Consider the following 144,179-nt stretch of genomic DNA (forward strand, 5'->3'; position numbering starts at 1 on the left):
ACTGCTCTTCTGTTAAGTTACCTAGGGCGGAGGCAGTTTCATTCACTACTGCTTCAAGTGTTCTAGTTAATCTGCGTATTAGTTTACTATTTTGAACAGGTCCTAAAAAGAAAAAGAATCCTTTATTAAAATCGGTGTACTGTTCCCATGCCGTTTCTGTGTAGTCGACAAGTGGGATATCTCTTCTGGGTCTATTCTTTACTAGATTTGTATTTCTATGGTAATCAGGAGGAGCTAGGAAAACAGGTGGCAGAAGGAATGCAATGTAACAGGTACCATCCCAATCTGGAGGTAGGCGTATGTATGCGGTATGACCACAAACAAAATAGGAATGACGAATAGCTTTAAAGGACGATTTACCATGATCACTGAATTCGACCACAGTAGTGCATTTACTATGACCTAAGTGTACTGAACCTTTCTTCCTGATGCATAATTCACCAGTGACTGGTAATACTGACATAATGGGTAGAACTGGTGCAGCTTCGGCTTCAACAGTGAGAATCATAAGGCTAATTGTGTAATTACCTAATCCATATACTTCATTTTCTAGATCAGTTCCTATTCTAGTGGGGAGTCCCTCCTTATCAGGGTAACAGACGTCGAGCAGGACCAAGTTCAAGTTTCCCCAAACCCAGCCCCCATCGAAAACAGCAATATCAGGATCTAAGGAATTAATTATTTTAAACCATGCACCACAGGAACCATTGTGAGTGAACGGGTACGGAAAGAGGGGCAGAGCTCCCTTGTAATTCTGGTAGGGAGGGAGTCGGCCACATATCCAGCAGTCTGTAGCATTGTTAGTTTGATGGGAATGGTGTAACATACTAATGAACGTGTTGTTGCGCAGCGCAAGTCTGTAGGAGAGTTCATGTGGAGGTAACTCGCTAAAAGTGTGTTCAGCAGAGGCATTGTAAGCAGATTGTTCACGCTTGAAAATAGGGTAGTAGATAGGGAGAAGCACACTTACAACTATTATCAGAAGACTTAGAAAAAACATTATTAACAATGTCACTATACAGTGACTACGCAGTGATTTACAGTATGTACGTTTCTTGAATTCTCTCTCTATCTCGATCTAGGGGATACATGTCAGAAACTATTTAACCGATTCACCTAGGGGAGGACTTAAACAATTAAACTGTCTGACTTGCTAGATCGGAGCTTGAGTCTGTATTCCTCTTGGGGAGTTTTTTCTCGTTCGGAAGTCTTAAAGTCACTGGGCTCGATACAGTCTTTGGAAGAGGTGGATGAGCCTGGGTCGGATTTCAGTTCATTACACGGCTTCACATGGCTCATGTGGACCCACCCCTTCCTTCCCTCAATCTTCACCGCTGTCCTGGTGGTGAGTAGAACGGTCTTCGGCGATTTCCAGCGGGGCTCCAACGGACTTTTCCGGTCGAAGTTTCTTATCAGTATTAGATCACCTGGACGGACATCATGTGGCTTTACATCGGTGTTGTCAGGGAAGGCTGCGGCAACCTGTGAACGACATGATTGGAGTGCAGACATCAAGGAGGCAAGGTAATCTGTCAACATATTACAATCAACATCAGTAATCTTCTTCGGAATGGGCGTCCCCCACATATTCGGTGGTCTCCCAAAGACCACTTCGTACGGGGATAGTCCTGATCTCGAATGGGCAACCATCCTCATATAGAACAGTGCCACTGGCAGGGCGACTATCCAGTCGACCCCTTTCTCTTTACATATTTTAGCAAGTCGTGTCTTTAATGTCTGATTATGCCTTTCTACAAGGCCTGCGGCTTCGGGATGTCGGACACAATGGAATTTCCACTGGTATCCTAGCAATAAAGAAACTTCTTTCATTAGTTCGGATGAGAATGGCTGACCGTTATCTGAGTACATGACACGAGGCAAGCCGTACCGTGGGAAGAATTCACGAACCAACTGCCTGGCAGTGGTCGGAGCAGTGTAATCTGGGACTGGGTATGCTTCGGTCCAACGGGACAGAGCACAAACAACCACGAGAACATATTTAAATCCTCGACAACGGTCCATCTGGATATAATCCATCTGGAGGACTTCAAAAGGGTGATCGGGAGGATGAAATCCACCTTGCTCTACAGGGACGCTTTTACCTGGATTGAACTGACAACAGATCATGCAAGTACGCACTTTCTGTTTTGCTGCTGCTCGTAAGTGTTTATTGTTCCAAAGATTTTGTAAACTGTCTAGCATCGCTTTTTCTCCTAGATGTGCTTGACTATGTGCTGTGTTAATCATGACTTGAACCATAGAGTCAGGGAGAAACCATGTAGATTTTCCCTTCGTCACCCAACCTTGATCTGTCTGGATCCCTCCTATTTCAATCCATTTCTTTATTTCTTCTGGGGTAGCATGTGTCTGAATATCGATAACATCTAGTGTGGGATCTCTGACTGTCATACAATGTGCCGGTCCTGTTGTCTTTGTCATGTCAGTTGTCTGAGTGTGAGTCAGTGCTGTATGTTTTGCTGTCTGGTCTGCCAGGTCGTTACCCTGGGAAACAGAATCTGTGACTTTAGTATGTGCTTTACACTTCATGACGGATATTCCTGAAGGCAGATGTATTGCTTCTAACAGTGCTTGAATGAGGGGACCATGTTGGATCTTGGCACCGTGAGAGGTCAGAAAACCTCGTTCTTGCCATAACATGCCGAAGTCGTGTACAACTCCGAACGCATAACGGGAATCAGTATATATGTTGACATTTCTGTTCTTGGCTAGAATACAGGCTCGGGTCAGAGCAATAAGCTCTGCCGCTTGAGCGGACAGTGTGTCGATACGATGTGTTTCTTTAACTTCGGTTTCAGTGGTCACTGCATACGCGGCCACTAATTCTCCTGTACTTGTTCGCATACATGAACCATCCACATAAAGTGTCAGGTCTGGATTTGTCAATGGAACATCTGTTAAGTCTCGTCTGGGCTTTGTTACTGCATTAATGAACTCTATGCAATCATGCGGGGCTGGATCGGTCATAATTGTAGGTAACAGTGTTGCGGGGTTCAGAATGCTGCAGCGTCTGATCTCTATGTGTGGCTGGAATAGCGTTAATTCGTAACCTGTCAGTCGTGCTATAGTCAAGTGTTGAGTCTGAGTTCTGTTTAAAAGAACCTCTACAGAATGTGGAACTTGTACTGTTAACTGATGGCCTAAAACAATTGAATCGCTCTGTCTTATTGCTAACGCTGTTGCTGCTACTGACTTTAAGCACGCAGGGAGTGCCTGGGCTACTGAGTCCAATGTACTAGAAAAATAAGCGCAAGGCTTATGCGAACCTGCTTGATCTTGAGTGAGGACAGACAATGCTGTACCATCACGTTCTGTAACAAAAAGTGTAAACGGTTTGCTGTAACATGGTGTCGCTAAAACTGGTGCTTGGCATAATGCTTTTTTTAATTCCTCAAAGGCTTGTGTATGTTCCTGAGTCCAAGGGAGGGCAGTCGAAGTTGCTGCCTCCTGCGTCGTTAATTGAATGAGTGGTTTAGCTAGAAATGCATATTGAGGAATCCATTGTCTGCAGTACGAGGTGAGGCCTATGAAGGCCCGCACTTCCTTTTGTGTCTGGGGTTGTGGCATATTTACAATTAACTGAATGCGATCGGGAGTGAGCTGTCTCCCCACTTTGGACAGCAAGTGACCCAAGTACACAACTTGCTGAACACAGAATTGTAGCTTCGAAGGAGACACCTTGTGTCCCTTGTCTGCCAGAAAATGTAGAACTGTCAGTGATGCTTGTTCACATTCGGGCTCACTTCGTGCGGTGATCAGCAGATCATCGACGTATTGCAGTAAAGCGGTGTTAACTGGCATTTGAATACAATCTAGTTGTCTTTTCAGTGCTTGACTATAGATGCTGGGGCTTTCTGTGAATCCTTGAGGTGCGCGGGAAAATTTGAAGCTTCGTCCATTTAAACTGAATCCGAAGAGATATTGGCTCTCTGGATCAATAGGTACACTGAAGAAAGCGTTCTTGAGATCAATTACAGTAAAGAACGTTGCTTCTGAATCAATAGCAGTCAATAGGGAGGAGATATCGGGGACCACAGGGTACTGTGGTACAATACATTTGTTCAGTTCTCGAAGATCAATCACCAGCCGATATACTGGCGGTGCATTGGGGTCGGTACGTTTAAGAATTGGAATGATAGGTGAATTACAGATATTGGAGTCAGTCTCTACGACCACTCCTTGTGCTATAAGCTCTTCAATGATTTCCAGTAAAGCCACTACAGCATCGGGTGGTAACTTGTATTGTCTGATTCGTGGTAGTACAACTCCTGTCTTGAGTGTAACACGGTATGGTGTGATATGCATACAACCTACATCAGTTGGGCCTTTTGCCCACAGGTGATCTGGTACATTTTTCAATCTGACATCGAATTCTCGCAACACATAATGACCCTTGAAATCCCGTAGAAAGAGTCTAACTCCCTCCGGGGAACAGCAGATTATAGCTCCTAGAGCCTTCAATGTTTTAATTCCTAACAGATTTTCTGGGCATGAGTTCGTAAGTAACAAGTCTGTAACTCGTGATAATGGACCCACAGCCAAGGGTACTGGTTCTGATACTTCATTTACAATGGGCTGTCCTGAAAAACCAAGGGAAACATTCTGTGAGCCTGAGAGGGGTGCCCCTGGGACTTCATTATGGCTGATTGTGGTGCGGCTTGCCCCTGTGTCAATTAAAAACTTTCTGTCTTTTCCCAATACTTGACTGTGTATATAAGGACCTTCTTGATCTACAGGAATTTCAATAAGAGGCAAGCCAAATTCCCTCTCTAGGCTGTTTCATGTGTATCGTTGATACTCAGGGTAAGCAGATTGGGCATACTGGTACATCTGTTGGGAAACTTGTTGAGTCGTGGCCACGGGCTGCGGTACCGCTACTGTCTGGGCTGTATGCGATGAAGCAGGCTGTGTGTTCTGCATGTGTTGTGCATTCTGTGAAGTCTGTTGCTGAACCTGATCTTGTCTAGGTGGATGCGGTCTCTCTTTAGTTTTACCTGTTGCTATGTTATGTTTCAGAACTGGACATTCATGTACGTAGTGACCTGGCTGCTTGCAATAATTGCACGTCCCTTTAACGGGACCTGCGACGTGACCTGTCTGGTTCGTACCCTTTCTGTTTCCGTCGGTATGGACCGACTGGGCTACCAACATTTTCATTTTTGTGTCTTTCATACGTTTCTGTTCTTGATCCTGTTCTTCTCTAATTCTATTCTGATGGTATTGTAACATTTGTAACATCTGGGATGGCGTATTTGCTTGCCATGTACTCTCAACCTTGTATACACGATTCTTGACTGCTAACAGGGAATTCTCAACTAACTTTGATACAAAAAGATGCGGGTACGATTCGCTACTTGGTTTAAGACCACTATTAATAATAAAACATTTCTCGAATCTTGAATAAAAGTCACTAGTATCTTCGTCGGGTTTCTGTTTACATGCTGAGATTGCATCCCAGTCTTCTTTTCTAGTTGCCAATAATCTTGGCAGAACCTGTACTATTAAACCTGGTAATGCTTTAGTTTTGTCCCCAAGGCCTACCCCTGGGACACGTTTATTCTCTTCGTCTTCTATTTCTGCCCATACAATCTTTTTCTCTCCCACCTCCCATTCCTTTTCCTTTAGTTTCTCGTAGATGCCCGTGGGCAGCAGTACCTTTAACATTTTCATGATATCATCATATGTGTAATCCCCCATCAGTAACATGTCTTTAAGCTCTCTGTGAAAACCTGCAGGATCCTTATCATGGCTCGGGACTAGTTTCTTCATTTCTAACAGTTCTAACTTAGTCAGTGGCGTGTGTACATATACACGTTTCAAGAGGTGATCCGCACCCATAACTGGGTGTACTTCTCGTAAGGGGTTCTGACTTTCAATGCCACTCAGGCATTGCATGTGATACATTTTCCTTTCTGGGGGCGGAGCAGGAACATATTCAGAGCTTACGAAAGTGTTGTATCTATGTCGTTGTTCTAGGATTATTTGTATTAGCTTGGTACTGAGACCTCTCCATCTATCCATGAGTAGTGCTTCTAATGTTTCATGTAAGGGACCTGGATCAGAATGTTGGTTTCTGTATTGCGTAAGGAGGTGCTGAATCATGTATACACCTGCTAGTTTCTGTTCGTCTGGGGAGAGGTTCAGAAATGTCTGCGCTAATGTATCATCATTATACATATCCGGATTTTCAGCCCATAATATGGCTGACCGGGCTAGTTCTTGTTCATCCATCGAATTGAGTATGTGGTACCCCACTCGGTCTCTGAGTCTTTTATCGGTTTCCTGGAACTGGTGTTCAGAAGAATTCGGATTTGTTAAGGCGGAGAGAAAAACTCTCTTGCTTTCCGGACGGATACCTTTCCTAAGGTAAGTTCCCTTACCTACATACGCTATAGTATCTGTAGTCTTTTCTGGTTCTTCAAGCTCTTCTTCCTCCTCGGAGGAAGCCTTTTCTTTCTCTTTTTGGTGTATTTCTATCACTGTTTTTCTAATTTTCTTGTACATACTGGCTATGCAAGTCCCCTTGTCATGTTTTCCGTCAGCTATATTTTGACCCCATCTGTTTAGTGCATCCAATTCACTCTGATCTGTTCCAGGCCTGTCTCGTTCTCTTATTAGGCAATTTATAAAAAAACGTAGTATCTGTGCTTGAACATCAACTTTCTGTCGCTCCATGGCTTCCTGAATACTGTCAGGGTCTTTCCCTGTCTGAACAAACTCATATATCCTATCTAGGCGCTCCTTCATTCCTGCATAGCACAGCAGGAAATCAGTAGCAGATCTTAACCGTAGTGATGCCAACATCATTATATCGTCTTTACCGGGTACTGGATCATATCTGCAAACTGAAAGGTTTTCTTTGAGTGCGTCAAGGCGAGGTGACTTGAACGTAAAAGGACTCCGAAAGTCCCTGAGCTGTAACCTGCGGGTCAATGGCGGGGTGTGTAGACCCCCGGCCGCACCCCCTGAGGCGGAAGCTTGGGCATTATCTCTCGGCGGAGTCTGTATCTGAACTTGAACTTGTCTTTTAGTAGGATCAGGTAGAAGTGGTTTCGGTAAATCGACTTTAGGTGCGGGAAGTGGTGGAGGTAGTGGAACAGGTGGTTTCTGTTGTGGTACTGGCGGAATAGGATTTTGGGGCGGGTTACCACCCCCGTCCCTGTCGTTAGGCAGGGTGCGGACAGGCAGATTGGTGTAAGCAGGTGCTACATCCTCTAGATAGGAATTCAGGAATATGTCTTTAGTAGTCTTATGCATTACTTTAGTCGGAACTAATGGTGGCGGCAGATTCTTTGGTATTTCTGAAATGGCTTCAGGCGATCCCTCGGCCGCGAGGTACATACCGTTCACGAGGTTATTTCGTGCGCGGTCTACTTGTTCTGTTTTTACTCGGATCCCCTCGGTAACTAACTCGTTTTCTTGGGCCTTGTCTGATTCTTTAAGTCTGTCCTCTCTACGTAGTGCTTTTTCAGCACGCCTATGCGATTCCTTACGCCAAAACTCTATGGCGTCTTTCTGAAATTGTCTGGCTTTCTTTTTCCATAGTACTTCCTCCACCTTCATGATGCACTCAGCATCCCATGTTCCGTTAACAGGCCATCTGTGTCTTTCGTCTAGATGTTTAGTATAGTCGGCCCATAACTCTAGAAATAATATGGCATCTATGCCATGCTTGTGGTACATGAAGTTTCCTGGAGTGTCCCTAGGGGGGATAGGAATTTCTTCATCTAGTATCCCTTTCCTAGTTCCTATCTGCTTTAATTTGTCGAAAAACGGCATCTTGTTTACTTAATACTGAATACTCAATCCTTACTACTTAATACTGGATACAGCTAGCTATACAAGAACACAATAAGGCACATTAAAAAAACGGTCTCATTCATACCACGACATTTATCACACGAAAAGACATTTTTAAAACATATATGACTACCCCCTATACTGGATGTACTGCTAAACAGTACAGATACACTGTCTAAAAACAGTGCAGAACTTCAGAATACTAGATATACTGCTAAACAGTACAGATACACTGTCTAAAAACAGTGCAGACCGGACTTGTGTACCCAAACCCGTCTAGATACGTCCCAGCAATGGTACTCACCGGGAAGCACGGAAACAGAAGGCCTCGGAAAACTCGACTGGACTGGACTCGACTCGGCTCGACTTCGGAAAACTGGTGGGCCTCTTGACACCTCGGACCTTGCTTCTTTCGGCTAGGCTCTGGTCGGGATCCTCCGCACTCCTCACCGCCTCGTCTGGGTACTGATCGCAGTCTTCGTCACCTCCGTGGGTCAGAGGGAGATGCAGGAAATCCTGCCGGTACGCGTAGTTTCCTTCTAACTGATGGCAGGGGACAGAGCTTGCAACGCACCAACCGGCGCGTGAGGTGGGGGAGGGGTCCCTATTCGGGCGCCAAAATGATGTAAATATATAATTTACTCTCTTAATTTCTATGCAGGTAAGTACTTAATCAATAATAACTCAAGTCGGAAAGAAAGAACCAGAGTCCGTGGTGTTAGAGTCCTTAGGGGTTTTATTCCTCAAAAGGAATGGTCATGACCATAATATCATGTTCTTCCCACCGCAGGGGTGGAAGAAGGGATAGAGCGCTACATTTTATTGACAGTACATAGCTTATATACTTAATTCATGTCATAAGAAAACAGTACAGTAGGCGTAACAGCTGAGAGAAGACAAGATAATAGTATACACGTGTTACTAGTACGTAATCAGAAGGCGTGGACTAGGCGTGAACTGGAGGTGTGTGTTGAGAACGTCACAGGTAGGTGTCACAAAGGGGGTGGCACTAACAGAAATGTTGCAATGTCAGCAGAAATCGGAAGCTTGGATGCGCGCGCAGCTACATGACGTGTGATTGACGTGAAACTGGAAGGGTGCAGGGGACTTGACATTTACACTGACGGAGAGAGACAGAAGTCTGGTATGTCAGATCAACTTGTACTTTTATCATATCTGATATCTGATGTTTAGGAACCATATTATCTGGACGGAAAGGTCTCTGGGGCAGAAGCTATTCTATACTGACTGTGAGTGCGTGTTTAAGCGCCTAAGTGTCTGCATGAGAAGCGTGGGGCATGGGGCCTTCCATGGGAGCATGGTAACGGAGGCTATGAATTACTTGCACGGAGACAGGTCGGCCCTTTGGCCCCGTAACTGAGGGGGATGTTTACTGAAGCTAGTAGGCAGGAATGCATTTTCGAGGAGCGGAACAGATAACTCGAAGGTTATAGTCAGTCTTGGCAGGCAGCAGGCTGAGCTGAGCGCGGTGGGCCGCGCTGAAAGTAAGTCAGAGTTCACGGGTACAGAGGCAGCCTGGGCTGAGGCTGTCAGAGTCAGAAGCCAGAAAAGAGGCTCGATGGCAGAAATTCAGGGCCTCCCTTGCCAGAGCTGAAAAAACATGTAAGGTACACTACAAAAAGACGTTGGCATAGCATACTTAGGAACGGACTATTTAATCCATTCAGGGTGGATCTGAAAGAGGACAAGTTAACGTTGGACGCAAATGTATTTGCGTCTTCATAGCTGGCACAGGAGGGAAGTTACATGCACTTTAAGCTGGTACATGGAGACGGTGGGGTACGCGCTAGGGAACACAACCTGACCATAAAATTTATATTTCCTCAGCTACAATGATCAAGTAATTCATAGCCTCTGTTACCATGGAAGGCCCATGCCCCTCACATCTCATGCAGACACTTAGGCGCTTATACACGCACTCACAGTCAGTATAGAATAGCTTCTGCCCCAGAGACCTTTTCCTTTTAGATAATATGGTTCCCAAACATCAGATATCAGATATGATAGAGGTACGAGTTGATCTGACATGCCAGACTTCTGTCTCTTTCCGTCAGTGTAAATGTCAAGTCCCCTGCACCCTCCGGTTTCACGTCAATCATACGTCATGCAGCTGCGCGCGCATCCAGGCCCCAGATTTCTGCTGACATTACAAGATTCTGCTTTGTTGCCACCCACTTGTGACACCTACCTGTGACGTTTCTAGCACACACCTCTATGTTCACGCCCAGTTCACGCCTTCTAATTACGTATTACTAACACGTGGATGCTGTTATCTTGTTTCTCTCAGCTGTTACGCCTACTGTATTGGTTTCTATAATGTGACTTAAGTATATAAGCTATGTATTGTCAATAAAATATTGCTCTATCCCTTCCTACACACCAGTGGTGGTAGGAACATGATATCCGGTCTGACCATTCCTTTTTAAGGAATAAAACCCCTAAGAACTCTAACACCACGGACTCTGCCTCTTTCTTTCCGATTGAGTTATTATTGATTAAGTACTTACCTGCATAGAAATTAGGACGGTAAATCAAATATTTACCACAGCCTCTGTAGCATGAAGATCTGGTCAGACATAGCAGACAGTTTTTCCTGGAGCTTCACACTGGTGTTCACCGCTTTCTATTGTTGCTGTAGCACCAGGTGCAGATCTCACATTGCAGGTCCTCGCTGGCGGTTGCTGTAGCAAGAAGAGTCGGGTACACCACAGCTTCACAATGGCAGGAGTCACGGGCGGCAGAGTCTCAGTACAAACAACCCATTCACAGTCGCAAAGACCCCAACACTTTAGGATTTCACCTTTTCTTGAAGAAGAGTGCACTCTAATGCCATACACGATTTTTGGCACCTGGGGAGTCACCTCTTGGGGATCGGAAACTCGCTCTGGTAGAGTCTAGCAGGGCTCAGGCAGGTCTAGTTGCAGGTCCAGTGCAGCAGGTCAGCAGGGCAGATGCAGGAAGGCCTCTGGAGATTGTTGTTTCCCTGTAGCGCAGTACAGGGTTCAGTCAACTGACTCTTGCAGTCACTTAAGTAGCCTGGGATGAAGTAAGCATGTCCAGCCTTCCTTTTCAGAGATCGGGGCAGGCCTCAAACAGCAGGACAATCCTCTAGGGGACATGGCAGGCCTCAGGTAGTAGGGCAGTTCCTTAAGGTATGAATCTGTCCTTCCTCTTTAATGTCTGTAGATCCAGGAGTGTACTAAAGAATAACTCTTTAAGTCCAATATTTATACCTGGTGCTAGTTTTTGGAAGTCAGTGGATTACCTATACTACCCCCACTTCTGGAAAGTTATTTTCCTGTCAATGTTCCAAGAAGTTTGGAGTGACATAAGACTTATTTTTTGTGTGCAGGATGCAAAGTCCTTTGAAATGTAAGTAGGGCTTGGTACAGCTCTGCCACCAACCATATTGGCATGATGGCCAATCCTATTCAATTATGTGTCAGTGTCTGGAAGAAATATACAAAAACCCAACAGCAGAGCCATTGATAGTCATGTGACCCAGAAAACCCTCTGGCATAAGGCACAAATAGTTTTGACAAGAAAGTATCAACTTTCTAAAAGTGACATTTTCCGAATTGAGACTTAAATTCAACTTTACCTTTAAAGTGGATTTAAAATTACAGTTCATTTGAATCAGTAGCGGCCCGTGGAAAGAGTATCGTGGGGCGATGAGCGGGGGATGGGCAAGGTGGGGGTAGTAAACTCCAGCTCATGGCCGACCAGAGTAATGTAACAAATAAATAAATAAAATTAATTTCATTGTGCGCTAAAACACATTTTGCGTTTCAGTGCCCGCGATGAAATTAGTTTTATTTCTTTCTTTCTTTACATTACTCCAGTCTGCAGTGAGCCGGACTTTCCTACCCCCACCCTGCCCATCCCCCACCCTGCCCCACGGCACTCCCTCCACGGCACACCACTCTCTTCTCCCAATCATAAGTTATAACTTATTAAATGTAATAAGGTAGCCCCGTGTTAGTCAATGGCAGAGATTGGCCTTACAGTAGTGAAACTACTCTTTAGGAGTTTTTCCCTACCAGAAAATGTAAACTTACACCCATATATCATACTTTTTAAGTCAAGGCAACCTGCCCTCTGAGCCTTTAGGACCTACTGTAATGGCAACATATGTATTAAAACGGAACATTTAAGCCTAGCAAAAGGTGTTTTTTGCCAATTAAAAAAAATGGCAGTTCAAAACTGCACTACAAGCTGTTGTTGTAAGCCTGACACATATTTTAAAAGGCTGCTTAGGTGCGTGGTACAAACAGTGCTACAAGCCCACCAGTAGCATTCAATTTACCAGCCCTGTGTGCAGGTAACACCACTTTACTAGTGAAATATAACTAAATTAAATGTGCTGATTGGGTTTAGTCCAATCTTATCCTGTTTTAGGGGGTGAGCACCAGTACTTTAGCACTAGCCAGCATGAGTAAAGTGCACAGAGTCCTAAAGCCAGCAGGAATTATTTCAGCAAACGAGAAGGTTGAAGGGAAAAGGTTTGGGGACATACCATGGCGAGAGTGACAGTTCTTACAGTGATGGTGTTATAGAACCTGTAGAATCTACAGAGTAAGTTTCTTCTTTGGTACTACCAAGATGTGCCAATGTTAAGGTGGGAATGTGTGAGGACCTTACAGAGGAGGATAAAAATATTCCTGAGAACCAATTTCTGCTTTGAAGAATTAGTGAAATGCTTTCACTAACCAAAGGGGTACATTGGTCTTCCACCATAGACCTGAAGGTGGCTTACCGTCACATTCCTATGCGTCCAGAATGTAAAAATTTGACTATGTTCATAACGCTCATCTAGTGTTTCCAAATTCTTCATATTCATGTCTTCAACTGTCTCCCTGTCAAATCCAAGCCATTCTAAATAGAAGCATTATGCTGCACATTCCATATTCTAGCATATGCCCCACATTCTATATCCAGTAAGGTATGACACCAATTTTGTAGTGTACCTTTTAGCCAAACATCAGCCACAGCTATGTTTAAAACATTGATGAGTGTTCTTTTTACGGAAATTAAAGAAGTCGATTTTTTCCAAGATAACAATTTGATAATGAGAAAAAACAAAACTGAACATGATGATAAGTTCAAACAAATCTTGAAAATATTGAAACGTAATGTATTCACAGTGAAACATAACAAGTGCTAGTTTGCAATAGGTGTGTGCATAACTTTCATAATTCCCTGTAGTGTAATTATGCAAAATTACCACAAAATTACACGGAAATGTGCAGATTTGCACGAGGAGCTTAATCCAGCATTCAGATCTATTTTCTTAGCGCAAAGTACACACTTGTGTCCAAAATGGAACCAAGAATGCATTTTGCTCTAAGAAAATAGTGTTAAATGCAACAGAACATGAACAGAAGAACCCAGCAGCCTCTCATGCTCTCTTAGCTTGTAGTTCAGGTGCTTCTGCAGCAGTATTTTTGCCCCAAATTACTCTTAGTTACGCAAGCGGAGTAATCATGCACTTTTGGTAATTTTGCGTCACTAGAGAAATGCATATTCACCAAATTTACTCAGATTGCTCAGGAATAATTAAAATATCACCCAGGCCTAGTTTGCATGAAGCATGTTATATATTTGGGTCACAAGATCAGTAAGCACAGAATTAAACCACAGAAGGAATTGGATACAGCCATAAATGTTATCCCTCTCCTACAGGCAAGGATAACATATATGCATTTCTCGGTCTCGGGGAGCTCTATTCAAAATTTGAATTCAATTTTGCAGAGAAGATTTATAGCATCATATTATTGCTAAAGAATAAGATTAAGTTTGAATGCCGGGGCGTGGCCACGGAGGCGACTAAGCTGGCCGCCTTTGCTTGAAGCGCCGCAGTCCGGGCGGCTTACTCACGACATCCTGAGGGCCTGAGGCGTCGTTAACACCGCTCCCCTCATCCATCCTGCAGCTGCGGCGATTTGCTGCCGATCGATACTAGACTTGGGCTCGGGGACGCCCGGGAGGAGACACTACGGCGGAGGAGCGGGTCGCCACCCCACCAGCGACCGCTCTCCCTGTGCCTGGATCGCGGGTAAGTCCTGTGTTGGGGCGCTACGCCTACGGTCCGGGGTCTGCTTTGGGTGCCGGGTGCCTGTGCTCGTCTTTCCCGGTTGCCGGCCTGGGGGTTTGCCCGTGCTGGCTCTGGGGTTCTGGGCCACGCGCAGCCTTGGGGCCTAGTGCGCGGGCCTGGACCGGGGGCTGGAGTAGCGGCTGCCCTGGATGGGTATCGGGGGGCGGGCCAGGCGCCGGTGCCTAGAGGGGGACTCCTGGGAGGGGGTGGGTGGCCTTCGGTTCTGGCTGCCATGAGACTGTGCGGCCACGACTTACTCCTCCTGTGGGGTCCTCCTATGCCCGTCAGTGGCACGGAGCGGTGGGGAACCTGAACTTTCGGCGGTCTCCCCGCCCTTGGCCGCAATCTTATCTGGTGGTCCCACAAAAGGCGCGGTGAGCGCTCTAACGGCCGCCGACCACGCGTGGACCTTGCTGACCACACGATTATTGGAGAGCCGTGCCCAGCCACATGGTCACTTGCGGTGCACTGGCTGACCGATCCGCTGGTTGTTGCCGGCCTTGTTACCTGCCAGAACCTGCCCTCAACCGCCCATTCTACCCTGCCTGCACGGCCTACGTATTGCAGATGCTCTGACCACCGTGAGCCTTGAATGCCGGTTGCCACGTTGCGTTCTACTTTACACAACCACGCTAGGCCTCTACACTTGCCTCCCGCCTCCCTAATTGGCTGCGACATGGGACAGACTGACCTTCGGCTGTCATGGGGAAAAGAGATCCTAACCAGCGTAAACTCAGTTTCGATAAAACCCCCCAGCTCAACAGTGATGCCACCATGGGCGCCACGTCGGAAGCGGTGCCACCCACCCAACTGGACAACGCCACTACACTGGTCGCGACCATGATGTCCGAAATGAGAGCTGGGTTCAAGGCACTGGATAATAGATTCGACACGCTGGAACAAAAACTCGCGGACATGGGCTCCAAAGTACAGGCCCATGATCGCCGATTGGACGTGGCTGAAGCCCGCATTTCGGATATGGAAGACTCGGGCACTAAAACACTGAAACGTCTTGAGAGAGTTGAGAAGATCTTGAAGGAGGTGGCCTTTAAAAATGAAGACTTAGAGGCGCGCGGACGACGCAATAACATTTGCATTTTGGGTGTGGCGGAATCGACCCAAACCGGCCAGATGGACGTCTTTTTTGGAAAAGCTTCTCACTGACCTGTTCAGAAGGGACAAATTTACCCAAGGATTTGTGGTGGAAAGGGCGCACCGATCACTGGGTCCGCGACTGCAACCAGGCCTTCCACCACGCCCAATCATCGCCAGGATCATGAACTTCAGGGACCGTGATGCAGCCCTGCGGGCCGCCCGAGAGAAAGGTGAAATTCGATGGTAAGGCGACTCACTGTCATTCTACCCTGACTTCACCGCCATGGTCCAGGAGGCAAGAAGGAAATACACCAGGGTAAAGGCCACACTGAGAAATCTGGGCCTGAAATACGGTATGCTTTACCCTGCACGCCTAAGGGTGGAGGTGGCCGGCAGGGCCCGCATCTTTGACTCCCCATTGGAAGTGCAGGAGTTTTGTCACACCTATAAGGCCAAAGGTTCCCAGAGCTCGAATAATTCCAGGGCGCCGTCACCAGTGCAGGGAGACACTCAACAAAGCGTGGATCTGTTCACTGACGCTGGTCAGGGCTGACACTTGCTCTCTTAGTTTTACTCACGCACTCACATTGTGCTCCACTAGCGTTGCTGCCAGTGACTCACTGGATTGACTACTCCACAATAGTGACTTGATAGCCCGGATGTCGAGGCGTCGCTATCCCCCCCTGGCGATCGATGTGTTAACGGGGGAGCTTCTTGGTTTTTTTTTGAGTTACGGAGATTTCTACTGCACTTGTGCTTTCACTGTTCATGATGTTATGTCTTTCCTCCGCACGGGGTGGGATGGTCCTCTTTGGGTTTTGCAGGAGGCTGAGTGAAGGGTGGGAATGGGTTTTTGTTGGGTTTTGTTTTGTTTACAGGTGTCCAAAAGTAGTCTATACAGTCACTTTTTCGATACTTACCGGTTCATGCTACAGGTCATTTAACCCTACTTCACCCCCATGGCCACATTAGGATTACAGCCAGGCCCCTCGGAACTGTCGCTAATGACCTGGAATGTAAGGGGTCTGAACAACGACAGAAAATGCAAGCAGGTATTATAGCCAGGCACAAAATCGATTTTGTCTTCCTCCAGGAGACCCATCTGTTCAATGACTCTGCTACTAGGGTGGCCAGGAGTTGGCGCACTCATCGCTTCTTCGCTAACTATAACAGATACTCCTGGGGGGTGGCGATTTGCGTCCACAAATGGCTCCCATTTCAACCACACCACACTGTCCTCGATAAAGATGGCAGATATGTCATAGTTACAGGAACCCTGATGGGACATAGGGTCACACTCGTTGGGATAAATGGCCCTAATACTGACACTCCCGCTTTCTTCAATGACATACTGGTACACTTATTACACTCGGACCCAGGCCTACTGCTGATGGGCGGAGATATCAATCTACTCTTCGACCCACCGAGGGACAGCACAGCGACTACCCCAGACGCGCGACCCCGCTCACGCCCAGTCCTTCGTGACATCTGCACGCACTTCTCCCTAGTGGACATTGAGGCGTTACTACACACTACTACACCGGCCTATTCCCACTATTCGGGATTTCACGACACCTGGACCAGAATCGACTATTGGCTGCTATCCCTGGAGGTGGTTGGGTGGGTGACGGACCTCCTTACACTCCCGTGCACGCTATCCGATCATTCTCCCATAGTGCTTTGATTAAGGATCCCTCGGGAGGGGGGTTATGAACGGAGGTGGCGCTTTCCTGGGAAGGCTTTACTGGATCCAGTTTTCACAGAAGAACTTAGGGAGGCCATAGTTGACTATTTTGACTTAAACACAGGCTCGGTAGACACCTGGGCTGTTCTCTCGGAGGGGTTTAAGGCAACCATCAGGGGTGTATGCATTACTAAACACACTGGAATGCTTCGTGACGCGCGGGCTGCCCTCTCGCGCATAGAGCGCGACATTGTGGCGCTGGACACGGAACAACTTCTTCAACACATGGAGGAAAGGGAGCGCAGGCGCTTACAATTGATGGTGGAATTTAGGGAGGAGGCAGAACGAGAGCTCCGTTTCTTGACCAGATCGTATAAGGCCAGACAATATGGGGAGGGTGATAGATCTGGCAAATTACTAGCACACCTACTCAGGCCCCCCCACTCCTCTTCCTACATTACTGAGCTTAGGGGGCCGACGGGAGACATGGTACACACCACACCTGAGATCTGTGATGCCTTTCTATCCTACTACACCAAACTCTACACCTCCACCCTGACTGACGATGCTGTTCAGAGATGGGATTATCTGAATGAGATTGGCATGGTGTACTTAGATAAATGGATGATTGATTTTTTGGCAGATCCCATAACAGCGGATAGTGTAGAGGAGGCCATAGACTCTATGAAAAGCTCATCGGCCCCGGGGTTGGATGGGTTTTCAGCAGATTTCTACAAGGCTTACAAGGACTTGCTGGTTCCCCAGTTGGTGGAAATGTACGCGGAGACGCTCGAAACTGGTTGCCTACCCCCTACTCTGAGAGAGGCAGTCATTGTGCTGTTACCTAAGCCGGGCAAAGACGCTACACTCTGCGAATCCCACCGCCCACTGTCCCTATTGAATCTTGATTACAAGATCCTAGCGAAAGTTCTCGCCATGCGCCTCTCGCTCTTGATGAAAACCATAGTCTCGCCTGCCCATTCGGGCTTTATCCCTCACCGCTCCACGTCCCTCAACCTCCGCACCCTGTTTTCTGTCCTGCACCGGGTGGACCCCGACACACCAGCGGCTGCGATACTATTGGATGCCGAAAAGGCGTTTGACTCCTTGGAGTGGCCTTTTCTGATGTCTGTGATGCGCCGCATGGGCATCCCGGAATGATTGGTCAACACAATTGATTTGTTGTATGCTCTGCCTGTCGCCCGGCTCTGCCTCAATGGTACCCTCACTGCCCAATTCCGACTAGCGCGCGGTACGAGGCAGGGCTGCCCCCTATCCTCCCTATTATACATCCTGGCAATGGACCCATTGGTACGTCATTTCCAGGAGAGGCACTTGCATCGCGGCCTCCAATTTCGCACGGGCCCACTTCTTGTTTCGCTGTTTGCGGACGATACCATCCTCTATGCCAGACAACCACAAACCAACCTAGAGCCATTACTCCTAGAAATTACCCGATTTGGCAAATACTCTGGCCTTCGTATTTACTGGCACAAATCGGTCATATTCCCGCTAACGCCCAGTACTGTTGAATGGCCCAACTCTTTCCCCCTCACATGGTGCCGAGACTCCGTGAAATATTTAGGCATACATATACATTTGGAGACGGATTCCATTCTCAGATTGAATTACGACATCACTGACGGCCCTGGAGGGGCAGATTGAAAGATGGAACAGACTCCCACTGTCCACGGCTGGCCGCGTCGCTATCATCAAAATGATAGTATTACCCAGGTTTCTATACCTGTTCAACAATATACCCATACCCCTCACCAAGGTTTTCTTCACGCAGCTCTGCTCTTTGCTCCTGTCACTGGTGTGGGGCAACAAGACCCCGCGGGTGGCATGGCACGTGCTATCGCTCCCATATGAACGGGGTGGACTGGGCGTCCCTGACTTTTACCTTTACTTTCTTGTGGCGCAGTGCTCGTACGCGTAGACATGGTCTCACCCTGACGCCAGGATTCCATATCTGAAGCCAGAGGCCGATTTGGTGTTGCCGAGTTCATTATCTACCACACTCCTGTCGGGCTTCCCGAGAGATCCGACTGATATCCAAACGGTGTCGTCTACGTGCTGGGCGTGGGGGAGAATGTGCCGCCTGATCAACCTCACGGAACTATATTCCCAGGACCTTCCACTGCCGAACGCCACTTGGCTCTCGATAACTGGGGAAATGGTGGTGCGTCAAACGTTGACCAAGTTTCACATAACCTCGATCTGGGATTTATTCCCGGAAGGGCACGCTTTCACACTGACGGAGGATCAAAGATTTACTAAGAGGACATTCATGGACTCTTTTGTCCTTACCAGACTACACTCCTTACTACGCGCTTCCTTCTCATCGTTTCCCCTCCCCCCCGAGGAGATGACACCCCTCACTTTTATCATTCAACACCCATCAAGCGCGCACCAGTTCTCCAAATTGTACCAAATGTGCTGCGACCTCCTTCCCTCTCGAGATCAGGTTGTACGTGCTGCCTGGGAGGCCGACTTGGGATACTCCATCTCGGACGACCAATGGCTATGGTGCTGCAGAGCGACCAAAAACATATCTATCTATAGCAAACACAAACTTTTACATTTCAAGTTTCTGCGTAGGCTGTACTTTACACCAGCGCGACTCCACAGAATAGACTCATCACGTTCTCACAAATTGTCCCAAATGCGGTGGCCAATTCGCAGATTTCGCTCACCTTTCATGGACTTGTCCTAAATTGCATGACTATTGGTCCCAAGTACACACAACGCTTGGTACCATACTCAACTTAACCCTGGCCTTGATACCGGAAATCGCTCTGCTGGGATATGTGGCGGAGTTTCAGAGGGCAGTGCGCAGACTAGCGGCGCCGGGCTTTCTACTGGCCAAATGAGAAGTTGCGCTGAGATGGTGCGACCGGCGTCCCCCTCTTCACAGCTCCTGGCTCCGGAGCATGGCACATTGCAACCTCAACAGCACTGAATACTCGGAAATGGTCCCCTCCGCATCAAGGCCGGTCGACATCTGGGGCCCATACCGTACATATATAGCGAGCACCATCGAGAGTACTCAAAATGCACCGGCTCCCGAGTTGGCCCCGGAGGGTATTGGTTGCGGGGTGGGGATAGGCCCTGTTGCTGGACATTTGTTGGATGCACACTTGTTGGGAACCCCCCTGCCCCCCTTTGGGCAGGTGCCTCGTTGACTGGAAAATTGCTCTGAATACATACACGATTGGTAACGCTGAGTGGGTATGCTGCCCTGAGTGATCACAGTAGATATAATCCCCTGACGTGGGTTTTTATTCCTATATTGGCCGTACAATTGGAGTATGATTGGTGAATGATGCAATGAATGACTGTGACTAAAATGACACCTTAAGAACCGTCATTTCATATTGCATTTGTCTACTTCTTTTTATTTGGTATTTCTTTTTGGAAAAATGTAACCAACTTACAAGTATGTTTATTCATGTCAAAGGGTTCTTCTGTAATGACACGTCACATCTGTATTGTACACGGTACACACTGCGATATGTACATTAATGCCGAACACCACCGGGCCTCCGGGCTGTCGGTAACAAGACTGTGTCATCCCATCGCACAACTGATCGTTGTCAATGCTACCATGCTGCCGGTCCCCAGGTTGTAGGTGCAAAAGCAGTGTACCATATGCAACATGCAATAAACAGTTGAACACCAAAAAAAAATAATAATAAAGTTTGAATGCCCATCAGAATGTCAAAGGACTTTTGATATGTTGAAGGAAGAAATAGTTAATGCAATTTTCTAACAGGGTTTTCACTCATGGTTTTCACTCAGAATGCATAAAGTTTGTTTTAACAGAATCCTGTAAGGGGTTGGACACAGTGTTAACTGAAAGTGAACAAATTGTTTGCAAGTGTGCAGTAGCCTTTGCCCTTTTGCTCATTGACACAGACAAAAGAGAGGTACGTAGTGATTGAAAGTGAAACCTTGGCATGTACACGGGGGATTTGGCATTTCAGACAATTTGTATAAATTCAGTGCTTAATTTGAGCCAATGGTTCCCGGTGCTGGGCACAGTCACTTAATTGTCAACACCACATGTATGACAGTCAGCCACATGGTGGCGCTGCTCATGTAATTTAGAGATGAGAAGAACAAAGGTTGTTTATGAATACAATACACATTAAAAATTACTAATACATACCTCCCCAACCATTTCTTTAGGGACATAGAATAATCTGAACTGTCATACTTGCAGGTGAGAGAGTTGTTTTGGTACCGTCATTGGCAGCGATGACAAGGGCAATGTGTGGTGCAAGCTGCAGAGGCCTTCAGGTCAGGGCCCTGGCACTTATTATTTTACAAATTAAGAACTGTATGGGTATTCCCATTATGGTGGTGATGGAGCAAGGATTCGCATATGAAGCGACTTGCTCAAACTCATGAACCTCTAATAACAAATAACGAAGTAACCAACCAGTTTGTTTTACTAATTTTGCACATCTTACACTTACATGGGGAATCCGAGAGAAGCTTGCTGATGTGTTTTCTAATCCTAATACGCTTGCATCTAATATGGCTGCTGCTACGCAGGAATTTCTACTGCGCATGCATCTGTCATACCCACGTGACATGATGTACTCGCAGCTTTGGAGGGAACCTTGTCGCATCTGCGCACTAGTGCTAAAATGGATGTTCTGTGTTCTCACATGCGAGAGGCTTGCATTGCTGCTTTTGCAAAGCTGTTCATTTTGCTTAATCCTAATGCTATAGTTTATATTAAAGTAAAGGGTATAGTTTAGAGATTCATGGTATACAGTGTAATCATTTATTTCTGTGTTCTAAATTGTTTCCTTTTAATTTTCATGTATCGTATTCTTTGGGCCTGGGAGGTGCCCACTACTCCATTTTGGAAGTCCTTTCTGCACATGTCACCCTGCAGAGGGAAGATGAGCTCTGCGGCATTGAAACCCAGCAAAATGGGACCAACAGCCAAGATGCGCCTGGGAAGACGACCTGTAACCCAGCTAGAAGGAGCTGAACTGTACTGAAAATTATTACATTGTATTCAATGTTATATTCACCATTGTTAACCAAAAGGCATATGTCATGAGAACCTGAAATTTAATGGGCGTAGACGAAATTTAAATAAGGAGCCTGAGAAAGTCCAAAATTTAGGTGGTGTGATGACCTGTCCTCCTTTGTCCAATCGAAATTGGGGATCCTCACACTTGCATTATTGGGAGGTGGTACACTGACCTGAAAAACAGTATAACTAGCGTAGGTTTATCTAGAGAAATTGCCCGACTTGTCTGAATAGCTGACCTGTCACTGACCCAACGCACTCAATGGGTGACTAAGAGCAGAGAGCTGCAGAGCACTCTGTCGGGAGGTTCGAGAACCCAATCAGGGTTTTGGGAAGTGAAAGTGCTGGCGAAGCACTTTGTTGGTGAAAGTTGTAACCCAATCTGGGTTTTGGCAGATTCCTTGCAGAGCGGGAGTAGCGCAAGCCTTGCAACCGAACTGCGGGTGCTGGTCTAAACGTTTGGTGATCCGGTCCTGATCCAAATTCTGGGGTTATCCTGTCATGATTGTCCATGAGCTGCACATGCTCCCCTACTGGAACTGAAGTCTTCGGGGTCTTTTTCTTTACCCTCCCTGAAATTTGCAAAGCTTTGATTGCATATGTTCCTTTTTTTTTCCCGTCCCTTGGTAAATGAGATTTTCATGTACTATTGTCTAATAGTGTGTTCCACTTTTTAACCCACCTTTAGTAAAATGCTAAATGTTTCTATATTAGTATATGTTCTTTATCTCACCCTCCCTATAAGGTGATAAGCTGAATCTATAGTGTGTTCCAAATTTTACCTTCCCTATAGTTATTGTGCTAAATCTGATTCTCGAATTGCATAATTGTGTCCTCTTTTCAAACTGCCAATGAATTATGAAAGTCTTTGGGTTTAGTATGTTCCCTTTCTTTACCCTCCTTTAATCAAGTTGCGAAAGTCTATTTTCTAAAATTAGCATGTTTCCTGTTTCCACCTTCCCTTTATTTCAAATTTTCTAAATGGTTGGCATAATCTATCTTATTCATAGCTATACGCTGATTCTGATCATGGTTATTGATAGTTTGATTGCATTTAACCTGTGGCTTATGACTTTTGATGATGATGATTAGATAAAGAGTTTGAACCTACCCTGAGTCTGTGGTTATTATAGACATGCAAATGTCATGGTATTTTTGAGTGCCTTTTCTTTAATTTTAACTCCCTGATTCATCGTGTTTAGGTATCTAGTGACAAGGATTGGTAAGTTACTGGTATAGGAATTAGTATAAACACAAACTGATACGAGAGCGTGGGTTACCTATCTGAGGTATATGAAATTGATGACATTTTGAAGTATGGGCCCAGGCAAGTATTGGTAAGACCCTAGTCAGGTGACCTGCACGCTCTATCAGTTTATTTCTTGGTAGCAGTAGTATGGTTAGGGATTAGTTAAAGTTAGGTAGTCAACTAGTTAGTAGGATAAAATTCATATTTCATTGAACAATCAAATGTGGTATTATTGAAATGTTTATTTGATGCTGCTATATTGAATGTACTAACCAAAATTGTTCCTAACTGTTATATGTCTTGTCTGGAATCCCCGGGGGCAGAATAGCGGGTGGTAGATAGAAGCCACATCGCGTTGAGGTCACTTACCTGTTGGAAGTTGGTGCATGGTTGGGCAGAACCGGATCACTATTTAGGGTTTTCTCTATGAATGTATGAATAAGTGATAGCAAAGAGTTTGCTGGCAAAACTTCTATTGTGATATAACCTAGTAAGGGTCACACGGAAGGAGTAGCAGGTTCGTCTAAGCTTGATTGATAGCAAAGGGGCTCGCTGGTGAAACTTTGGCCTCAGTATATATCCCGGAGTGGATGAGTCTGGAGGAGTAGCAGGTACTCTAATGCTTGTGCGAAGGGTAGGCGGAAGGGTGCTACTCGTAGTGTATGAAAAGTAAACGGAAGGGATTTACTTGCAGTGGAAAAAAATGTCTTTCCTATCTAGTTACTCGGGTACAGTGGCAAATGTGTTTCCGTTGTTAAATAATAAAAATGTGCACTTTAGAATTCAAAAGAACTGAGTTTTCGAAATACCTTGCGAAGGAGGGAGTCAGTTGCGGAGCTGCGCTGACGTCACTCAGAGCCGCGCTGGTATTGGTCAACACAGCGGGCGTGTAGCTGAAATAGCATTGTAAAGGAGGGGTGAGCGCAGGAGGTTGGTAACTCATCTCACGGAAAGGCAGCACACCCATTGGTTGAAATTTTTTTGAAACCACAGTGGTGGTTGGTTGTCAAGAAATAAAAGACGCGCTAGCATTGGAAGCATTTAGTAAAGAAAAAATAAGCATTTTTCGTGCATTTTGAATTTACGAGATATATGTGGTATCCAAGTCATCCAGAAACTCGACCTGATCCCAGATACTTAGGGTTTGCTAAGGATCAGATGTTAGGAGGCAGACCTTACAATATGTACGGAAGGAAGAGAAAATTGTAATTTGTAGACAAGGTTAAGAATTACTTTAAGAAATACAAGCCTATTAAAACTAGAGAAGGAGTCATTATTCCACCGCCGAATACTCCTGCATCCTTCATGATGTTTGATAGGGGGTACCATTCCTGTGTATGGTTAGAAAATTGGGTGGAATACACAAAAGATGGTGGGCTTCTGCCATTTCCTTTAGAAGGCACCTTTAATGGAAGAATTTTGTTTAATTTAAGGACTCGAATGAACGACTTACACCCCAGACCTAGATTAACGCCATATGAGGCATTAGAATAATGGGAGATTGAGGCTTTTGAGCGAGACAGACCTAGGATTGGTGAAGGACTGAGTAAATTTTACCCAAAACTTCCACGAGATTCTAAAGAGAAACAAATGAAATAATGGAGACAGAATATGTTAGTGGAAGGGCTTTACCCAGTAAAAACAGTAGAGGAGCCTGTGGGAGGGAAAAGGACTGAGAAAACTAAACATTTGATGAACAGTGGTGATTCAGATGAGGATTACCTGGAGGATTTATTGATGAAAAATCCCCCAACCTATAACGAAGAACGAGAATAGTAAATCCGAACAACCCATTCTTCAGACCACATTATAATGAGGGGTCAAGTACATCAAACCCGACTGCCTCGTCTTTAAAGCCACTTTTAATTCCGCAAGTGATACATGAGACCTCTATCGAAAGGGTATTACAAGAAAGAGAAAGAGAAGCTTTAAATAAACAAAGAAGTGAGTTAATTCAGAAGATTTCCCAATTAAATACAAGTCCTGAGGTTTTGACAATTCCAGTAACTATTGGCCCAGTTGTTCCTTTGTACGGAGATAAACAAGCTAGTCCAAAAGCTCCAGTTATAACTGCAACTGTAGTACAGCCAAGAAAATAACCACTGATAATAGATGATCAGTCAAGCGAATGCGAATCAGTGATATCATTAATGGGCTTACCAATAAGGCAACCTGAAGGTGGTTCAATGAGGAAAACTACACCTATAATCCTCAAGGGAAGTACAGATAGAGACTCCCTCAGGTACGGGAAGTGCAACTGTAGTGTCCCCTGAAGAGATAGACAGATGGACACGAGAAATAGAGAGACCAAAGCCCTTGGACATATATAATTTAAGGATTGAAATAGAAGAAATGATGGCTGGGAATGTGGGATTGGAAAGATTAAATACCCTTAGTGAGGATGAATTACTTTTTGTCTGTAAAAGCTTCACTAGAAATACAAAGGTGTTTCACGAAAAATTCATGGACACAGCAGCTAGCATGGGAATCAACATTGGTAAATCTAAAGTATTACAGAAACCCTACCGAGTAGAATTCTCTGACAAAGATTTGGAAAATATGAATGTGTCAGGGAAAAAAGTACAGATCAGAGAGCTGATAAATTTCATGCAAAAATGGGGAGAATTAGAGAAATGGAAAGCAAGATGGGCAAAGAAAAAGGAAGAAATTCGATCAAGGCAAATGGCTTCAGAATATGTTTTAAAAGAAGCAGAAAAGGTAGAAAAATTATGTCCCATGCGAGAGGTACCAGGTGGAGGCTATGTACATGTTCCATGGTCCCTACAGGATATTTTGTCATTTACGAATGATTTCCCAAAACTTCGAGAAAAACCTGTAAAATGGTACAGACAGGTCGAGAGATTTGTAAAGGTATCAAAGTGTCTTTTGAAAGACTTAGATGGCTTATTTGACATTGTAGATTTGTGGACAGAATGCAAAGTAGCTGTTGATTGGCCTAGTGATGAGTACCCAAGAGACCCGAAGACAGGAGCACCATCTGAGGATGTAATGAAAAAGTATAATTAGGTAATACTTTACCTGAAAGGAAAGGTGCCTGCAAAAGAGACAGATTGGATGAAAATATATAGAACCACTCAGAATAAAGACGAATCAGTGCATTCATATTATGAACGTCTACTACAGACCTTTAAACAATACAGTGGGTTAGACAACATTGACATGAAGGACATGACACATTTTATTTATCGATTTGTGCTAGGATTGAGACCAGAAATTTCCAAATGGATTAAAGACAATAACATTTGTTGGCAAGCTAAGCCCATAGATGAGGTCCTGAAATATGCAAAATATTGTAAAGATGAGCTACAAAATAAACGGAAAGAATTGAAAAAAAAGGTTATGTGGGCACAAGTAAAATTAGCAGAACACCAAGAACAACAGTTAAATCAGATGACTACTAATCAGAATAAGGGCAATGGAAGTGGGGGAAGGCCAAGGGAAAATTCAATAGAGAAGATGCGAAAAAGAAGTTCCCCTGTCACGGATGTGGCAAGTTGGGGCACTGGAAGGACGAGTGTAAGGCTATGCAGAATGGTAATGTGCAAAATAATAATTTAAATCAAGAGACGCAGCCTGAGGTGCCGTGGAAGACCCAGCAACAGGTAACACAGAACCAGATTCCCCAGGCGCCTATGCCAAATTATAGGAGCAAAGCACAACAGAATGTAGAGACTCAGAATTGGGAAGGAAGGGAAAAAAGAGATGCATCAACCTCACAATTTCTTTTGAATGACACATTCTTTTGTGAAGAACCTTACTGACGGTGCCTGAGGGGGGAGGATGAGGAGTGCGTGCTTGGCGCCTCCTTGCTGGTAGACCAGTCAGGCCCATACATTGAAGGAAAGGTTGAAGGAAATGATGTCACCTTTCTGTTGGACACTGGTGCTACCCGTTCTACTGTGAGAACAGCATACGTTCCAAACCTACCCCTCTCGGGAGAAGCGATCCAAGTAGTGGGCGTTTTCAATAAACAGATTAGTACCCCAGTCACAGAACCAATGGAAGTAAAAATAGGGAATTTTAAAGAAATGCATGGATTCGTAGTCTGTGACTCAAACCCTGTAAATCTGCTAGGACAAGATTTGTTGTGCAAAATGAACTGCACCATCTTTTGCACTCCAAATGGCGTTGCAATTCAGACCCCAGACGAAGATGGAATTTACAAACTAATGTTAGCAAAACCAGAGACTGACATTGCCAGGATGACAATAAAAGACTTACCAGAAGAACTGCAACAGACGGTAAAACCAGAAGTATGGGACTTTACAGGAAAGGATGTAGGATTAATGGCAAATGTTGACCCAATAAAAGTGACCATAAAAGAAGACACAGTTTACCCAAACACACAACCGTACAAAATGAATATAGAAATAAAAGCAGGAGTTGCACTAGAAATAAAGCGGTTGTTGGAAGCAGGCATCTTGCAAGAAGTAATGATCAGTCCATGTAACTCCCCGATAATTGGTATTAGGAAACCCAGCGGAAAGTACAGAGTAGTACAGGACCTGGGAAAGGTTAATAAGATTGTTGTCCCTTGCTGTCCAGTTGTGCCAAATCCTGCAGTGATTCTGTATCAGATGCCGTGGGAAGCTGGATGGTTTACTGTCATAGACCTATGCCATGCATTTTTCTCGATCCCATTGCACCTAGATAGCAAATTTATTTTCTGATTTGAATTCAACGGTCATGTCTATGTTTGGAATCTTGTCCCTCAGGGGTACCCAGAGAGCCTCTCAATCTTTAATCAGATTTTGAAAAAGTGCCTGGAGTCGTTAGTGCTACCTGGACGGTCATGCTTGGTTCAGTACATAGCGACCTTTTGGTGGCCTCAAAATCACGAAAAGACTGTGTTGTCGATACCATTGCTTTACTGAATCATCTGGGTGAAGGAGGACATAAAATGTCCCCAGAAAAATAGCAATTTTGTGCTACCTCTGTGAAATATCTGGGACATCAGATAGAGAGAGGTATCAGGAGAGTTACCACAGAGAGAATCAGAATAATTAAAACATGGATTTGCCAAAGACACAAAAAGAGGTCAGAATGTTTCTTGGAGTCATAGGATATTGCAGGCAATGGATTGTGGGATTCACAGTCCTTGCAAAACCTCTGATACAAATGACAAAGAAAAGAGCCAAAGGTCCAGTAGAATGGGATGACAAAAGCAGGACTGCCTTTGTAAATTTGAGAAACTGCCTGTGTAAAGCTCCAGCATTAGGAATACCTGACTATTCGAAAGATTGTGCACTATTTTGTGACACACGAGATAATTGTGCACTTTCAGTTTGACTCAGATTCATGGATTAGTGCGACGACCTGTGGCATATTTTTTGTCCATTTTAGACCCAGTGGCCGCCGCATTACCTGGATGTCTGAAAGCAGTAGCTGCAACTTGCATGAGTCTTGAGCAGAGTGAATCCATCATTATGGGACATCCTGTAACAGTAAATGTTCCACATGCAGTTGTAATCTTGCTAACCAGGAATAAGACTCAGTACCTCACACCTAGTCGGCTGACTAAGTACGAGAGAATTCTTGTAGGTGCAGGAAATGTAACCATTGCTAGGTGCAACATTTTGAGCCCAGCAACCTTACTGCCAAATTCATACAGTGCAGAACTTAAGGAGGAACTTGAGCATGACTGCATAGATCTGACTGAATACAGTACAAAGCCCAGGCCCAACATAAGAGAGGAACCCTTGATTGAGTCAGACTATGAGCTGTTTGTTGACGGCTCATGCATGAAACATGAGGAAGGAGGTTTAGGTGCTGCTTACGCAGTGTGTACCTTGGGAAGCCCAGAGGAAGCATCCTATTTACCTGGAGTCAAGTCTGCACAAATTGCCGAATTGGTTGCCCCTGCAAAGGCCTGTAAATTTGGAAAAAATTGGAAAGTGAACATATTCACTGACAGCCAGTACGGTTACGGGGTGGTGCATGACTATGGCCAATTATGGATGCCAAGGGAGTTCCTGACCTCTTCAGGCACCCCATCAGTAATGGTCAATATGTGAAAGATTTGCTGGAAGTAATCCAGTTGCCAAAAGAAGTGGCTGTGCTCAAGTGTGCTGATCACAAATCTGGCAATGACAAAGTGACAGCTGATAATCAATATGCTGACCAGTTAGCCCAACATTGTGCAAGATACAGAATGGCTATAAACAAAAAGTTTGGGGTAGGCGGAAACAGCTGCCAACTTATGTTACTGGATGGTGTGGAAACATGGGAAGAAGTGAGAGAATTGCAGAATGCAGCTGAACCAAAAGAAAAGGAGGACTGGAGGAAATTAGGGCGTAAGAGAAGGGCTGATGATGGTGTCATTGTTTACCTTGACGACACAGTGGTGTTAGCCAACTGTTTGCTTGCTCCTATGGCTAGATTGATTTATGTAGAATCACATTTGGGAAGAGATGCTATGATACGTCTGTTCAGACGAACATGGTTTAATGCGAAATTCAGGAACATAGCAGAAGCACTCTGTCAAAGGTGTCTGATTTGTCAGCAAATGAATCCAGGGAAGAGAACAGTGGTATTGCCAGGAAAGATTGAAAAGGGAGAAGGTCCTTTTATCCGATTGCAGATTGATTTCATTCAGTTACCCCCTTGTCGAGGACTAAAATATGTACTTGTCATTGTCTGCCTGTTTTCAAAATGGGTGGAAGTTTACCCCACACGTAAGAATGATAGCATCACGGTGGCTAAGCTTCTACTTAGAGAGCTTATCCCACGGTTCGGATTTCCAGTAACAATTGAATCTGACAGAGGGAAACATTTTAATTGCGAAATAATGGGTCTAATTTGTGAAGCTTTCAAAATTAAGCAAAAACAGCACTTTGCATATCGCCCACAAGCATCTGGAGTAGTAGAACAATTGAATGGCACTATAAAATCAAGATTGGGAAAAATGTATGAGTCAACTCGATTGGAGTGGCCAGATGCTCTGCCACTTGTTCTGATGGGACCTAGAAGTATTCCAGACCTGAACACAGTCTTAAGTCCCCATGAAATACTGATGGGAAGAGCAATGCGGCAAGCATGGGTGCCAGGACACAGACTGCTAAATATATCTGATGATTTAGTACTGGAATACTGCAAAAAACTGGCTGACCATGTGCGTTCTATCTCTCGCCAGGTTGGGAAAGACGCTGTCGCCAGACCAACAACTCCAGTTCATGACTTGAACCCAGGGGATTGGGTTGTCCTTACTCGAACATCTTGCCTCACCCCCAAGTGGAGTAAACCACGTCAAGTAATCCTGATTACCACCACAGCAGTAAAGTGTGCAGGAGTTCCGCACTGGATCCATGTCAGTTACACGAAGAAGGTGACGGGAGCTGATGAAACTGAGGCTGAAGTTTGCGCAGCTGAATGGTCTCAAGAGATCGATCCTGAAATAGCTGAAGAACAACCGAGCACCAGTCAATATGATTGGATCCCAGTAATCGATATACCTGCAGAATATGTTCGTACCAGAAGTCAACCTTATTTAGACAGACAGAGTGATAGCAAGGATGAGACAGGAGTAGAGCAAGATACACAGGTCATTGAAATTCATGTCAAAAGTGACTCTGAGGAGGACCAGATAGGGAAAGATCAGGTAATCGATACTCCACCCAGAACTCGTGAATCTGAAAAGGGACGGATAGAAATTAGGGCGGAAACTCAAGCAAAAGAAGATCAAGAGTTCGAAGAGCTTGAGCAGGACCAGGTAGGAATAGACAATTGTGTTCAGGACGAAGAAAGTGAAACAGATAAAAGTCAACTCCAACAGATTCCTGAACAAGGCCAGTTTAGTAACCAGGCAGAAGAAACCGAAGTAAGACCTGGAACTAGTCAGATAGAGATGAAAGAAGAAGAAGACACTGAAATCAATGTGCCACAACTGAGCGAGAATAAAAGAGCATTCGAAGAGGGCCAGAGCACAGTGCCAGTAAAACGACTCAGAAAAGGGGACAAATGGCCTAGATATGTCAAAAGACTGAGACTGTGTTTAAAGAAAATTAATGAAGAGCCTGAACAAGTGGATGAGGTCACAAGTCAAAATGATCCACCTGTGATACAACCCAGAAGGAGAAGTCCACGATTAAAAAGACTTAATAACAAATACAAGGGCCCGAGTGGACCTACATTGTTTTGGAAGAGTTTGAAAACCTAGAGATAAGTGAAGAGACTGATGAAGAATTGATTGCTGATCAAACTACTGAAGAAGTAAGACCCACCTGAGTATTGCTCAGGGTAAAGACTGTGTAAAAGTTTTAAAGAGGGGTTAAGACTCCTTTAAACCAAATGGCAGATTCAACTGTTAACGGAAGACTGAAAAGAAATTGTTTAAGAAATGCTGCAAAGTATGTTTATGTAGTTTAGCATTAGAACTTATACTTTGGATAGAACTAAGCATAACTATTCGTTACATGATGAGTAAAGGTACTAACTTGTACCCTACTAAGCCAGTAACAATGGACACAGAAGAGCTGCAAACGAAAGATTCACCACAAAGAGTAGATACACAAGAGAAAGCACTTAGCCTTAGACAAACTAAAATAGACTTATATGCAACAGATGAGGAAGGACTGCACTATAATAGAATCAAAAACGGAATTCATTTAAATGTATTTGCAAACCTTTTAGTACACTATTTAGAAGCAATGGAAATAGAAGACTGTTATGTCTGCATGAAGCTGCCCACTTCGGTAGCTGAGGGTGTGACGTACCATCACTTGCCACTAACATATGGAATTTCCAGAAGTATCTTAGCTAGCTTATTTTACAAGACAGGACCTTTACAGTATTATTATTCTAACTCAGATAGGATATTTTCCGAACTTCCTGTACGTTGAAACCTAAACCCTGTTCACACTACTAGAGATGTAGCCGCTATATGGGTGAAAATTTTCTAACAGTAGGAAAAATAGATATAGGTGATGCACACAGAAATAACTTAACATGTCTATTACACGAAAAGGAAAATATGGGGCATATTATCAAGGGGGTTTATCTCCGCTTTTTTGGCTTTAAAAGCCAAGAAAGCGGAGATAAAATTATCTCCCTATTACCTAGCTGTCGCTAACACCAGTTAGCGACAGCTAGTAGGAGATAGCGACCAGCTTGGGCCCCACTTTGCATGTCAGTGATATTTATCACTAATGATATGCAAAGTGGGCGTGCCAAGATGTTAGAGACTGAAAACAGTCGCTAACATTGCTATCTCCTATTACCAACTTTTGGAGATATTCGCGCTAAGTGCGAATATCTCCAAAAGCTAACACCTGCCCTGAGCAGTTCTTAGTCATGTTATCCAATGGGAGGAGGATAACATGGCTAAGATCATTAGCTCGGTAATGCATGAATATCGCTGACTTTTCAGCGATATTCATGTATTGCGGCGATTTTTATCGCATTTGCGATAAACCTTGGTAATACCAAGGTTTATTTGCGGTAAAAATCGCCGCAGCTCAGCTGTAAATTTTTGTCTCTAACCAAGCAATAGCGATAATTATCGCTATTGCTTGGTAATATGCCCCTATATTTCTAAATATGGTAGAGAAGAGAAGAGAGAGTTTCCAAAGAAAAGCAAATGACAAGTAGCAGAAAACCCCTAAATGGGCTGAAAGTTTAGGGAGCACCTCAAATGGTGGAGCTAGTGCTGCTATGTTTCTGGATTTCGAAAAGTAGTGGAAACTCTGCCTTCACAGAGAAATGACTAGTTATTATAACAACGTATTCATTGGTTCCAGTAAATGTGAGCACAATTATATGGTAATCAGGGGTTGGGAGTTTCAAAGATGGGACAGAACCTGTGTTTCCCGGAATTTATTATATATGTGGGAACAAGGCTTATTTCAAATTACCAGATCACTGGTATGGAAGCTGTTATTTTGGTATTGCCTTCCCAAAGATATACCATGTGGATAAAATTACTCGAAGCAATGAAGGAACTAACGGATTAGTACGTAGCAAAAGAGAAAGTGTTGGAGAAATAGCAGGTGATGTTTTTAGTGCATTGATACCTACAGTAGGAGTGGCTCTGAATACACACAGAATCTGCAAATTGTCAACAGTAGTAGATCGGTTATCAACTGACACTGCTGGGGGTTTCCTGATGGTCAATACTGAATTGGTTGAGATCAGATTTATGGTTCTAAAAAATCAACTTGCTCTTGACACACTATTGGCAAAAGAGGGCGGAGTCTGTAGAATACTGAAAGCGCACCATTGTTGCACTTACATTCCAGACAAAAGCGTTGAAATTAAGAAGTATGTGAAAAACATCACTAATTTGGAAAGAGAGCTTAAACCATTGGAGGTTGATAGTGCCTGGAAGAGACTGACTGATGGTCTCTCCTCTGTAGGTAGTTGGTTTTCTAATCTAGGTAAAAGTCTTGTGAGTAAAATACTGATGCCAATGGCGGGGATAGGGTTAATAGTTTTAGGGATAATAATTTACTATAAATGTCGAAAACATAAGAAGAAATATTCTATTCTGTGAATCAGCGAGGAGTGAAAAGTAACATTGAAGAACTGGAGTTGGAAGAAATGAATAGCCAGATTTATAAAAAAAATGAAAAATTCTCATCCAAATAGAAATAATGAGAAAAGGCAGAATAGAAAGTTTGAAGAGATTGAAATGGGTGAAATGTGAAAAGTTGGCATCTGTTCAATTAATTTGTGATGATATAAAATATCATCAAAGAGGGGATTGATGGAGCAAGGATTCCCATATGAAGCGACTTGCTTGTACTTATGAACCTCTAATAACAAATAACGAAGTAACCAACCTGTTTGTTTTACTAATTTTGCACATCTTACACTTACATAGGGAATCCGAGAGAAGCTTGTTTATGTGTTTTCTAATCCTAATACTCTTGCATCTAATATGGCTGCTGCTATACGGAAATTTCTACTGTGCATGCATCTGTCATACCCACGTGACATGACGTACTCACAAGTTTGGAGGGAACCTTGTCGCATCTGCGCACTAGTGCTAAAATGTCTGTTCTGTGTTCTCACCTGCGAGAGGCTTGCATTGATGCTTTTGCAAAGCTGTTCGTTTTGCTTAATCCTAATGCTATAGTTTATATTAAAGTAATGGGTATAGTGTAGAGATTCATGGTATACAGTGTAATCATTTATTTCTGTGTTCTAAATTGTTTCCTTTTCATTTTCATGTATCGTATTCTTTGGGCCTGGAGGTGCTTACTACTCCATTTTGGAAGTCCTTTCTGCGCATGTCACCCTGCAGAGGGAAGATGAACTCTGCGGCATTGAAACCCAGCCAGATGGCAGCAACAGCCAAGATGCGTCTGGGAAGACGACCTGTAACCCAGCTAGAAGGAGCTGAACTGTACTGTAAATGTTATATTCACCATTGTTAACAAAAAGGCATATGTCATGAGAACCTGAAATTTAATGGGCGTAGACGAAATTTAAATAAGGAGCTTGAGAAAGTCCAAAATTTAGGTGGTGTGATGACCTGACTTTTCAAGCCTTAAAAAACCAAACGTGTAATATTTATTTTTGAATGATTTTGAAATATATGAATGTGTTCTAGGCTTCTTTGTAAATCAAAGTGATTACATTGTAGATATAACTTATATGTTCTTTCTTTGTATTGTGTGTATATATGTAAATAGTGTGGTTTGAGAGTGGTATGATTGGATGTATGTATTATATGTTGTACAAAAAAAGTCTAAAAAGATTTCTACTTGAAAAAAGTTCTTTTTCTTTTGAGTAATGTTCATTTGCTTGTTGTACATAAGGTCTTAAATGTTTCTTTGAAAATTCTCAAATCATTCATTGAGATTCAAAAAATAAGAAATAACCCTTTTTCAAAATAAAATATAAATAAAACGACACATTTGGGTCATCAGTAACATTTGTTCCATGGTCAGATGTTCAAACTCAAAATAAGAGAGGTAAATGAGTGGCGGCACATGCAATCTCTGTTGTTGTTTAATGGTTTATTTATGTACATGAAGGTGTCCCTTCCTGTACATAAGCAAACCTTTTAAAAAAATTCAATTTTGTCACTTTCATGTGTGCAAAGTGACAGAATGGCATTTTAGGATAGTTTATGTGCAGGAAGGGACACCTTCCTGTACATAATAAACAATCCTACCCTGCACACAGACACCCTTGCACTATTGTTCAAGGGTGCCTGCGTTAGAGCTAAGTTGCTAAACTTAGCACAATCACAGGGGGAAACGCAAGGCTGCACCACATTCTTGTAAATATGGTGCAGCCTTGCGTTTCAGAGGTGGCAGATCGCGGTGTGAATTCAAGGAGTCTAACGAAGCGCTCTGCCACTTCCTTGTACATATCCCCCTTAGTGTGCAAAATTAATCTCCCTGCTAGGCACGCATGTCTGTAAAATTGTTTGATGATAATGACCAAGTACATGATATTCCAGGAGTTAAAAAGTGGAGATTTTTTTAAGTTGCATGTTACCCTTGAAGGAAGAAAAAACGGAGAATTGGGAAGATTATCTAGAAGCGGTTTTATGAGATAAAAGGGAACTTGTTGAGTGTTGAGTGTGGACGGAAAATAAGTCAAAGAAAAAAAGCTTACAAGAAGTCTTGGTTCCTGTCAATGAGGGGTGACCAAAAAAGAAGAATTTAGATCAAGGTCTGTATATCATTTTTTGGAGTCAGAAACTAATTGACTGTGGAAAATAATAAGCTGATGCGATGTGGAAAGATCATACTCCCAGTAGAGTTAAGGAATACAATTCTACATTTTTGCCAATAGGGCTTTTTAGGAAAAAGAAAGACTAAGTGCAGAGTTAAAAAAATTATTACTGGTGGCCTGGTCTGGATACAGATACGGAGAGTCAAATCTGAAATGGGTTGGAGTCAATAACTCTGATGAGATTTAGAAGGCACTATGCCCCGCTTTGTGTCCAGTACATAATCCAAAGATGCCCTAGGACAGAATTTGTATTGATGTGATGGGACCAGTGTATGAAGATAATGCAGATACAAAAAGTATAATTGTGATGGCGGACCATTATTCTAAGTGGCCTGAGATTAAAACGGTAGAAAAGGAAGACACTGAATCCATTATAAAAAACATTTAGATAGGACTTTCCTGTGGCAATAGTTACCAAAATGCATTTTAATAACATTGGGCCTCAATATTTGTCAGAAGGTTTTCAAGATTTTAAAAAAAAAATAGTGTTGGACATAAACCACTTCTATATATCATCCTGGAGGAAATGGTATTGTTGAATGCTTTAATAGATGGGGGATGGTCCGTGTGGTCCGCCAGATCCGGTTCAGGGTTTGGAGGTTTTATCGTGCCCTGGCGTCTGGGAAGATGTTTTCCAGCTCTGAGGCGGAGGGGGGGCGGCCTTGTGTGTCAGGTGGGATTAAGTCTGAGTCTGAGGCCCCTCTTTAGTTTTTTTTAGGGTGTTTTTTTTTCTTTTTTAGTTAGACAGGCCAGTCATGCCTGCCAAAACATGGATGTGCATCAGGGAGGAAAGGGAGTATGGAGACAGGGAGTGTGGAGAAGAGGGTGACAAGCACAGCTTCCCCAGCCTTGCTTGTGTGGATACTGGGACTTGTTTTTCTTTTTCCTCATTCAGCTCCACGCATTTGGGGACTGCGGCACTGGAGTTAAGGAGAAGTCGCAGAGTGGCAGCCCGTGGTTTTCTTAGGGGAGGCATTAAAAGAGTAGCAGCAGAGTGCATCCTGGAGCAGACTAAGGAAGCAAAGCATTTGGAGGTACAACATTTGGGTGAATTAGAGCCGGGCCGGCGAAGTCTCAAGCCCAGCTTATCCATAACACCCAGGGCACCCATTCCCATGAGGTTTGGCATGTTAAAGGGGTTGGAATAGCTGGGGGGGGGGGGGGTTTGCCCACGCGCATGCCACTGCATCTGTCCCTTCTCCTCAGAGTGTCAAAAGCTACGGGAGGGACAGGAAGCACAGCACTAAGCCCGATAAAAAAGCAGCCAACCAGTTGCAGTTGGGGAAAGATGAGCTCAGATACTACACCAGATACCAGACCAGATACCAGCAGTCTTACACCTGGGGGCACTGAGAGTGGTAGTGATTGTGAGGAGTTGGGCAGTGGCAGCAGTGGTAAGGGTGCCGGGGGAACGGTGGTGAAGGCTAAGAACAGGAAAGGTGGAAAATGGCAGTAAAAAGTGTACCTCTACTTTTCTATCAGGAGAGGTTAAAAAGTAAATCCTCAAAGTTCTTAAAGCCAAGGCTAAGGGCCCTTTGTTAGATCCAAAACCTAAGATTACGCCCTCCCTCATGTCGTATTTTAAGGTCTTGCTAGAAGTACTGTGTCTGGGGAAAGCTGATAGAACGACAGAAGAGGTTGGACTTTATCCAGCATCAGATTCAAGTGAGCCAGGCACCCCTACTTGCTCCTTAGTGAAAGTAAAAGTAAATCTAAGCACCCGTAGGCTGGTGGGAGATCACGCTACTGTAGATAATATAGTAGATACAGACAGCCCTGAGGCAACAGTAAGAGGTGACAGGATGGAGTTAGGAAAAGAGGGTGGAGAGGAGGTCAGATCCCTCACAAAGCCACCATAGAGAACCCTCAGGATTCACATAAGGGTCACAGTCCTGTAGTGAATATTGTGGGAGAGTGTGCAGATGGAGGAGTAATGGCCAAAAGTCTAGAGGATCCGGCAGTGGCACTGGCCCCGGGTCTGGCTCAGGCCGTGGCCCCGGATCAAGCACAAGTTCCGGCTCAAGCTCCGGCTCCAGTTCCGGCCTTGGACTCAGCCCTGGTTCAAGTTTCCATTGCGACTACAGAGGCTCACTTAATTTTCCTCTTTAGAATTACTCATGGCCTCACTGGCAGTGGATATACGGAAGGGCTTTGAGGTTTCAGCTTCAAACCAAGGGGAGATCAGAAGTTTCTGTGAGTCATTAGACAATAAAGTAGATCGCTTGAATGTAAGGACAGAAACGCTGGAATCGGAAGTGGGGACACCAACTGGTCAGCTGAATGCCATGAAGGGGGACTTCGCGGCCTTGAAGAAAGAGGAGGGAGCATTGAGAGACAGGCTGGAAACGGTAGAGGACAACTCCCGTAGGAATAACTTACGGGTATTGAATGTCCCGGAGGGCAGTGAGGGGAGTGATCTAAAATCTTTTATGATAAACCTCCTAAAAGAATTACTGGATTTAGAGATCACTGTCGAAGAGTTGGACAGGGATATTCAAAGAATTCATCAGGACCCCTTCAGGCGTAACCCGAATGAATCCAAGCCAAGGAAAATCCTTATTAATGTCCATACCTACTCAGTAAAAGAGAAAATCTTGAATCTTTCTCTTAAACTTAAATCGCTGAGGGGCAAAAACCTTCCTTTCCAGATTCGAGCAGATTTGGCTAGAGCTACTCCAGATTGACAGTTGGAATTGGGGAGGAAGATGGAAGAATTACAAAAATTGGGAGTAGTGGCCCAACTAAAATTCCCCGCCTCCTTAAGGATCATGTTAAAAAAAAGATGTATAATGTAAGATCGGTACAGAAGTTTGAGGATCTCCTCGGAAATCTACAGTTGGGTTAAGCATATACAAGCCATAGGCAATGGCAGCTTTGTGACCTGTCCCCAGATTCATATCAACTTATAACTAAGTACGAAGGGGCAGATTTACAAGCCCCTTGCAACACTTTTACGCCGTTGTTGCATCACTTTTGTGATGCAGCCGAGGCGTAAACAATGTGCCACGTTGCAACTTATTTACAACGTGACGCATCTAGGCAGATGTTTCACGTTGTAAAGCCCTGCGCCACATGAAACCTGCATCAGGTTTAATGTGGGCGTTCTGTTGCAGGATGGGCGTTCCCTCGCAGGAAAGCCCCATAAAAATGACGCAGTGAAATCAACAAGATTTCACAGAGTCAGTTTTACGACTCTGCTGTGTCAAATCCTTACACCTGCTTGAAGCAGGCATAAGGAGTGATACACCACGTTGAGTATGGGTGGCCCCTGTGCATTGCAGGAATTGCGTCGCGCTTGCGACGCGACTCCATCAATGTGCCGCCCATACGCCACAAGATGCATCACGCATCTTCCCTTCCTTGCACCATGGTGCGCCGCATGGTAAATGCGGCGCATCTGTGGTGGTGGAAGGAGGGGATTGCATGACGCATCTGTTCTGGCGGATCCCTGCTGATTGGGTTGGGGAAGAATGGTAAGGTTTTCTTTAGAATGGGAGTAGAAGGGGGAGGAAGGTGTGACAAAAGGGATATTAAGATAGATACCGATTAGATCTTCCTCTTTCCTATCTTCCTCCTATCTATTTCTGGTTTTATTTATTTATTTATTTTAATCCCCCCCCCCTCTCAGAGAAGGATAGGCTTATATCTGTGTCTGTATTTAAGGGTAAGGATATTAAAAAGCATATTATAACAGAGGTGGGTAGGTCGGCTCCAATAGGTGGAGTTTCATGCTTGCACTCCTGGTGGGGGTTCTGTGTAATTTTTCTTTATGATGGGGGCACAGGGTGGAAATTTTAGGTTGCAATGCCTGGACTATTCTATTTTTGTCTGGATGATTGGGGATTGGGTTCTCCAGGGGTGGGGGGCAAGGGAAGTGGGGGAGGGAGGGAGGGTCAAAAGCTTCAATAAAAACCTTACTTCCGCAATTTTTTATTTATCATGCTTTAGAATTAAAATGAAGGGCATAGGAAAGGCACGGAGGGCGATAATAACTAATATTTCGCAGCTGGCTAGGGTAAAGAAGGGGGAGCCACCATGACTTCTCTGCAGATTCTTTCCTGGAACGTCAATGGCCTGCGCACCAGGCCAATGAGAGAAAAGATTCTACAATACCTACGAGACTCAACGGCGCAGGTCATTGTCCTCCAGGAAACACATCTAATGGAAGAGGAAATGACTGCCCTGTTAAATCCCCACACTTGGGTGGGCTCTCATGTCAGCACCAACCAAACAGCAAACATCGGAGGGGTATCTAATATATTTAAGACATCAGCTAGGGCCCATGTCTGCTCTTATATAAAAGATCCAAATGGTAGGTGGGTGATCGTTAAAATCTTAAGTATGGATACCCCGTTAATTTTAACCGGATATTACGGCCCTAACCAGGATGACCCTTCTATTATGAAGACCTATTGGACTTTCCAGAGCCAATCGTCCTAGCAGGTGACTTTAATATTGTGTTAAATCCAGTATTGGATAAATCCCCATCTAATAGAGCTGCAGCCCTCTCTAAATCTCGAGAGTATTTGTTGGGGGCCAAGAAACAGTATACTCTATCCAACATCTGGAGAGATAGATCGGGGCAGCATCAAGGGGTGTCATATCGGAATTATAAATATAGGCATCAGTCACGTCTTGATTTTGTGCTGATAAACTACTCATTGAGGAGTCTGGTTAAGAGCATAGCATATTTGGCACCTCACCTCTCAGACTATTATGGTGTCCTCTTGACTCTCAAATACCAAGCATTTAGCCCAATTAGGACTTGGTCTTTTAATCGTGCTATTCTCGGGGAGAAGGAAGAGGAACTCTATCTTTCACAAGAAGTGACATGGTTCTTAGAGGTGAATGTGGGTACAGCTTTAATCACCTCAGTTTGGGATTCTTTGAAGGCCTTCCTACGGGGAAAAATTACTAACATGTCCTCTTATAGGAATAAAATATATAAGGAGGAGATTTCAGATATTGAGAATAGGCTGAAGGACGCAGAGGTAGATCTTTCTGCTCCAATGTCCCCCGAAATCCTACAGGGGAAGCAAGATAGGATCACGGATTTGAAATCCCAGCTTGATAGCATTTTAAACACTAGGCTGACTCGAAGGTGGGAAGCCAGCAAAATCTTCCTCTTCGAATATGGGGAATGTGCAGGCAAGCTTCTAGCTTGGAAGAGTAGATCGGATCGAGCTAGGAGCTACATTAAAGAGATTAGAGATGAAAGAGGTATTTCTGCAATGGATGAAGAAATCCGAGATGCTTTTCAGTACATCTTCCAGAACATCTACCTGGAGGACGGCAATGCAGATAGCCAGCGTGCCCAAAGGTGGCTTGAGGATATGACGCTTCCCTCTCTTACTTTGTAACAACAAAGATATTTGGACAGGGATTTTTCCTGTCTTGAATTTAGGGAAGCAATTTTTAATACTAAAAAGGGCAAGGCTGCAGGGCCAGATGGCTTACCCTCAGAAATATATAGGGCTATAGCGGATCAGATTATCCCTTTTATGACCAGGCTCTTTAATCAGATTCTGCAAAAAGGCCATTATAGTATTGATATTGAAACATGGGAAAGCGGTATCTAATTGTGGGTCTTATAGATGCATATCTTTATTGAATGCTGACTATAAAATCTTTACATCTATAATGGCAGTTCAACTGGGTACAGTGGTGGGGGATGTCCTGCACCTAGATCAGAAGGGCTTTGTAAAGGATCGGCAGTTATCACATTTAACTTACGATCTTATCGGGGCAATAGACCAGGCATCCGCTTATGCTCTACCTCTGGCAGCAATGACCTTAGATTCCACCAAGGCCTTCAACAGGGGAAACTGGCTGTGCCTGTCAGAGGCCTTAAAAAAATGTAATCTTGGCGAGAAGTTCTGTCGCACCGCACAATCTATTTACAGGAGCCCTTCAGCTAGGCTGTTGGTAAAATGTGGTCTCAAGGCACCCTTTAACATATCTAGGGGCACCAGACAGGGCTGCCCACTCTCACCTCTCCTCTGTATATCGAGCCATTTGCCCAATGGCTAAGGGAGGATATTAACATTCAATCTTTTAAGTATGGAGAGTGGGAGAGGAAGGTAGCCCTGTATGCCAACGATATCTTAATTCTCACGGCTTACCTTGACAGAGCCTTCCCAGCTGTTATCAGTCAAACCCAAGATTTTGGTTTGGTTTCGGGGTACAAAGTCAACGTGGCTAAAACAGAGGTAAGGGTTTGGAACCACGTGGCAAGTCAACAACAGTATCAAACAAGTTCCACTATGAGGTATCTGGGAGATTTAAAATAGTCCAAGTTATAGCTAGGATTGCTGAAACAAATCTGATGGCAGTGTCCAGAGAGTCTGTAAAGCTGATGCAGACCTGGACCTCGCTACCTCTCTCAATCATCGGTAGGGCCAATCTGGCTAAAATGACGATACTCCCTAAAATCTCTTTTCTTTTTAACTGTATCCCTCTGCACTTTGACAAAATACTAATTGAGAAAATTCAGAGAGAGGTGAATTAATTTGTGTGGGGGTATACATATGCAAGATTGGCCTGTAAAAAGCTGAGGCGTCGCATAGAGAAGAGGGGTCTGGCTTTACCTGACATCCACATTTATGCTTAGGCCTTCCAACTCTCTCATGCCCGGATGCTTTTAAAAATGCCTGCTAATACTGGGATAGGAGGGGTGTTTTTAGCAATGCTTCGGGATGCACACTTATCGGTGGAGGGTTTTCTGTTTAAGTTTGGGGACCTTAAGTTTTTCAAGAAGGTCAGGCTTAAAGTGCTACAGGGCTTCGCAAAATCTCGGGCAGACTTAAGGAAGGCGGTCTCTTTGGGTTATTTCTCTAGCAAGGCCCCGCTGTGGTATTCACCCAGGGTCCAGAATGTCTGAGAGATAGCTTGGCAGCCCCATTAAGGGAATCGGGCCTGGCAGTTTGGGGGACCTGTTCGTAGAAGGTACACTGTTAACATGAGAACAACTAGTGAGAGGGTTGGGACAGGTTTATCTAGCTTTAAATACCTCCAGCTGGCTAGCTGGGTTCAGGCTCAGCTACAGACTACTAGAGGCGGTTTATTAGGGGTAGGCTCAATCTCCTGTACAGACCACAAGGGAAGAAAGAAGTCTCCTTTTGGTATCAGGCAGTGTTGGAGGCAGTGGACAGAGAGTTTAAACTTGCGCAAGATTTATGGGGAGTGTCTTGCCAGAACAAGAGTGCGATACCTGGTGGCAAGCTTCTTGTAATCTGCTATATATATAGTAAAGTCTGCTATATATATAGTAAAGCCTGCATTTATATACTATCCACAGGGCTTATTTCACCCCGCTGCAGCTATCAAAAATTAACAAAGAGCAGCCCGTATGTTGCAAGAAGTGTGGTCTGGCCCTGGCCTTTGACATCCATATGTTTAAAGAATGCCATGCTCTGGCCTCCATTTGGGTTAGCTTTGGCCAATTTATGTCAGACTTAATTTGGTCAATTTCCGGTTATTTGGTATTTTTCCCTAGTTTTCTTCGGCCTTCAGGAGAATGTCAAAGGACAAGCAAGATCTTTACTCTTTTATGCTGTGCTCCTGGCCAGGAGGCAAAGTTTCATAAAATGGACAGAACCTATCCCTCCTTCCTTTTTAGAATGGCAATCTTCGCTCCTGACGACCTCGAAGTTGGACTTATTAAGAACAGGCAGCCAAAAGAAGAGAAGCTTCTGGAATATCCTGAAATCATGACGAGACCCGGAGGTTTTTTTTTGTCCCTCTTCGGTCCGATGATTATTCTGTCTGAAAACTCTATGGCCAGGTTGGAACTACTCCCAGTGGTAGGGGAGCGCTTTCAAGACAAGGTCATCTAGCTCTGGAAGCTTGCAAAATAGAGATATCTCAGTGGATTTTTGGGTGCTTATATCAGCAAGTCTTAGTGTCGGTAGGGGGACGAGGATAAACTCCTAGCCACCTATGCCTCTCAGCTTGCAGATTGTGGGTACAGACAGGCTGAAAAAACACACTCAAAGTGAGTTGGGCAGTAAATGAGGACAACAAACAAAAAGAAAAATGTGGTACCAAAGAAGTAGTGTTGAATGTTTGTGAATGGGTTAGAGTGAAAAGAGATGGGGAAGTGCTACGGAGAACCACGCCTCCGTGTAGCCAGAGGTGACCCTGCCCCGCCTCCAATGATGAAGTTTCGGCGTCCCGCACGGCTTAGCAAGAAATGGAGTTCCTGTCCCCGGCTCCTGCCGGTGGCTCCCTTTTTCCCCCGCGATTGATGTAACAGATGTGGCTGACAGAGCGTTTTTGAGCTTCACTGCAGTCTGCAGTTTCGAGGCTGATTAGGTCTGACATGGCTCTGTGCGAGTAATCCAGCAAGAACACCGGAGGAGAGACTTCACAAATGCTTCAACCCCAGGAGATAGGATCTTGAGGCAAGAGACAGGAGGATGGAGGTTGGAGCTACGAGAAACTTTTTTTTGTTGTTTTTTTTTTTGTTTAAGACGGATGAAATCAATTCGAACATAGAAGCCTGGCACTAACTTTGTGCAATTAGGGAGGCACTTGGCGTATTTGGGACATATGGACACTGAGCCTGATCTGGATACAGATACGGAGAGTCAAATCTGAAATGGGTTGGAGTCAATAACTCTGATGAGATTTAGAAGGCACTATGCCCCGCTTTGTGTCCAGTACATAATCCAAAGATGCCCTAGGACAGAATTTGTATTGATGTGATGGGACCAGTGTATGAAGATAATGCAGATACAAAAAGTATAATTGTGATGGCGGACCATTATTCTAAGTGGCCTGAGATTAAAATTGTAGAAAAGGAAGACACTGAATCCATTATAAAAAACATTTAGATAGGACTTTCCTGTGGCAATAGTTACCAAAATGCATTTTAATAACATTGGGCCTCAATATTTGTCAGAAGGTTTTCAAGACTTTATAAAAAAAAATAGTGTTGGACATAAACCACTTCTATATATCATCCTGGAGGAAATGGTATTGTTGAATGCTTTAATAGATGGGGGACGGTCCGTGTGGTCCGCCAGATCCGGTTCAGGGTTTGGAGGTTTTATCGTGCCCTGGCGTCTGGGAAGATGTTTTTCAGCTCCGAGGCGGAGGGGGGGCGGCCTTGTGTGTCAGGTGGGATTAAGTCTGAGTCTGAGGCCCCTCTTTAGTTTTTTTTAGGGTGTTTTTTTTTCTTTTTTAGTTAGACAGGCCAGTCATGCCTGCCAAAACATGGATGTGCATCAGGGAGGAAAGGGAGTATGGAGACAGGGAGTGTGGAGAAGAGGGTGACAAGCACAGCTTCCCCAGCCTTGCTTGTGTGGATACTGGGACTTGTTTTTCTTTTTCCTCATTCAGCTCCACGCATTTGGGGACTGCGGCACTGGAGTTAAGGAGAAGTCGCAGAGTGGCAGCCCGTGGTTTTCTTAGGGGAGGCATTAAAAGAGTAGCAGCAGAGTGCATCCTGGAGCAGACTAAGGAAGCAAAGCATTTGGAGGTACAGAATTTGGGTGAATTAGAGCCGGGCCGGCGAAGTCTCAAGCCCAGCTTATCCATAACACCCAGGGCACCCATTCCCATGAGGTTTGGCATGTTAAAGGGGTTGGAATAGCTGGGGGGGAGGGGGGGGGGGGGTTTGCCCACGCCCATGCCACTGCATCTGTCCCTTCTCCTCAGAGTGTCAAAAGCTACGGGAGGGACAGGAAGCACAGCACTAAGCCCGATAAAAAAGCAGCCAACCAGTTGCAGTTGAGCAAATGAAAGATGAGCTCAGATACTACACCAGATACCAGACCAGATACCAGCAGTCTTACACCTGGGGGCACTGAGAGTGGTAGTGATTGTGAGGAGTTGGGCAGTGGCAGCAGTGGTAAGGGTGCCGGGGGAACGGTGGTGAAGGCTAAGAACAGGAAAGGCGGAAAATGGCAATAAAAAGTGTACCTCTACTTTTCTATCAGGAGAGGTTAAAAAGAAAATCCTCAAAGTTCTTAAAGCCAAGGCTAAGGGCCCTTTGTTAGATCCAAAACCTAAGATTACGCCCTCCCTCATGTCGTATTTTAAGGTCTTGCTAGAAGTACTGTGTCTGGGGAAAGCTGATAGAACGACAGAAGAGGTTGGACTTTATCCAGCATCAGATTCAAGTGAGCCAGGCACCCCTACTTGCTCCTTAGTGAAAGTAAAAGTAAATCTAAGCACCCGTAGGCTGGTGGGAGATCACGCTACTGTAGATAATATAGTAGATACAGACAGCCCTGAGGCAACAGTAAGCGGTGACCGGATGGAGTTAGGAAAAGAGGGGGGAGAGGAGGTCAGATCCCTCACAGAGCCACCATAGAGAACCCTCAGGATTCACATAAGGGTCACAGTCCTGTAGTGAATATTGTGGGAGAGTGTGCAGATGGAGGAGTAATGGCCAAAAGTCTAGAGGATCCGGCAGTGGCACTGGCCCCGGGTCTGGGTCAGGCCGTGGCCCCGGATCAAGCACAAGTTCCGGCTCAAGCTCCGGCTCCAGTTCCGGCCTTGGACTCAGCCCTGGTTCAAGTTTCCATTGCGACTACAGAGGCTCACTTAATTTTCCTCTTTAGAATTACTCATGGCCTCACTGGCAGTGGATATACGGAAGGGCTTTGAGGTTTCAGCTTCAAACCAAGGGGAGATCAGAAGTTTCTGTGAGTCATTAGACAATAAAGTAGATCGCTTGAATGTAAGGACAGAAACGCTGGAATCGGAAGTGGGGACACAAACTGGTCAGTTGAATGCCATGAAGGGGGACTTCGCGGCCTTGAAGAAAGAGGAGGGAGCATTGAGAGACAGGCTGGAAACGGTAGAGAACAACTCCCGTAGGAATAACTTACGGGTATTGAATGTCCCGGAGGGCAGTGAGGGGAGTGATCTAAAATCTTTTATGATAAACCTCCTAAAAGAATTACTGGATTTAGAGATCACTGTCGAAGAGTTGGACAGGGATATTCAAAGAATTCATCAGGACCCCTTCAGGCGTAACCCGAATGAATCCAAGCCAAGGAAAATCCTTATTAATGTCCATACCTACTCAGTAAAAGAGAAAATCTTGAATCTTTCTCTTAAACTTAAATCGCTGAGGGGCAAAAACCTTCCTTTCCAGATTCGAGCAGATTTGGCTAGAGCTACTCCAGATTGACAGTTGGAATTGGGGAGGAAGATGGAAGAATTACAAAAATTGGGAGTAGTGGCCCAACTAAAATTCCCCGCCTCCTTAAGGATCATGTTAAAAAAAAGATGTATAATGTAAGATCGGTACAGAAGTTTGAGGATCTCCTCAGAAATCTACAGTTGGGTTAAGCATATACAAGCCATAGGCAATGGCAGCTTTGTGACCTGTCCCCAGATTCATATCAACTTATAACTAAGTACGAAGGGGCAGATTTACAAGCCCCTTGCAACACTTTTACGCCGTTGTTGCATCACTTTTGTGATGCAGCCGAGGCGTAAACAATGTGCCACGTTGCAACTTATTTACAACGTGACGCATCTAGGCAGATGTGTCACGTTGTAAAGCCCTGAGCCACATGAAACCTGCATCAGGTTTAATGTGGGCGTTCTGTTGCAGGATGGGCGTTCCCTCGCAGGAAAGCCCCATAAAAATGACGCAGTGAAATCAACAAGATTTCACAGAGTCAGTTTTACGACTCTGCTGTGTCAAATCCTTACACCTGCTTGAAGCAGGCATAAGGAGTGATGCACCACGTTGAGTATGGGTGGCCCCTGTGCATTGCAGGAGTTGCGTCGCGCTTGCGACGCGACTCCATCAATGTGCCGCCCATACGCCACAAGATGCATCACGCATCTTCCCTTCCTTGCACCATGGTGCGCCGCATTGTAAATGCGGCGCATCTGTGGTGGTGGAAGGAGGGGATTGCATGACGCATCTGTTCTGGCGGATCCCTGCTGATTGGGTTGGGGAAGAATGGTAAGGTTTTCTTTAGAATGGGAGTAGAAGGGGGAGGAAGGTGTGACAAAAGGGATATTAAGATAGATACCGATTAGATCTTCCTCTTTCCTATCTTCCTCTTATCTATTTCTGGTTTTATTTATTTATTTATTTTAATCCCCCCCCCCCCCCCCCCCTCTCAGAGAAGGATAGGCTTATATCTGTGTCTGTATTTAAGGGTAAGGATATTAAAAAGCATATTATAACAGAGGTGGGTAGGTCGGCTCCAATAGGTGGAGTTTCATGCTTGCACTCCTGGTGGGGGTTCTGTGTAATTTTTCTTTATGATGGGGGCACAGGGTGGAAATTTTAGGTTGCAATGCCTGGACTATTCTATTTTTGTCTGGATGATTGGGGATTGGGTTCTCCAGGGGTGGGGGGCAAGGGAAGTGGGGGAGGGAGGGAGGGTCAAAAGCTTCAATAAAAACCTTACTTCCGCAATTTTTTATTTATCATGCTTTAGAATTAAAATGAAGGGCATAGGAAAGGCACGGAGGGCGATAATAACTAATATTTCGCAGCTGGCTAGGGTAAAGAAGGGGGAGCCACCATGACTTCTCTGCAGATTCTTTCCTGGAACGTCAATGGCCTGCGCACCAGGCCAATGAGAGAAAAGATTCTACAATACCTACGAGACTCAACGGCGCAGGTCATTGTCCTCCAGGAAACACATCTAATGGAAGAGGAAATGACTGCCCTGTTAAATCCCCACACTTGGGTGGGCTCTCATGTCAGCACCAACCAAACAGCAAACATCGGAGGGGTATCTAATATATTTAAGACATCAGCTAGGGCCCATGTCTGCTCTTATATAAAAGATCCAAATGGTAGGTGGGTGATCGTTAAAATCTTAAGTATGGATACCCCGTTAATTTTAACCGGATATTACGGCCCTAACCAGGATGACCCTTCTATTATGAAGACCTATTGGACTTTCCAGAGCCAATCGTCCTAGCAGGTGACTTTAATATTGTGTTAAATCCAGTATTGGATAAATCCCCATCTAATAGAGCTGCAGCCCTCTCTAAATCTCGAGAGTATTTGTTGGGAGCCAAGAAACAGTATACTCTATCCAACATCTGGAGAGATAGATCGGGGCAGCATCAAGGGGTGTCATATCGGAATTATAAATATAGGCATCAGTCACGTCTTGATTTTGTGCTGATAAACTACTCATTGAGGAGTCTGGTTAAGAGCATAGCATATTTGGCACCTCACCTCTCAGACTATTTTGGTGTCCTCTTGACTCTCAAATACCAAGCATTTAGCCCAATTAGGATTTGGTCTTTTAATCGTGCTATTCTCGGGGAGAAGGAAGAGGAACTCTATCTTTCACAAGAAGTGACATGGTTCTTAGAGGTGAATGTGGGTACAGCTTTAATCACCTCAGTTTGGGATTCTTTGAAGGCCTTCCTACGGGGAAAAATTACTAACATGTCCTCTTATAGGAATAAAATATATAAGGAGGAGATTTCAGATATTGAGAATAGGCTGAAGGACGCAGAGGTAGATCTTTCTGCTCCAATGTCCCCCGAAATCCTACAGGGGAAGCAAGATAGGATCAAGGATTTGAAATCCCAGCTTGATAGCATTTTAAACACTAGGCTGACTCGAAGGTGGGAAGCCAGCAAAATCTTACTCTTCGAATATGGGGAAGGTGCAGGCAAGCTTCTAGCTTGGAAGAGTAGATCGGATCGAGCTAGGAGCTACATTAAAGAGATTAGAGATGAAAGAGGTATTTCTGCAATGGATGAAGAAATCCGAGATGATTTTCAGTACTTCTTCCAGAACATCTACCTGGAGGACGGCAATGCAGATAGCCAGCGTGCCCAAAGGTGGCTTGAGGATATGACGCTTCCCTCTCTTACTTTGTAACAACAAAGATATTTGGACAGGGATTTTTCCTGTCTTGAATTTAGGGAAGCAATTTTTAATACTAAAAAGGGCAAGGCTGCAGGGCCAGATGGCTTACCCTCAGAAATATATAGGGCTATAGCGGATCAGATTATCCCTTTTATGACCAGGCTCTTTAATCAGATTCTGCAAAAAGGCCATTATAGTATTGATATTGAAACATGGGAAAGCGGTATCTAATTGTGGGTCTTATAGATGCATATCTTTATTGAATGCTGACTATAAAATCTTTACATCTATAATGGCAGTTCAACTGGGTACAGTGGTGGGAGATGTCCTGCACCTAGATCAGAAGGGCTTTGTAAAGGATCGGCAGTTATCACATTTAACTTACGATCTTATCGGGGCAATAGACCAGGCATCCGCTTATGCTCTACCTCTGGCAGCAATGACCTTAGATTCCACCAAGGCCTTCAACAGGGGAAACTGGCTGTGCCTGTCAGAGGCCTTAAAAAAATGTAATCTTGGCGAGAAGTTCTGTCGCACCGCACAATCTATTTACAGGAGCCCTTCAGCTAGGCTGTTGGTAAAATGTGGTCTCAAGGCACCCTTTAACATATCTAGGGGCACCAGACAGGGCTGCCCACTCTCACCTCTCCTCTGTATATCGAGCCATTTGCCCAATGGCTAAGGGAGGATATTAACATTCAATCTTTTAAGTATGGAGAGTGGGAGAGGAAGGTAGCCCTGTATGCCAACGATATCTTAATTCTCATGGCTTACCTTGACAGAGCCTTCCCAGCTGTTATCAGTCAAACCCAAGATTTTGGTTTGGTTTCGGGGTACAAAGTCAACGTGGCTAAAACAGAGGTAAGGGTTTGGAACCACGTGGCAAGTCAACAACAGTATCAAACAAGTTCCACTATGAGGTATCTGGGAGATTTAAAATAGTCCAAGTTATAGCTAGGATTGCTGAAACAAATCTGATGGCAGTGTCCAGAGAGTCTGTAAAGCTGATGCAGACCTGGACCTCGCTACCTCTCTCAATCATCGGTAGGGCCAATCTGGCTAAAATGTCGATACTCCCTAAAATCTCTTTTCTTTTTAACTGTATCCCTCTGCACTTTGACAAAATACTAATTGAGAAAATTCAGAGAGAGGTGAATTCATTTGTGTGGGGGTATACATATGCAAGATTGGCCTGTAAAAAGCTGAGGCGTCGCATAGAGAAGAGGGGTCTGGCTTTACCTGACATCCACATTTATGCTTAGGCCTTCCAACTCTCTCATGCCCGGATGCTTTTAAAAATGCCTGCTAATACTGGGATAGGAGGGGTGTTTTTAGCAATGCTTCGGGATGCACACTTATCGGTGGAGGGTTTTCTGTTTAAGTTTGGGGACCTTAAGTTTTTCAAGAAGGTCAGGCTTAAAGTGCTACAGGGCTTCGCAAAATCTCGGGCAGACTTAAGGAAGGCGGTCTCTTTGGGTTATTTCTCTAGCAAGGCCCCGCTGTGGTATTCACCCAGGGTCCAGAATGTCTGAGAGATAGCTTGGCAGCCCCATTAAGGGAATCGGGCCTGGCAGTTTGGGGGACCTGTTCGTAGAAGGTACACTGTTAACATGAGAACAACTAGTGAGAGGGTTGGGACAGGTTTATCTAGCTTTAAATACCTCCAGCTGGCTAGCTGGGTTCAGGCTCAGCTACAGACTACTAGAGGCGGTTTATTAGGGGTAGGCTCAATCTCCTGTACAGACCACAAGGGAAGAAAGAAGTCTCCTTTTGGTATCAGGCAGTGTTGGAGGCAGTGGACAGAGAGTTTAAACTTGCGCAAGATTTATGGGGAGTGTCTTGCCAGAACAAGAGTGCGATACCTGGTGGCAAGCTTCTTGTAATCTGCTATATATATAGTAAAGCCTGCATGGCTAAAAAGAAACCATTTATATACTATCCACAGGGCTTATTTCACCCCGCTGCAGCTATCAAAAATTAACAAAGAGCAGCCCGTATGTTGCAAGAAGTGTGGTCTGGCCCTGGCCTTTGACATCCATATGTTTAAAGAATGCCATGCTCTGGCCTCCATTTGGGTTATCTTTGGCCAATTTATGTCAGACTTAATTTGGTCAATTTCCGGTTATTTGGTATTTTTTCCTAGTTTTCTTCGGCCTTCAGGAGAATGTCAAAGGACAAGCAAGATCTTTACTCTTTTATGCTGTGCTCCTGGCCAGGAGGCAAAGTTTCATAAAATGGACAGAACCTATCCCTCCTTCCTTTTTAGAATGGCAATCTTCGCTCCTGACGACCTCGAAGTTGGACTTATTAAGAACAGGCAGCCAAAAGAAGAGAAGCTTCTGGAATATCCTGAAATCATGACGAGACCCGGAGGTTTTTTTTTGTCCCTCTTCGGTCCGATGATTATTCTGTCTGAAAACTCTATGGCCAGGTTGGAACTACTCCCAGTGGTAGGGGAGCGCTTTCAAGACAAGGCCATCTAGCTCTGGAAGCTTGCAAAATAGAGATATCTCAGTGGATTTTTGGGTGCTTATATCAGCAAGTCTTAGTGTCGGTAGGGAGACGAGGATAAACTCCTAGCCACCTATGCCTCTCAGCTTGCAGATTGTGGGTACAGACAGGCTGAAAAAACACACTCAAAGTGAGTTGGGCAGTAAATGAGGACAACAAACAAAAAGAAAAATGTGGTATCAAAGAAGTAGTGTTGAATGTTTGTGAATGGGTTAGAGTGAAAAGAGATGGGGAAGTGCTACGGAGAACCACGCCTCCGTGTAGCCAGAGGTGACCCTGCCCCGCCTCCAATGATGAAGTTTCGGCGTCCCGCACGGCTTAGCAAGAAATGGAGTTCCTGTCCCCGGCTCCTGCCGGTGGCTCCCTTTTTCCCCCGCGATTGATGTAACAGATGTGGCTGACAGAGCGTTTTTGAGCTTCACTGCAGTCTGCAGTTTCGAGGCTGATTAGGTCTGACATGGCTCTGTGCGAGTAATCCAGCAAGAACACCGGAGGAGAGACTTCACAAATGCTTCAACCCCAGGAGATAGGATCTTGAGGCAAGAGACAGGAGGATGGAGGCTGGAGGTTGGAGCTACGAGAAACTTTTTTTTGTTGTTTTTTTTTTTGTTTAAGACGGATGAAATCAATTCGAACATAGAAGCCTGGCACTAACTTTGTGCAATTAGGGAGGCACTTGGCGTATTTGGGACATATGGACACTGAGCCTGATCTGGATACAGATACGGAGAGTCAAATCTGAAATGGGTTGGAGTCAATAACTCTGATGAGATTTAGAAGGCACTATGCCCCGCTTTGTGTCCAGTACATAATCCAAAGATGCCCTAGGACAGAATTTGTATTGATGTGATGGGACCAGTGTATGAAGATAATGCAGATACAAAAAGTATAATTGTGATGGCGGACCATTATTCTAAGTGGCCTGAGATTAAAATGGTAGAAAAGGAAGACACTGAATCCATTATAAAAAACATTTAGATAGGACTTTCCTGTGGCAATAGTTACCAAAATGCATTTTAATAACATTGGGCCTCAATATTTGTCAGAAGGTTTTCAAGACTTTATAAAAAAAAATAGTGTTGGACATAAACCACTTCTATATATCATCCTGGAGGAAATGGTATTGTTGAATGCTTTAATAGATGGGGGACGGTCCGTGTGGTCCGCCAGATCCAGTTCAGGGTTTGGAGGTTTTATCGTGCCCTGGCGTCTGGGAAGATGTTTTTCAGCTCCGAGGCGGAGGGGGGGCGACCTTGTGTGTCAGGTGGGATTAAGTCTGAGTCTGAGGCCCCGGACGGCTGGTTTTCTTCTATGCAATATCGCTGGGAGACAACTCAGTCTCCTCTCCTATCTGGCTCTTTTTTCTTTTTCTCTTTAGTTTTTTTTAGGGTGTTTTTTTTTCTTTTTTAGTTAGACAGGCCAGTCATGCCTGCCAAACATGGATGTGCATCAGGGAGGAAAGGGAGTATGGAGACAGGGAGTGTGGAGAAGAGGGTGACAAGCACAGCTTCCCCAGCCTTGTTTGTGTGGATACTGGGACTTGTTTTTCTTTTTCCTCATTCAGCTCCACGCATTTGGGGACTGCGGCACTGGAGTTAAGGAGAAGTCGCAGAGTGGCAGCCCGTGGTTTTCTTAGGGGAGGCATTAAAAGAGTAGCAGCAGAGTGCATCCTGGAGCAGACTAAGGAAGCAAAGCATCTGGAGGTACAAAATTTGGGTGAATTAGAGCCGGGGCCGGCGAAGTCTCAAGCCCAGCTTATCCATAACACCCAGGGCACCCATTCCCATGAGGTTTGGCATGTTAAAGGGGTTGGAATAGCTGGGGGGGGGGGGTTTGCCCACGCCCATGCCACTGAATCTGTCCCTTCTCCTCAGAGTGTCAAAAGCTACGGGAGGGACAGGAAGCACAGCACTAAGCCCGATAAAAAAGCAGCCAACCAGTTGCAGTTGAGCAAATGAAAGATGAGCTCAGATACTACACCAGATACCAGACCAGATACCAGCAGTCTTACACCTGGGGGCACTGAGAGTGGTAGTGATTGTGAGGAGTTGGGCAGTGGCAGCAGTGGTAAGGGTGCCGCGGGAACGGTGGTGAAGGCTAAGAACAGGAAAGGCGGAAAATGGCAGTAAAAAGTGTACCTCTACTTTTCTATCAGGAGAGGTTAAAAAGAAAATCCTCAAAGTTCTTAAAGCCAAGGCTAAGGGCCCTTTGTTAGATCCAAAACCTAAGATTACGCCCTCCCTCATGTCGTATTTTAAGGTCTTGCTAGAAGTACTGTGTCTGGGGAAATCTGATAGAACGACAGAAGAGGTTGGACTTTATCCAGCATCAGATTCAAGTGAGCCAGGCACCCCTACTTGCTCCTTAGTGAAAGTAAAAGTAAATCTAAGCACCCGTAGGCTGGTGGGAGATCACGCTACTGTAGATAATATAGTAGATACAGACAGCCCTGAGGCAACAGTAAGAGGTGACAGGATGGAGTTAGGAAAAGAGGGGGGAGAGGAGGTCAGATCCCTCACAAAGCCACCATAGAGAACCCTCAGGATTCACATAAGGGTCACAGTCCGGTAGTGAATATTGTGGGAGAGTGTGCAGATGGAGGAGTAATGGCCAAAAGTCTAGAGGATCCGGCAGTGGCACTGGCCCCGGGTCTGGCTCAGGCCGTGGCCCCGGATCAAGCACAAGTTCGGGCTCAAGCTCCGGCTCCAGTTCCGGCCTTGGACTCAGCCCTGGTTCAAGTTTCCATTGCGACTACAGAGGCTCACTTAATTTTCCTCTTTAGAATTACTCATGGCCTCACTGGCAGTGGATATACGGAAGGGCTTTGAGGTTTCAGCTTCAAACCAAGGGGAGATCAGAAGTTTCTGTGAGTCATTAGACAATAAAGTAGATCGCTTGAATGTAAGGACAGAAACGCTGGAATCGGAAGTGGGGACACCAACTGGTCAGCTGAATACCATGAAGGGGGACTTCGCGGCCTTGAAGAAAGAGGAGGGAGCATTGAGAGACAGGCTGGAAACGGTAGAGAACAACTCCCGTAGGAATAACTTACGGGTATTGAATGTCCCGGAGGGCAGTGAGGGGAGTGATCTAAAATCTTTTATGATAAACCTCCTAAAAGAATTACTGGATTTAGAGATCACTGTCGAAGAGTTGGACAGGGATATTCAAAGAATTCATCAGGACCCCTTCAGGCGTAACCCGAACGAATCCAAGCCAAGGAAAATCCTTATTAATGTCCATACCTACTCAGTAAAAGAGAAAATCTTGAATCTTGCTCTTAAACTTAAATCGCTGAGGGGCAAAAACTTTCCTTTCCAGATTCGAGCAGATTTGGCTAGAGCTACTCCAGATTGACAGTTGGAATTGGGGAGGAAGATGGAAGAATTACAAAAATTGGGAGTAGTGGCCCAACTAAAATTCCCCGCCTCCTTAAGGATCATGTTAAAAAAAAGATGTATAATGTAAGATCGGTACAGAAGTTTGAGGATCTCCTCGGAAATCTACAGTTGGGTTAAGCATATACAAGCCATAGGCAATGGCAGCTTTGAGACCTGTCCCCAGATTCATATCAACTTATAACTAAGTACGAAGGGGCAGATTTACAAGCCCCTTGCAACACTTTTACGCCGTTGTTGCATCACTTTTGTGATGCAGCCGCGGCGTAAACAATGTGCCACGTTGCGACTTATTTACAACGTGACGCATCTAGGCAGATGTGTCACGTTGTAAAGCCCTGCGCCACATGAAACCTGCATCAGGTTTAATGTGGGCGTTCTGTTGCAGGATGGGCGTTCCCTCGCAGGAAAGCCCCATAAAAATGACGCACTGAAATCAACAAGATTTCACAGAGTCAGTTTTACGACTCTGCTGTGTCAAATCCTTACACCTGCTTGAAGCAGGCATAAGGAGTGATGCACCACGTTGAGTATGGGTGGCCCCTGTGCATTGCAGGAGTTGCGTCGCGCTTGCGACGCGACTCCATCAATGTGCCGCCCATACGCCACAAGATGCATCACGCATCTTCCCTTCCTTGCACCATGGTGCGCCGCATTGTAAATGCGGCGCATCTGTGGTGGTGGAAGGAGGGGATTGCATGACGCATCTGTTCTGGCGGATCCCTGCTGATTGGGTTGGGGAAGAATGGTAAGGTTTTCTTTAGAATGGGAGTAGAAGGGGGAGGAAGGTGTGACAAAAGGGATATTAAGATAGATACCGATTAGATCTTCCTCTTTCCTATCTTCCTCTTATCTATTTCTGGTTTTATTTATTTATTTATTTTAATCCCCCCCCCCCCCCTCTCAGAGAAGGATAGGCTTATATCTGTGTCTGTATTTAAGGGTAAGGATATTATAAAGCATATTATAACAGAGGTGGGTAGGTCGGCTCCAATAGGTGGAGTTTCATGCTTGCACTCCTGGTGGGGGTTCTGTGTAATTTTTCTTTATGATGGGGGCACAGGGTGGAAATTTAGGTTGCAATGCCTGGACTATTTTTGTCTGGATGATTGGGGATTGGGTTCTCCAGGGGTGGGGGGTAAGGGAAGTGGGGGAGGGAGGGAGGGTCAAAAGCTTCAATAAAAACCTTACTTCCGCAATTTTTTATTTATCATGCTTTAGAATTAAAATGAAGGGCATAGGAAAGGCACGGAGGGCGATAATAACTAATATTTCGCAGCTGGCTAGGGTAAAGAAGGGGGAGCCACCATGACTTCTCTGCAGATTCTTTCCTGGAACGTCAATGGCCTGCGCACCAGGCCAATGAGAGAAAAGATTCTACAATACCTACGAGACTCAACGGCGCAGGTCATTGTCCTCCAGGAAACACATCTAATGGAAGAGGAAATGACTGCCCTGTTAAATCCCCACACTTGGGTGGGCTCTCATGTCAGCACCAACCAAACAGCAAACATCGGAGGGGTATCTAATATATTTAAGACATCAGCTAGGGCCCATGTCTGCTCTTATATAAAAGATCCAAATGGTAGGTGGGTGATCGTTAAAATCTTAAGTATGGATACCCCGTTAATTTTAACCGGATATTACGGCCCTAACCAGGATGACCCTTCTATTATGAAGACCTATTGGACTTTCCAGAGCCAATCGTCCTAGCAGGTGACTTTAATATTGTGTTAAATCCAGTATTGGATAAATCCCCATCTAATAGAGCTGCAGCCTTCTCTAAATCTCGAGAGTATTTGTTGGGGGCCAAGAAACAGTATACTCTATCCAACAACTGGAGAGATAGATCGGGGCAGCATCAAGGGGTGTCATATCGGAATTATAAATATAGGCATCAGTCACGTCTTGATTTTGTGCTGATAAACTACTCATTGAGGAGTCTGGTTAAGAGCATAGCATATTTGGCACCTCACCTCTCAGACTATTTTGGTGTCCTCTTGACTCTCAAATACCAAGCATTTAGCCCAATTAGGACTTGGTCTTTTAATCGTGCTATTCTCGGGGAGAAGGAAGAGGAACTCTATCTTTCACAAGAAGTGACATGGTTCTTAGAGGTGAATGTGGGTACAGCTTTAATCACCTCAGTTTGGGATTCTTTGAAGGCCTTCCTACGGGGAAAAATTACTAACATGTCCTCTTATAGGAATAAAATATATAAGGAGGAGATTTCAGATATTGAGAATAGGCTGAAGGACGCAGAGGTAGATCTTTCTGCTCCAATGTCCCCCGAAATCCTACAGGGGAAGCAAGATAGGATCAAGGATTTGAAATCCCAGCTTGATAGCATTTTAAACACTAGGCTGACTCGAAGGTGGGAAGCCAGCAAAATCTTACTCTTCGAATATGGGGAAGGTGCAGGCAAGCTTCGAGCTTGGAAGAGTAGATCGGATCGAGCTAGGAGCTACATTAAAGAGATTAGAGATGAAAGAGGTATTTCTGCAATGGATGAAGAAATCCGAGATGCTTTTCAGTACTTCTTCCTGAACATCTACCTGGAGGACGGCAATGCAGATAGCCAGCGTGCCCAAAGGTGGCTTGAGGATATGACGCTTCCCTCTCTTACTTTGTAACAACAAAGATATTTGGACAGGGATTTTTCCTGTCTTGAATTTAGGGAAGCAATTTTTAATACTAAAAAGGGCAAGGCTGCAGGGCCAGATGGCTTACCCTCAGAAATATATAGGGCTATAGCGGATCAGATTATCCCTTTTATGACCAGGCTCTTTAATCAGATTCTGCAAAAAGGCCATTATAATATTGATATTGAAACATGGGAAAGCGGTATCTAATTGTGGGTCTTATAGATGCATATCTTTATTGAATGCTGACTATAAAATCTTTACATCTATAATGGCAGTTCAACTGGGTACAGTGGTGGGGGATGTCCTGCACCTAGATCAGAAGGGCTTTGTAAAGGATCGGCAGTTATCACATTTAACTTACGATCTTATCGGGGCAATAGACCAGGCATCCGCTTATGCTCTACCTCTGGCAGCAATGACCTTAGATTCCACCAAGGCCTTCAACAGGGGAAACTGGCTGTGCCTGTCAGAGGCCTTAAAAAAATGTAATCTTGGCGAGAAGTTCTGTCGCACCGCACAATCTATTTACAGGAGCCCTTCAGCTAGGCTGTTGGTAAAATGTGGTCTCAAGGCACCCTTTAACATATCTAGGGGCACCAGACAGGGCTGCCCACTCTCACCTCTCCTCTGTATATCGAGCCATTTGCCCAATGGCTAAGGGAGGATATTAACATTCAATCTTTTAAGTATGGAGAGTGGGAGAGGAAGGTAGCCCTGTATGCCAACGATATCTTAATTCTCACGGCTTACCTTGACAGAGCCTTCCCAGCTGTTATCAGTCAAACCCAAGATTTTGGTTTGGTTTCGGGGTACAAAGTCAACGTGGCTAAAACAGAGGTAAGGGTTTGGAACCACGTGGCAAGTCAACAACAGTATCAAACAAGTTCCACTATGAGGTATCTGGGAGATTTAAAATAGTCCAAGTTATAGCTAGGATTGCTGAAACAAATCTGATGGCAGTGTCCAGAGAGTCTGTAAAGCTGATGCAGACCTGGACCTCGCTACCTCTCTCAATCATCGGTAGGGCCAATCTGGCTAAAATGACGATACTCCCTAAAATCTCTTTTCTTTTTAACTGTATCCCTCTGCACTTTGACAAAATACTAATTGAGAAAATTCAGAGAGAGGTGAATTCATTTGTGTGGGGGTATACATATGCAAGATTGGCCTGTAAAAAGCTGAGGCGTCGCATAGAGAAGAGGGGTCTGGCTTTACCTGACATCCACATTTATGCTTAGGCCTTCCAACTCTCTCATGCCCGGATGCTTTTAAAAATGCCTGCTAATACTGGGATAGGAGGGATGTTTTTAGCAATGCTTCGGGATGCACTCTTATCGGTGGAGGGTTTTCTGTTTAAGTTTGGGGACCTTAAGTTTTTCAAGAAGGTCAGGCTTAAAGTGCTACAGGGCTTCGCAAAATCTCGGGCAGACTTAAGGAAGGCGGTCTCTTTGGGTTATTTCTCTAGCAAGGCCCTGCTGTGGTATTCACCCAGGGTCCAGAATGTCTGAGAGATAGCTTGGCAGCCCCATTAAGGGAATCGGGCCTGGCAGTTTGGGGGACCTGTTCGTAGAAGGTACACTGTTAACATGAGAACAACTAGTGAGAGGGTTGGGACAGGTTTATCTAGCTTTAAATACCTCCAGCTGGCTAGCTTGGTTCAGGCTCAGCTACAGACTACTAGAGGCGGTTTATTAGGGGTAGGCTCAATCTCCTGTACAGACCACAAGGGAAGAAAGAAGTCTCCTTTTGGTATCAGGCAGTGTTGGAGGCAGTGGACAGAGAGTTTAAACTTGCGCAAGATTTATGGGGAGTGTCTTGCCAGAACAAGAGTGTGATACCTGGTGGCAAGCTTCTTGTAATCTGCTATATATATAGTAAAGCCTGCATGGCTAAAAAGAAACCATTTATATACTATCCACAGGGCTTATTTCACCCCGCTGCAGCTATCAAAAATTAACAAAGAGCAGCCCGTATGTTGCAAGAAGTGTGGTCTGGCCCTGGCCTTTGACATCCATATGTTTAAAGAATGCCATGCTCTGGCCTCCATTTGGGTTAGCTTTGGCCAATTTATGTCAGACTTAATTTGGTCAATTTCCGGTTATTTGGTATTTTTCCCTAGTTTTCTTCGGCCTTCAGGAGAATGTCAAAGGACAAGCAAGATCTTTACTCTTTTATGCTGTGCTCCTGGCCAGGAGGCAAAGTTTCATAAAATGGACAGAACCTATCCCTCCTTCCTTTTTAGAATGGCAATCTTCGCTCCTGACGACCTCGAAGTTGGACTTATTAAGAACAGGCAGCCAAAAGAAGAGAAGCTTCTGGAATATCCTGAAATCATGACGAGACCCGGAGGTTTTTTTTTGTCCCTCTTCGGTCCGATGATTATTCTGTCTGAAAACTCTATGGCCAGGTTGGAACTACTCCCAGTGGTAGGGGAGCACTTTCAAGACAAGGCCATCTAGCTCTGGAAGCTTGCAAAATAGAGATATCTCAGTGGATTTTTGGGTGCTTATATCAGCAAGTCTTAGTGTCGGTAGGGGGACGAGGATAAACTCCTAGCCACCTATGCCTCTCAGCTTGCAGATTGTGGGTACAGACAGGCTGAAAAAACACACTCAAAGTGAGTTGGGCAGTAAATGAGGACAACAAACAAAAAGAAAAATGTGGTACCAAAGAAGTAGTGTTGAATGTTTGTGAATGGGTTAGAGTGAAAAGAGATGGGGAAGTGCTACGGAGAACCACGCCTCCGTGTAGCCAGAGGTGACCCTGCCCCGCCTCCAATGATGAAGTTTCGGCGTCCCGCACGGCTTAGCAAGAAATGGAGTTCCTGTCCCCGGCTCCTGCCGGTGGCTCCCTTTTTCCCCCGCGATTGATGTAACAGATGTGGCTGACAGAGCGTTTTTGAGCTTCACTGCAGTCTGCAGTTTCGAGGCTGATTAGGTCTGACATGGCTCTGTGCGAGTAATCCAGCAAGAACACCGGAGGAGAGACTTCACAAATGCTTCAACCCCAGGAGATAGGATCTTGAGGCAAGAGACAGGAGAATGGAGGCTGGAGGTTGGAGCTACGAGAAACTTTTTTTTGTTGTTTTTTTTTTTGTTTAAGACGGATGAAATCAATTCGAACATAGAAGCCTGGCACTAACTTTGTGCAATTAGGGAGGCACTTGGCGTATTTGGGACATATGGACACTGAGCCTGATCTGGATACAGATACGGAGAGTCAAATCTGAAATGGGTTGGAGTCAATAACTCTGATGAGATTTAGAAGGCACTATGCCCCGCTTTGTGTCCAGTACATAATCCAAAGATGCCCTAGGACAGAATTTGTATTGATGTGATGGGACCAGTGTATGAAGATAATGCAGATACAAAAAGTATAATTGTGATGGCGGACCATTATTCTAAGTGGCCTGAGATTAAAATGGTAGAAAAGGAAGACACTGAATCCATTATAAAAAACATTTAGATAGGACTTTCCTGTGGCAATAGTTACCAAAATGCATTTTAATAACATTGGGCCTCAATATTTGTCAGAAGGTTTTCAAGACTTTATAAAAAAAAATAGTGTTGGACATAAACCACTTCTATATATCATCCTGGAGGAAATGGTATTGTTGAATGCTTTAATAGATGGGGGACGGTCCGTGTGGTCCGCCAGATCCGGTTCAGGGTTTGGAGGTTTTATCGTGCCCTGGCGTCTGGGAAGATGTTTTTCAGCTCCGAGGCGGAGGGGGGGCGGCCTTGTGTGTCAGGTGGGATTAAGTCTGAGTCTGAGGCCCCGGACGGCTGGTTTTCTTCTATGCAATATCGCTGGGAGACAACTCAGTCTCCTCTCCTATCTGGCTCTTTTTTCTTTTTCTCTTTAGTTTTTTTTAGGGTGTTTTTTTTTCTTTTTTAGTTAGACAGGCCAGTCATGCCTGCCAAACATGGATGTGCATCAGGGAGGAAAGGGAGTATGGAGACAGGGAGTGTGGAGAAGAGGGTGACAAGCACAGCTTCCCCAGCCTTGTTTGTGTGGATACTGGGACTTGTTTTTCTTTTTCCTCATTCAGCTCCACGCATTTGGGGACTGCGGCACTGGAGTTAAGGAGAAGTCGCAGAGTGGCAGCCCGTGGTTTTCTTAGGGGAGGCATTAAAAGAGTAGCAGCAGAGTGCATCCTGGAGCAGACTAAGGAAGCAAAGCATCTGGAGGTACAAAATTTGGGTGAATTATAGCCGGGGCCGGCGAAGTCTCAAGCCCAGCTTATCCATAACACCCAGGGCACCCATTCCCATGAGGTTTGGCATGTTAAAGGGGTTGGAATAGCTGGGGGGGGGGGGGGGGGTTTGCCCACGCCCATGCCACTGCATCTGTCCCTTCTCCTCAGAGTGTCAAAAGCTACGGGAGGGACAGGAAGCACAGCACTAAGCCCGATAAAAAAGCAGCCAACCAGTTGCAGTTGAGCAAATGAAAGATGAGCTCAGATACTACACCAGATACCAGACCAGATACCAGCAGTCTTACACCTGGGGGCACTGAGAGTGGTAGTGATTGTGAGGAGTTGGGCAGTGGCAGCAGTGGTAAGGGTGCCGGGGGAACGGTGGTGAAGGCTAAGAACAGGGAAGGCGGAAAATGGCAATAAAAAGTGTACCTCTACTTTTCTATCAGGAGAGGTTAAAAAGAAAATCCTCAAAGTTCTTAAAGCCAAGGCTAAGGGCCCTTTGTTAGATCCAAAACCTAAGATTACGCCCTCCCTCATGTCGTATTTTAAGGTCTTGCTAGAAGTACTGTGTCTGGGGAAAGCTGATAGAACGACAGAAGAGGTTGGACTTTATCCAGCATCAGATTCAAGTGAGCCAGGCACCCCTACTTGCTCCTTAGTGAAAGTAAAAGTAAATCTAAGCACCCATAGGCTGGTGGGAGATCACGCTACTGTAGATAATATAGTAGATACAGACAGCCCTGAGGCAACAGTAAGAGGTGACAGGATGGAGTTAGGAAAAGAGGGGGGAGAGGAGGTCAGATCCCTCACAAAGCCACCATAGAGAACCCTCAGGATTCACATAAGGGTCACAGTCCTGTAGTGAATATTGTGGGAGAGTGTGCAGATGGAGGAGTAATGGCCAAAAGTCTAGAGGATCCGGCAGTGGCACTGGCCCCGGCTCTGGCTCAGGCCGTGGCCCCGGATCAAGCACAAGTTCCGGCTCAAGCTCCGGCTCCAGTTCTCGACTTGGACTCAGCCCTGGTTCAAGTTTCCATTGCGACTACAGAGGCTCACTTAATTTTCCTCTTTAGAATTACTCATGGCCTCACTGGCAGTAGATATACAGAAGGGCTTTGAGGTTTCAGCTTCAAACCAAGGGGAGATCAGAAGTTTCTGTGAGTCATTAGACAATAAAGTAGATCGCTTGAATGTAAGGACAGAAACCCTGGAATCGGAAGTGGGGACACCAACTGGTCAGCTGAATGCCATGAAGGGGGACTTCGCGGCCTTGAAGAAAGAGGAGGGAGCATTGAGAGACAGGCTGGAAACGGTAGAGAACAACTCCCGTAGGAATAACTTACGAGTATTGAATGTCCCGGAGGGCAGTGAGGGGAGTGATCTAAAATCTTTTATGATAAACCTCCTAAAAGAATTACTGGATTTAGAGATCACTGTAGAAGAGTTGGACAGGGATATTCAAAGAATTCATCAGGACCCCTTCAGGCGTAACCCGAACGAATCCAAGCCAAGGAAAATCCTTATTAATGTCCATACCTACTCAGTAAAAGAGAAAATCTTGAATCTTTCTCTTAAACTTAAATCGCTGAGGGGCAAAGACCTTCCTTTCCAGATTCGAGCAGATTTGGCTAGAGCTACTCCAGATCGACAGTGGGAATTGGGGAGGAAGATGGAAGAATTACAAAAATTGGGAGTAGTGGCCCAACTAAAATTCTCCGCCTCCTTAAGGATCATGTTAAAAAAAAGATGTATAATGTAAGATCGGTACAGAAGTTTGAGGATCTCCTCGGAAATCTACAGTTGGGTTAAGCATATACAAGCCATAGGCAATGGCAGCTTTGAGACCTGTCCCCAGATTCATATCAACTTATAACTAAGTACTAAGGGGCAGATTTACAAGCCCCTTGCAACACTTTTACGCCGTTGTTGCATCACTTTTGTGATGCAGCCGCGGCGTAAACAATGTGCCACGTTGCGACTTATTTACAACGTGACGCATCTAGGCAGATGTGTCACGTTGTAAAGCCCTGTGCCACATGAAACCTGCATCAGGTTTAATGTGGGCGTTCTGTTGCAGGATGGGCGTTCCCTCGCAGGAAAGCCCCATAAAAATGACGCAGTGAAATCAACAAGATTTCACTGAGTCAGTTTTACGACTCTGCTGTGTCAAATCCTTACGCCTGCTTGAAGCAGGCATAAGGAGTGACGCACCACGTTGAGTATGGGTGGCCCCTGTGCATTGCAGGAGTTGCATCGCGCTTGCGACGCGACTCCATCAATGTGCCGCCCATACGCCACAAGATGCATCACGCATCTTCCCTTCCTTGCACCATGGTGCGCCGCATTGTAAATGCGGCGCATCTGTGGTGGTGGAAGGAGGGGATTGCATGACGCATCTGTTCTGGCGGATCCCTGCTGATTGGGTTGGGGAAGAATGGTAAGGTTTTCTTTAGAATGGGAGTAGAAGGGGGAGGAAGGTGTGACAAAAGGGATATTAAGATAGATACCGATTAGATCTTCCTCTTTCCTATCTTCCTCTTATCTATTTCTGGCTTTATTTATTAATTTATTTTAATCCCCCCACCCCTCTCAGAGAAGGATAGGCTTATATCTGCGTCTGTATTTAAGGGTAAGGATATTAAAAAGCATATTATAACAGAGGTGGGTAGGTCGGCTCCAATAGGTGGAGTTTCATGCTTGCACTCCTGGTGGGGGTTCTGTGTAATTTTTCTTTATGATGGGGGCACAGGGTGGAAATTTTAGGTTGCAATGCCTGGACTATTTTTGTCTGGATGATTGGGGATTGGGTTCTCCAGGGGTGGGGGGCAAGGGAAGTGGGGGAGGGAGGGAGGGTCAAAAGCTTCAATAAAAACCTAATTTCCGCAATTTTTTATTTATCTTGCTTTAGAATTAAAATGAAGGGCATAGGAAAGGCACGGAGGGCGATAATAACTAATATTTTGCAGCTGGCTAGGGTAAAGAAGGGGGAGCCACCATGACTTCTCTGCAGGTTCTTTCCTGGAACGTCAATGGCCTGCGCACCAGGCCAATGAGAGAAAAGATTCTACAATACCTACGAGACTCAACGGCGCAGGTCATTGTCCTCCAGGAAACACATCTAATGGAAGAGGAAATGACTGCCCTGTTAAATCCCCACACTTGGGTGGGCTCTCATGTCAGCACCAACCAAACAGCAAACATCGGAGGGGTATCTAATATATTTAAGACATCAGCTAGGGCCCATGTCTGCTCTTATATAAAAGATCCAAATGGTAGGTGGGTGATCGTTAAAATCTTAAGTATGGATACCCCGTTAATTTTAACCGGATATTACGGCCCTAACCAGGATGACCCTTCTATTATGAAGACCTATTGGACTTTCCAGAGCCAATCGTCCTAGCAGGTGACTTTAATATTGTGTTAAATCCAGTATTGGATAAATCCCCATCTAATAGAGCTGCAGCCCTCTCTAAATCTCGAGAGTATTTGTTGGGGGCCAAGAAACAGTATACTCTATCCATCATCTGGAGAGATAGATCGGGGCAGCATCAAGGGGTGTCATATCGGAATTATAAATATAGGCATCAGTCACGTCTTGATTTTGTGCTGATAAACTACTCATTGAGGAGTCTGGTTAAGAGCATAGCATATTTGGCACCTCACCTCTCAGACTATTTTGGTGTCCTCTTGACTCTCAAATACCAAGCATTTAGCCCAATTAGTACTTGGTCTTTTAATCGTGCTATTCTCGGGGAGAAGGAAGAGGAACTCTATCTTTCACAAGAAGTGACATGGTTCTTAGAGGTGAATGTGGGTACAGCTTTAATCACCTCAGTTCGGGATTCTTTGAAGGTCTTCCTACGGGGAAAAATTACTAACATGTCCTCTTATAGGAATAAAATATATAAGGAGGAGATTTCAGATATTGAGAATAGGCTGAAGGACGCAGAGGTAGATCTTTCTGCTCCAATGTCCCCCGAAATCCTACAGGGGAAGCAAGATAGGATCAAGGATTTGAAATCCCAGCTTGATAGCATTTTGAACACTAGGCTGACTCGAAGGTGGGAAGCCAGCAAAATCTTACTCTTCGAATATGGGGAAGGTGCAGGCAAGCTTCTAGCTTGGAAGAGTAGATCGGATCGAGCTAGGAGCTACATTAAAGAGATTAGAGATGAAAGAGGTATTTCTGCAATGGATGAAGAAATCCGAGATGCTTTTCAGTACTTCTTCCAGAACATCTACCTGGAGGACGGCAATGCAGATAGCCAGCGTGCCCAAAGGTGGCTTGAGGATATGACGCTTCCCTCTCTTACTTTGTAACAAGAAAAAGATATTTGGACAGGGATTTTTCCTGTCTTGAATTTAGGGAAGCAATTTTTAATACTAAAAAAGGCAAGGCTGCAGGGCCAGATGGCTTACCCTCAGAAATATATAGGGCTATAGCGGATCAGATTATCCCTTTTATGACCAGGCTCTTTAATCAGATTCTGCAAAAAGGCCATTATAGTATTGATATTGAAACATGGGAAAGCGGTATCTAATTGTGGGTCTTATAGATGCATATCTTTATTGAATGCTGACTATAAAATCTTTACATCTATAATGGCAGCTCAACTGGGTACAGTGGTGGGGGATGTCCTGCACCTAGATCAGAAGGGCTTTGTAAAGGATCGGCAGTTATCACATTTAACTTACGATCTTATCGGGGCAATAGACCAGGCATCCGCTTATGCTCTACCTCTGGCAGCAATGACCTTAGATTCCACCAAGGCCTTCAACAGGGGAAACTGGCTGTGCCTGTCAGAGGCCTTAAAAAAATGTAATCTTGGCGAGAAGTTCTGTCGCACCGCACAATCTATTTACAGGAGCCCTTCAGCTAGGCTGTTGGTAAAATGTGGTCTCAAGGCACCCTTTAACATATCTAGGGGCACCAGACAGGGCTGCCCACTCTCACCTCTCCTCTGTATATCGAGCCATTTGCCCAATGGCTAAGGGAGGATATTAACATTCAATCTTTTAAGTATGGAGAGTGGGAGAGGAAGGTAGCCCTGTATGCCAACGATATCTTAATTCTCACGGCTTACCTTGACAGAGCCTTCCCAGCTGTTATCAGTCAAACCCAAGATTTTGGTTTGGTTTCGGGGTACAAAGTCAACGTGGCTAAAACAGAGGTAAGGGTTTGGAACCACGTGGCAAGTCAACAACAGTATCAAACAAGTTCCACTATGAGGTATCTGGGAGATTTAAAATAGTCCAAGTTATAGCTAGGATTGCTGAAACAAATCTGATGGCAGTGTCCAGAGAGTCTGTAAAGCTGATGCAGACCTGGACCTCGCTACCTCTCTCAATCATCGGTAGGGCCAATCTGGCTAAAATGACGATACTCCCTAAAATCTCTTTTCTTTTTAACTGTATCCCTCTGCACTTTGACAAAATACTAATTGAGAAAATTCAGAGAGAGGTGAATTCATTTGTGTGGGGGTATACATATGCAAGATTGGCCTGTAAAAAGCTGAGGCGTCGCATAGAGAAGAGGGGTCTGGCTTTACCTGACATCCACATTTATGCTTAGGCCTTCCAACTCTCTCATGCCCGGATGCTTTTAAAAATGCCTGCTAATACTGGGATAGGAGGGATGTTTTTAGCAATGCTTCGGGATGCACACTTATTGGTGGAGGGTTTTCTGTTTAAGTTTGGGGACCTTAAGTTTTTCAAGAAGGTCAGGCTTAAAGTGCTACAGGGCTTCGCAAAATCTCGGGCAGACTTAAGGAAGGCGGTCTCTTTGGGTTATTTCTCTAGCAAGGCCCCGCTGTGGTATTCACCCAGGGTCCAGAATGTCTGAGAGATAGCTTGGCAGCCCCATTAAGGGAATCGGGCCTGGCAGTTTGGGGGACCTGTTCGTAGAAGGTACACTGTTAACATGAGAACAACTAGTGAGAGGGTTGGGACAGGTTTATCTAGCTTTAAATACCTCCAGCTGGCTAGCTGGGTTCAGGCTCAGCTACAGACTACTAGAGGCGGTTTATTAGGGGTAGGCTCAATCTCCTGTACAGACCACAAGGGAAGAAAGAAGTCTCCTTTTGGTATCAGGCAGTGTTGGAGGCAGTGGACAGAGAGTTTAAACTTGCGCAAGATTTATGGGGAGTGTCTTGCCAGAACAAGAGTGCGATACCTGGTGGCAAGCTTCTTGTAATCTGCTATATATATAGTAAAGCCTGCATGGCTAAAAAGAAACCATTTATATACTATCCACAGGGCTTATTTCACCCCGCTGAAGCTATCAAAAATTAACAAAGAGCAGCCCGTATGTTGCAAGAAGTGTGGTCTGGCCCTGGCCTTTGACATCCATATGTTTAAAGAATGCCATGCTCTGGCCTCCATTTGGGTTAGCTTTGGCCAATTTATGTCAGACTTAATTTGGTCAATTTCCGGTTATTTGGGATTTTTCCCTAGTTTTCTTCGGCCTTCAGGAGAATGTCAAAGGACAAACAAGATCTTTACTCTTTTATGCTGTGCTCCTGGCCAGGAGGCAAAGTTTCATAAAATGGACAGAACCTATCCCTCCTTCCTTTTTAGAATGGCAATCTTCGCTCCTGACGACCTCGAAGTTGGACTTATTAAGAACAGGCAGCCAAAAGAAGAGAAGCTTCTGGAATATCCTGAAATCATGACGAGACCCGGAGGTTTTTTTTTGTCCCCCTTCGGTCCGATGATTATTCTGTCTGAAAACTCTATGGCCAGGTTGGAACTACTCCCAGTGGTAGGGGAGCGCTTTCAAGACATGGCCATCTAGCTCTTGAAGCTTGCAAAATAGAGAAATCTCAGTGGATTTTTGGGTGCTTATATCAGCAAGTCTTAGTGTCGGTAGGGGGACGAGGATAAACTCCTAGCCACCTATGCCTCTCAGCTTGCAGATTGTGGGTACAGACAGGCTGAAAAAACACACTCAAAGTGAGATGGGCAGTAAATGAGGACAACAAAAAAAAAGAAAAATGTGGTACCAAAGAAGTAGTGTTGAATGTTTGTGAATGGGTTAGAGTGAAAAGAGATGGGGAAGTGCTACGGAGAACCACGCCTCCGTGTAGCCAGAGGTGACCCTGCCCCGCCTCCAATGATGAAGTTTCGGCGTCCCGCACGGCTTAGCAAGAAATGGAGCTCCTGTCCCCGGCTCCTGCCGGTGGCTCCCTTTTTCCCCCGCGATTGATGTAACAGATGTGGCTGACAGAGCGTTTTTGAGCTTCACTGCAGTCTGCAGTTTCGAGGCTGATTAGGTCTGACATGGCTCTGTGCGAGTAATCCAGAAAGAACACCGGAGGAGAGACTTCACAAATGCTTCAACCCCAGGAGATAGGATCTTGAGGCAAGAGACAGGAGGATGGAGGCTGGAGGTTGGAGCTACGAGAAACTTTTTTTTGTTGTTTTTTTTTTTGTTTAAGACGGATGAAATCAATTCAAACATAGAAGCCTGGCACTAACTTTGTGCAATTAGGGAGGCACTTGGCGTATTTGGGACATATGGACACTGAGCCTGAAAGGAAAAAAAAGGGAAAAAAGAGAGGGAAAGATGGGAAAGCATTTGAAACCTACGAGCATAGTAGCCAAAGCTGATTCGGCGGCCGGGGTAAAAGGTAAGACGTGCCTACCCCAGGCAAAGGCGACAGCGCAAGCTGCCAGAGTCGACCACATCATAAATCAACATGGCTTAAACTCCAGCTTCAAAATCTCTGAAGAAGAACATTCTTTATCCCCGGTTCAACTGGAGGACGAGACATTTGACGGGGAGAAAGAGTCCATAGCAACACCATTACCAGAGGAACAACAAGAGGTGTCAACAACTTAGGGCTGTAAGGAAGAGCTGAAAAGTGCTAAGGACTTTCCCCTTTTTCTCAAAAAAAAGCATCTTTTTTGGCTCCCCCGAGTTTCACAAAAAAATCACAGGAAGCCTCAGGAGCTATGCAAAAATTGCAAAAGAGTATATCCCACCCCCCATCGCAGGCCCAGACGGCATAGATGGATGAATGGGCTGAACAGGCTCCATTTTGTTCTTCCAAAGGGGGGACAGCAATGCAAAATCTTGGAACCTATTTACTTGATGCGGATATGATGCCAGTTCAAACAGTGGGTACATCGCAAGCACAGGCGTAGTCAACATTGCCATTACCTGTAGCCACAGAAACTTCACCAGTAGAGGCGCAAAACCAGCCGCAGGTACAGGTTCTACTTTCCCCCCCGCTACAGGAACAGTTGATGGATGGAACCGGACTAGGGATCCAAGTCCTTTCAGCTGCAAACCAAAAACCAGACGGGAAGACTGTTCAAGACAGCGGCAACTCCTCGATAGAGGGGAGTATTACTCAACAGTTGGATATAAGAGATATGCTAAAGTTTATTTTGGAAGAGATCAGGGAGATGAAAAAATCACAAGAATCTGAGATTGCCTCCCTTCATATTCGTCTAGGCAAAATTTAAGAGGCTGTTGCTTGCTTTCTTGCAAGATTACAGGAAGTGGAAACAAGAATAGCGCAGCTTGAGGATCAGATGATCAACATGTTTGCAAAGGCAAATGAAGTGGCAAAGAGTAAGACCTTTATGGAAAACAAACTCGAAGAACTCGAAAATCATTCTTGTAGGTCCAATCTTCGAATTGTGGGTGTTCCGGAAGGAATTGATGGGTCCCAAACTCTCCAATGGGCCGGCACGTTTATTAAACAAAAGGTTCTCCCAGATTTCAATGGAGATTTAACAATCATAAGGGCACACCGGGTTCCACCTCATTCCAAACTCAAGATGACCATGTACAATTTTGTTGAATTTTTCTGATTTCCGTTTTAAGGAGAGAGTCTTGGCAAAGGCAATTCAGCAAAGACAATTCTCTGTCAATGAAACTACTAAATGTCATATATTTTCTGATATGTCACGAAATTTTAAAAATGCTGTACTTATTCAAAGCACGGGCGCCCAGGCCTCAATAGAGCAACAATCAAAACTTTGGGTTCTAGTGAAGGGGAAGTTTTATCTCTTCTCAATCCTAGAAGATGCTCAAGGGTTACTTAAGGAGATCTCTTATAGTAGTTGATAATAACTTGAATTTTCAGGAGAGAGGTTTAGATTTCTTCATTGTTGGGCGTAGCACCGTCACCCAGGGTGTTGTTCCATGACACCCAGCAGTAATGTAGGGAGGGCTGAAATGTGGCTAGCGTGGCTGGTGGGCTTCTCCACATTTCAGGGGGAGGGGTCTCGATTGTGGGAGGGGGTATGGGTAGTGTTGGGGGGAGTTCTGCATTAAAAAGAGCACAAGCAAAAAGTACAAAGTGTGGAGGACACAGGATTTTACATTTGATTGGATATCAAGCTTTTTTTAAGAAATAGCAATGACCAGTATATGTAGTATTCTGTCTGTTAATGTGAACGAGATACTTAATAACCAAAAATATGGTGGTCTTATTAGGGGGCTTTCCTCTTTTTCACACTATGTATTGTTTCTTCAGGAAACACATCTGAAGACGAATTCTCCTAAACTTTATCTGTTGATATTATTTTCTGAGGCTTTTTTTGCGTCCACTGGATTAGCTATGAGAGGGGTAGCCATTTATTTTTCAAGGAATCTGTCTTGGGGATTTGATCAAATTCACAGGGATCCACAGTGAAGATGGCTATGGGTAGCTGCGAGACTGAATGGGAGGATTTTAAACTTTGTAAATTATTACGGCCCAGTCTTTGATGATGCCTCTGGGTTGACCAAGATTAATGAGCTATTAAGGAGCGCCCCTGGCCAGATCATTATTGGGGGAGATTTTAACTTTATACAGGATTTAAAGAAGGACACCTCAAATAAAATTAAAAAAGAATAGAAACCAACAACTAAAAGAATCTTTGAAGTCATTAGACACGATTATCAGCTAATAGACCCTTAGCAAACCGCCAATCCTGCTAAAAATTGCTACACATGCAACTCTTGCCGACATCAGACCGCTGCTCGCATTGACTTCTCCCTAATATCTAGATCATTTAATATTCTGAAGACAGATATCGGGATCAAGGCCTTTTCTGACCATTTATATATCTGGCCTGAAGTGGAGATTGGTGAGGCAAGAGCAGAGCAATCCAGGTGGCAGATGGATCGTCTCCTCTTGCAGGTTAAGAAATGGATTGAAGGTTTTAAAACATGGATACTAGAATACTTTGGGATCAATGAGGAGGCGGCAGAACCCTTCGCGGTTTGGGGTGGGTGTAAGGCGGCCGCACGAGGACAAATCATTTATTTCTCTGCCGCCCAGTCGAGGGCGGGACAAGATAAAATAGCTGAATTACAGCTGGCTGTGAAAAGGGCACAGAATCAGAGTCAGCTTGTGAACGCCAAAAAGGCTCTGAGGGAATTTTTTTACTCTAGAAGAGATTAGCAGCTCTCAAACCTACCAACAATGGACTTATGAAGATAGTCAAGTGATTAGCAAATTACAAGCCAGATCCATAAAAACTAGACAAGAAAAAGCTCTTATCTCGAAGGCGATAGACCCCAAAAGCGGAGATGATGTGTTGAATAGTGAGGGGATTGCGCAGATCTTTTTGGAGCATTTCCAGCAGCTCTATACTACGCAATATCAGGTTGGGGAAAGGAATTTACAGGATTATTTCAATAACGTAAATCTTCCAAGACTATCTGACTCGCTGATAGACCAGCTAAAATCAGATTTAGAAAATTCAGAAGTTGTCTGTGTTGTAAAATCTATGGCTGGAGCTAAAGCGTGTGGGAAGGATTAGTTCCCAATAGAATTCTATAAAGTATTTTTAAAAGAACTGAATTCGCCTTTGATAAAAGTCTTTAATTATATTAAAAATGGCAGAAAGGTGCCCTTCTCATTTAAAGAGATGGTCATTGTTTCTTTTGTGAAAAAGGATAAGAATCCAAAAGACGTCAATTCTTATAGACCCATAAGCCTCCTCAACACTAGAATAAAATTCTAATGAAAGCTTGGGAGCAGCATTTTTCATCCGCTGCTTAGGAAATAATCCATAAAGATCAGGCCGGGTTTATAGTAGGGAGATCCATGGCAGCAAACACTGAGTTCTTAATACAGGCATTAGATTACTGTAACACCAACTTTATCATGGCCTGTATGATGATGGTTGATGCTGAAAAAGCATTCGACCTGGTAAATTGGAAGACTTTGATCTTTGTCCTTGGCACGTTTGGCATCCCTCCACATTTCATTGTAATGCTTCGTAACATTTATCACGGGGCTCAGGCTCCGGTGATGATAAACGCAAAACGCAAAACGGGGGGCATAGTTAAAATCAATCGGGGAACAAGACAAGGGTGTCCGCTTTCCCCCTTGCTGTTTACCTTTTTTATTGAGCCATTGGCCATTAGAATTCAAGATAATGCCTCAGTCTGTCATCCAATCTTGGGCGTGGCTAAATTTAAGCTATTTGCAGATTACATCATCTTATATTTGAGACCGAATGTGGAATCGGCGCAAGGGAATTTACTAGGTTTGAATTAATAGGGGGCTATAAGATAAATCAAAGTAAAACAGAAATTTTAACATTGAATACTGATGTAGATTTCCTCCCAGTTAACTTCAGACAGCAAGCAGCAAAACCCGACCCCATATGATATTTGGGGACTATATCTCTGAACAATAACAACAGTTGTACAAGTTGAATTATATAAAAATTCAGGACAAAATTAGGAACCTACTAGACAAGTGGATATTACTCCCTTTGACTTTGGTAGGACGAGTATCTCTTATCAAAATGTCTATACTTCCGCTACTCATCTTCATTTTTATTAATATACCCATTAAAATAAATACTAAATATTTTAAAGAATTGGAGTCCATGTTTAGACAGTTTGTGTGAGGGGAAAAGGTACCAAGGGTTAAGTTGTCAGTATTACAATTAACTACTGAACAGGATGGCCTGGCTTTGCCGCATACACAGACATACTATGAAGCTGCTTTTTTGGATTTAATAGCCCCCTTATTGATTTTCAATGGGTCTAAGGATAATTTTTTTGTGAAAAAAATGGTGCAGGAAGCTGGTTCTCAGACACGGATATTTTTTAAAACCTCCAAACTTTAAAAAAAATAAGATATAAGACATTGAATGATTACTCATTGAGAATCCAGTCCTTTTTTAAAAGGGTGGGCTCTTCCAGGTTACATTATCTAAACTTGAGGGAGTGCAAGAATCTCGGCCTCCCAAATCAATCTTGCCATATAAAAAATTGGAAGTCTTGCAGTATACTTGAGCTAAGACATTTTTCAATTCTGAACAGGATATTAACCGGGGAAGATGTGCAGTCGAGAAGCGAAGATCAGAGGAAGCCTCCTTTTTTCAAGTATTTACAGATTATGCGCTTTTTAAATGAACAGAATTTTTTACTTTGCACACCGTCCGAACTTGTGTCAGCTTTGTTCGGAGCAAAGATAAGAGGAGTGGGGAATGGGTATTGCTTGTTATATAACTCAGGCTATTCCCTGTTGGTGAAGGGTGTCCCGGGTAACGCAATATACCTTCTCCGAGCATGAATGGGAGGTTCTATGTATCCAAGGGAGGAAGGCCCTGAGAGCAGCCAACTTTAAAAGAATAGACTTCTTATCCCGTTGGTTGGCATATCTAACTCCAAAAGCACTGAATAAAAGATATTCAGAGGTGAAAAATAGATGCTTCTGCTGCCAGGCTGAAGGCGAAGGAGGATGGTACATACTTTTTATACTTGTCCTAAAATAGGGCCCTTCTGGGGGGAGTTTTTTTCGGCTTTAAATAGGGCAATTAAGAAGAAGATAGTGCCTGAAGCTGAGGTAGCCCCGTTCAGAATTAGCAAGGATAGGACAAATTTGAGGAAATCTGAAGAGACCTTTCTTGCCATTTCCTCCCTAATTGCTCGCTCTTTAATCTTGCAGAATTGGAGGTCAAGGGAAGTTTGAGGAAGCCTCCGCGAAGCGAGTGGGCGCTTCCAAACGGTTTAACGACAATTGGGCGTTTTGGAGTAATCTGGAAAATTTGATTGATCATAGCACTAGCCTGTAATGGATCTCAGGCTCTCTTTTATATCGAGTATGCTGGTACGTGGAATGATTAAATAAATGATCTGAGGTTTTTCTTGCTTAAAATCCTGCACTTTAGCACTAGCACTTTAGCACAAGCACTTAAGCACTGGGACACTTTACTGTTATCTTCTCATATTCTTGCACCCTTGTTTATATAACTCTTAAAAAATACTTGGTAGCTCCATATGAAAATGTTATAAAAAATGTAGCGTCTTGCTGGTATTAATTCTGTAGAGACATCATGTATAGAGAATTAAATAAACAATTTGTGGAACCTTGAACAATGTTCTAATCAACAAAATATTGGAGGATCCCCTAGCTGAATTTATGATTACTGGGGACTTTAACCTCAACCTTATGTCACCCCACATAAGAGATGATACAACGCAATCGCAAAATCCCCAATGGCTAATTCCAGAGCAGGATATAGGGAAAGAAAATTACTCCAATAAGAACAGAATGGGGATCAAATTTGTAAAGGACATTGAAGCTATGGGACTTCGAATCATTAACGGCAGAATAAAAACGGATGGGCCTCCAGCATATAGTTACTTTGGGTATAACGCACACTCCAGGATTGATTACACCATGTCCTCATTATTTATGTTTCACAACATTAACTCATACCAATTAAAGAAAGTAAATGAAAGTGACCACGCACAGCAAATAATTGTAATGAACATTGGAACAAATACAAACAATGTTTATCAGACTGTCCAAGGGCATGTTGGTACAACTAACTATAAAAAACAGTTTTGAAATGTTGTAAACAAAGATGAAACGAATAAACAGGTGGAAAGACTCTTGGAAGCATGCTTCAAAGACACTGCACTAGAATCAGTGATAGAGCAATGGGAAAACTTCACTGAGACGCTGATCAGTACACAATGTCAAACACAAACAAATAATAAGCGAATGGGGAAAGAACCAAACAGGGATAAGGAACACCATTTAAACTTTCCATATACGATAATGAAACTGAAGAAAGATCGAAACAGGACTATCAGGTTAATGAAGAAATCGGGGGTAAAAGCAGAAAACCCGGGAAACTTGAAGCTATTAAATCAAAATTTGATAAGCTCATATGGGGTGAAAAAAATAAAGCAAAACAGGCAACTTGGGCAAAAGTATTGCATGCCAGTAAGCAGAAGAATCCAATAGATTTCTGGAAAATTATCAATTGTCTTGCCAGATCTAACAAGTAAGTAGTCTCATCACCGCTAACCGAGCAGGATTGGGAGATTTTTCTGAGGAAAGATCTAAATCAGGACATTATATAGTCAATTTTACCGGAAATGCCACATGGGTGCAAAAATTATAACGATATGGAATCTTCCGCTCAGGAGAATGATCTGGATATGCCAATACCCATAGTTAAAGAAGAGATAATCAAATCTATAAAAAAACAGAAGAACGGTGCTCCCGGACCAAATGGGATACCGTTTGCACTCTTGAAAGAAAACCCAGAACTATGGGCGACCATCCTAGAAAAACTATACGTAGAAGTCCTCCTAACTGTACCCAAGTCTTGGCGAGGATCCCTAATAACTCCAATGTTTAAAAAAGGAAACTGGGCACTTGCAGAAAATTATAGGCTGATCACTTTGCAAGACACGGAAGCCAAGTTGTTTGCAAGAATTTTGCTAACCAAACTATCGGAATGGGTGACGGAAACCAAGAAATTGCCCCTTCACTAAACAGGCTTCATACAAGGCCTAGGAACAACAAACACACACACTGGTTCTCGCCCTACTTATGGATAAGTCAATCAGACTGAAGCAACCACTGTATCTATGTTTTATAGATTTTAAATTCGCATTTGATTGCGTTAATAGGAACTTACTTTAGAAAAAAGTTGAGAAAATGAAAATTCCAGCTCCCCTTCTGAAACTGATTCGCCTCTTGTATACAGACACAAGGGTAAGTGTGAGGATGGGGGATGGCAGAACATTATCTAAGGAGATTCCAGCAAACGAAGGCCTAAAACAAGGCTGCGTTCTAGCCCCCCACCTCTTTAATTTGTTTCTTGCCGACCTAACTGTAATACTGGATGAGGAAAATGCGCACCCCCGAAACTAGCTGATAAGCGTCTCACGAACCTGTTGTATGCGGACGACGTCATACTTTTGAGCCACACTAAAGTGGGACCGCAGCGTCTAATTAGGCGGACCCACATGTACTCAAAGGATAACGGGATGGTCATAAATGAGACAAAAACTAAGATCATGGTTGCTACCAAAGACAACAAAATAAGATACAAGAGCAAATGGTTCATGGACAAGACCGAACTAGAACAAGTAGAGGTATATAAATACCTGGGTGTGTTATTTGATGCGAAGGGCAACTTCCAACTACAAAAAAGGGACATCCAAAGAAAAGCGAATACATTAACTGCAGCATTTAGAATTGTGCAGAAGTCACTTTCCAGCCTAACCTACGGCCCTCTTCTGAGTATTATTGGTGCAAGACTCCTACCTACTATCACATATGGTAGTGAAGCGGTAATGAGTAAGGATACTGAAACTCTGAACAAAATCATAACCAGAGCATATCGGACCCTATTTCATCTCCCAGCGAACGCATCCCCTGTCCAAGTAAGGTTGGAATTCGGTCTTACCAATCAAAAATATGCAAGACAAGGCCACTTTTTAAAAGTATGGAATCAAATAAAAAATGACCACCAAAATGAAATATTGCATCTGTTATGGAGAGAACTAAATAACGACACCAACTCTACTGCAGGGCTTTATCTTAGGGAAGCAATAAAGGATTTTGCGGTCATGTCGATATGGGAAAATAATATAACCAAGACATCGTTTTAGAAAATAATTAATATAACTACAAACCATCTATCTATTCTAAACGACAAAGCTACCCTCACTAAGAGAAAACACGCTTGGGCGACAATAAACGGTTATAAAAAGAAGGAAATTCAACAATATCTGGTAACACCTTGGACGGAAAAAAACAAGCAGGTGCTCCTTAAAGCCAGATTTGGAATAATGCCAGGCCTGTGTCACCTTCCACTGTGGGAGAGATCGGTAACCCAAACGCAATGTAGACTGTGCAATAGTGGTGAGGAGGATATTATTCATCTTCTATGTACTTGCCCTGATCTCTTGCAGGAGAGAAAAGCATTGCTTAAGTTTCTTTTCAAGGCACGAGGCATAAGGACTTTGAAGGACTGGGTTCTTTAAGACCCAGCGGTGCCAGGGGACAACACCTGAAACCTTCGTGGGTAACCTGCTCCGGCGTACGAATGACAGAGACACGGGACACTTCCTTCGGCGTCAAAGATTCAAGGTTTATTTACTGCAGGGAAACACAGAAGTCACAGGAAGTACAACGAGTGTAGTTCGGGGAGACTGCTTCAAATTGGTTCTGTGGATCGCTCCTTTTATACACGATTCTCCCATAGGTTTACATGGTACACAAAGGTTTACGACTTGGTTCCCACAATTATCCCCGAGAGGGGTCGTTTTTGGTCACTTTGATACATTCAAGGTCCGGAATATAAGTGCGGAAACATTTGGCGGTTCCCAACTGTAAAAACCCATCTTCCCACCATTAAAACATTCCAATCAGCAATAAAACAGATCGAAGAAGGAACAAGAACAGGTGTGGAGGAAGATGGAAACAGTGGGGAGATTGGAAAGGGTGTAAAAGGGGAGGTATCGGGAAACACGAGCTACAGGCGTCAAAGGGACGTGCCTAATGAGATGCACGACTGAGACAATAAACCGGCACGGCAAGATGAGCCTCGAGCGGGGCCATCTGCCTTACAGTATCATCCCCCTCGTCATAAAGACACTTTCAAAGGACATGTGTCTTCCGCAGATATCTTGGGAATCCCAGGGTCGCGAAGCGGACAACGTCCATTCGCTGGCTACTTGAGGGCAAGAGACAAAATGGATGCCGTATCTAAGATGGAACCCGTGGGTACAGATGAAAAACCCACGTAACAAACGAACGGTTTAAGTTAGCACAGCGAAACTGCGCACACTTACTAAACTCGTCATTTGCGGTTCGTAGATACCAGACTCGACCATATTCGTGCGAGTCGAAAACACCACTTACAATTGCCACGGAACCTCAGACGCTCGTTTTGCCCTCATGTAGGCAAGCACTAGTCGGAATCATACTCGATATTCATCAGACCATCTAGATGTTGCTGTAACATAGCTCTGTCCAACCGAGTCCCCTTGGTAACAGGTGGCTGTCTCATACACGTTGTAGCACAGAGGCCACATAAGGTAGGACCACACTGCACACAAAGGCAACATGTGAACAGGAACGCCACAACAACTCCGATGATCATCAGAATCTTCCAACCCCAAGTCGACATCAGGCCCCAAAACCACCCAAGTAGCGTCCAATCCCCTACATCCACGTGTATGGATTCAGAGATTTTATGCAACTTTGAGATGGCTTGATAGACAGTCGGAGCGTTATCCGGAATGAAAATACAGCAGCTCGAATGGATCACCTTACATACCCCACCTCGATCTGCTAAGATCACGTCTAAAACCATACGGTTTTGTAACGTCATAAGTCTATCCGCCTGAAGTTCTGTGGTGATATTACCAAGGGCACTGGCAGTAATATTAGCTGTCGATTCTACCACTCGAGTCAACTGTCTCAGGTTCCTACTATTAACCATAGGCCCCCAAAACGGGAGGAAACCCTTGAAAAAGTCTCCTGCCTCTTGACCGGCAGTATCCTCTTCGCTAATTACGCCTCTCACAACTCTTGTCTTGTGATAATCTGCATCTACAGTGAACGTCGGAGGCAACAGATTTGCGATAAAACATGAGCCCACAAAGTCGGAGGGCAACCATGCATACGCACGATCATGGCAGACAAAGTAGGTACCCTTGGCAGCCAGAAACACAGGGGACGAGACCATCGGCAGAATGTAATTTTCAGTGCAAGCACTCTCTCCAAGTCGGGCTTTCGATCTTCGGCCACGACCCATTAGACAAAAATTACCAATGTGGGGTACGACCCATATCGGAGGCTAGCTTTTAAGCTGTTTATCACTCGTGAGCGCACTGTACTCAACCTTACTCAGGACCCTGTAGGCTTGTACCTCTTCCTCTGGGATGAGCGACGGCTCATAGATATCTCTATCTAAATCTTCTATCGCTATGGACAAAGGCTTATAGTACGAGCCAAGGCCAAGGTAGGGAGAACGTGGCTCTCGACTGGGGTGAGAATCTAGTGCGCTTCGAAACATTGTTTGAAATGCTCGAGCTGAACCCTGGTAACTATACGGTAAGACCAGATATGGAATTCCCTTATCCGTGGTATGCGGCATTAGTCCACACACCCAACAATTAGTAGTATTTACCACTAACTGGTGCTGGTGAAGGAGCTGAATAAAGGAATTATTACGGAATTCTGCACGTCTAGCCTGCTCGTGTTCGGGTAAGATATGAAAGGAATGAGGGGATGCAGTGGAGGTAAGTGTAGGGTCAGAGGTAGGAGTAGGTATAGCAGAAGGTAAGAAGTAAGACATCGTGTAATACACCCCACCCGCCAATAGTGCAGAAACAATCAGGAGCAGTACGAATATTTGAAACATAAAACATTTGGTACGACTAAGTTGTTGTAACTTGAACCTTTGCGCCTGAGCTTCTTCCAAGTCCATCAGCTTCGAAAACGCCATCCCCTATGACCGTCCGCAACGTTTCTTGACGTACTTCGTTCTGTGTAGCAGTAGTCAATCCCTAGGAGTTCCCAGGAACCGACGGTCTTTAACCTAGCGTCAAGACCTGCTAACCAGAAGGAAGTACACGCGCGGCCCTACGGCCTTTATTCACAATGTATATGCAAAAAAAAATGTCTCTCAGCTGTGGAAGCAAAAACACATATGGAACGAAACTCAATATATATACAAAAATAATTACAATAATACGGGTGTTCGGACTGATCGTGGAAAACGGGATAATGCAATTATCAAGGGGCAGAACGAGATTATTTATTTGTCCTTAGTACTGGAACGCAAAAAGTATCGAGTTTTCCCAGGACGTGTATGTTCATCAAACAAAGGATCCGATGAGGGAACAGAGTCCTGTTGATCAGCCGAATGTTCTGGTCTCGAGTCTTTTGATGACAAATGTTCAACAGTGTCTTTCTGCTGCACTGAGGATTCTCCGACAGGTTGTGCGTCGCTGAAAGGTACAAACGCTGGCAATCCTTCGGATTCAGATGAAGCAATGCCCCTCCTCACCCACGAGTCTGCCGGCAAAGGAATAGGAACTTTCTTTGTATGGGTGGCATGCACCCAATTTTTCCGGCCCTCTAAACGAACGGCAGTTCTCGTGGCAAGGAGGACCTGGTAGGGTCCAGTAAACCGGGGTTCCAAGTTCTTCTTGCGGGCAAAATTTCTGGTGACCACCCAGTCTCCGGGCTGGAGCTGGTGGCCTGGACCCTACGTCTGCGTCGGCAATGCTTCGTAAACCTGTTGGTGAATTAACCTCAGTTTAGCAGTCAGATCATGAAGATAGTCAATCAACATTGGGTATTCGAGACTGGAGAACACACCCGGTCTAGGGACCCCCCACACATTCGCAGGACGACCGAACACTATTTCATAGGGGCTAAGCCCTACTCGGGAGTGTACGGTTGCCCTAGTTGATAACAAAGCTAAGGGTAAAGCATCAGGCCACGAAAGACCAGTCGTAGCCTGAATCTTCGCTAGTTTCAATGTAAGGGTGCCGTTATACCCTTCAACCAAACCAGCTGACTGGGGATGATTGGCACTATGGAATTTTTGATTAATTCCAAGGCCCTTACACACACTCTTCATCACACTCCCCACAAACTCACTTCCGTTATCCGACCATACAATCCGAGGCATTCCATACCGAGGAAAGTATTCCTTCAGTAGGATTTTCGCAGTAGACAAAGCAGTGTTGTCTTTGAGGGGATAGGCTTCAATCCATCGGGAGAACGCGCAAACCACAACTAAAACGTATTTCAGGTTATTGCATTGCTCCATATGGATGAAGTCTAATTGGATCACCTCAAAGGGACATGAAGGGGGAGCAAAACTACCAGGAGGAGTTGGGGTTCCCTTACCAGGATTGTACAACATACATACCATACAGTTCTTAACCAATCGTTCGGCACATTTCGTGATACCATCATTCTTCCACACATGGGACAGCAACTTACAAATACCTTTCACGCTAATATGTGCTAACCCATGCGCCATTGTCACAACAGCCAACACATACGCATCCGGTAGCATCCATCTCTTATGTTCCGACAAATCAACCCAACAACCATTCACATCCAATTTTCCCGTACTTTCTTTCCACTTCGTCTTTTCAGTCTCGGTGGCCTCATTCTGAATTGCTTTCACACTCTCGATAGTGTCCTCACACATACTCGATTCGGTAGGCCACCTAACCGAACTCATCACATACATTCTAGTGCTAAGATTCCGTGCAGTCTCCTTAGCAATCTCATCCGCAAAGGCATTACCACGACCAACATCATCCGTCACCTTACGATGCGCACTACATTTAACAATCGCTACCTGTCTAGGCAACGTAAGTGCATCCAAAAGATCATTTACAAGCTGTCCATGCTGAATCTTTGTACCATGCGATGTCATAAAACCTCTCTCTCTCCACAACCGTCCAAAGCTATGGGCGACGCCAAAAGCGTATTGGCTGTCGGTAAACACATTCACACGTTTCCCTGTCGCTAACACACACGCTCTAGTTAGAGCGATCAGCTCTGCAGCCTGGGCACAGTTCTGATTCAATCTCGCAGTTTCCACTACAGTATTCTAAGTCACAACAGCATACGCAGTAGTCACATCACCATTCGGCAATTTAAAACATGAACCATCCACGTACAACGTTCCGTCTGGATTTTCCAAAGGAGTGTTTTTAAGGTCCACTCGACCTTTTGTTTCCTCTTCAGTTCTCAGATAGCAGTCATGGGCTGCTATTTCATCCGACTCTGTGCTAATGGGTAACAAAGTTGCCGGATTCAGGACATTACAACGTTTTATCTGAATGTGGCTTGCCAGCAGCGTTAACTCGTACCCAGACAACCTCGCACTCGTCAAGTGCTGAGTTTTCGTACGATTCAAAAGAGTATCGACTGCATGCGGAACCATCACCGTAAGCATATTATCCATGACCAATCCTGCTGATTGTCGGATGGACACCGCAGCTGCCGCTGTTGCTCTCAAACAACTCGGCAATGCTCTAGCTACCGGGTCCAAGGTCGAGGAAAAATATGCACATGGACGTTGCTTACCACCAAAAGGTTGCGTTAAAACGCTCAAAGCACAACCTTCCCTCTCGTGAACATATAGTGTAAACGGCTTGCTATAGTCAGGAGTACCTAACACAGGAGCCGAACACAATGAGTCACGTAATTCAGAAAAACTTTTCTGACATTCTTCCGTCCATGGTAAAGGAGTTGAAACATCCTTGCACGTGAGAGCTACCAATGGTTTCGCTAGCAATGAAAAATTTGGAATCCATTGCCTGCAATACGACGTGATACCTAGAAAGGCACGCACATCTCTTTGGGTTGTTGGCACAGCCATTCGCGCAATTGCTGCAATTCTCTCTGGGGTCAACCGTCTTCCCTCCTTTGACAATAAGTGACCTAGATAGGTTACTTCTTGACAACAATATTGGAGTTTAGAAGGTGACACCTTGTGATGTAAGTCACAGAGATGTTGCAGCAACGACACCGTAGCAATTTTGCAAATGTCCTGAGTATCTGCGGCTACCAATAAGTCATCGACATATTGGATTAAGGCCGCACCAGCCGGCAACGAAAACGCATCCAGTTGACCCTTCAAGGCTTGACTGTAAATCGATGGACTCTCACAGTAGCCCTGAGGAGCGCGTTTAAACCGGAAGCTGCGTCCACCAAGAGAGAAACCGAAAAGGTCTCTGCTCTCTTCTGCAATTGGAATGCTGAAGAACGCATTCTTCAAATCGATCACCGAAAACCACGATGCAGAAGCTGGAATCAGAGTCAGTAGCGCCGTGATGTCAGGCACAACAGGAAACTGAAGAATCACAATTTTATTTACCTCCCGTAAATCGATAACGAAACGATAAACAGGTGGTTTCGAAGGATCAGTACGTTTTAAAATAGGCAGTACAGGGCTGTTGCACACGTTTCCCCGTGTCTCTTCAATAACGTCTTTCTCGATCAAATCATAAATGATCGCTAATAATGCTCGTTCACCATCAAGAGAGATACGATACTGGGGAATACGTGGCAACCGCACATTAGATTTCAACTGAACAACATAAGGGGAGATGTCAAGCAGGCCCACATCATTGGGACCTGTTGCCCACAAAGATGCAGGAAGAGAACTCAATTCCGGTGGAAGCTTATCGAGAGACAAGTACATAGGAGAGACAACCCTCTCTCCTAAAGTAAGCTTTACACCCGCAGGAGAACAATACAGAGTTGCATACAAACGTTTTAGCAAATCCAGGCCCAAAAGATTTTCACCACAACCCGTAGTCAAAATCAACAGAGCTTCTAGCTCACGAGGCCCAATTGTAAGGGGCAAAGGGCGTGAAACTGGATTGCTAACGGGGGCGCCAGAGAATCCAACGGAAACATTTATTAAGCCAGACAAAGGTGCGCCAGGGAGTTTCGAATGCATTATGGAACTTTTTGCTGCACCAGTGTCGAACAGAAAAGGCTCAACGACGCCCGATGTAGCAACTGCGACGTAAGGCCCTCTCTGATCAACCGGAACTGATACCACTCCCTCCTTGTCTACGGCTGTCCTAGTAATTACTGTCGTCAGTTCCCTGATCGACGTAATAATCGTCTACATTGTACTGCGCAGATCGTCCTTGCGACGATCCACGTTGATCAAAACAATTATCGGAATTTGATGAGTTATCTGAACGGTCATTTTGAACACCGCGACCTCTACCACGTGGTGCCTGCTGAGGACCACCACGACCTCCTCTAGATGAGTTACCACTGTTACGATCATTTAAAACGGGACAGTTAAATTTTAAATGACCCTCCTGTCTACAATAGGCACACTGATTGTACCCTAACGAAGATCTTTGGGAAGAGGAGTCATTTCGAGGTTGTGACCTATTTGATTGCGACTGCGGTCTGTTTTGCTGCGAAGTATTCTGATTCGAGCGCGGAGGATACGCCTGCTGTAACAACACTTTAGTTTTGAGTTCTTTCGTCTTCTTATCAGCGCGGTCGTTCTCCTCTTTTTCTCTGTTCTCATAATACTGTGCCGTAGCCAATATTTGAGCCGAGGTAGAAACGGCCCACGCACTCTCAGAATTTTTCAATTTATTGCTCAAATCGGGCAATAAGTTAGAGACAAATTTGTCCACGAACAACCGTTGACCACCCTCAGTGCTCATATCCTGACCACTGTGATCGATGAATGCCTCCTCAAATCTCGTAAAGAAATCAGAGACACTCTCGTCCTTTTTCTGTTTACAAGCTGACAATTTGTCCCAGTTCACCCTCATAGCTGGCATAAGTGTTTTCATTAAGGTAATTATTCTTTGAGGGAGTGCAGTAATGAGTTGTTCAGGCTTAGCCCCGCCAACTTGTCGCGTATCGGCCGCAGTAAGAGCAGCCCAATCGCCACCTAATTCGTTTGCGTGATCTTCGTGCCGAATCTTAGCCCATACCGGTTGCGGTACGACATTGCCGAACAACATATCGATATCGGCAAGATTCATTACCGTAGCGTCTACAAGCTGCGATAATTCTTTATAATACCCTGCAGGATTTTTGCGAGGGTCAGGCAAAGATTGCTTCACCTGTAAAACTTCTGATCGTTTCCATGGGAGATGTATCCATACTCTCTGAAAGAACGGCAAGATCGGAGGTTGAGCTGCAGGATTACCTGGCATCCACACTGGTGGAACTTCCCGCATAGGAAACTGACCGGACGCATCTAACTGCCTCTCAACGTCCTCAACAAACAAAGCTTGAGGTATAGGAGCGGGACGGAAAGATAACAACCGTTCAACAGCACGTCGAACATCAGTATCCACTATCAGTCCATTCGAGAACTGAAGCTGTAGATCAGACAAAGCGGTCAACACCTCGTCAGGTGCATCGGCCGATATCTGATCACGCAGAACCTTGCACATTTCTTCGAACACGTATCTTTGTGTCGGTTCATTGAATTGGCAAAACGTATCAAGTACAACACGTGAAGGATTTCTAAGAGGGTGCGTCATCCAACCCATCGCCATATTGTATAGCGAAGCACGTTCCCTGTTACCGGGAAGCTGACTACATCTTTGAGGACCATCTGAACCAGCGGACCCAAAAACAGGACCAAGGGCATGGAAAAAACTAGCCGCAATAGGAGAAGTACGACTACGAGTAGACGGAGAAGTATAGCACAAGGGACTAACAAGAGAAGGGGTAGAAACAGAAGAAGCAACAGGAGTAAGTAGAGCAGGAGCAGTAGCGGGAGCAGGAGGATGTGGAAGCGGAGGAGCAGTGGGAATAGCAATAGGCAAAGGAGCGGGAACAGTCGGAAGAACGGGTGCAGGTTGAGGAACAGGTTGAGGAACAGGTACAGGGGGAGCCACAGGAACTGTGGTACCCTGTACATACGGAGGTGGTGACTTCATAAGATAAGACATTAAAGGATCCTCAACTGATTCGTCCTTCTTATCCGACTCCGTTGGCAAAGCAGGATAGCACTTATCTATGGACATACACTGTAGCCTGTCAAACACTTCCTTTTCCTTAACCTCCTTATCACGCTGAAACTGCTCTGCTTTCTTTACAATGGTAGCAACACCATCTCTCTGATTACGTTTAGTCTGTCTGATCTCTTTCTGTCGGGCTTCTTTACGCCACAACCGAAAGGCATCAAACATGGCCGGCCTTGACTTTCTCTCAAACAATTTAGTCTCAAGATTATCTAAGATCGTTGTCTCAAAACTACCATGAGGTGGCCAACTAAGGGCACCATCTTTCTTAGTGTAACGGATCCAGTAATCATTAAAAGTAATCGGGCCTAGCCCGTGTTTGCTGTACAGCTCATAAGTTGGAGTTCCAACCGGAGGTATCGGACACGAGTCCTCCAGTCGGGAATCCGTACCACAACGTCTGAAACAACTAAACAAAGTACTGCGACCAGGCATCTTGCACATTAGCCGAGTTTCACAAACGTCAAGGGTTACGGGATTTACCAAGTCCCAGCAAAGAGCAAAAACCCTCGGTTTTTGGCGACTGCAGACGTCAAATATCACAACAAAGTACCAAGAACTACAAATGCAATGGAACCATGCAACAACTAAGCAACCACAACCAAGAACTCTGGGAGCGACCCACAAATACTTAACTCAAAGATCGATGGCGTCACCAGGAAGGCCCGTCAATCGTCTCGCTATACCAAGGTCTACGCCAGGCGCCAAAACAGGTCTACAGTCAGGGCAGCAGTCCGTCGCAGCCGTCAGGAGGCGAGAATCTTCGCGGGAAAAGTCTTCGGGCCACTTGTTTCGACAACAGGATCGATGAAGCGGAGTGCACCTTCCCTCGGAGATTTCACACGAAGTTCCTCACGATCGTCGGGCTTGGACCGGTACCACTGATGCAGCCCCACGTTGGGCGCCAACTGAAGGACTGGGTTCTTTAAGACCCAGCGGTGCCAGGGGACAACACCTGAAACCTTCGTGGGTAACCTGCTCCGGCGTACGAATGACAGAGACACGGGACACTTCCTTCGGCGTCAAAGATTCAAGGTTTATTTACTGCAGGGAAACACAGAAGTCACAGGAAGTACAACGAGTGTAGTTCGGGGAGACTGCTTCAAATTGGTTCTGTGGATCGCTCCTTTTATACACGATTCTCACATAGGTTTACATGGTACACAAAGGTTTACGACTTGGTTCCCACAATTATCCCCGAGAGGGGTCGTTTTTGGTCACTTTGATACATTCAAGGTCCGGAATATAAGTGCGGAAACATTTGGCGGTTCCCAACTGTAAAAACCCATCTTCCCACCATTAAAACATTCCAATCAGCAATAAAACAGATCGAAGAAGGAACAAGAACAGGTGTGGAGGAAGATGGAAACAGTGGGGAGATTGGAAAGGGTGTAAAAGGGGAGGTATCGGGAAACACGAGCTACGGCGTCAAAGGGACGTGCCTAATGAGATGGGAATCCCAGGGTCGCGAAGCGGACAACGTCCGTTCGCTGGCTACTTGAGGGCAAGAGACAAAATGGATGCCGTATCTAAGATGGAACCCGTGGGTACAGATGAAAAACCCACGTAACAAACGAACGGTTTAAGTTAGCACAGCGAAACTGCGCACACTTACTAAACTCGTCATTTGCGGTTCGTAGATACCAGACTCGACCATTTTCCTGCGAGTCGAAAACACCACTTACAATTGCCACGGAACCTCAACTTGCAGGCAGGCCCTGATTAAGTGCCTGCACTCGAATGATATCATTTTAAATGCTACCTTTGTAAAGTTCCTAAATATAGTTAAAAGGAAACTAGGATTTGTACCTACTGTAAATATTTAACTGACTACAAAGCTGATAAAATGTCATTTTAAGTGGTTTTATACATGAATATAGCTTTTACTGTTTTTCCTTTTGATGTGTAATATTCTAAGATTTTAAATAATCAACATAATAAACTACTTTGTACTTTGTACTTTAGTGAATTAAATGTTAAATATTATGGATTTTATAAAAAAAATGCAACTTATTTTTGATTCCTGCCACTGTAATGTGTATGTGATTGCTTTCTTCTTGATGCTCTGCTCAATAAAAAATAAAAAATAAATTAAATTAAAATTAAAAAGCGATTGAGCAGGCACTATGACCCGCTTTGTGTCCAGTACATAATCCAAGATGCCCTAGGACAGAATTTGTATTTATGTGATGGGACCAGTGTGTGAAGATAATGCAGATACGTAGGCCCACATGCATCAAGCATTTTTGTAGTCGCAAACGGTGCGATTACTTAAAATCGGCCGTTTGCGAATGCAAAAGTGCTTTTTGGGATGCATGAAGCAATTTTAGAATTCGTAACATTGTTGCGAGTTCTAAAATTGCGGGTGCTTTTAAGAAGTCGCAGATGTGCGATTTCTTAAAAGCAATGCATCATTACTTTCACAAGTGCAAAGTCGCAATTAGGGTGCCAAATTTACCGAGTGGTTGAACCACTCGGTAAATTTGGAAAAAGTGTTTAAAATGCTGCAAATGTTTTTTTTTCTACATTCATGTTTCACACACACATGTCCTTAGGACATGTGTGTGTGAAACATGATGCGAAAAATACATTTCAGGGGTGCATGGGGGGGTCCTCTGGACCCCCCCCTGCACCCATGAAATTTTCAAAGTGCCACTCGCAATTTGCTGATGCCTTCCCATTGACTCCTATGGGCCTTTTGGCCCATAGGAAGCAATAGGAATTGCGAAAATGCACTTAAGAATTCGGTATTCATTTGGGATTCGGTAAAAATTGCGATTTTTACCGAATCCCAAATGAATACCGAAAACAATGATGCATAGCATTTTGCACTTCTTAATTTGCGATTCCTTATTTTTCGCAAATTAGGAAGTGCAAAATGTAACAATGATGCATGTGGGCCGTAAAGTATAATTGTGATGGCAGACCATTATTCTAAGTGGCCTGAGATTAAAATGGTAGAAAAGGCAGACAGTGAATCCATTATAAAAAACATTTAGATAGGACTTTCCTGTGGCAATAGTTACCAAAATGCATTTTAATAACAATGGACTTCAGTTTTTGTCAGAAGGTTTTCAAGACTTTATAAAAAGAAATGGTGTTGGACACAAATAACTTCTATATATCATCCTGGAGGAAATTGTATTGTTGAATGCTTTATTAGAGTAAATAAAGGCATAACTAAATTGTCTAGGAATAACAAATTGAAAGGGGAAAGAGAAATAAAAAGATGTAATGAACATGATTTGGATTACACTATGTAAAATCACTAATCCAAATCCGTTTGAGTTGATGAGAGGAAGGGTACCATTTAAAAGAGATAGTTGATTTTGAGTCACGAAATCCAGACAAGTGGAATGGCCACCTGATAATGTGAAAAGAAACATTTACCACACACAACAGTCATATTAAGTTCTGTTTAATAACAAATGTGGTACCAAAGAAGTAGAGTTTAATGTTTGTGAATGGGTTAGAGTGAAAAGAGATGGGGAGTGCTTAAAGGCGATTGCAAATATATGCAGCCATTAAAAGTGGAGAGGTTATTATGTAATTCTGCACGTTTAGGTGATAGTAAAATTTGGCACATGACTCTCTAACTCAGATAATGTGAAACGTGATAATAGGAGGCACAACTATGAATAAATGGATAAAGGCCGGTTGACAGAAGCACACCCTTCAGGAAACCTTGGAGCAGAAAATACCTGAATTAGATACTTTCACAGAAATGGAGGATAGTAATTGTGTTGGTAGGTTTATGATGAAGCCCAAAAAGTATTAAGACTTTGCATGATTGTAAATCTTTAACATAATTGTTTTAGTACTCTCTTTGTGGGGTTGCAAAAAAAATCTAACTTCTGTCATAGGTTTTTTCCTAAACAAGTTAGAATGTATTTACCTATTTATTTTTATAAGCGAAAGATGTATTGCATTATGCTTCGAATTTGTATGGGTGTAAATTGTACTCCCTAAACAAACGTACTAGGTTGGTTAACTTTTGTGCTAATTTAGAAGAGAGGTTTCTGATTGGTGAAGGAGCTCGCTGTACTCATGGCTGCTAATAAACTTCAATTGTACCAGGCTTTGCTGTGGGGTGTTGCCTCACAATAAGGAAATCCATGTCCTTATCAAAGGTTGGCTGCTTGCAATGCACAACCAGTATACAGCTGCTAGTATTTCCAACCTCCCACTCATCACTATTGACAACCAGGACTGTCCTCAGCACTCCGCGGCTTCTCCTCTCTGTGTTTATAGGAAAGCCTAGACAGTCTGTCTGCAAATAAGCATCACAACTTGTCCTTTCACAGACCCCAGCTCGCGCTCTCGCGAGCCTGGCTGCAGACAATCAGACCTTCATCGGGTTTTCAAAGGTGAGAACCACTGCCAGACCGCGAAGGTGGAATGTGCTGTCACCGGGCCAGGCACAACATGCGCAGCATCGCGCCCCCTGCACAACATTCTATCAGAACATTTATCACCATCGAACCAATGGTTATTACTAAGACCCCTGGCATTCATTTAACTTGCCATGGGCACATTTTGCCTTTGCACTCTGCTCGTCAGGGTGACACAACCTTGTTATTAAAGATGTAATCGATTAGCATTCATCTCAAAACTTCAAATTCAGGCATGGAAGGGGATATACTTTTTATTTCGTCGGGACTGGACGGGTTTTAAGCTTTCCTCAAGGGTCCCTGATGTGGGTAATAAGTAATAACTTTACCTTGCAAAAGAACTTTCGTAATCGAAGTGCAATGTAAGATGGGTCTCAGAGCAGGCCGATCACGATGTAGACGTGATTCATTTCATAATATGGAACAGTCACTAGATAGGGTTAGGCAGTGCTTTAAATGGGCCTGTACTGTCCGGTACTGAGTACCGCCACTTTTTTTATTTTGAGAGGGAGAGTACCTGCACTTCTCAATAAAAACGTAGGGGCAGATTTACAACTACTGGCGCATCCCCAGGGATGCTCCGTTATTGTGCGCCGCAGCTCCGCCACCCATGGTGCGCCACATTTATAATGAGGCGCACCATGGGGCAAAAACGGACAGATGCGTGACGCATCTGAGCCGTAAAGGCGGCGCATTGCTAGAGTTGCGTCGCAAGCGTGACGCAGCTCCAGCAATGCTCTGGGGGGCCCTATCTGTCCAATGCTGTATCAAGCCTTAAGCCTGCTTCAAGCAGGCGCAGGGTTTTGACGCAGCATTGGCCTAAAAGTGACTGAGTGAAATCTTGTAGATTTCACTCAGCCACTTTTAGGAGGCGTTGCTGCGCCGGAACGCCCCCCTCCCCCCGCCCTGCGCCAGAACGTCTCCTTATGTCGCAGGGCTTTACAACGTGACGCATCTCCCAGATGCGTCAAGTTGTAAATACCTCGCACCATGGCGCATCTTTTGCGCCGCCGCTGTGTCACAAAAGTGAAGCAACGGCGGCGTGAAAGAGGCGCAAGGGGCTTGTAAATCTGCTCCCAAATACTTTTAATTGGAGAGTACCAGCACTTCTCAGAAACAAGCAGGTGCTCTGTTACAGAGTAGCTGAACTTCTATTTTTCCACTTAAAGCAAGTAGGCACTGGTGATTACTCGGTTAAATTTTTTTCTACGGTCTCCCTGGTACCTTAGCTGTCTGTGATCACAATTCCAGCCAGCAGCAGATCGCGTTTCCGCAGAGACTGCCTTTGTGCCCGGCAGGAATTCTGATGGCATTGCAGTTTTACATTTCAATAGGCACTATGGATTTAACGCCATTAGTAAATGTCAGGCAGCACCAAAAAAAACGTGTCAACATATACATCCATTCATTTAGCACTCACACAATATAAGCGGCCACATTTATCACTTGCAATTAACTTTACTACCCGCAGTAAAAATACCAAAGCTAAAGTATACATTCCAATTTCAGGGGAAGGGATAAGGTCAAGCTGGGTCAAATCCTTAGATAATCTTTGCTTATCATTCACTTTCCAACTTTTAACTTCCAACAGCACCTGAGTCTGATTAATCAATTTTAAAGCCCCCTCCGTTTCCTCTTATTTGGGGCGGCAATCACGTTTTTAGAAAGTATTTATTTATGATGCGCATTGTTATTGGTAGTTAATAATGCATTCATCACCAGCTCTAACCACTGCCAGGCGGTAATACCTTCATCTAGTATAAACATTATTACAGATGCAGTGATGCAGGAAGACCCGCATTTTATATTTGATTACGGGTTTGGCAAGGACGATCAATATCTAAACAATGCACCGAAAGCAGCTGATAATATGTGGTATTTTAAATTGTCAACCTCCTCTGCACAAACATACCCACATTTCTCGTTTTGTGAATTATGCTCTTTTGGGTCCACAATGCACAGAGCGACCATATAAGCCATTTGCTCCCCTACTGAAATGCTGGTCAGTGTGGATTCTCATGAGTTTTGTGGTGAGCTGTTTAATACCTGCACATTGGCAGCTCACTTCTACATCTGCTGCACGGACTGTGCTGTGCTTGATGTGGCGCCATCTGCAGGACATGCCAGTGACACCCCTTCCTTTTCGGAAGACCATGCTTCAATTTAAGCATTGGTCTGTCTCAGTCATGGAACAAAATATTCCTGCTTCTGCAGTTCTTCCCCACCATGCATGCTTCTTGCTCACTCTGCCTCAGTGGCTTAGCTAGAGGGTTTTGGGTCGGTACCAGTAGTAGAAGTAAGGCAATTGATTAATGGCAGAGGCACCATAGGCACTTTGGACAAAAGTCCTATAAAAAGAAGTAGGGGGACTGACCAAGTCAGAGGCTATGCAAGTGACATCATGCCGCGTGCTGTGACGTCACAACGTATCACTTTAAAAGAAATGCAATAATGCTACTTAAATTATTTGTGTAAATACTGGGACAGACCACTCCATCGGACAGTCTTACAGTGTCTGCACTTATATACAGGGACACTCGCTCCTCCTCGAGCCTTACCCCAGAGAGTGTACTGCTGCACAGCGCCTGCCTTCTCCCCTGCATAGCGCTCCTGTATAGCGCTTGGTATCGTTTTTCGTTTTTCTTTCTTTCACAGAGAGTGTACTGCTGCACAGCGCCTGCCTTCTCCCCTGCATAGCGCTCCTGTATAGCGCTTGGTATCGTTTTTCGTTTTCCTTTCTGTCAAGAATTGTAGTTAACTTTTAACTAATAGAGTTTTTCCTGCGCTATAATTTATATTGTTGTTCTGATCAGTGCTCCTGATATCTGGCAACTTTAGCGCGGGGACTGCTGAAATCTCGCTACCCCACCGCCATTTTGCTGTTGTTGTTTGTTTACCTGCCCCAGTGTCTCCTCCCCGCTCCCGCCTCCCAAGCTGACCCTCCCACACACTAGTATCGACCTGCAGACCCCGTCCCCCGTCCCCCTCTGCCCTGTGACCGTCTGACTCTCGCTCTCAGAGGTCGCTCCCACTCGCTCCTCCTCGAGCCTTACCCCAGAGAGTGTACTGCTGCACAGCGCCTGCCTTCTCCTCTGCATAGCGCTCCTGTATAGCGCTTGGTATCGTTTTTCGTTTTTCTTTCTTTCACAGAGAGTGTACTGCTGCACAGCGCCTGCCTTCTCCCCTGCATAGCGCTCCTGTATAGCGCTTGGTATCGTTTTTCGTTTTCCTTTCTGTCAAGAATTGTAGTTAACTTTTAACTAATAGCGTTTTTCCTGCGCTATAATTTATATTGTTGTTCTGATCAGTGCTCCTGATATCTGGCAACTTTAGCGCGGGGACTGCTGAAATCGCGCTACCCCACCGCCATTTTGCTGTTGTTGTTTGTTTACCTGCCCCAGTGTCTCCTCCCCGCTCCCGCCTCCCAAGCTGACCCTCCCACGCTCCGCCCCCCCACTATCCATTTATGGACAGATGCACCCACGCGCAGCGTCCACGCGCTACGGACACGCCGAAGGTGCGCCAAAGGTAAGCCCGTCTACGCCCGTCCGCGCCTGGACCGCGCCCAGCGCCAGACCCCCTGGCCCTCGCATTGCCCAGCCCTCCCGCATTACCTACAATGCCACCACCCTCCTAGCCCTTAACCCCGGCCGCTCCCCCAACTGCGTCCAAGCCGCTCCTGGACACACCCATGGACCTTTCTCATGCTACTCCTGCAAATTCATCGGCACCGACACCAACTCCGCTACGACCACACCACAGATTCCCGACCCCAACCACCTACAATGCATCTTGCTCAACACCCGATCGGTCCACAGGCACGCCATTGACCTCTGGAATCTACTCGACACCATCTCTCCGGACGTCGCCTTCCTAACAGAAACATGGATGAACGCCTCCTCCGCCCCAGACATCACCATTGCCATCCCAGAAGATTATAAGATCATACGCAAGGACCGTACCGGCCACACAGGAGGAGGAATCGCTATCGTCCATAAGAAATCCATCCACATCTCAACCAGCTCTGACGTCAATCTCGCCAACTCTGAACACCTTCACTTCCAGATCCACATCGACCCCAAGACCACACTCAGAGGCACCCTCCTTTACAGGCCACCAGGACCCCGCGCACAATTTAGTGAGGACATCACGGACTTCATCACTCCACACGCGCTCCCCTCCAAAGATTACATCCTTCTGGGAGACCTCAATTTTCACCTTGAAAAGAACAACGACCGCAACTCCACCACCCTTTTGGACAACCTCGCCAACCTCGGACTTAAACAACTGGTCACTTCCCCCACCCACATCGCAGGTCACACCCTCGACCCTATCTTCACCTCCAGCAATCATGTCTCCTTCAGCCACACTACGGCTCTCCTCTGGACTGACCACAGCTGCGTTCACTTTACCTACAACAAGCCCAAACCCAACAACCACCCCCTACCAACTCTGCAAAGAAACTGGAACAAAATCACCATCGACCAGATCTCCTCATCGCTCCTTCTAAACCCCCCAGCCCACTCCTCAAACCCCGACCAAGCCGCCACCAACCTCACCCTATGGTTATCCAACAGCGCCGACATCCTAGCACCACTGAAAAAACGACAAAGCAAACTTGGCAGCAAGAAGGCCTCATGGTTCAACGATGATCTTAAGAAATCCAAGAAACTCTGCCGCTCCCTTGAGAAGGCCTGGAAAAAAGACCCAACCACCAGCACCAAGGACGCCTTCAAAAACGCCACCCGCATACACCACCAACTGATCCGAAAGGCCAAGAAAACCGCCTTCAAGGACCGACTAGATAACAACGCCCACAACAGCAAGGAACTTTTCAACATCGTCAAGGAATTTACCAATCCCTCGGCCAACTCTAACGACATCACCCCCTCTCAAGCCCTCTGCGACTCCCTAGCTTCATTCTTCCACAACAAAATTGCAGACATCCACAACAGCTTCGACAACCAACCCGGAGACCAACCCACCCAACCATCTGCTGGACCTTCACCCCCCTCGAACATCCTTAATGACTGGAACCCAATCTCCACTGAGGACACCATCCGCCTGATGAACTCCATCCACTCAGGATCCCCCACAGACCCATGCCCTCACCACATCTTCAACAAAGCAGACTCCATCATAGCACCGCACCTCCGAGACGTCATCAACTGCTCCTTCAACTCCGCCACCTTCCCGGAAAGCTGGAAACACGCTGAACTCAGCGCCCTTCTGAAAAAACCCACAGCGGACCCCACCGAACTCAAAAATTACCGCCCCATCTCGCTCCTTCCATTCCCGGCCAAAGTCATCGAGAAAGCTGTCAACAACCAGCTCGCCGCCTTCCTCGAAGCCAACAAATCCCTCGACTCCTCACAGTCCGGCTTCCGAGCAAAACACAGCACTGAGACCGCCCTCATCGCAGCAACAGACGACATTCGAACTCTACTGGACAATGGAGACACTGTTGCCCTCATCCTCCTCGACCTCTCCGCAGCCTTCGACACAGTCTGCCATAGCACCCTTCTACAGCGCCTCAGAAACATCGGAATCCAAGGAAAAGCACTAGAATGGATCACCTCGTTCCTCACCGGAAGAACCCAGAGAGTCCGCCTTCCACCATTCAAGTCAGAGACCACTGAAGTCATCTGCGGCGTACCACAAGGATCTTCACTCAGCCCCACCCTCTTCAACGTATACATGAGCCCCCTCGCGGCCATCGCCCGCCAACACAACCTCAACATCATCTCCTACGCGGATGACACTCAACTGATCCTATCACTCACCAATGACCCTAGCACCGCCAAAACTAACCTACACGAAGGTATGAAAGAAGTAGCCGAATGGATGAAACACAGCCGTCTGAAACTGAACTCAGATAAAACAGAAGTCCTCATCTTAGGTACCTCCCCCTCCGCATGGGACGACTCTTGGTGGCCAGAAGCCCTTGGAAAAGCACCCATCCCGACAGACCACGCACGGAACCTGGGCGTCATCCTGGATTCCTCACTTTCAATGAACAGACAAGTCAACGCCGTCTCCTCATCCTGCTTCAACATTCTTCGCATGCTCAAAAAAACATTTCGTTGGATCCCCACCGAAACTAGGAAAACGGTCACCCACGCTCTGGTCACGAGCCGACTGGACTATGGAAACACCCTCTACGCCGGTACTACCGCTAAACTCCAGAAAAAACTCCAACGAATCCAAAACGCCTCAGCCAGGCTCATATTAGACATCCCGCGTAAAGAACATATCTCTGGTCACCTGAAAAACCTTCACTGGCTTCCCGTCAATAAGAGGATCACTTTCCGGCTCCTAACCCACGCACACAAAGCACTCTACGAAATCGGACCAGAATGCCTCAACACACGACTGTCCTTCTACACCCCCTCCCGCCAGCTACGATCATCCAACCAAGCCCTTGCCACTGTACCTCGCATCAACAAAACCACCATGGGAGGTAGATCCTTCTCCTACCTGGCAGCTAAAACCTGGAACTCACTTCCCACTTACCTTTGCCTTACCCAGAACCACCTAGCATTCAGAAAGCAACTTAAAACGTGGATATTCGACAAGTAATTCCCCACCCCCCCTCAAGCGCCTTGAGACCCTCTGGGTATGTAGTGCGCTATACAAATTCTCTGACTTGACTTGACTTGACATGCCTCTCTTAAGTACCTGTGGAGAGAAAGCGTGCTCTGTGCCTTTGTTTCCCTCTGTGGCATTTACATTTAAATGTAAGGTTCCAGGACGTCTTCAGTCAGGATATTAAAACCAGCATTTGCAATGCAATAGGTCTCGCATTTGCGAGAGTTTAAGCTATTGACATTATAAATGACAATGCCTTTTATTTGGGTTTTCAAAAGCAACACATAAATAAAACACTTTCGGCCAGATTCATCATTGTGAAGTTTTGCGAGTCTGAAATAGCGATTCATAAGGAATCGCTATTCCAGACTCGCAAAACGGGATTCATGTAGGATTCGCAATATTTTTTGCGATTCCTACAGATTCCTTATTTGCGATTAGCTAGTTGCTAATTGCAAATAAGGAATAACTCCCCATTCATTCCTATGGGCCTAAAGGCCCATAGGAATGCATGGGGAGTCGTTCCTTATTTGCGATTAGCAATTAGCTGGCCCATAGGAATGAATGGGGAGTTATTCCTTATTTGCAATTAGCAATTAGCTAATCGCAAATGAGATTGCGATTTCAAGGGTGCAGGGGTGTCCAAAGGACACCCTGTAACACCCCTGAAATGTGAAATTACACAGATGTTACACACACACATGTCCAAAAGACATGTGTGTGTGTAACATGCAACTTAGAAAAATGCATTTAACCCCTTCCATGCTGGTGACGAACCCCAGCCGTCATGCACTACGGTGCTCGTGTGCTGATGACGGCTGGGGTTCGTCATGACCCGCCCCTGTTCGTTTGTTTACCGCACGGGGGCGGAATCGGGCCAGCAGGGAAGGGGTTAAAAGCATTTTTCTAAGTTTTCGCTATTTACCACGAGGTTTGACCTTGCGGTAAATAGCGGCCCAAAATTGCGAATTCGCAATTTTTAAATGTTTCAAGAATAGCATTTAAGGAATCTCTAATAGAGATTCCTTAAATGCTATTCCTCGCAAATTTGCGAGTTCTTAAATAGCGAATTTTGCATTTGGGATGATGAATCACGGTTCAAAAGTCTTTATTTCGAATATCAATTCATAAAAGACAATACATAAAAAAAATACCAGTATTTTGTAAAACCATAGTAACGATCATCATCTAAAAGTTTTCCTCATTTAAAAAGATATTAAACAATTTGTTAGACAATTTAATAAAGACTTCTAGTTATAATAACAATCGACTTTATAAAATGTGTAAAAAACAGGTATTAAGAGACATTGGAGTTCCTAGTTCGAATAATCCAGGCCCAGCCTAGATACTTGGCCACACCAACCACCACCATCTCAGATGTGTTAGTGCGAAATATCCTCATGGCTTCTAAGAACCCTTTGATTTCAAGATTATTACATATGGGTTTAAGCCATTTTAACCGCGGTACACGGTAGGCTGGGCATGCAAAGAAAAAATGACCCATGCTTTCCGGGTGATTAGGGCACCAAGGACAGGTATAATTTGTATTCGCAGACCATTTTCCGGCAAAGGAATTGACTGGGAGTGATCCGACGCGGAACTGGTGGTATAATTTCCGGTCAAGGGTTTTAGTGATCACATCCCAGTAAGATTCTAGAGAAGGAGTCAGTTTATGTACCAGAAAATGCCCAGTTAGGTTAGAAGCATCCGACTGGGCCACTGCTAGATGTTTTACTGTGGCCCAGTATAAATCCTTGAAATCCTGTTTAGAGGGAAAAAGGGAATCCCCCGGGTTGGACCAGAGGTGGTTGAGACCCATCTTATCCAGCACAGATTTTACTTCCCTTAGCCAGGGTATTTGGGAAGCCCCCCACAATGACCTAACTTCATCCAGTTCCTTGGCAAATAGGCTAAGCTCTGGAGTAGTCCAGAGCCGTCGCCACAGGACCACCAGACGGAACCGAGCCAAGTCATTGAAGGGTTTGCAAACCAAATCTAACAGCAGTGGTTTGGTGGGTGTAGATTGAGGAAGACCCCCCAAATTACGCAGGAATTTATTTTGTGCCTTAACAAGGAGAGACAAATCTTTATACCCCCCCACATCAGCGCCATATAATATGGCTGTGTTAATTTTCGCTTCGTAAATTTTTATCACCGGGGCAATACGTTTGGTCAGGGACTTTTTTTGCTCCTGTAATAAGCAGCCCGAGAGGCGGACAAACTTAAGATATAAAGCCTCAATCTGGGGTTTCCAGCTAAAGCGGTAGTCCAGGGTCACACCCAGGTACATCATTGTATCCACTTGTTCAATCAGGGTACCATTCAAAGTAATAGAGGTTTTAATAGGGCATTTGTTACTAAAAACCATAAATTTTGTTTTATCTGTGTTGATCAGCAGATCATTAACCCTGCAAAACTAAGCGAACCTGTTGAGGGCTAATTGCAACCCCCTACGAGTTTTTGAGAGAAGCAGGGTATCATCTGCAAAAATCAACATCGGGTATTTAAAACCGCCCAAAGATGGTGCATCGGTCGGGGTATCAGAAAAGAATTTTACAACCTGGTTAATAAACAAAAGGAATAAGGTGGGTGCCAACACGCATCCCTGTCGCACACCGCGTGTAACTGGGAAACTATCAGTCACCTGACCTTGTTTACCCCATCTCACTTTAGCGAAGTTTTCTTCGTGGAGTCTAACCACTAAATCAAGAAGTTCAGGAGGCAGACCCATGAGTCTAAGGGATTTCCACATTTTCTCTCTTGGTACTAAATCGAAAGCCGATTTAAGGTCTACAAAAGCGGCATGGATGGCGCCACCACCCAGCTTGACAACCTTCCAAAACAACATGTTGAGTCTAAAGACCTGATCTAGGGTGCTGGTGCCTACTCTAAACCCAGCTTGCATAGGGGACAAAATATTTTCTTGCTCCATCCACCCCTGGATTCTCACAAGTACCACCCTGGCAACTATTTTTTGGATAGAATCTATCAAGCTTATAGGGCGATAGTTCCCCGGGACTGAGCGGTCTCCTTTTTTAAATACTGGTAGAATCTCCGCCCCTTTCCAGGAGTCCGGAATCCTTGCCCCTGTAGCGATTGCATTTACAAGCACGGTTATGTAGGGAACCCAAATGTCAAAATTCATAAAAAGATCAGAGGGTATTGCGTCCATCCCAGACGCTCTACCTGAGTGGACTGCACCCAAAGCATACTTCGTGTCAGAGGTATTAAAAACAAGCAGGCAATCAGGGTTAGAAGGCAAGACTACATCCAACTCTAGAAAAGAATCCTGATCCACATCCGGAGCTCTGAACTGCAATGAATAAAAAGCCACCCAGTCTTCCACTGAGACATGATTCACGGGGGTTTTGGAATCCTTGTTCGCACCCCACTTAACGATTTCCCAAAACGTAATTTGGTTTGATGTTAGACATGCCGAAAGGAGCTCTGACCAATGTCGGTCCTCCCACTCCTTCTTCGCGGCCCATAGTGTTTTTTATAGATAAGCCGGGCCGTTCTAATAACTGCAATGTCTCTGGATTTAATCGCTAAGATCAGTCTGCTGTGTGCTACCCTACAACTTTTATTATACCATTTGGTCCGGGCTTTATCCTTCCTTGGTATTAATGGGGTTGTTAACAGGGTTTTTAGTGCCGCAAAGCACTGGTCGTGAAGATCACTAATCTGGGAGATAGTCCCCTGGGAGGATGATGCAACTTCCATTGCAACCAGTGTCTTTGCCACTTCTTCTTCTATACCTTTTATTATGGAGGGGTCTGCAACTACCCTAGACCATTTTACTCTTTTCCTGTCATTACACAGTATAACTTCTGACGCTGAGCAGGTGGTAATAGAAGGCCCATCTCCAACGCCTAGAAGCTTGAGACTCAACGAAAGGGGGTTATGGTCAATCTCTGGGCGTTCCACAACCTCCATGTCAATAACCTGGGACCAGAGCTCATTTTTAACAAGGAAGTAGTCGATAAGACTCTTACTGACCCCGTTATTAAAGGTCGGTTGGCCTGATTTATCGGAGGGCGTGCGTCCATTAGCAGCACGCAGCCCCCACTCTAGACATAAGCCCAGCCAGTGAAGTGCTGCCTCAGTGCCCTTGACACCCCTTGTTATTAATAAGGGCGGGATGTCCCATGCCACATCTTCATCAGCCCCCAGATCCTCCCCCACACTGTTCAGAGGCTCAAATGAACAGTTCAAGTCACCAGCGACCAGAACAAAACTGTCACTGCCTATTCTCCTCAGCAGAGAGTCCAGATCGTCTATAACTGACTGTTTACGACCTCCAGGGCGTCCTCTAGCATATATATTTATGAGTACTAAGTCCTTGTTGTTGCCTCTACTACACCTAATACACAAGAGATCCGGATTGTCTACCGAAATCTCCAATAGACTAAACCCCACGGACTGTCTTATCCATACCACTAACCCTCCTGAGGGTCTGCCCTTTGGGCCCTGTATAGCAGGCTTGAAAAAGTTTAGGTACCCTGCCCTATGGATCGGGGTAACTGCCCAACTTTCCTGTAGAATGACAATATCAAAGGAGTCAATGAAATCAGCCCAATCTTCACTATCCATACGACCCCTTAGTCCTGCCATATTCCAGGAAACTATTTTAGCTGTCCCCACCTGGTTACAAGATGGGGCTGCATCTAAGGTACACTTATCCTCTTCTAATTCAGCATTCGCCCTCCATCTCAGGGGAGGTGATTTAAGATATGATTCTGCATAGTCCTTGCTATTACCCTCCTCAGTGGCATTATTTCCTGGGGAGATGGAAAGTTGGATACAACCTATGGTATCCCTACTAGAACTATCTGGACCATGAACATACCCCAGTCAATCCACACATTCCAGCCCAGACAGTGGATCAAACCTGTTCGAGAGGCACGGGTAGAAGGGCGAGTTGGGAAACCTCTCTACCACGTTTCTCCCCACCAGTCTATGTGATGGGAAATTTCTGGGAGGGGGCGGACCCTACCTTTTAGGGTAGAAGTAAGACAAGCTTAAGGATTGTACATCCCCTGTTCTTCCAAATCTTGCTTCTCTGCGAATATAGTCAACCACCCATGGATCCCGAAAGTTTATTAAAATGCAATCGCCTTCCAAGTCCTTTGGACAATAACCCACCCAATCAACTCTGCGAACTGTCAGAATCTTTGTAGAAGAGGAAGGTGGAAGGGGACGATTTTTGTTAAGCCAAAAGGCTACTTTGTTCATTAAGTCACCATGTGATTCCGATTGTCTGTCCCTTAAGGGTGCAACTCCTATCAGTACAATAGTATAAGGTGTGGCATCGAATGGTAGATCTGCTGGGGGAGGCCCTCTTCTAGTAACTCTTTTAGGAGGTTGAGTACACCCAGCTGCAACACAAGTACTAGCATTTTGATGGGAAGTCGATTTGGAACTGCCTACCCCTGAAGTAGAGGCCTGTGCAGAGCTCACAGACTTAGAGGTAGATAGCAGTGGTAGCCCATGAGATTTAAAACTTGCCTTCTTAGATATAACAGTTTGGGTAACCGGGGTGGAGGGTTTATTTAGTGCACTAGATGGCTTTGAAGTCCTAGCCTTAGGGGCCGGTCTGGTGTCGCTAACATTTGACGGTTCCCCAGGTGGGATAGCCTTGGTAACTGTATCAGTATGGCCTGAAGATTTAGGGTTAGAATGACCAGAACCACTAGAAGACACCAAATGCTTAGCCTCATGGCTAACCAGTTTTTTTAGTAGACAAGAATTATCTTTAATGATGGTCTCTAGGTTGTCAATTTTTAGATTCATAAGTCTAGTTCTCTCTAATACCGGGAGCAAAAGTGTCTTAATTAGGATTTCCATTTGTGCTAGCAGGTCAGCATTATTTCCATTCATATTTACTATGCTAGTGAAGGGGACCCCTGTGGGATTAGAAGCAGAAGTAACAGGGTCACCCGATGGGATAGTAAGTAATGGGTCATCCCTTGAAAGGAGAGTTTCAGACACACGCAACGATGGGCTAACGGTTTTTAAAGCCTTTGAAACTCCACCTTTCTGCCGGCCATTGTTACGCTTCCTCTTACCAGGGCGATTCATCTCCAGTCTCCTCTTCAGAAGAGGAGTCTAGTAGTGAGGGTGTAGCAGATAGTACGCTATCTTCTGCACCACTCACAGATGAATCTGCATCACCAGTGTTATTATCAGAAATACAATGCAGTAGAGGGGAACCTTCAGTGTCATTATGTATCTCAACTGGTACAAGAACCAAATTAGGGGGAGGTGGTTGGTTAGGTGTTGGGCTTGGTACTGTAACAATGTGCCCCAAAGAAGAACGTTTCCCATTTATTAAGTCTAGGGACAACCTTTTCTCAACGAAAGCTATTTCTTTTTCTAAAATACCCGTAGCTTTGGTTATAAAAGCATCTAATGGGCCTGATACCACCCCCTTTGAAGTCTGAAGTGCTACTGAACGATCTCTGCCCGAACGTAGGGGCATGTTGAAGAGCAGACAAGATATACAACCAAAATACAGAAATTGTAATCACAGCGGACACCCAACAATAACTATGACTGTATGGGCGACTAAGCCACTTAACCACTTAGTAGTAATATTCACCAGGTCTTTGTCCAAAGGCCAAGAGGAGTGGCCCAGCCCGGCCTCCTACGGCCCCTGACGGCCACAGGCGGTCCCGCCCTTGTCCCGGGTGCACTCCCGCGCAGCGGGTACACAGTGATTTTTAAGTAACGAGGGACGTGATTGGCGGGGGCGGGGCCGGCAGGGAGAGCAGCCCACCTGATGTTAATGAGGCACGCAGGGTTCTCCTGGTCCACGGAGTCCCTGCCTTCTGCTCGCAGCCCTGCCGGTCGGATGTCGAAATACCCCTCCTGTTGCAGCAGCTCCCACGGTTAGACCGCGCTGTGGGACCCGCGAAGCGGGTCCGGCGAGTTGCTGTGTATGACCCCGGAGGCTGAAGGGCAGTGATCTGGAGCTGCAGCAGGCGGGTGAGTTTACTAGCGAAATCCGAAGGAAAGAGTCCCACTAACAGGTTCTTCGGGCCCCCGTTTAACTCCGTGGGCGGGGGGCGGGCCGGCAGGGAGAGCAGCCCAGCTGATGTTAATGAGGCACGCAGGGACTCCAGGTCCACGGAGTCCCTGCCTTCTGCTCGCAGCCCTGCCGGTCGGATGTCGAAATGCCCCTCCTGTTGCAGCAGCTCCAGCGGTTAGACTGCGCTGCGGGACCCGCGAAGCGGGTCCGGCGAGTTGCTGTGTATGACCCCGGAGGCTGAAGGGTCGTGGACTGGAGCTGCAGCAGGCGGGTGAGTTTACTAGCGAAATCCGAAGGAAAGAGTCCCACTAACAGGTTCTTCGGGCCCCCGTTTAACTCCGTGGGCGGGGCCGGCAGGGAGAGCAGCCCATCTGATGTTAATGAGGCACGCAGGGACTCCTGGTCCACGGAGTCCCTGCCTTCTGCTCGCAGCCCTGCGGGTCGGATGTCGAAATGCCCCTCCTGTTGCAGCAGCTCCCGCGGTTAGACCGCGCTGCGGGACCCGCGAAGCGGGTCCGGCGAGTTGCTGTGTATGAACCCGGAGGCTGAAGGGCCGTGAACTGGAGCTGCAGCAGGCGGGTGAGTTTACTAGCGAAATCCGAAGGAAAGAGTCCCACTAACAGGTTCTTCGGGCCCCCGTTTAACTCCGTGGGCGGGGGGCGGGGCCAGCAGGGAGAGCAGCCCAGCTGATGTTAATGAGGCACGCAGGGACTCCTGGTCCACGGAGTCCCTGCCTTCTGCTCGCAGCCCTGCCGGTCGGATGTCGAAATGCCCCTCCTGTTGCAGCAGCTCCCGCAGTTAGACCGCGCTGCGGGACCCGCGAAGCGGGTCCGGCGAGTTGCTGTGTATGCCCCCGGAGGCTGAAGGGCAGTGAACTGGAGCTGCAGCAGGCGGGTGAGTTTACTAGTGAAATCCAAAGGAAAGAGTCCCAAATGCAAAAATTGCACTCGCAAAGGGCCAGATTCTCAGATTCTGGCCCTTTGCGAGCGCAATTACCTTTCATGAATCAGGCTGATTGTCTTTTATAATGCCAAAGCTTAAACTCGCGTAAATGCGAGACCTATTGCAAACGCAACATTGCGGGACCAGCGAAGGTGAGTTAAACAATGTTTTTAATTAAACACCTCCGCCTCCCCCGCGATCCCAAACCCGTGAATCATGCCAGTCGTGACTGGCAAAAGCAGTAGGACATTTTCGCTTTCCTGTGCAAGTGCTCTGTTACACCTGATTTTCGAACACATCAGGGCGCTCAAGAGGTTCTGCACAATTCATAATCACATCATGTGTCTTGGAATCCTGAAATCGAAAACTACTAAACACAGCAATGCACTATGAATAACCCATCGCCAGTCCAGAGAGCCTGTGCTGTCATCGTCTGCCAACCCAGCTGTGAATCCCACACGTAGTCAGCGGCTCGAACTAAGCAGGGCACAGTATCTCAATGAGCCAGGCAGTAGCAGTAGGGGCAGCGTGTTCCCACTTTCAAAGGGCATGCTGAGAACACACAGGCATACACCTACTGAATCTATCAGGGCTCGAACTCTGAACAGGGTTTAGTTCGGAAAACACTGCTGCTTCCTACCGGTGGTACTACCTTTCCCTGGTACAGATAAGTGTAGAGTTCAACAGATATATGTTGAGGTCTGCATATAAGTGTAGAGCTTAGGGTGTGCAGAGGGCAGATGCGGCTGGCACAGGTGAACCCGGTGAGACGGTTGCAGGGGTGGGAGGGGGTGAGTCAACAAACAACGGAATAGGTATCATTAAATAAATAATACCTATTCTATTTTCTGTCTGCTTCCCCCCTGCCTTGCTGCACCCCGGCCTGCTCCACAACCTCACAACGCTAACCTGCGCCAGCCGCCGCTGGCAGAGAGAATGCTTAATTAGTTCCAGTGTTTGTCACGCACTGGCATTTATGTCTAAACACTGTCAAGCATTTATCCACCAGGTGGTGCTGCTATGTATGTGTTTTTACCATAATCAATCGGCGGGGCGTTTAACGGTTTATGCGCTCTAAAAACGTGTCTGTATTGTCAATCAATCAATCAGTCAAATTTATATATCGCGCTACTCACCCGCTAGGGTCTCAAGGCACTGGGAGGGGAGGGATCCGCTACTGCTTGAATAGCCAGGTCTTGAGTTGTTTCCTGAAGGAGAGATGGTCCTGGGGCAGTCGAAGGTGGATGGGGAGGGAGTTCCATGTTTTGGCCGCCAGGTAGGAGAAGGATCTTCCTCCGGCGGTGGCTCTGCAAATTCGTGGGATGGTGGCGAGGGCGAGGCTGGTCAAGCGGAGCTGGCGGGTGGGTGTGTAGAATGTGAGGCGGTTGTTGAGGTACTTGGGGCCCCTGTCGTGGAGAGCCTTGTGTGCGTGGGTGAGGAGTCTGAATGTGATTCTCTTGCTGACGGGGAGCCAGTACAGATCTCTTAGGTGGGAAGAGATGTGGTTGTGGCGGGGGATGTCCAGGATGAGTCGTGCGGAGGCGTTCTGTATGCGCTCAAGTCTTTTCTGTAGTTTGGCTGTGGTTCCCACATAGAGGGTGTTCCCGTAGTCCAGTCGGCTGGTGACGAGGGCCTGGGTGTCTTCCTGGTTTCGGTGGGGATCCACCGGAAGATCTTTCGGAGCATGCGCAGGGTGTTGAAACAGGATGACGAGACGGCGTTGACTTGTCTGGTCATCGTGAGGGAGGAGTCCAGGATGAAACCCAGGTTGCGTGCATGGTCCGTTGGTTTGGGGGCGGTGCCCGGCAGGGGGCCACCAGGAGTTGTCCCAGGCGGAGGGGGAAGATCCCAGGATGAGGACCTCTGTCTTGTCGGAGTTCAGCTTCAGGCGGCTGGTCTTCATCCACTCTGCAACGTCTTTCATTCCTTCCTGGAGGCTGGCTCTGGCGGTGGCGGGGTCGTTGGTGAGGGAGAGGATCAGCTGGGTGTCGTCAGCGTAGGAAATGATGTTTAGGTTGTGTTGGCGTGCAATGGCTGCGAGGGGGCTGATGTAGACGTTGAAGAGGGTGGGGCTGAGCGAGAATCCTTGAGGTACACCGCAGATGACTTCGATGGACGCGGAACGGAACGGGGGGAGGCGGACTCTCTGGGATCTTCCAGTGAGGAACGAGATGATCCACTCCAGTGCCTTCCCTTGGATTCCGGTGTTGCTGAGGCGCTGTATTAGTGTGCGGTGGCATACTGTGTTGAATGCTGCTGAGAGATCTAGGAGGATGAGGGCAGTTGTTTCCCCGTTGTCAAGCAGGGATCTGATGTCATCGGTAGCTGCGATGAGGGCGATCTCAGTGCTGTGGTTAGCTCAGAAACCGGACTGTGAGGGGTCGAGGGATCCGTTTGTCTAGAGGAAGGCGGCGAGTTGTTTGTTGGCGGTCTTCTCGATGACTTTGGCAGGAAAAGGGAGGAGAGAGATGGGGTGGAAGTTCTTGAGATCCGTGGGGTCCGCAGTGGGTTTCTTCAGGAGAGCGCTGAGCTCGGCATGTTTCCATCTCTCCGGGAAGGTGGCGTTGGCGAAGGAGATGTTGATGATGTCCCGGAGTTGGGGTGCGATGATGGAATAGGCCTTGTTGAAGACGTGGTGAGGGCAGGGGTTGGTTGGGGAGCCGGAGTGGATGGTGTTCATCGTGCGGGTATTGTCTTCGGTGCTGATCGGGGTCCAGTTGCAGAGGGTGGTGGTGGGGGGCGCTGGTTCGGTGGTTGGGTGCGTGGTCTGTGTGCGGAAGCTGTTGTGTATGTCGGAGATCTTGCGGTGGAAGAACGAGGCGAGTGAGTTGCAGAGGTCTTGCGAGGGTGTGATGTCCTTGTTGCAGGCACTGGGGTTGGAGAGCTCGTTAACAATGCTGAAGAGTTCCTTGCTGTTGTGAGTGTTGTTGTCCAGTCGTTCTTTGAATGTTGTTCTTTTGGTGGTGCGGATCAGCTGGTGGTGTGTGCGGGTGGCAATCTTGAGGGCTGTCATGTTTTCTGTAGTCTAGTCATGGCGCCAGGCTTTCTCGAGGGTGCGACAGTTTTTCTTGGAGGTTTTGAGGTTGTTGGTGAACCACGAGATTGTCACTGGCATCTGGAAATAGTGGCAGGAGCTGTTGGTAGTGCCTGCTGCTGCAGACTACCCAGAAATACTTTGGACCCTGGCACTTATTTTTTGATTTGTTTGTTTATTTATTATTATCCAAATTAAGGCCTAGCGCAAGCCTGCTGCAGAAGTTCCCGGCACCGGGACTATCCTTCATTTGAGACAATTCATTTATTTGTTGTGGTCCATTGTGGGCAGGAAGCTCGAGCGAAAAAGGCCCCACATCTACCTTCACCCTCTTTGAAACCACACCTTATAGTTATTCTTCACATCTCCATCATTGCGTGGGTGGGAGGGAGCACCCCTCCCCGCCCCCAATCCTAGTGCTTAAATCTAGTCAGATCCAATGGAATTGCATAAAATGTGGTCACACATATGTATCAAAACATGGCCTGCTTGGATGGAGGAAGTGGGAGGACGAAGATACTGGGTTAGTGACAACACAAATGTTGTCCTAATTTTACTCAGGCTCTTACAGCCTCTCTGAGGTGCCGTTAGCCCCTCTCTAGTGAAGTAGTGGTATGATCCTTTGTGGCCCAACTTAAGTCAGAATTTGATCCAGGTTTACACACCTGAATAAAACATGCGGTCTTGGGCACATCAGTTAATTTATTTCTAACACATTTCACTTACTTACCCAAACTGAAAGTATTTGGAAAGAACTATACCCCATGTATACAACTGGACTCATATATGTATATTTATATATGATAGACGGGAGTGTCATGGTCTACAGTACACTAGCATGTGCCTGGTGGAAAGTATTGGTGCTGGTGACAGGCCGTAATTCATGATGTGTTAATGGGCCCACATGGTGGGCATTGCAGTAGAATGATGTCAGGACAATGCAGGTTTCCTATCACTAGTTATAGTTTTCTGGCCTCCATGTTGTTGTCGCCCACCATGTCTTTCAGAATACATGGCAAGGCTGTGTGAGCTGAAAGCAAGTTGCTACTATGCACAAGTCTTTGACAGTTGTGAGCGACTGCACATTTCCTGCACTTACACAACCCCTTGACATTTTACAGCCATATTTTATGTGACACATTAACACAATCAAAACATGAAAAATTAAATGTAAACATGATGCTAACAATTTTGTGGAGACAGTGTTGTGTATAACCTCGTCAAACTTTATCATGGTGACTGACTCTTGTCAATTACAAAATTTCTATTCTCTGAATCAAGGAACAAAGAGACTATATGTAGCAGGAGTGCAATGTATCCTTACTGTAAGCACCTTAACATGAGCCCAACACGCAGGCAGGAGAACCACTATCGTTGGCTTGCGGAGGCAGTTGTCCTGTTCCTTGTCAGACAAGAACCTAAAGTCGCATGCTGACCCTGGGTCTCTAAAACGGAGGCACACTTAATAAATATACAATTGCTTTGCTTAGATGTGATAGGCAAAACCAGCATTCTTTCCCGAACTGATCAGGTAAAGACGTAATTCCTTGGGGGCTTTGTATCTACTTCATCCATCTTTGGTTTTTACGACATGTACATACAGCGGTGTGTGCACTTTTAAAATAGATGCCGCAACAAAAGTGTACACATTTAAAATACATACTGCAACGAACAGAGCATCTAAAAGAAAAACGCAGTTGCTCTACTGCGTTGCAGTGTGTATTTTAAACATGCACACTTTTGATGCGGTATGTATAACAATCGTCCTGAAGGTGCATTAGGGTGTATAATAGCTTTCGGCTTTGTCGCAAAATCGCATACTACTCCTTAAACACCACACATATTTAAAACTAAATCCCAAGGTTTGTGCTATGGACCCCTACGGCTTAATAATAAAAAAGCACCCCCTAAATTAAATACTCCTATATAAGTAACGCAGCGATGCAGTTTGCAAAAGTAAATACGGCATAACAATGTAGCAACTCGTTTAAAGAAGCCATTGAGAAGCCAGAAACATAAACTAAACTATATAACAAACGTCCTGGAGTATCTCAAGGTTTATGCAAAACGCCGATGTTCATTGTTTTCCAGGTAATGCGCGCTGCTTTCCACCCTCTTTTCACTTTATTTTACTGTTTTGCGTGAGGAAGAGTTGCACCGTAAACCTAAGCGCACCGTTTTGGGAAAATAAAAGCAGGATGAAATGCACAGAATGAGTGTCAAGAAAATGCATGGATGCTCGTAAAACGCTGCTCAGTAAAGCGGACGTGGGACATCTAAAGAAAAGAAAGCATTGCGTAAACACATGATGGACGTGAAGCGGGCGCCCCAGCAAGTAATTTAAATAATCACATGTTGTACGTGAATCGGGCGCCCTAGCAAGTAATTTAAAAATCAAGTAGCCCCTAAACAAAAGTAGAAAAGCCAGACAGCACAATAAAACAGTAGTTGGTTGGTGCTGATTCCGATAAAAACAGAAATGATGCATCAGATTAACAGCCAACAGAAACAAAGATAACAACAGCAATGCCAGACTTAAACAAATTGCAAGTGGCAGGAGAAATTCCACGGACTTTGAGCCAACAGACAGATTACTTTATGTCTCACTGAGACAGAGCATGCAGCACATGCGCTGCCAAGGCGAGACCTAAAAAAAAGAGGCCTGATGGCCCCTTAACTTCGGCCGGGCTGGAGATGAAAAAAACCCTCGCTGCCTGCACGTTGCTGCTGGAAATGAAAAGCAGACAACGTGCAGGTGCTGCTGAACCTGTCCTGGTGTCTTACACTTGGAGAAGTTCAACATATTTTTGTGGGTCCCAGCTTCCTGGCAAGGGGGACGGCATCCACCCTGTGAAAATAGTGAGGGGACGCCGTGTACCTGCGTGTACTCCCGACTCGTGCCCTGGTAGCACACTTATTTCTATGGCTCTTGTGACAGAGGGCGCAGTAGCTACAGGCCCAGTGCGAACCAGGCATGGAGTAGTGTTGCTGCGAACGTTCTTGCTGATGTTTCTAAGGAGCTTAAGGTGTGATAGTGCCAGTGATGGCATAGCAAATAGCACAAGTGTTGGCTGAGGCAGATGATTGTAATGCCCTGCTAATCTCCTTTTCTTTCTGTATGGTTGTAATAAGCAGGAACGCTGTAAACTTCATATGATAAAAGTAGAATTTTATTTCCAAGTTATTCACCCACAATACAACTGCGTCCTGGCTCTCGGAGTTCCCTTCAGCAACTGAGAACCAGTCTGAGAACCACGAGCCAGGAACTCTAGAACTATTCAAAAGTATACAGACATAGAGAAAGGCAGCAAGTCATCACAAACATTCTATATATATACATACTACTACATCACCTTCCCCCTTATCAAAATAAAGAAGAAAAAAAATAAAAACACAAAAAACAACAAAAAAATAAATCATATTTGTAATATTTAATAAAATCATCAAATCTAGACGGAGTCTTAGTCAACCACCCACTCCTGGTCACAGCAGAAGAAGAAGAAGAAGCCAGAACCGAAGATGAAGTATTGAAATTCAATGAACTGGCGCGTAGATTAGAAACAGGTGTATTAGAAACAGATGTTTCAGGTGAAATCCAATGAAACCACCCACAATGATCCGTAGACCCTCTGTTCTTGGCTCTATTAACCACCAGAGCTTGATCCTTAGACATCTTAACCAATTGCCTCATGTTCCACCAACCCTTATCTCCAAGGAAAGCAGCACCCTTACTAACTTTAACCACTTTTACAGGATTAGAAAAAACGAACTCCCCTTCAACAACCTGAAAGGTTTCCTAATCATAACCCAAGCTCCTACCTCAAAACCCTGGGAATCTGAACCTCTCTTTCCATCAAAATTTTTCTTCATAGAAATCTGTTCACTCCTGACCACCTCAGCTAAATTACCATTTCTATTTACCACATTAGAATCCTGACATTTCTTTTCAGAGCCGAGTGCACCTTTCTTCCCCTTAATAACTCAAATGGCGTAACCTCCGTAGTACAATGAGGAGAAGTATTGTAACTCCAACCCTTTTCCCCAATAAAAGTACCAACATCCAATCCAGAAGCTATGGCAGTTTGAATACCCTCCTTCACAACTTTGTTGCCACGTTCCACCAAACCATTAGAGGCCGGAGAATAGAGCGCCATTCTGGGATGTTTCACATCCTGCACACTAAGGAACTTACAAATCTTCTCGGAGACAAAGTGTGTTCCATTATCTGTTACCAAAAATGTGGGTGCCCCCTCCAACATAAAAAGCTTTTCTAAAAACTTTACTGTATTTTCCGAATTAGGAGCATCCACAAACTTATAATATAACCACTTTGAAAAGTAATCCACAGCCAAATTAAAAATCTCATTCCTTCCGGTAAAATAATATAAGGACCAGAGAAATCTAAACTTACTTTCTCCCATGCTGAATCTGGAAAAACCGTAGGATGCAAAGGTACAGAAGGTAACTTCCAGTGTTTATCAGAGAGTAAACACTCTTCACAATCATTTACAAGAGACTTCACCTGTGAATCCAACCCTGGCCACCAATAATACGCTCTTATTCTCATGCAAGTGTTTGGCACACCTAAATGCCCCATATGGGCCAACCTAACAATTTCTTTCCTTAAATCTGCAGGTGGAACCACTTTATCGCCTCGCAACAAAACATTGCCTTTAACTGATAACTCATCAGCTACCTACGCCATGACTCTTAAATCCCCAGATAAATTCCTTACATCTGGCCATTTCCCAGACGCAAACTCCATGGCCTTGGACAAAACCAAATCCTTCTCCTTAGCTCTCATCAAATCTTTTTCAACGGCATCTACAAAAGTTACACACTCCACGTCATCATCCACTAAATCCTCCTCCTCCTCCTCCTTGTCAAGTGACATCCTAGACAAACAATCAGCCCGAAAGTTTCTACCTCCCGGAATATGCCTCAACTCAAAATTGTACTGCTGAAGCATTGAAACTAGTGTTGTCAATCTGGGAGATAAATTATTATTCTCCGAAATCCTACTAAAAAGGAAAGAAAGTGGCTTGTGATCAGATAACATCAAAAATCTTCTTCCCCAGATATACATCTTAAATTTCTGAGTAGCCTATACACAGGCTAAAGCCGCACGCTCGATGGTGCTATACCGCTTCTCATACTCCTTTAAGGATCTAGAAGCAAAAGCTATAGTTCTTTCCACACCATCCACCTCCTGACTTAAAACTGCCCCCAAACCACTAATACTTGCATCCACAGCAATGGTAGAAATACAATCATCACGAAACGCATGAAGAGGGTGAGCAGCTACAATCAACTCTTTCACCTTATCAAAAACCATTTCTAAATCTTTAGACCATAAAAATGTCTGTCCTTTTTTAAGCAACTTTGTAAGAGGTTCCACCACCTGAGCATAATGACTCACAAATCTGGCATAATACTCTGCCAATCCCAGGAATGAGCGCAGAGCATCCTTATCTGTGGAGGCCTTCGCCTCTTTTAAAGCATTAATAACTGAGAATGTGGGTTTGATACCAGATTCTGATATAGTATGCCCAAGATATTCCAGCTCCTGTACCCCAAACTTACACTTATCCTGCCGGATGGTCATCCCGCACTCTCCTAATAAAGAGAGAACTTTTCTCAACAAGATATTTTGTTCATCAAGACTGTTCGCAAAAATAAGAATATCGTCCAAATAAGCTTGGACTCCCTTCAAATTCCTAAATAGTGTATCCATCAATCTCTGGAACACGCTGGCCGCAGACGCAAACCCGAAGGGGAGTCTCAAAAACTTGAACGCCCCGAACGGGGTGACGAACGTGGTCAATTCCTGAGAATCCCTGGATAATGGCACCTGATTGTATGCGGATTTCAGGTCAATTAAGGAGAACCATTTAGCCCCCCCCAAATTTGCCAACAACTCCTGAATTTTTGGAAGGAGGTGACAATCCGCCTTGAAATTTTTATTCAAACCCCTCAGATCCGCACACAATCTGATCTCATTCTTTTTTTTCGTGCGACCACAATGGGGGTGACCCATTGTGAAGACTCGGTGGGTTGAATAATCCCTTATTCACATAAATCATCCAACATTTTTTTAAGTTCTGCCCTCACACTCAAAGGAACATTGCGAACCTTGTGAGCAATCGGTGAAGCATTTGGAAGGAGTCTGATTTTATGTTCCAAACCCTTCACCAGACCCACCTTATTACTAAAAACTCCTTTAAATTCTTTTACTAGGTCACTACGGTTAATCATCATATCCTCAACAGAGCAAACAGGAAGATCCCTTGCCTTAATGGGATGTTCATCACCGGGAACCAAATACAATCCCATCCTGGCCAGGTCTTTCCATCCCACAATGTTTTTGCCCTTTATAGCTACGTAAACATTAGTACAAATAGCCCTTTCCAAAATTTCAACCTTCCCCATGAAGAACCCCAGCATATCGATATCTTTTTCCCAGAAAGCCTTGGGGTTAACATCCGTCTCCATAAGAACAGTCTCTTTACCCCATTTCTCGTAGAATGTGGAGTCTCGCAGAATCGTGATGGGCGATCAACTGAAGATGGATTCCATCAACCGTAGAAGAACACAAAGGACCTTTAATTTCTTCATGCCCAATATCTAACATTAGAAGTAAATTGTCCATAGGTTCACAACAATCATCCTAATCCACATTGTTAATTTTAACATTTTTCTTCTGAAACTTACACACTTTCTGAAAATGGCCTACCCTTTTACCGACTGCACAACGCTTACCCAAAGCAGGACAGCCTTTAAAGTTTCCTATGTGGAATTTTGAACCCCATCTAAAACAAAAATTCTGTCCCTTATTCTGAAAAGGTTTTGTTTTGTTTTGTCTTTATTACCCACAGCATATAAACCATCCTCCTCAACCCCTTCTGAAACCATGTTAATTTTGGGAGAAGAATCCAACGACATAGCTTTAGTTTATAAAACAGATCTCTCAATGCTTAGTGCTAAATCGATTACCTCTGACAAGGAAGGGTTCTTACAGCTAAGAATTCTCTCCTTGATTTTGACAGAGACGCAATTAAAAACTAACTGATCCCTAATATAATTGTCCAAAAGAGGACCAAAATCAAAAGAAACCTCTAAAACCCTTAATGCAGCCACATATTCCTCAATTTTCTCATCCTCCTTTTGTTTTCGTTTATAGAAATTATGTCGTTCCAGCATGATATTAGGGGATTCATCAAACTGTTTCTTCAATCTGGCCAGTGCTTCTAAATAAACATTCCACACCCTGTCCCCAGACTGACAAACTGGAGGAGGAATAGGCGTAAGACTGTTAAAAATACGCTGAGCCGCGAGGCCCAAACTGCCAAATAATAAGGCAAATTTGTGAGGAGGAGAATACTATCTGCATCTATAGCCACCAGGTGATTTTGAAACAAACCCAACCATTCCGGCCATAAAAGAGTAGGTTTACCTGGTTTCTCCAGGAAAGGTGGGGGTTGTGTAATATCTTTGGCAGAGGACATGTTTACAAATCTCCCCAAATTGACAGAAATGTAAGTAATTCAAACCCAAGCCAACCGAAAGCTGTAAAAAGAAGAATATTACTAATCTCTTTTAAAAAAAATAAATAGAAGAAATGAATATTAAAACAGTCTTGAAGTCTTCACAAAATATTGATGAAGTGATAAATCTGTAAAAACAGACGCTCACCACACAAACCAAAAGTTCAAAAATGCTTGAACGTCAAAAGCAACTGTCCGATCTATGATTTTCTTCTTCTAATAAAAGAAATTGGAGTCACGTAGACTAAGCGCAGCCAGGTGGCTTCCCTGTGGGTAACCGTGTTACAGAAGCTGCTGAACGCCTTGCGTCACCTTCAGCACGTCGGCACACGCCAGCATCGAAGCTCGTGAACACAGAACACCAGCGTCACTGAACCCCTTGCGTCACCCTCAGCATGTCGAGACACGCCAGGATGGAAGCTCGTGAACACAAAACACCAGCGTCGTAATGAAGGCCCAGAACGAGGTAAGGTGACAGACTTGAATGATGCAGATTCTATCACTGTTAAACCAACTCCACCGGACTGCTCTCGTGAAAGTCCTTCAAGTGTACAAAAACCAATAGAAATTCAAAGTAGACGAGTAATGCCACTTCTGTTAGCCAAAATTCACGAAGACAACAGCCAATGTAAATCCAGTGACCGTAGACAAAGATGAGGGTCGACAACACTCTGACATAGGCAAACGTAGATGATCCTACAGTAATGTGATGTATCCAATAAATTAAGAAAATAATTGGACATCAATACTGCCATAGGTCATAATTCACCGATACTGCCGTAGATCAGAGTCTTCCCTCTTCCACATCTTCCATTTTCCACCACATATAAAAAAGGGTTTCCAGAAAACTTTTCAAGAAACGTGGGTCGGTGGGTGAATAAAAATTAATCCCAATCGTCGCCAATATGTAATAAGCATGAACGCTGTAAACTTCATATGATAAAAGTCGAAGTTTATTTCCAAGTTATTCACCCACAATACAACTGCATCCTGGCTCTCGGAGTTCCCTTCAGCAACTGAGAAACAGTCTGAGAACCACGAGCCAGGAACTCTAGAACTATTCAAAAGTATACAGACATAGAGAAAGGCAGCAAGTCATCACAAACATTCTATATATATATACATACTATTACAATGGTGCATGGCTGGTAAAGGACAGCTCATTGATGCCACTCTCAGTGTCTGCTTCCTCAATATTAGAGGTAAATAGAATCGGTGTTAGTAGAATTGCAACTTTGGGCACACAAAAAGAGAAAGGCAATGAGTAATGAGTAACCATTCCACTTCTACACAGAGCGATTCTTCCTACTGTTCTCTAACACTATGGTAAACATTTGGGCATAACGTTTTATTTGCCATTTATGTCCCACATATGCCTGTTGGCCCCATAACTGCAGTCCCACATATGTGACAAATGTGCTGGTTGCTGCCATTATTACTGTAGGGAATTTGTGCCTCTTGCATAGTGTACCTTCAGATTTTTGCCTTGGCTGTTTTGCTCGCTGTATAACTGTGTGCACATTACCACTGCTAATCAGAGGTAAAGTACCTGTACTCCTTTTTCAACATGGTGAAATTGGTATACACCTCATTGTCATATTTAACTTACCTATAAAACACTAGTATAGGGTACAAAGTGTACCCAGTGCCTGAAATGTAATTGCCACCAGTGGACTGTAGCAGCTACTGTTTGTGCCATCCACCTCAGTGGCAGTGAAAACATGGTTTCAGGCCTACCACTGTAGCCTAACTGTGGCAGTTTGAATAATGCAATTCAAACTGTCTGTATGGCAGTTCAAATCTACCCATTTTAATATTAATATGTTACCCATATGTAGGACTGGTCTCCCAGAAGGCAGGGTTCATGGTATACAAAAGTAGGACATGCAGAAATGTAATGTTGACATGTCCTTACAGTGATTAGCACCTAAAAGCTATTTTTCATGTTAGTGGGCCAAGCTGTCCTGTGTAGAAGATCAGAGTATGGATTACAAATCATAATACTGTCTCGGGAATCAGACTAGCTAAACGAATTATCAACTATTTTTAATAGTTATTAAAAATCCAATTTAATTGTGAAGTCAGATTCCTAATAAATATTAATTAATAGTTACTTTTACTGTTTGGCTGGTCAAATCTTCCAGTTTAAATATTAATAAGCCACCCATATGTAGGCCTGATCTCCCAGAAGGCAGGGTACATGTTATATAAAAGTAGGACATGTAGAAATGTAATGTTGACATGTCATCACAGTGGTTGGTTAAAGTTGGTTTTAAATTGCAGGTCTGAAAATGCTATTTTTAGAAAGCTGGTGATAGAACATGATTATTTGAGAATAATCCTCTTTGATCAAGTCTGCTCATTAAGAGTGTACTAATATTTATTTAATAAATATTGCTAACAGTGTGGTAGTTTTCAAAACCACGTGAAAGTTTTAAATAGTTCAACATGAAAACGTGCAAGAGTAAAAAAAACACACTTCGAGTTGAAAAATAAACTGCGAAAATGATGTTATGAGAGAGAAACTTATTAAGGGGCAGATTCCGATCCGGTAAAATAACCGTCCGTACGATTCTCATCCGGAGCCGTCTCCGTACGACTTATACACAAGCCGTACGACCCGACGAGTACGATCCGGACCAGAGAATTAGGACGCAATTCGTACGGTCCACGTCAGGTAGGGGCGATTCGTACGGAAAAGCACACAATCACATACACACCGTACGGCACGTATACCCCATGATCGCAGAGGTATGGCGCGTACCCCTTGTGATCATGGTGGGTATGCGCCGTACACCCAGCGTACATGGGGGACGCACCGTACACCCAGCGTACATGGGGTACGATGCGTATCCCATGCATGCTGGGTGTACGGTGCGTACCCCCATGATTGCAGGGGTACGCGCCGTACCCCTGCGATCATGGGGGGTATGTGCCGTACCCGGGGGGGGCCAATCCGTACCTGTTTTGGCGCAAACTCTGCTTTTACGGCTGTTTTCAGCTCCCGTAGAAAAAGGGTCGTACGGTGCGTACCCGACACATATCGTACTTGCTCGGTCGTATAAATCAGCAGCGAACTGTACATACGTTGCGTACAGCGGGTTCCCAGTGAGAATCGTACGGAGATTAGAGTCGTACGGTCTCTGTACGATTCGTATGGAGTCCAGCTGCTGGTACGAATCGTACTTCGATGTACGTACAGGGGATGTTGCAAGGTACGAATCGTACAGGAAAAATGCTCCGAACGGCTATTCGGAGCGGTTTTTACCGGATCGGAATCGACCCCTAAATGTACTAAAGGATGCAGTAAAAAAGTAACTTGCAAATAGAATTGTAGAAAATATGATAAGGAAAATGCTTAATGTAAAATGGTGTTTGTTTATGGGTTTTTTCTAGTGAACAAGAAAATCTAAATAAAAAAATTGATTGCTTATATTTTTAGAAATTCGTTTTCAGACTATGATTACAAGTATCGTTGAAATTATGCCTTTATATAGTTTCTTATGTGTTCTCTATTTTTCTTATATATTATTAATAACAGTGTATTTTATTCTTCAGAAAAATGATGATTTGTGGTTTTTCTATGAAGGCCTCAAAAACTGTTAGTGTATTATTGTTTTCTACCAGAGGCATCAGAAGAATGTATTTTGTCCTTCATATTTTCTAAAAATGCTGATCTATTTGCTTCAGTTAATGCATCTTTATCACTGGAGTTTCTTTCATATGGTAAGAATATTTTCCTGTATGAATAACTGTGTAGACTATGTTGCAAGCCAATGTGGATATGAGCGTGTGGATATGAAACAGTTCTGATGTGTTTTCTATTTCCGAGGTCACATGACTTTTAGCGAGTGAACAAACGCATCTTGTTAAAGTTCCGGATGAACTAGACTGGAGATTGATCACACCTTGGATCCTAACCAACGGAAACATGTAAAATTGTGAAGAAGATACATTAGGGGGAAGGAATTGCGAACACTTTTTGGGTATAACAACACTGTGAGAAAAAGAACTTGGGCTGGCTGTTTCTCTCTGACTTGCTCAAATGCTTTGCTGGCTGCTGGATACTTCCCTTTTGATTCTGGACATGACATGCTGTCAGTCCAAACTTTGACTCCTTCCCAAAACTTAACTATCCTGATTTTAATTTTGCACTTCATCGGCTGGTGATGTTGCAATAGCTATACCTTTTGGCTGAAGGGTTAGCGGATTCAGACTTTTGCACGCTGTGCAATAGTTTCCTTGACTTTAGGTTCGTACGAATTTCGTATTGCATATTTGAAATTACAATCTGTATCTTTCTTTGTCTCTCTCTTGCTCTCCTCTCACACCAGTTATGATTTTTTTTATGTATTTGCCATGATTTTTATTTTCTACTGGTGATTTACCTGTAATCATTTGAATGAACACAAATTACTGCACATACTAATATATTCTTGTGTATTGACCATTCATTTTGAATCTTAGATAAAGGTATCTTGATAAATATACTGAATTTGTTTTTTATTTGTCGAGTTTTAACTGACATAATGTATTTTGAGTGTTGTTGTTAGGTGTGCTGCTCATTACAGGTCCTCATGAAGGAAATTGCATCCGTCTCTAATGATCTGAGTCCCTACTTAGCTCTTACAAAGATCTATTGGAGGACCTCATAATTTGTAAGGGGTTATGGACTTTCTATGGGCCCAAACTCTCAGTTTTGTAAATGATTATATTGTCTGGTTAATTGTATATAGGATAAAGTGAAAAATGTACACTGCTTCTGCTGGATCACTTGTTAATACAAAGGAGGCTTGGGGCCTTGCGCAAACTAGATTGGTCCACTTCTCTGACCACTGGCATTTCCTTACCTTAAGCATTCTGAGCCTCTGCTTGTCCTTAAACACACATCTAGGTTGAAGAAAAATCCTCAGCACACGTAAATAGTGTCACAATAATTATAAAAGTGCACAGTGTGAGCACAAATTGAACACAAGTCAGTGAATTCTTGTTCTTTTCTTTATTCTCTGGGTCTTCAGACAGCCAACACGTGTTTCATCGCTTACAAGGGAAATCATCCTATGACTTTATTAATTGCCAAATGTATATGCCCGGATGTTAAAAGCAAATTGTTACGAAGAGTATACGATTCGATTCACCTGCTCCGTTATCTTAATCTCTATGTCAGCGCGTGATAACACAGACAAGCACGTCATTCAAAAACCGCATGTTCAGAGTGAATAATGCCCTAAATCAGTCACCCTCCTTACTGTGATTTGATGTATTCAGTCTAAAGATGTCGCCCCTCGTGTACATCCAAGTACGGAGCACAAGCGAGATGCGCAGTGAGATCATTTTGCTTTTACCGCGCAGCTGTTTGCTTTGCTGTCTTGGCCTGAAGCCTGCTGCTTCTGTCATGGAAGTGAGAGGACTGGACTTTGCTCTCTGGATCCTGTTTTCCAAAGTTTCTCCAAGGGCTTGAGTCAGCTTGCGTCCTGTTGGAAGTCTCAGGGCCATCAAAGATTTCCCCAGCAACATCTTGTCTCCTCTGCTGAGAGCCCTACTCTGCGAAGTGGTGCCAAATCCAGTTCCCGGACTCTTAGAAGTGAGTTTCTGTGCTAAAAGAAGAAAATCAGCACCTCGAGATTGAGCGTCATTTCAGAACCGGCACCGCTTCCTGCACCGAAGCCGTGGTCTCTGCTCAACACAGCGACCGCGACTTACAATGCAAGCTCCGATGCACCAGCAGCACATGTGACCCTGTGGTGTGACATTGATGCCCCGAAGTCGACGCCTCGCGGTTTGACCCTCAATACTTCATCGACACCACATCGCCATCGGACCCACTGCCTTGATACAACCGCCGCATTAACCCCCCCTGCACCTCATCAACGGCTCAACGATTCTTCACTACCTCCAGGAACTAACGCCTTACTTGCTTCAGGGACGCCTCATCTCTATTGTGCAATGCACCATCCTCTAGCACCGATGTGCCAATGACTCACATAGCAGTAAGGAACCAACGCCCCAACTGTCTCACCGATGCCTCACCTCCCCAGCAACGTGCATCACCTTTGATTCTCAATGTCTCTAAGGTATTGTACTGGTGTCCAGGCGAATCCATAGATGGCCCTTGCTCCATCACGATCGGCCCAAACTAGTGGAGTAATCCTTGTCAAGCATGTAAAGATAGCCCAGACCGGAGCTATTGTGCTTCTGACTGCTATAAATGCATTTACTATTGAAAAATGTGTATATTGGATGTATGTCACTTTGGTCTTGTTTTACTCAGATAAATAAAGTCTATTGTTCTACACTGGTGTGGAGTACGTTTATGGTGTTTTCACTGTGTTACTGTGTGTGTGGGTACACAAATACTTTACACATTGCCTCTGGGATAACCCTGAATGCTCTGTGCCAAGCTACCAAGCCTTACCCTGACAAGAGTGAGGGTCTCTACTTGGACAAGGTGCATACCACTGCAAACTGGAGTCCCCATTTCTAAAAACAGAGATGACTACTCTGAACCTGACAAAAGATGTAGGATGCGACTGGTAGCATCTCTACAATGTCAAATCCTGCTTGAATATCAAACCCTGTTTGACAGGTCTGCTGGATTTTTACATATTACACTGGGGTGCACTTGAAAGCAAGGGAGACAGAATGCCAACGTGATTCTTGTCTATTCACTGTCAGGTTGCTGGAAAGTCTTCATTTGTTCTACCATATTCCTGTCTCTGGGTTTATTGTGGGTACAGTGACTACCCCATCTGGATATTAGTGTCAGATGTGGGAGGATCCTTAGATTACCATCGTAAGTGCCCCACACACACATGCCCAGCCCTCAGGGCCCAAGTTTAGTGTGGCAGAAGACCTCAGCCATCTTGAAAATGCCCTAAGTGTGTAGGATTGGCCCCAGGAAGTTTGGTTGGGCATGTCAAAAAATCATTCTATCCAGCTAGTTCCTGCCAGGCATAAATGTGTCCCCTCTATGCACTCACTTGAGAACACTACAGGATCAGTGGAAGATTAGAAGTGAAGTGAACCTGGTTTCTGAGACCTGAGAAGAGCCCTAAAGGACTGAAGCTGCTCAGCTTCTTGTACACAGGACAAAGAAGGGGACTCCAAAGATAATTTGGCTGAACTCTTCAAGCTACAGGGATAAAAAATTCTATATGAGGCCTTTCTGCAACTGCCCTGCTGACCAGTGGCACTGAACTTGGACTGGGTTCTGCTGTTCGTCTCTGCCTGACACCCTTTGAACATCTAAGTTCCTACCCTGATGCCCAGGGGGCTTTAGAAGTGTAATCTTGTAATGGATTGGGACATAAAGGATTAAAGTCTGAAGGTAAAATCTTTGACCGGATGAAGCTGGTTGGTGTATCCCACCCACACTCCATCACAGTCAGTGACTATTTGCGCCTAGGTCCTTGTCTAGTGCAACCATTGAGTATCATTGGCACTTTGTGCTTCATGGTGCTATTCCTACTCAAAACGTTATAAACAAATATTTCTGATTCTTTGTCTTTTCCGTGCCAATCTATATATATAAAAACGAAAGTATGTCTGTCTGTCTGTTTGTCCTTTATGCATTACTACACCATTCATCCAATCGCCATGAAACTTTGGGAAGTTGTTGAGTACACTCCCTCAAAGGTTTCTGTCAATTCTTTTTTTTTAAATCGGCCCCCCAGGGCCCTCAGAATCTTTCGAATACTGAAATAGACAGCGAATTTGTGAGCATCGTCGACAGTTATGACCCCCAAAAGGAAATCGATTGGTCAATCTAAATCAGAAGCACAAAAGAAAAAGGCATTACGACCTTCAGAAACAGACGAGCAACAGGAAGCAAGATTAGAAGCTGTTCAAATACAAACTGCTCAAGCCCGTGATGCTGTTCGAATACAAACTGCTCAAGCCCGTAATGCTGTTCGAATACAAACTGCTCAAGCCTGTAATTCTCAAACGAACGAGCAAAGAGAATCAAGATTGGAAGCTGATCGAGTACGCACTGCTCAAGCCCGTTCTTCTCAAACGAACAAGCAACGAGAATCAAGATTGGAAACAGATTGATTACGCACTGCTCAAGCCCGCTCGAATGAAACAGGAGAGCAACGAGAATGAAGATTGGAAAACGATCAATTACGCACTGCTCAAGCCCGCTCGAATGAAACAGGAGAGAATCAAGATTGGAAGCCAATTGAGGACGCACTGCTCAAGCCACACTTAGAAATGTTTTCAAAAATAAAATGAATAAGTTTCAATAACAATGACACAATGTAAATTTAATGTTATCATAAAGAGTTTCCTTGAATTTCCTTTCTTCTGAGATCGCAGCAACGCGCGACGGGTAAGCTAGTTTGTTTATAAATGTTACTCTGTTTTTCTAATTTGGTCTTGGACTTGTATTGTGTTACGTTGTGACTTCATTACTGTTTTGGTACTGCATAAATACATCACATATTGTCGTAAATTAAGCTTATCTGCTCTGTGCCATCGCTACCATAGAGATGAGCACAGGTTTTTTTTCCGGCTTTGAGGGATCACCCTGACACAGGTTGTGTTTGTTCCTTTAGGTGGGTAGTCACCTGTCTCAAATAATAATCTGATTCCGACAATTATTTATTGCAGCAATAATGATGTAGCATAAATGAAAATATATGAAGAGTAGGTTACGCTTACCTCTCCTCAATGGGATCTGTTTTTACCTAGTATATTATAAGGTGCATTTTTGACCCATATGCGCAAAGTTACAAAAGGAGGCTATTGAACTAATGTGGCACTTCCATGCCCCAAGCTTCTTCTGCTCCACATTCAATTTCCTCTATTTTTCAATGGCTGATGAAGAGAGCACCAATTTGTCCCACGGTGAGACTCCATTTGTGGTGCTAGTCCTCGACGAATTGCGAGGAATTTACAGCTATGTTTGGGGATTCGCTCTTGAGCATTGTGCTTCAGGTCTTGGGAGTGCTTCTTGCAATCCTCAGCCATCCAAGGATGGGTAGCTGCTGGACATGGCCCTTATTAGGGGGTATCCCTAAAACCTTTTGCTTTTTCTCCTCCTGGTTTTTGCTTATTCTCTTTTCATTGCCTTAGGACTCTAGACACTTTCCCACTGCAATGCAGTGTGAACGTGTGCATGCCCTTTCTACACAGCTAATAAGCAGTGCTTACTTGGTTGGTTTAGGTTTTGTACCTGTGAGTACCATATAAAAAGGTACACCACATACCCAGGGCAGGAACTGCACTGGCTAATAGTGTGACGCAGCTCTAATTGTGCCACCCACCAGAATAGCCTTTCAAACATGTATCAGGCCTGCCATTGTAGGACTGTGGGTGCGCCATTGCGATTATGCTCATCATGGCATTTTCTAACTCGTTAGCTAACCCTAAGCGGGCCTTCTACTACCACTAGAGCACCTCTAATGTAAGCCCTGAGGGGCTGGACAAGGGTTAGCCTAAAGGCAAGGCTGGTAAACATAGGTGTTCCATGCCCAGGTAGTGTGTTTCCCTACCTAGGAGGTCAGCTCTTCATATGGGACAACACAGGGGTTTTGCTGATTCTCTTTTAGTGGGCTTATGGCTCTAGACACTTTTCTACTGTAAATCCAGTGTGAAACACCCCTTCTACAGATGTTAGTAAGAGGTGCTTACCTGATGATTTTAAAAATGTCTCAAGCCTGCCATTGCAGTCCTGTGTGTGCATGCTTGCACATATGATGTTTTTACACATGTCTCAAGACTGTGTGCGCACATTTGCACTTATGATGTTTTTAAACATATTTCAATTGCCATTGTAGTACTGGGTATGCACAACTGCACATATGCCCAGGTTGACCTTTCTAAACCACTGGCCAATCCTAGTGGGACCTTTCACTACCACCAGGGCATCCCTGGGATACGTCTTAAGGGATGAAGCAAGTGGTAGGTGAAAGGCAGGGCAGGTACACATGTGTGTTCCCTGTCCAGGTAGTGAAGAATACCCATGTGTGTTTTCTCTATCCATGAGGTTTGCTCTTCCTACATGTTAACATGGGCAGATGGTTGAAATTACTTCAAGCTGCAATAGTGGGTTAGAGTGGAGCAGCCTCATAATTGTACTTATCATTCATTCACAATGACAAACCCTCTCCTGTGGCAAAGAGGGATTTGTCATTAATAGCTTAGACATGCCACTTTTAAAAGGTGGGCATTTCTCTGCTCTAAAACTCTTTGTGTGCCTTTTAGTTTTACTCCAGTCCATACTGGAGGCTGGGGAGCACATCTGTGCATTTCCCACAGATAGCTATAAACATTTGGCATGCAGCTGGAAGGACAGACCTCTGGCATTTGAGGGACTGGCTGGATAGACTGGAGGAAAATGTTTTGACACTTGATCCCTGGAAGGCGAGATCATGGCCCCATTAAAGATTAAGATCTGCACTCCATGGCCCCATGGCAGACAGGACTCTAATTTAGGTGAAGCATCTGTGGTTCAGAGGTAAACCCTCTGAACTACCCCCAACTTGAAAAGCACAATACAGTATAACTATTGGTGCCATACTTCAGGAGGGCTTCTGTTCACTTTCCCTTGATTCCTTGGTCCTCAGGAAGATTTGATTGGATCAGACATAGGTGCTTCTGGTGGTTCCGAAGTGGTCACGGAGGCCCTGGTTTCCCATTCTTTGGGATTTGATGGTGTGTCCCTATTGGCATATCCTTGTTTAGCCTCCACTAACCCCGCCATTGCAAGATATTATAAAGCAGATTAACTACTGAATTTCTTAAATTCCACAACATAGAATCGGCGGTCTGTGGCAGCACTAACCTTGATTGGAAACTCACCGGTGTCGAACGACAGGATTCCAGATGGCTGGATCAAAGTCTGTGATGTTGACAATCCTCCATCCGACCAAGCTCACCCTCATCTCATAAGGCTGACCATGAGCCCCCATGAGAATTCCGTTTCAGGAGACGGCTCATTTAATTTCAGTGCTTCGGCGTCCGATCTACTGGAGGTTTGTGCGTCCTTGGGCCATGCTCATGCACCAGACTCATTGCTACTGGACCCAAGACCCTGGAGGCAACGTCCCAATCCAAATCCTGGCTCTAAGACACAACCGGTCGGGATTGAGTGTCCTGTCGTGAGCACAAGTGCATGGAGCAAGTCTTTTTCCTGGATTGCAGGCACTTGCATGCAGTTACATAGACATCGCTGCAGGTTTGAAGACCCACAAGATTTTTGCCCTGTCCGCAGCCCTAGCTATCTCACATCACCGGAGATATTCGAAAGACCCGGGGAGAACTCCGGTGCCGGAAGCGAGCCACTTGTTTACATCGGTTATTGTTTCTGAAAGGCGGAGAATGACGTCCTGCCAGTTTCTTCAACATTGAGTCAGTTTCTTCCACGGCGTCTGAGACAGCTCTGAAACCTCTGTGTGGTCTCCCATGCTAAAATTTAAAATCACCTACATCCGCCCTCAAATAATGGCAGCTTATGTCCACGGCTAATAAGGAGGTTACTATTGGTACACTAATGACCCTACTTACTCCATTGAATGTCCGATCCTCGACACCTCGCCTGGATTCACCTTTCACTCAGGTAGTTGCACCGCTTTTGCCAGCTCTTGGCTTTTGGTTTCTCGAAGGCTGAAATTTAGTCTGTTTTTAAAATGGCGGCTGCAGGTGTAATAAGGAACATATATTACTAGAATAGTTGCGAAGCGTCTGGCATGCGAAGAGATTTGCAAGCTTGTTGGATGCAGTGCACTCAGCCTTTTAGGAGAGCTCAATAACGGCGATTGGTACAGCTTCCTGACGACTTGCAAGCTGATCAGTGCCTGACCTGCCGGCGGTTTGAAGACATCATAATTACTTTATCATCCCTAGTTATTTCCAGCTTGGTTAAACCGGGGTCAAGGGCAGCGCCTGCTTTGCATGAGGAGCGCTCCACTTCACCACCAATCTATTGACCATGGTTATCCTCTTGCAATCCCACAATGGTTGTTATGCCATAGGTCCTGACTGCCTGACCCCAAACTGTAGTCGATTGGGTGCCTTCAGGCATAGCCTTAGTTGAAAACAAAGAGCCTACTGCAGTCCTGGCACTTCAGGAGGAGCGCAACTTAACACATCTTATTTCATTACTAGGGTTCTCCATGGGCAAATCCACATCTATTGCAGAAACCTTGGGACTTCAATTGCCTGTCCCTAAGATGACATTGGGTGTCTTCAGGCTTAGGAGCGTAGCTTTGGGCCCAGGACACAGAGTAGGCCTCCTTCTGCTCCCCATCTGCCCCAAACTAGATGGGCCACCCTTTGCCCTGTCTACCGTACAGTTCCAGTCTACAAAGCAGAGATGACCTATAGGCTACTATGTATGCAGTGATCTAAGGGGCCCCAGTCACTTGCAACTCCACAGCATGATCTTGACACCTCTCTTTGTACTGTCACTACGCCTCCTAACCCTATCATTGTGAGGCCTTTGTCTGATGTTGTATTCTCTCACCTCCTCATTCTCTTCTTCATTGAGCTCCCTTCAACACCAGAACTCTCTCTCATAATGGTGATAAGTCCCGATCCCACAGGCGTCAATGCCTTCATCATTAACTACCCTTCTAACCTCTCCAAAAATGCGGCAAAAACTCAAACATTGCATTCTCAAAGCCAGACCCGAAACCTTAATCTCAGACCCCTACTACTGCACAAAAAAGGCTCTCTTGTCAATGACCTCATCTTCTACACCAGAAAACGGCTTGCTAGCGATCAGTGTTTGTGGGAGGGCGGGCCGGAAAAACAGACGAGGAGGCTGTATGTATTGGGCCAGTTGGGTGCTTTTATTAATAGGTTGAGAGGTAACAGGCACACGGTAAAAGGGTTCAGTAGTTTCTTCGGTGTCTTAAAAGGGGTCCTCTTCTGAATAGTCTTCTTCTACCCGGTCTGCTTCTAGGTCCTGGTTTCTCCCACGGAGGCTCATGAGAGAGAAGGAAAGAAGGAGCCGTCAGTCCTGTTTATTCTACCTCTGTTTTAGGTATCTACCATCACCAATGCACAACTGTGTTACGGTTACGAGCAAGACTTCAGCTGCTACTGGGGGGGGTGTTGGTTTAAGCTAGGCGAGGCAAGTGGTGAAATATTGATAGCGACAGGGTTGTGAAAAGGGTCCTATTAGAAACAATGGTGCCCGAGTTGAGGAAGAGCATATGTTAGACAGGCAATGTAACCAAGACTAGTTTTGCCTGGTTCGAGGAAATATGGCAATCAAGGTAAGGGGGTGAGAGGTTGTGCAGTTACCAAACAAAGCAATTCTTTGACTGTGTGGCAATTTCCCCCCCTACCTCCTCCTCCCCTCCTGTCCCGAGTAACTCACCGGCTCTGCCGCAACTCTCCAGTGAGTTGCAGCCGCTCTCCAGCCTCCTCTTGTGGGATCCACCAATCTTCGCTCCATGACTCGTCGTCTTCTTCGGTTTCTCCGCCTCAAAGTTCCTATTTGTCCTGCAGCGACGCGTCTCCTCGCCTCTCCGTCTCTTCCGGCTTCCTCGCGTCCTCGACCATGCTGAATGCTGATTCGCTCCTTTTCTCCGCCCTCGGGTTAGTCCTTCCAGTGTGTGTTTGCAGTCCGTGGCAGCGGAATCGGGCTCCTAGACTCGAAAGGTGAGTGGAGTTCTTTGGGTGGTACGAGCCCATGACGTGTCAGATGCGATGCCCCCTCACATCCCCTTTCCCTTGTCTTTCTAGTTGGGGGTCTTTCTTGTGGGTAGCGGGAAAAAAAATCTGCATTAACCTGTTTCGTCCCTTTCCGATGTATGGTTGCAACGCTAGTAACCATCGTAACACCCTCACATTGTTTCCTTTGTTGCGAGCTAACCACTCCAATGGGGCATGGTCTGTATATAAAATGAACTTGCGTCCCTCAAGATAGTATTTCAAAGAGTCAATCGCCCATTTAATGGCCAATGCTTCTTTCTCAATGACTGCATAGTTTCTTTCTCTGAGAAACAACTTTCTACTGATATATAAGATGGGTTTTTCCTCCCCTTGTCTGTTTTGTTTTGAGAGTACGGCCCCTAACCCTTTGTCAGAGGCGTCTGTCTGTAATATAAAAGGCAAGGTGTAGTCAGGGCTGACCAGTACTGTGTCGGCAGTTAGTGACGCTTTTAACAGCTCAAAGGCCTTGGCAACCTCAGGGCTAGGATTCCTCAGTCGATCTTCTGTTTTGACAGTCTTGTGTAGGAGGTCCGTGAGAGGGGCTGCTATTTGGGAAAACTGTGGTATAAATCTGCGATAATAACCTAGCAGTCCTAAGAAAGCACGGAGATCCCTTGCAGATTGGGGAAAGGGTATTTATGATATCGCGCTCAGTTTCTTGCTTTGTGGTCGTATGACACCTTCACCTAGCAGGCATCCTAAATACTTTACGGTTTGAGCAGCTAGATGGCTCTTTGCAGGGTTGATTTTTAGTCCATGGCTTCCTAACGCTTGGATGACCTGATATAGGTGGAAAAGATGTTGTTCCCATGGGTCAATATAGATGACAATGTCATCAATATACGCCCCTGCATACTGTTCATGTGGTCGCAGGATTATATTCATGGCCCTTTGGAAAGTTGCGGGTGCCCCGTGTAACCCATAGGGTAACACTTTGAAGTGAAACAAACCGTCAGGGGTAGAAAACGCTGTCTTTTCTCTATCTTCAGGTCTCAGGGGTATCTGCCAGTATCCTTTACATAGATCAAGGGTGCTGATGTACTTAGCCCCCCGATACGTTAGATCATCTCATCCACCTTCGGAAGAGGGTAGGTATCAAACTCGGATATCTTGTTTACCTCCCCGAAGTCAATGCAAAAACGCACCGACCCATCTGTTTTAGGCACCAATACTATTGGGGAATTCCATTCACTAGTGAATGGTTCTATGATGTCCATTCCCAACATCTGTTGTACTTCCTCTTTGATGGTAGTTCTGCGTGCCTCTTGGATTCTGTATGGACGGAGCCTCACTGTCTAACCGGGTTGAGTTTTAATGGAATGCTCCAACAAAGTGGTTCTTCCTGGTGTCACTGAAAAGATATGGTGTAATGGTGATAAGGATTTGACCAACTCAGTTCTCAAGGAGGCAGGCAATTCAGAATCAATGCACTGCTAATATAAGGGACTATTCACCTCTATGCTTCCTACGACAGCTTGCAGGGGTCCCTCCCATTTTTTTTGTAGGTTAACATGATATATTTGTGTAGCCCCTCTTTGTTTGTCAAGTTCTATTCGATATGTCACAGGTGTCACTTGTTCAAGCACGATATAGGGTCCTTGCCATTGCGCTAAGAGTTTATGGTCAGAGGATGCCATCATTAACAACACCGCATCCCCCACAAGAAAAGACCTTGGTTTGGCTTTCTTATCATACTGTGCTTTCTGTGCCTCTTGAGCCCTCTCTAGGTTATTCCTGACTATGGTACATATCTGCTCCAAGTGGGTTTTCAGGGTGCTTACATAGTCTATCACAGGGGTAGTGATATTTGGCTCTGTCTCCCATTTTTCCGGTACCATATCCAATAAGGAACATGGTTGATGTCCATATAAAAGCTCAAACAGGGAGTACCCCGTGCTTTTCTGGCTTTTACAGCGAATGGCATACAAGGCTAGAGGCAACAAGTCTTCCCATTTCTTTGATTCCAAAGCCAATAACTTCTTTAGAGTCATTTTAAGAGTTGAATTATACCGTTCAACCAGACCGTCGGTCTGGGGATGGTTTGCTGCGGTTCGTATCTGTTTGATACCCAGCTGGGTACAACCTGTTTCATTAACTTGGATACGAATGGGGTCCCCTGGTCAGTCAGGATCTCTTTAGGGAACCCTACTCAGGAAAAAACATTGATCATGGCTTTGGCTATGCTAGTGGCATTAGGATTCCGCAAAGCAATAGCTTCTGGGAAACGGGTGGCATAGTCCACTAAGACCAGGACGTATCGACACCCACCTCTGGAAGGCAAAGGAGGTCCAATATTGTCCATACCTACCCTCTTAAAGGGTTCATCGATTATAGGTAAGGGATGGAGTGGTGCCCTGGGAGGTCTAAATCGGCTATTTTTCTGGCAAATCGGATACTCTCTACAATACTTTTTGACCTGGCCGTATATCCCAGGCCAATAAAACTGGTCAGTTATCAACTGTTCGGTTTTCTCATTATCAAAATGACCACCTAATAAATGGCTATGGGCCATGTATAGTACTTTTTCTCTAAAGGGGCCAGGTACTATCAATTAGGGGGCTCTAGAGGCTTCTGATTTTCGGTATAACAGTCCATTTTTAACATAAAAATAGGGACATACTTGTAAGGGGTCTTCAGAGGGTAGAGCCTGGTTCCAAGCATCTTGTAATACCGGATCCTCTCTTTGTGCCGCGTGAAAGTTCCTGTCACTTTCCCAAGGATTAGAGTCAATTTGAACCGGCAGGGCTTGTATGGGTTTCTTTTTCTCCTTTCGTTTCTGAATTTTAGTTTTCCTCAGTTTGGAAGGAGGCCATTCTGGGTTATTATCTTGCGAAAAGGGAGCTACCTGCAAACAATTGTCTTCTCCCGGTCGGGATTGGTTCAACAATTGGGAGAGATGAGGATAATCACTTCCTATTATGGCTTGCTCTGGAAGTTTAGTTATAAGACCGACCTTTAGTCTGGATCCAGGATCAGTAGCATGCTGTATTTGAACGTGTGTGGTTGGATATTGCTTTGTATCACCATGAACACACCGTATGTGCACAATACTCTCCGGTTCTCCTAGCGCTATGTTTAGGCCTTTCAGTCGTATCACACTTTGTCTACATCCGGTTTCTGCCAAAGTGGTCATCGGTTGTCCGTTCACGGTGATACCACATCGAAAAGAGGGTGATTGTTCCTCCGGTGACAAACAGTAATATTTTCTCGCAACTCCCACCTCCATGGGTTCTTCCTTTAGTGGGCAGAACCTTGCTATATGTCCCAGAGCTCCACAATTGAAACATTGAGGTCCGGGGGGGATGGTCTAATTACTGGCGGACTGGGGGCTTTATACACAAGGGATCCAGGGACAATTGTAACAGGATCGGGTTTCCTTATCAGAGGTGGGCGAGAAGGTGGTCGGTGTATTCCGCTGACGCCCATTTTCCAAGGGACTTCTTCTCATCCCTTTTGAGTTTCTTGGGCTCTGCTATAGGCGCGGGCTATTTCTACGGCACCTTCCAGAGTAAGGTTTGCATGCTGTCTCACCCATTTCTGAATGGGCGGATGTAGGGATGACAAATATTGTTCTAAATACACCTTAGCCATAATCTCCTCTTTTGTAGCAGTGGTGTGTTTCAACCACCTGTCAGCCATGTCTTTCACTCTAAAGTACAGGGCGCGGGGAGTTTCTTGGGGTCCTTCTTTAATCTGTCGGAACCTCATCCGATAGGTTTCTGCATCAACTCCTAACCTCTCTAGGATGCATTGTTTTATCTCCCGATATGGGGTAGTGCCTTGAATATTTGCCGCTTGATAGGAAGCTTGAAGTTCTCCAGATAATAAGGGACCCAGATATTGGCCCCATTTGTCCACGGGCCAGGCTGCTGCCAACGCCATTCTCTCAAAAATTATTAAAGAAAAAATCCGGATCTTCCCCGGTAACATATTTTTCCAGAATAACAGATGGTAAAGTACTTGGGGCCCTTTGCTGTCCTAACGCATCAGTGATTTTCCCCATGGCAGAGTCATGTGATTGGCTTTGTTCAGAAATGACTTGTTGCAGTTTCCCTCTGTCCTCTTCCACTACGGATAGGAATTTCTCTATCGCCTTTCCTAGGCTTTCCTGGTTTTCAGCCATTTTTGTGAGTACAGCCTCCATGTCTCCGGCAAATCCCACTTCTGACACCACTTGTGGGAGGGCGGGCCGGATAAACAGACAAGGAGGCTGTATGTAGTTGGCCAGTTGGGTGCTTTTATTAATAGGTTGAGAGGTAAAAGGCACACAGTAAAAGGGTTCAGTAGATTCTTCGGTGTCTTCAACGGGGTCCTCTTCTGAATAGTCTTCTTCTACCCGGTCTGCTTCTAGGTCCTGGTTTCTCCCACGGAGGCTCATGAGAGAAAAGGAAAGAAGGAGCCGTCATTCCTGTTTATTCTACCTCTGTTTTAGGTATCTACCATCACCAATGCACCACTGTGTTACGGTTACGAGCCAGACTTCAGCTGCTACTGGGGGGGTGTTGGTTTAAGCTAGGCAAGGCAAGTGGTGAAATATTGATAGCGACAGGGTTGTGAAAAGGGTCCTATTAGAAACAATGGTGCCGGAGTCGAGGAAGAGCATATGTTAGACAGGCAATGTAACCAAGACTAGTTATGCCCGGTTCGAGGAAATATGGCAATCAAGGTAAGGGGGTGAGAGGTTGTGCCGTTACCAAACAAAGCAATTCTGTGACTGTGTGGCAATTTCTCCCCCTCCCTACCTCCTCCTTCCCTCCCGTCCCGAGTAACTCACCGGCTCTGCCGCAACTCTCCAGTGAGTTGCGGCCGCTCTCCAGCCTCCTCCTGTGGGAACCACCAATCTTCGCTCCACGACTCGTTGTCTTCTTCGGTTTCTCCGCCTCGAAGTTCCTCGTTGTCCTGCAGCGCCGCGTCTTCTCGCCTCCCCGTCTCTTCCGGCTTCCTCGCGTCCTCGACCCCGCTGAATTCTGATTCGCTCCTTTTCTCCGCCCCCGGGTCAGTCCTTCCGGGGTCACTCCTTCCTCCTTTGTCGTCACATGTTGCAAGTTCCTGTGTGGACAGAGGAAGGGGTGTGTTTACAGTCCGTGGCAGCAGAATCGGGCTCTTAGACTCAAAAGGTGAGTGGAGTTTTTTAAGTGGTATGAGCCCATGACGTGTTGGATGCGATGCCCCCAAACAGTGTTTTAATCCAGGCTTCGAATAACTGGCTCCAAGAAAACACCATATGGTCTCAAACTCACATCATCTCCCTTGTCCACCCTCAATGCCACCGTCAATATCACCCTCTATAATAATGGTATCATCCTATTCCAAGCCTCTAGCATCAACCTAGCCATGATGGCCACTATTTACCCCACACTCAGAAAAGTGGTGAACACCAACTCCACAGGCCCCAACCCATCTACAACATATTCGCTGGAACTAACCAGTACTAACAGCTGGGAGTGCCCCTCTCTCTCTAAACCCTTTCCCTCCTTTAGTGGATCCCAGAGCCTCCAAGTCCCTGGAAGGATTATATCAACCCACTAGAACACCTCCTCAGCAGCCTGGAGGACCTATGATCTTTATCCCCTCACCGACCGTCAGTCTGATACAGGATTACTCTTGTGCGGAGAGGCTTCCTCATACCATACAGTCTTTCCTATTAACTGAAGATGCCCCTTCCTCCATCCCTATAACTTTGTTTCCTGCTAGGCAGGAGATGGCACAACAATCCTCCCCTTCTCAACTAAACCCACTCTCCCCGCTGACTACCTGGTCCTTGGCTCCATCTCAACCAAACCCGCTCTCCCTGCCAACTACTTGTCAGATACTAGATGACTTTCGAGCTGAGAGATCCCCTCATGCACTGCCGTCCTTATTCCTGACAGGCAAGCCCCCACCCTGAGCCCTATATCCACCCTACCCGCCTGGCTTGAGACCTGGTATTTGTCCTCCTCCGTCCCTGAACAGTCAAACCCTTCCTTCCCTCATTTGATCATCCCCAACACACAGGCTATTAACCCACCTATCCTCACACATTTCCATGCTCCTCTTTCCAGGCTCTCAGAATCATTCCAAATTAGCAATGACCAACCCCCCTCCCCGAATCTTAATTGTTCCACCTTAAATCTCTCGGGCCCCCCTCATGGTCTCACCCCTCTACCGGATCCCCCTACACATCCATTATCCCTTACCCAACCTTTAGACCTAGTGGCGTGACTCAATGACTTATCTCATCAGTTGCACTTTCTTACTGCCGAACTTCAGGTCCTGAAAGCCTTGACAGCTCAGCTTCTCTCCTTGATCAATTCCCCCTAAATTTCCCCGTAAGCATCCATAACGTGGTATCCAGTCCTCTCCAATATCCTCTCATCCGCTCATTTAACACCTTACCGCTTCCTAACACAGACTCCCGGCCTAGAAGGACGAACTCTGATCTTACATATAAAGACATCAATGATCTACTCTTCATTTACTCCCTTAATCTAGCCACCGACAAGTCACCTCCCGGTCAAATTCAAGCCATTCATCCTAACCCAAATAGAGAACAACTGCTCAACCTCAGATTTGTAAATAATGACAACCTCAAAAGAGTGAACATCACACAGTCGCCTCCCCCACTCACAGGGACGACTCAAATGCACACTTCTCAACTGCAGATCAGCCAGTAAACACGCCTCAGACATCTTCGACCTCATTCAATACCAGGAATTAGACATCATCATCCTTACCGAAACTTGGTTGAATTCCGCCTCCTCCCCTATCATAGACCTGCTAGTTCCTCCTGCCCATGACATAATGTGCCTCGACAGAACAGAGAAGTTGAGTGGTGGCCTAGCTTGTATTCATCGGAGCACCCTCTCGGTCTCTCTGTGACTTCTGCGTCCCCCCTCCAGTGAATACCTATGTCTCAACATTTTCAGTAATCATATTCCGATATGCAAATTACACACTTTCTATCCCGAGCTCCCCCCCGGGGGGACAATCTCTCCTTTATCGAACAATTACTCAAATTCATCTCCAGGAATGTAGATTCCGCAGTTCCCCAAATCTTCCTCTGTGATTTCAACCTTCATTGGTCTAACCCCAATGAGCAAGCTGCTACATGCCTTAAATCCTTCTTAGATGATCATGAGCTGACCCAATACTGTGACAGGCCAAACCATAATAAAGCAGAAATCCTGGATCTCATCATCTCCAAAGGAAACATAATTTCTCTGGATAACATTTCCCCTTGTGACTGGTCTGACCATAACATCATCCTCTTTTACATTAACCAGGAGGTGTCCGCGATGAAGCCTCAATCGAAGAAGCTAAAGGTATGGGAAAGGGACCTTAGACATATCAATACTGCTGAGCTAGCAACCCAATGTAGAGTTGCCCTTCCCGCCCAAGTTGTCAAGCCTGAGGTTCACTTACTCACAGATTTTTACAACTCTACTATTTCAAGTATCATGGACGCCATTGCACCGATCCAACAAAAAACTGCATTAACAAAAATCTCAAAACCATGGTTTAACGACAACTTAAACTCTGAATGACATAACCTAGTAGCAACTGAACGATCCTGGAAATCTAACCCTTCCTCGGAACTGCTAAAAGTCCTCAGAACAGTAAGGAGCTCCTATAACAAACTAATCAGGAGCGCCAAGGCTGACTACTTCAGATCTCAACTTAACCAAGCCTCTAATCATCCCCGGAAACTTTTTAAAATTGTTAAACACAAACTTGTGACGCATCCACTCGGTCTGACCCAGGTCACAGCACACCCTCTTGTGACGATTTGGCTACATTTTACTCTGAGAAGTCAAGACTCATCAATATCGAACTGGAATCTAAAAAGGCCTTTCTACCAGCCTATTGCCTTGCGCCCCCTAATCCCCCACTGAACAGCCTGATCCAGTTCGTCTGAGCACCAAAAACAATGCCTCTTGGGACACTTTACCACTTTTAGCGAAAGTGACATCATCAAAATTCTTGAGCATATCAATCCATCCAATCACTTCAATGACCAGCTACCACCCTCTGTCTTCAAAGAAATCAAGGAAGTCCTCACCCGCTCTGGAAAAAGATTGTTAATACCTTGCTGTCTCAAGGTATGATCCCCAACTGCCTAAAAGCAGCTCAGGTTTCTCCTAGCTTAAAAAAAACTGAATGCTGATAGTGCAGAACTTAACAACTTCTGCCCTATCTCCAACATCAACATTCTGGCCAAACTCCTTGAAAAAATTGTCCAGTCTCAACTTTGTGCTCACATTGAAAATTTCCAACTCCTAGACCATCACCAACCTGGCTTTCTGAGTGGTCACAGCACTGAATCAGCTCTTATTCATGTTTTTGATCACATTCTAAAAATTCTCGACCTCAACGAATTCTGCCTCCTGATCCTCTGTGACCTCTCCTCTGCATTTGATACTGTAAATCACGACAATCTACTATCTGTTCTAGAACACAGGATGGGCTTCTCTTGTCTGGTGCTTCAATGGTTCTCGTCCTTCCTCCACCAGAGATCCCAAAGAGTAAAGGTGAACCATTTGCAATCCTAGCCCTCGCCTGTATCCATGGGAGTTCCACAAGGGTCCGCCTTATCCACCATTCTATTCAACCTATTCTTGGAACCACTTGCAAATGCCCTAAACTCAATAAACATTCTCTTCAATATGTACGCGGATGACACGCAACTTTACATGAAAATCTCCTCCCCTGACAATCTCACATCACTCAACACTACCCTCATGAACACTCAAAACTGGCTAACGGAAAACCACCACCTACTCAACACTTCCAAAACCGAATTCTTGCTCATTTTTCCTCTGAATCATACCCCCAAGGTAGACCTCTGGTTGAACCATCTCACTGCTTTCAACTTTCCCCGTCATCATTGATTCAGCCAAATCGCTCGGATCACCTACACAAACACTTAAATTTGAAGAACCACATAAGTAAGGTTTGCAAAGGAGGGAATCACCAGATGAGACTACTCAAGAATCTCAAACCTTTCCTCCCACTTGCTCAAGTGCTGATTCTACCTAGGCTACATTATGGCAGTGCAACACTATATGCCTTGGCCCCACTTAAAGCGGTATTGACTGACCACAGGTACTAAAAGATCTGTGCTTATCTCCCCTGTCCTAAAACCGCTAAATTGGCTGCCTTTTGAAGCAAGAATACAGTTAAAAATCTCTTGCCTGACTCACAAAGCTCTTCATCTGAAAACCCCACATACCTATGCCAAACGTTGGAACTATCTGGAGGTGGTAGACCGTCAAGAAGCACTAACACCTTCCTTCTGAAACCACAGATATATCGAAAAAAGAGAACTTGTCAAAGAGCTTTCTCCAGCTCAGCTCCACGGATCTGGAACTCTCTCCCCCCTGAAATTCGCAGTCTCACCTCCATGGTTGCCTTCAAAATTGAAGTAAAACGATTCCTTGTGTGCAAGTTCTTACCTTAATGGGACTCTGTAGCGGGTTGGGTAGAAATGGGCAGGAGGCGTGTTTTGGTTTGAGTATGTTTTATTTGTTGATAAAGAAAGTCAGTACAAGTTTTCCGGTTCTGAGCCCTCCTCGGAGATCGGCTTCGCTCGGCTCGGCGAATACTCCTGGTTCCCTCCTCCTTCCTATGTTCAGGGCTCCTTCGCGCCTCTCCTTTGTCCGTCTCCGTGGTGAAGTTCACTCCGCCGTGAGGGAAGACACACAAGAGTCGTAATCAGTCTTGAGTGGGACCACAACACAAGAACTCGGGAAAGGGAGTGATTGGACACCAGTAGTGACTATTTACAATGCAGTGAGGGGACGTGGGAGTGTAGGGGGGTAGTTCCGGGTATTCGGTGATGGCTCTGACCCACCCATTCTCCCAACCCAGCCCGTGATATGCTTTCGTACCTCTGAGAGCCACACACCTCCTGGCGTGCGTCTGGGCGGCTCGTGTTGCCGTTGGCCTCCAGGCTCCCGCGCCGCTGACGGGTCTTCCTCTCGACCTCCTCTCCTTCCGTAGATGAAATACCGGGTGCTTTGCTCGCCTCTTTCGTTTCTCTCCTCTCACTCCATGCCGCTCCTCTCCACTCGCCTTCAGCTCCTCCGGTGTACAAGCACACCTGAGTGCTTTCACCTGCCGTATTTGAGGCGTAGCCGGGCTCCTCCTCTTCACCGGTCTCCAGCCAGTTAAAGGGCCCGCAGTCGTCTTCTTCAGCGTCACGGCTGTACTGCTCGGCAGGCATAGTCCAGACCTGCGGTTGCGAAGCTGTAATGAAAGGAGGGGGGGGTCACAAGGTAAATACACACATGAGTGGTGTAGGGCTTGTAGACGGAGCCTGAGGTATTCCGTCCCTGTTACTGACTCCGATCTTTTGCTTGAAGTTACTGGACTTACTCTGATGTTTGTAATTGTTTCCTGTGTTATGTATTTGGTGCCTCCTAACCTTGACTAACCGAAATTGGGAAGCACTCTGATATCTCTCTGGATCATGTTTGCACAATATAAAACTTTATAAATAAAGAAATAAATTGGTGGTTTCCCCTCCACCGTCTCTGCTGCTGGTTCCCCTTCTAGCATTTCCACTCTCCTATGCCTCCTGCTGGGGGTTTGGGACTTGAGTGGTTGCATTTGTTGGGTCAGGGCTGTTCGCTTGAGGTGGCTCAGAGTATCCAGTTATCGCACAGGCGTTCAACCCTGAAGTCTTACGATCGACATCGGAAGAACTTTGACTCCTGGTGTAGTGAGCGGATTTTTCTTCTTCCTGTGATCCTGTCGGTGTGGTGGAATTTTTGAGGGATGGTTTTGTCATGAGTCTCACTGTCACCCCTCTCTATTCCCAATGGGCTGCCATTCTTCCATTCCGAGGTTCTGCGATGGCCTCTGTTTCTCACCTTTTGCAAAGTTGTTTGCTACAGCGTCCTGTTCCTCACTCTCCAGTTGCTGCTTGGGATCTTCCTTCTGTGCTTCAGACATTGACTGGTCCCCCTTTGAGCCACTGCTTTTAGTTGACGATAAGTTCCTTTCCACTAAAGTAATTTCTATGGTGTCCGTTTTTTCTGGTAGGCTGGTTGATGAAATTGGGGACTTCATCCTCTTTCTTACGTTTTTGCACAGATAAGGTAATTTTGCGGCCTAGTCCATTTTTTCTGCCCAAGGTCTTCTCTAAGTTCCACTATCATCAAGATATTGTCCTTCCTGTGTTTTTTCCTGATCTGTCTTCTCCTGAGTAGGATGTTCTCCATTCCCTGGATGTATTGCGAGCTCTTCTAATCTATCTAGGCCGTTTCCATGATTTTCAGAAGGTGGGATCACTTTTTGTTACCTCCGGTGTCTCTGGGATGGGTCTCAAACCTTCTTTGTCCACTCTGACTAGATGGATGAAGTGTGCAGTAGTCTTGTTCTACGAGACAGTGGAACTTAGACAAGACCAGTTCCCTTCCATCTTCTGTCCAGGGGCAGTTCCCTTGTGAGGTTTCCTCATACTGGGCCCATGATTAAGTGTGTATCCTTGCAAGATATTTGTAATGCTGCAACTTGGGCTTCTCCCCATACTTTTGTTTGCCACTACCATCTTCAGTTGGGGATGGCAGCCTCTGCTGCTTTTGGCTGTCATGTTTTGTCTGCTGTACATGATTTGTGATATACTGTTTTCCTTTTGATTAAACTGACCTGTTGTTTTGATGCATCCTTCTGGTCTTCTTGTTTTCAATCACCTTACTCTTGGGTATGGGCTCCTTGGTAAGGAATGGGACAGGAAGACAGACGAGGAGGTAATGTCCGTCACTCATCGGTAATCTTCATTACTCCGAGTCCTGGTCTTCCCGTTTCATTCCTGAGCCCGTCCCACCTTCCCTGATTCTGTTTGGGTGATTGATTTGTATTTTTCTGTTTTCTTGAATTTTCATTGGTATTCTCAGAATGTGTCAGTGATGCACTTATCCCTTTATGCATGCCGGACCGGGTATACAGCGCATATTGGGGGAAGTATTTTGGCTTTGATAGGTAAAAGGTTTTTGTAGAGCAGACAAGCAGCTCTTTGGTAAGGAATGGAACTGGAAGACCAGAACTCAGAGTAATGAAAATTACGCAGCGTTATGTAGTTGGGATGTCATAAATAGTACTGCACGTAATTTTAACTAGTCATACAACCCACACTTGGCTCTACCATCCTATTAAAATTGAAGAACTTGCAATATTTTCTTGAGAAGGTGACAATCCTATCACTCTGTACAAGATACCATCATATGTAAGAAGCAAAATTGATTTAAAACATATGCATGAACCCACTTTCCAACAAAGTCAAACAACATTTTTTTTGCACCGCGTTTATATTGTAAAAAGCTGATTGCTTCATGGAGGTGCTCAATACAAATCATGTGCGAAAAGCATTAGTATTCGCATTCCATAAAACACTGGGGAAGAGAACATTAGGTTGTCATCAAAATTATTTCTCCCAACATTAAAATAAAGCATGTTGCAAGGAATGTAGGCAGTCTACTACTTCCACTGTAATGAGAAACATGCATATACAATGAAGGACCGGAAAAGAACACACTCAAGATGTCGCAGAAATTCTAGTCTTAGTATAAAAATGACACAATATAAAAGCGAATACCAAGAACAGGCCCCCTCCCCAGCTATAAAGCAGACAATTATTAATAATATCAAGCACTGGAGGATTCTGGAAAAGAAAACAATTAAGATGTCCCGGAAATGATTGGCCTAACATTAAAAGAAACATTCCAAAGTTAATACCAAGATGTGGCCTCACACTTTTAAGAAAGCAGTTGGCAATGCATTGCCCCCTCACCCTGATCTGCATGTCATCCTTGTGTGCCCATCTGAAAGTTAACCAAAACATCCATTAATCTTCCTCTAGTCATGACAATTGCAGTCAGACCACGGCCAAGTTGGCATGGCAATGCATCCTTCGGTGTTCCTCTTTCACTCCTTTGCTTTTAAGTAGGTTAATTAGTCCTGCTGCCCCCCCACCCCCCACTGCCTGTGTAAAGTGCTCCTTGAAATACGGTCATTTGCTTTCAGCCAAAAGTTTCTTACCTTCAATTGTTGTGACAACCACCCCCCCCCCCCTGCACTTACATTTTCCTGTGCGCCTGTGAAACTGCACATTTAGTTAACCTAATTTCAAACAAATATCTCTGAGGGATCTTGTTATATTATGCACGCAAAATATCTCTGGGGAAGAGGGGGAGCAGTATCGACCACTGACACCAGGATTGTGTGAAAACGGCTGCTTTATTAAAACAGGTGCACAACAAAAAATGTATCCTGGGCCATTCCCTTACTAAACTATAACCTCACTATACATATATAAGTTGTTCATCTATGCTAATACACCCCTCACCCCTAAATATCCCTCCCCACAACAACTCTATACTGTAACTGTGTAGTTGCTCCAAAGCTGATCAACTGCATTTGGTACATTCAAACTCCCCTCCCTCTTTAGTACAACTATTAACCTCTAACTAACTAAACTTCCTATTTAACCTATAACCCCCTTGCTCCTCCAGGAGTTAACTTGTTCCACAACCACCACTAGATTTTCTGCCTCCCCCCTTCCCTGCAGCTTGCTAGTGAATGTTCAAAACTTTATCCAGGATCAGTTTCAATTGTATTAGGTGCAATTCCATGCCCATAAAGGACAAATGAACCCAATCTCCACTGAAAAACTCCACATCTTCAAAATACAAATTTAAATGTACCACCCAAGCTTTTCCAAATTCCCTACTGAAAGACTGCTTCTCCTTGTTCAGCTTTCTCCTTGACCTTATGCTACAGACTCAATGGCCCGTGCCATACCCTCCTATGCTCAAACTCCGCCCATAGCACATGACAACCAGACCACTGACTATGAACCTCCCTCAAATCCTCCTTCATGGATTTCAACAACACTAAACCCTTCTACACTACTAAATACTTTTTTGCCTAAGGGTATCAGCAAGA

Source organism: Lissotriton vulgaris, chromosome 6, assembly GCF_964263255.1.
Source record: "Lissotriton vulgaris chromosome 6, aLisVul1.2, whole genome shotgun sequence".
NCBI classification, from domain to species: Eukaryota; Metazoa; Chordata; class Amphibia; order Caudata; family Salamandridae; genus Lissotriton; species Lissotriton vulgaris.